The sequence below is a fragment of the Nyctereutes procyonoides genome, unplaced genomic scaffold (assembly GCF_905146905.1).
Source record: "Nyctereutes procyonoides isolate TBG_1078 unplaced genomic scaffold, NYPRO_anot_genome, whole genome shotgun sequence".
In the NCBI taxonomy this organism is placed as follows: Eukaryota; Metazoa; Chordata; class Mammalia; order Carnivora; family Canidae; genus Nyctereutes; species Nyctereutes procyonoides.
In genome coordinates this window covers 49896396-50025274 of record NW_026575125.1, presented here as the reverse complement: position 1 = coordinate 50025274, position 128879 = coordinate 49896396, and the positions used below count along the sequence as shown (strand labels likewise).

The 128879-nt window shown below is 42.9% G+C and overlaps 3 protein-coding genes and 1 pseudogene across 9 annotated transcripts; all 4 read left to right on the top strand.

Annotated features, from left to right (window-relative positions):
• Positions 1-11428: 11428 nt before the first annotated feature.
• On the top strand, positions 11429-12289 carry OTUD6A (OTU deubiquitinase 6A). The gene has a single exon (XM_055337374.1). It carries the CDS (start codon positions 11429-11431, stop codon positions 12287-12289), a length of 861 nt encoding a protein of 286 aa, XP_055193349.1.
• A 37826-nt stretch (positions 12290-50115) lies between these two features.
• Positions 50116-78789, top strand: IGBP1 (immunoglobulin binding protein 1). 2 transcript variants are annotated; one of them, XM_055338444.1, is made up of 6 exons: positions 50116-50794; positions 51835-52128; positions 61075-61270; positions 63293-63372; positions 64132-64244; positions 78316-78789. In XM_055338444.1, exons 1-6 carry the CDS (start codon positions 50604-50606, stop codon positions 78459-78461), a joined length of 1020 nt encoding a protein of 339 aa, XP_055194419.1. In that variant the 5' UTR covers positions 50116-50603; the 3' UTR covers positions 78462-78789. The 2 variants fall into 2 exon arrangements, with proteins under 2 accessions (XP_055194419.1, XP_055194420.1); XM_055338445.1 differs by lacking the exon at positions 51835-52128.
• A 13515-nt stretch (positions 78790-92304) lies between these two features.
• On the top strand, positions 92305-128323 carry DGAT2L6 (diacylglycerol O-acyltransferase 2 like 6). 6 transcript variants are annotated; one of them, XM_055338384.1, is made up of 7 exons: positions 92305-92583; positions 122966-123001; positions 123534-123553; positions 123967-124171; positions 124807-124981; positions 126748-126959; positions 127391-128323. In XM_055338384.1, the coding sequence occupies exons 1-7, from the start codon at positions 92499-92501 to the stop codon at positions 127543-127545; spliced, it is 888 nt and encodes a 295-aa protein (XP_055194359.1). In that variant the 5' UTR covers positions 92305-92498; the 3' UTR covers positions 127546-128323. The 6 variants fall into 6 exon arrangements, with proteins under 6 accessions (XP_055194359.1, XP_055194357.1, XP_055194356.1 ...); XM_055338382.1 differs by having other exon boundaries at positions 92306-92583; positions 123534-123604; XM_055338381.1 differs by having other exon boundaries at positions 92306-92583; positions 122891-123001.
• LOC129518290 (general transcription factor 3C polypeptide 5-like) lies at positions 100668-101367 on the top strand (annotated as a pseudogene).
• Positions 128324-128879: the final 556 nt, after the last annotated feature.

Genomic DNA, 128879 nt, shown 5'->3' with positions numbered 1-128879 from the left:
AGGGGAGGGCAGGGCACTGAGGAAAGCCCAGAGTTCAGCTGGGCTTGCCCCGAGATGCACTTTTCTCCAAGCAGTGTTACTTCGGAGAAAAGATGTCAGAAATTCAAGAGCAGATTCAATAACAGTTTGAGCATTTGGATTATTCTAGAAGCTCTCACTCTCCATATGCACACAGAAGGCCATGTGCCCAGTTGATGTATCTGCATGCATCCCACCATCCTAACAACCAAAGAGAGAAATAGTCTAGACTATTTGGGAGCTTCCAGTCCTCAGTCCTACACCCTCCATCATGTCCCCACCTTATCCTTTCAAAAATCTCTGGAAATTCTGAGGCTCAGAGACTGTCAGAGGTGGGGGCTCTCTGAGTTCCAAATTCCAAGCCACCCAAGGAGGGCTCCCTACGGCCTTCACTGAGCCCCCTGCCAAAGAAATCCTTCTTCCTGCTCTCAGAACCAGGTCCAACTCCCCACTGGTCCTATTCTAGGCCTCTGGAAGCAGACAAAAAATAAAGTCAGTCCTTCCCTTAACATAGCAGTTTTCACTTCACCCAGGTAGGTTATCAGATAAAATACAGGATGCTCCTTATATTTGAATTTCATGGTGGCAAAGAATGATGTTTAAGTAGAGATATGTCCCAAATATTGCATGGGACATACCTCTACTAAAACATTATTTGTTGTTTATCTGAAAGTCAAATTTAATTGAGTCCCTTATGTTTCTTTACTAATTTTGGCAGCCTCCTAACCCAGGATCGCATGGTCGGCAGTTGGCGTACTGTGACAGCCACAACCAAACCTTGTCTACCACATCCAGAGAGGAGAACCCACTCAGTGGTCCAGGAGGTCTGTGTGTCACCATAGATTTCTCAGCTGCCCCAGAAATCAGGTTAGCTCCCATCCCTTGCACTTAATGGTTAGTCAAATTCTCTCAAAGGTATTGCCACTATGCTAGGGGATTTTTCAATTTTATTTTATCTGCATTCAATTAATTAACATATAGTGTATTATCAGTTTCAGAGGTAGAGAAAAGTAATTCATCAGTTGTATATAACACCCAGTGCTCATTCCATCACATGTCCTTAATGCCCATCACCCCATTCCCCCATTCCCCCACTCCCCTTCCCTCCAGCAACCCTCAGTTTGTTTCCTATAGTTAATAGTCTCTTTCAGTCTGTCTCCCTCTCTGCTTTTGTTGTTTTATTTTTGCCTCCTTATGCTCCTCTGTTTTGTTTCTTAAATTCCACATGTGAGTGAAATCATATGATAATTGTCTTTCTCTGATTGACTTATTTCGCTTAGCATAATATGCTCCAGTTCCATCCACATCATTGCAAATGATAAGATTTCATTTTTTGGTGGCTGAGTATTATTCCATTGTATATAAATACTATTTCTTCTTTATCCATTCATCTGTTGATGGACATCTGGGCTCTTTCCTTAGTCTGACTATTGTGAATCTTGTCACTATAAACATTAGGGTACAGGTGCCCATTTGGATCACTACATTTGTATCTTTGTGGTAAATACCCAGTAGTGCAATTGCAAGGTTGTAGGGTTTTTAACTATTTTTAACTTTTTGAGGAACCTCCATACTGTTTTCCAGAGTGGCTGTGCCAGCTTGCATTCACACTAACGACATAAGAGGGTTCTCCTTTCTCCACATCCTCACCAACATTTGTCATTTCTTGACTTAATTTTATGTAGCTAGGGGATTTTTCCTATATGCCTCACACTCACCCCCATTTCACCTATCTCTTCTGCTTGCTGGGCAAGTCTTTTAGCCATTCTGGCTCAAGTGCCAACTTTCCCTTTCTGTCATCTGGCAAACTAGGAATGATCAGGGGATAAGAGGCCTGACCAAGAAACCAGAATATAAGGTTAGTGATGGAGGACAGGAAAGGCCAAGACTCAGGCAGCTTGAAGGTGCCAGAGCCAATCTTTAATGCCTCAGAGCATTGGAGATAGCCACCCTCCTCTGCCCTGGGGAGCCACGGCAATCTTTCCTATTTCCAAACAGCCCCAATATTTGTGGCCCCACATGGCCATTTCTCCCAGATGACTCACCCTACCCCCACCTTATGCCACTGGTGACAGTAATGAGTTTCAAACTCTACCATATGTATTCATGCAATCCCTTAGCAGATGTGGAAGGGAGACAGGAGAAGCTACTCTGAGTATAGAGACCATTGATGAGGAGGAACAAAGGGAGAAACAGCCTAGTCAAGAGTGAGATTGGGAACCTCTATCCAAAAGCTCAGCTTCAATTTTGCATGTCATTCTATAGTTACTTGTTGTTGTTGATTTTGTCTGTCTTTCCCTACTTGACCATAAGCTCCTTGAGGTTAGGGACCTTTGTCTATTTCGTTCACTGCTATATCCACAGTGAACAATACCTGGCATGTAGTAGGACAGACAAATGGTGACTGAATGAATTAATCCATTCATTCAAAACAAGTGAAGGGTAAGAACAGGGTCAGGAACAAGGGGGTCAGTACAGAAACCAAGCAGGAACAGAGCAGGAAACTCATGTGACCTTCGATCCTTAAGGGCTAGGTGGGAGGAGGGGGAAAGTGTAAATCCTCAGTGATGAGTTAAAAAACCCTCGGTGACAGCTTCCCTATTGTCCAATCTCATATAACCCCTTACACATTCCAACGCCTATAACCCAGTGAGGTAATCCCTCATCAGCAAGTGTTGGGGAAAGAGTAATTCTCCAGATGTTCAGGACTTGTGAGCCCTGGACAAGATGAAATAATTTCTTCACGTTCTCTCTCTTTACACTGAAATATTGTAATAACAAATATAATGGCTTGTGTGTGACAGTTTCTCAACAGCTCTTAAGCTCACTGGAATGCTCCCTCTGATGTGAGCTGGGAACCCAGTACAGACAGACACTCAGGGACCATTAAACTCCAAACTAATAAGGAAGCGGATTACCATGGAAACTGGCATCTCTGGTGGCCTCTAGAGGGGAGGAGAAATGGGGGTGGTGAAGCGGAAAGGGGGGGTGTAAGAGAGTGGAGTGGGGAGAAGAAGCTGGGGGGTAGGGACTAAGGTACGGTAGAAGGAAGAAATTGCTGTTTATTACTATCTTCCTTGGTGCCAGGCACTGAGCTGGGTCCTTGACATACATTTGATCATCACAGCCCCTGTGAGATAGATAATAGTTCTCTGGCCCCTCCCACCTTACTTACTGGCAAAGCATATGCTGTTCATCAAAAAGACGGCCTATAACCATTCCCAGAGCTTATTATTGGAAAAGGTAACCTTGAACTCCCTGCCATCTCATTCTTATCAAAAGCTCAACTGTGAGAAATGATATTCATAGAGAGCTGCCTGATAAGCAGGCAATCCATCCATTGTTGGAGATGTGTGGCATATGCCCTGGGAGTTGGATCATAATCTCCAGATAAGAGAATGTGTGTTGGGGGAAGATGGGAGAGGGTGTTATGGGGCAGAGGTAGAATGCAGAACTGGAAAAGGCACATTTGATATTATAATAGCTATGGTTTCCTTAATGCAAATTAGAGACAAAAGTGCAACATTTGCAAAGCTGGCTTGCCTTCACTTCAGGCCACAAAAACAAACCCATGCAATGGGGATTGACATTCAAAGGGACCTGCCATCCCTTCTGCAGAATCTGAAAAAGCAATCTTGATTGCAGCAAATAAGCACACTCTACATGACCATTGCTATCATGCTATCAAAGTCCAAAAGATGTCTCTTTCAGGATCAGCATAATGGTTTTCTACAATTATCATTGCTTTGATGCATTTTAAGTCACAGTATTTAATTTCTTTGAAACATGAAAATGACAGTAAAAGAGAGTGTGAAGTATTTCTGTCCATTTAAAATAAAAAGGGGGAGGATAGAATAGATTTATTTTGCCAATTCCTCTTGTTACAATTAAAAACCCTGGACATTATGCACAAAACAAACATAAGGAGGCTATGAAAGGTGGAGAAGAAGGCAGATCGCTTAGGTTCTCAGCATGGGAGGAATGACATGAATTTTCTCTGCCTCATATATCCCAGACTTGGAGCTGAAGAAGCCAACAACCCAGGTGTGCACAGACAAAAAAAAAAAAACAAGCCCCAAAGTCTGTTCTCTCTAGTCAAAGGACTAGGAAAAGATCAACCTAGCAATATATAGTGTTTAGACAATAACCACCCTACTCCAACCAAAACCAGAAAACAACCTGTGGCCCTATCCCCACCCACACTAGCAAAGACTAAGTGGAGAGCTTAGACTTCCACCCTCATGAGACTGTAATGACATGACCCAGTAACCCCAACCCCCTCCCTGCTGGCATGGTATCAGAGAAGGCCAAATACACAGCAGGGACTTTCATTGCCACTGGCAGGTAACAAGCCCCACCCACATGCCATATTAGTAGAAACAATGTGGGGAGTCTAGAATTCCACCCCTACTTCACAGGAATGAGGTACCCCCTCACTTCTCTGACACGGATGTCAGACAAGACCTAGTGGAGAATTAGGACTTTCACCACTGCCCAATGATAAAGGTGTCAGATGAGGTAGTGACAAAGGAAGCAGTAATTCAGCACTCCAAATCATCCCAGTCAAAACACTACCAGTGGAGGCCTAGTGTGGAGCAGAAACTCTCAGCCCTGCCTAGCTGTAATAAAGAGTTCCCTTTTGGATCAATGGAGGCCAAGTGGGGTACCTGGACTTCTACATCCATCTGGCAGTAATGATACAACACCCCTTTTTCCTAATGGCAGCAGTGTCAGAGGACACCAGCTAAAACAGATGTTTTAAATGAGTTTCAGAGTCTCATGACATGATACCCCAAATGCCCAGGTTTCAATCAAATATTAGTTAGAAACCAGGAAGACATCAAACCAAGTGAAAAAAAAGACAATAGATGCCCAAACTGAAATGACAGAGCTAGTAGAATAATTTCACAAAGATTTATAAAGGGACCATCCTTTTTAAAATTTATTTATTCATGAGAGACACAGAGAGAGAGATGCAGAGACATAAGCAGAGAGAGAAGCAGGCCCCATGCAGGTAGCCTGATGTGGGACTCGATCCCGGGACTCCAGGATCATGCCCTGGACTGAAGGCAGAGGCTCAACCGCTGAGCCACCCAGGCAAGGACCATCTTAAAGATGCTTCAACAAGCAAAAAAATGCTCGAAACAAATGAAAGCATAGAGTCTCAGCAGACAAAGAGAAAGAGAAAACTAGAGAAAAACAAAAAGAAATATAAAAATAGAATATTTGGGGCACCTGAGTGGCTTAGTTGGTTGAGTCTGTGTTTGGCTCAGGTCTTAATCCCAGGGTCCTGAGATTGAGCCCTATGTGGGGCTCCCTGCTCAGCAGGGCATCTTGCTTCTCCCTTTCTCTCTGCCTGCTTCTCCTGCTGCTAGTGCTCTCTGTCAAATAAATAAATAAAATCTTTAAAAAAAGAAGTAAGAGATATAAAGAACGCCATGGAAATTTAAGAACTAAAGTACAATAACCAAACTAAAAAGCTCAAAAGACAGGTTCTACAGCAGAATGAAAGGAACACAGAAAGTAGAGACCTCAAAGACAGAAGAATAAAAATGACCCAATCTGAACAACAGAGAAAAAATAGACTGGGGTAAAAAAGGAATCAAGAGAATGAGAAGATAAGCCAAGCTGGTCAAGAAAGATTTGCAAAATACATACCTGATCAAGAACTGTTACCTTGGGCAGCCCAGTGGCTCAGCAGTTTAGCGCCGCCTTCGGCCCAGGGCCTGATCCTAGAGACCCGGGATCGAGTCTCATGTCGGGCTCCCTGCATGGAGCCTGCTTCTCCCTCTGCCTGTGTCTCTGTCTCTCTCTGTGTCTGTCATGAATAAATAAATAAAATCTTTAAAAAAGGAACTGTTACCTAAAATACTAAAATAATCTTAAAATTCAACAATAAGAAAATAACCCAGTTTTTTAAATGGATGAAAGCTCCGAACAGACATCTCTCCAAAGAAAATATAAAGGTAGCAAGTAAACATATGAAAAGGTACTCAACATCATATGTCATTAGGTAATTGTAAATGAAAATAATGAGATAGTACTATATACCTACTAGAAATGCCGAAATCCAAAACACTGACAATACCCAAACACTGGTATGGATATTGAGCCAAAAAACTCTCATTCACTGCTTATGGGAATGAAAAATAGTACAGCCACTTTGGAAAACAGTTGGCAGTTTCTTATAAAACTAAACATACTCTTACCATATGATCTAGCAATCACACTCCTTGGTATTTACCCAAACAAATTTAAAACTTAGGTCCACACACTAAAACCCGCACATGAAAGGTTATAGCATGTATATAGCTATATATACCGTATACAGTTTTATTCTTAATTGCCAAAACTTGGAAGCAACCAAGATATCCTCAATATCTATGAGGATAAGCTATGGTACATCCAGACTAAAAAGAAATTATCTATCAAGCCATGGAGGAACTATAAATGTATAAGTCAAAGAAGCTAGTCTGAAAAGGCTACATGCTGGATGATTCCAATTGTATGACATTCCGGAAAAGGCAAAACTATAGAGACAGTAAAAGGATCAGTGCTTAGAGGGTTAGAGGGTTAGAGGAGAAAGAGGGAGGACTAAGTGGAGCACAAAGGAATTTTTTAGAAGGAGGGTGAAGGAGCAGAAGAGAGAAAACCTTAAGCAGGCTCTGCACCTAGGGCCACTCAGATCTCAGAACCCTGAGATCATGACTGAGCTGACCCTGAGATCATGACCTGAGCTGAAATCAAGAGTGGGACACAATGGACTGAACCACCCCAGTGCCCAAGCACAGAGGGTTTTAAAGGAAGCAAAACTATCTTGCATGATACTGTAATGATGGGTACATGTCAATATATTTGTTTCCAGAGCCATAGAATGTACAATACCAAGAGTAAACTCTAAAGGAAGCTGTGAGGGCACCTGGCTTGTTCAGTCAGTAGAGCATGCCACTGTTGATCTTAGGGTCATGAGTTCAAGCCCCATGTTGAAGATAGAGATTATGTAAGAAAAATAAAGTAAGCTGTGAAGTTTAGGTAATAATAATGTATCAATGGAGGCTAATTGATCGAAACAAGTGTACCATTTGGCTATAGCATGGGGAATATAGTTAATAATATTGTAAAAACTATGTAGGGTGACAAATGGTAACCAGACTTACCATGGTGATCATTTTATAATGTATATAAATATCAAATCACTATGTTGCATACTTAAATCCAATATAATATTAATGTCAATTATACTTCAACAAAATTTTCATTAAAATTTTTTTTAAATGGGGCACCTAAGTTTCTCAGTTGGTTGGGCTCTTGATTTTGGCTCAAGTCATAATCTTGGGGTCCTGGGATCAAGCACTAGTGTCAGGTTCCACAATCAGCAGGGAGTCTACCTGAGATACTGTCCCTTTCCCTCTGCCCTTCCCATTGCTTGTGTGCATGTATGCACATGCACCCCCTCTCTCTCTCTCTAAAATAAATAAATAAATCTTTATTTAAATAAATCTTTATTTATTTATTTATTTTTAAAGATTTCATTTATTTCTTCATGAGAGACACAGAAAGAGAGGCAGAGACACAGGCAGAGGGAGAAGCAGGCTCCATGCAGGGAGCCTGATATGGGACTCAATCCCGGGACCCCAGGATCACGCCCTGGGCTGAAGGCAGGCACCACACCGCTGAGCCACCCAGGGATCCCCAAATAAATCTTTTCTTTTAAACTACCTTAAATGTAAATGATCTATATATACCAATTGAGAGACAGAGATTGGCAGAGTGGATGAAAAACCATGACCCAGCTATGTGCTATCTATAAAAAACTCACTTCACGTACAATAATATGGGGAGGTTGAGAATAAAAGGATAGAAAAATATATATCATGCGAACAGTAATAAAGAAAAAGTAGTGGTTATATTAATACCAAATAAAATAGACATTAGAGCAAAGAAAATTACCAAATAAAGAGAAGAGCATGATGATTAAAGGAGTGAATCCACCAAAAAGACAAAGCAATCCTAAGTATGTAGAATTTGCAATAGAGGTGCAAAATATGTGAAGCAAAACCTGATAGAGCTGAAAGGAGAAATAGAAAAAGCCACAATTACAGTTGGAGACTTCCTAAATTCCTCCCTCAACGACAATAGAATTAGAAAATCAGGCAGGATATAGAAATCAACACTCTCTACCAATGTGATCTGAAAAACATTTATAGAATATGTCATCCAACCATAGCAGAACACACATTCTTTTCTGATGCCCATGGAACATATGTCAAGATAGAGCATATTCTGGGCCAGGAACAAACCCCAACAAATTTTTTTTTTGAGTAAGCACTATGCCCAATATGGGGCTTAAACTCATGATCCCAAAATTGTCTACACACTGAGCCAGCCAGGAATCCCCAAATCCCAACAAACTTAAACCAATTGTGTTTAAATGCATATGTTCTTCAACCACAAAGGAATCAAAATAGAAACCAAAAGCAGAAAGAGGGATCCCTGGGTGGCTCAGCAGTTTGGCGCCTGCCTTTGGCCCAGGGCGTGATCCTGGAGACCCGGAATCGAGTACCACATCAGGCTCCCTGCATGGAGCCTGCTTCCCCCTCTGCCTGTGTCTCTGCCTCTGTGTGTGTGTGTGTGTTTCATGAATAAATAAATAAAATCTTTTTTAAAAAACCCAGAAAGATAACAGGAAAATCTGCAAACACTTGGAAACTAATCATTCACTCCTAAATAACCCATGGGCCAAAGAGTCTCAAGGGAATCCAAAAAATAAATTGAACAGAATGAGAATGGAAATACAATATATCAAAACTTGTGGTTTTTGACAAAGGTGCAAAACCAATTCAATGGAGGAAGCATAGCCTTTCCAACAAATGATTTTGGAGCAATTGAACAGCCACAGGCAAAAGAATAAACTGAGACCTAAGCCTCCAACTTTACGTAAACTAGATCACAGATTTAAATTTATACTTAAAGCTATAAATCTTTGAGTAAAAGACAAGACAAAATCTTTGGGATCTAGAGTCAGACACAGAGTTCTTGACACCAAAAACATGACCCATAGGAGGAATAGATGAATCATACTCCATCAAAATTTAAAACTTTTGCTCTGAGAAACACCAGGTAAAAGATGGAAAAGACAAGTCACAATGTGAGAGAAAATATTTGCAAACCACTTATCCAACAAAGAACTAGTATCTATAATATATAAATAACTCTCAAAACTCAACTGTGAAAAACATTCCAAATATAAAATGGGCAAGTGGCAGAAACATTTCACCCAAGAGGACAGATGCACAGATGGCAAGTGAGCACATGCAAAAATGAACATGATTAGCCATTAGGGAAATGCAAGTTAAAACCACAGTGAGATGTCACTACACATGCATCAGAATGGCTAAAACAAAAAATAATGACAACACCAAATGCTGGGGAGGATGTAGAAAAACTGGGTTCCTCACACATTGCTAATAGGACTGTACAATGGTATAGCCACTCATGAAAATCATTTCTTAAAAAACTAAACTTTTTTTTAATGCATCAGCAAGTTTATTTACAAATGCAGTTGAACAGAAAGGCTACTAGAATTCTTGGAGAAAACTTTTGGTATACAAACCGTGATGATTTTGTACTAACGAAAAGAAGCAGCTGTCTATTGGGCATTGCTTAGTGATCATTCTGGTGAAGAAAGTAGAGATCCCCTCATCAAGCAAATAAAATATCACATATGCTAAAAAAAATTTTTTAAAGCACAATATCATATAGATGAAAAGAAGGATACAGAAAGCAAATTTGGGGGTAGATTTTCATGAAATTTTCTATATGGTTCTGCATTAATTTAGTATACATTACAATAAACAGGGAAAATGCAATTATATTAACTATTTCAAATAATGTTTCAGAACCTAAAAAAAAACAATAAAATAACCCTCTTCAAAACACCACTAGGAAGTTAAACTAGATCATTGTCAGCGTCAAAAATATTTCAAAGTTCTTATTTTTCCCTTGTGCTTTTAAGATGAATTCAAAAAAGTAAATACTGTACTTTTCCTCCCACACGGAAATCACCTTCTTATAAATAAACAACAAAAATACAGGTTCTACCAAGACTATAATGCTCTGATGTAATCTAGAGAGACACTTATAATATGACCCAGCAATTGCACACTTGGGCAATTTCCCCAGAGAAATGAGGAACTTCTGTTTGTACAAAAACCTGAACACGAATGTTTATAGTAAGTTTATTCATAATAACCCCAAATCCAACACAACCTAGAGGTCTTCAACAGGTGAATGGCTAAACAAACTACAATGTATCCGTATCATGGACTACTACTTAGCAATAAAAAAGGAATTAAATTTAAGATATGCAACAACTTGGACTAATGTCCACTTTCCTCATTTGTAATAAGATGTGTGTGTGCGGGGTGGCGGGGGGCGGGTGGTGTCCTCGAAGGCCATCCTGTTTGGGAATACGAGATACAGATGAGCAGAGTGGGGCAGGATGGGAGCATATTTGGAAGAGCTTAGGGCTTGTAATTATTTTAGATTTTATTTTATGTTTTAGAACTTTTAGATATTCAGAATAAACAGAAAGAATTGGCTCGATGAATGGCCCCTGTTGTTTCACGGGCATCTGATGGAGTCCATTTTGGAAGCTGGGAACTCAAGAGAAGGGGAGCTTAGGGTAGTTGCATTCTGTTAACATAAGCCACAGATTCTGCTTAGTTGTAGTGAAATGAGTGTAATAAGAGTGGCTGTAGCCTTCTTACACTGAGATGGGATGGTGTGAATTAGTATAAGACCTCACCTGAAAGGACTCCGTGTTTCCAGGAACACTAGGAAACGTAAAGGTTCATCAGTCAAGGGACCTGAAAAAACGAGAAAGGCGAATTGCTTCCTGAACAGTAGGAGTAACAGGAAGTCCATCATCAGAGCATATTTAGTTGGTGGCATGTAGTATTGGTCAGGTGATTCCCAAGCATGGCCAGAGTCTAAAGTGTGTTCAGGATTGGAAATGAAGTAGGCAGTGAGTCCATGAACCATTTTACAAGACCGATTGCTACATATTAATATTCAAAGGCCAGATTTATCACGCGGGATTCAAATTACGAAAACCAAACTGGAAGTAACCGTTGCTACGGGGGTCTAATGGGGGCGTATTTAGTGTCTCCTAACAGCCAATCCTAGCGCCAGCGCTTTCGAGGGGATGTAGCCGTGGAGAGACAGTGGCCAATGGCAAAGAAGACGGTGGATAGGGTGAGGGTGACCGCGGCGTGACGCATGAGCCTCGTGCCGCAGGGAGGGCCGGGCTGAGGACCGGTAGCATGTTCAGGGTTCCAGCTGTTAGTCTGAACTGTAGCCGGTAATTCAGCGGACGCCAAACTTCGAGTCTCACCTGCCGTTAAACATCATGGAAGACTCTCAGAGTGAGCAACAGCGGGTGATACGACGCCACCACCGCGAGAAGAGCGAGCTGCAGGCCCGCATCCAGGGCATGAAGAACTCGGTCCCCAAGAGCGACAAGAAGAGAAGAAAGCAGTTGCTCCTAGACGTGGCCCGCCTCGAGGCCGAGATGGAGCAGAAACACCAACAGGAGCTGGAGAAGTTCCAAGAGAGCTTCCCTAATAACAGCAACGTCGACTCTGTTACTGAAGATCTCGCCAAGATGGATCTGGAGAACCAGCCTCCCCGCCTGTCAAGGGCACGGAGAAGGCGCGAAAGAAGGGCGCGCCAGGAGAGGACTGCGGAGGCCGAGATGGAGCACCTGGCCAGCTTCCGACGCGAGGAGGAGGAGAAGCTTGCCGCCATCCTAGGGTCCAAGAATCTGGAGCTGAAGGATATTCCGGCCGACGGCCACTGCATGTATCGCGCCATCCAAGACCAGCTGGTGTTCTCCGTGACTGTGGAGAGCCTGCGGAGCCGCACGGCCGATTACATGCGCAAGCACGTCGACGACTTCCTGCCCTTCTTCAGCGACCCCGATACCGGATACGCCTACAGCCGTGAAGACTTCTTGAGCTACTGTGACGACATCGTGCGCAGCCCGTCGTGGGGAGGCCAGCTCGAGCTGAGGGCCCTGTCGCACGTCCTGCAGACCCCCATCGAGGTGATCCAGGCCGATTCGCCTGCCGTCCTCATCGGGGAGGAGTACACCAAGAAGCCTCTCACCCTGGTCTACCTGCGCTACGCCTGCAACCTCGGGGAGCACTACAACTCGGTGAAGCCGCTTGAGGCCGGAGCGGTGGGGGGCGCGGCCCCGCGGCTCTTCTAGGCTGTTCGCCATCACCGCCGCCGCCATGGCCGCTGCAGCTGGAGCCGTTGCTGCCGCCGCCACCGCCGCATCTCCTCAGTACGCTCCATTTTTTTCCTTCGGTTTTCTCGGGTTTTTTTCTTTCTTCGTTTTACTCGAAAGTCGCCCCCCCCCCGCAAATCTCCTCCCCGCCCCATCCCCCCACGCTGTCTTGCCTGGCGGTTCTATCCTCTTCTGCTTTGGGAGCTGGCGGGGGTGGCGGGCGCGAGGCTCAGGACCAGGGAGATACCTGTATTGTACCACTTGAGGGGAGTAGGTTGGCCAGATTTTAAGCACTTCTGGCCCCTAAAGGTCTTTGCCTCCCTCGTTGACGAGTATTGGTCCTGTTGCACATCCCTTTCAGATAAAAACGGCAACTTGGTTTGATGCCTTCTTAACTTGGGAAAAACTAGTTTAGCTCGGAGTCTCCCCATGAATGCATTGGATTACTTAGATAAAGTTGGAGTCTCTGTGATCGAAATGCTCTGTGAATGCCTTTTGCTTTTTGGTTCTTTGGAGAGAAAAATGTATCGTGGACTGTTTTGGCGGTTGCGTTTTACCTCAGTTGGGCCATTCTGGAGATGCCTCAAGGTACAGACGACCTCCTCAGGTATTTTGTTTTGTTTTTTCAAACTTGTGTGGTTTGCAATTAATTTTACCTGCCGAGGATTTGCTGAATTCTACATAAAAGCGTTTGTTGAACTTAAAAATTAAATGTAGGTGCTAAGTAGAGAAATTGAATTTACAAAAACAGGTTAGATAAGGTTCAGTCTCAGATGTGAAAGATCTCAAGGTAATTTCCTTTATTCAAGAGAGAAAGGGCTATGACTTTATTCAACTAGTTGATCCACTTCATGATGTCTCCAACTGGTATGAAGCAAAAAGAGACACACTGACAGGCAGCCTAGTTTACTGTAAGGATGAGACTGAACTAGTAAGTTTTCTTTACTGTGAGACAGGCAAGGGTACAACTTTATTCAAGCAGTTGATCCAGTTTATTTCATCTAAAAGTGGTATAAAGTGTGAAAGATCTGAACTTAGCATATTTTCCTTAATTCTTAGAGACAGAAAATTGCTTTAAAAGATTTTAGGACATAAAAATAGTTGATCCATTTTATTGTATCTATAACTAGCATAAGACCAAAAAAAAAAAGAGTAAGCAATCTACTTTTGTTGATAGTCAAGATTTGTTGATATCTTGAATTTGCCAATGGATTGGTAACAGTGAAATGATTTGCAATAAACAGTTTAAAAGTTTTTAAATCTTTAGATCCTGTATTTCAATGATGTTGCTTAAATAAATATTTTAAAAGACCATTGTACTCACCAAATGTTTTAAAACAAAATATATAAATTCAAAAAATTTCTTTAAATATTATGCAACTTGTTTTTAAAATAAAAGTTTTTAAAATACCTGGTTCTCTATTTTTGTGTAGCTGACTTAGTTTGTATCCCAAGATCTACTTCAGCAGAGGAATCCTGGAGGGTTAGGGAGAGGACTTGGGGAGCCAGATAAGGCTTTGGGGAGGAGAACTGGCCTGAGGTCTTGGTGGCAGCCGGGAGTGTAGTGTTTCTCAGGAAAGGATGTAGGGAGGAATTTTATCTAGAGGTTGTCTGGAGTTGATGTTTCTGTGGAAAACATCATGAAATTATTTTATTTAGGGATGTTCTCATTGCTATGCATGAAAAAGAACTCTCACTTCCAATAATTGAAGAGTCCAGGGCTATCTTCCCCGAGGGCAAAAGTGCCACCGTTTGGGGGTGGGGGCTTGGAGGTGGGAGGGTGTCCCCAAAAGGCAAATAGGGATATCCTGCCAGATAGCTCACTCTGTATATGTGTGTCAGATAAGTTTCAGATGGCCAGCTGGCTGAGAAGAAAGGCCACTGAGAAAATCAGGGATTGGGGTGCACTGTAAGTAGAAGGCCTTTTATAGGAGTGAGAATACTGGCTAGGGGAGAGAGACAAGGCCCAGAAGGGAGGCATAGTCTATAGAAGGGTGCCTGGCTGGGAAGGAGGATGGAAATCCTGGAAGGGGTCAGCGTGGAAGGAAGAATGGGACATGGCAGGGGAAAAGGACACAGACTGAGGAAGGGGACTGACTAGCTGATGAACATAAGCAGTAAAGACAGCCCGGGCAGAGGAAAGGACCTGCAAGGAGGGCAGAGGACAGAGGTGGGCAAGGGGGGCCTGACTGGGGACCTCTGGCAAATGCTGATGAAGGCCTCGAGAAATGGGAAGTGTGCCCTACTGGAGGGAGCTGCACTGAGTGGGGAAGGGGGCCTGGCTAGGCTAAGGGGGCATTGATGGAGGGGGCCAGGCACAAGCTGGGAAAGGGGATCTGGCTGTGGGAGGATCCCTGGCAAGGAAAGTGGTCCAGGCTGGAGGCAAGAACAGAGGCTGGTGAGGGGCTTCTGGTGGGAGAAGGTGGCCCAGCTGGGGTGGGGTGTAAAGGGAGGGGGAAGGAAGGGGACTGGAAACTAGGTCACATTCTGGGGAAGGGATCAGGGTTGGGGCTAAGAATGAGATCAGAAAGGAGGCCAGATGGGGACTGAGACACTGGGAGGAGGAGTAGACTGGTGAGGGAGCTACTCTTTGGGGCAGAAGGTCAGGCTGAAAGGCACACTAGCTGATAAAGGGGTCCATGGCTGTTGAATGGGGAAAGGCTGCACCAGGTTGCCTCTCCCCAGAGGGACACTTGTCTGGGAAAAGGGTCTGAAAGGAGATGGGGCCTTCCTGGGGAGAGAGGCATGGACTCGGAAACAGGGTCTGATGGGGGGAGAACTGGACAGAGGAGGAAACCTGTCTGGTAAAGGAGCCATCAGGCTTAGAAGGGTGGACAAAGCTGGAAGAGTGGGTCCAGACTGGGGCAGGGGGAGGGAACACAACCTGAGAAGGCAGTTGGCTGGGAAAAGGAACCTGCCCCAGAAGGAGGTAGAGGGAGCAGAGGGGCTCCTTGCTGGGAAGTCAGGCGTAGACGTAGGAGGGGGCTTGGATAGATCTGGGCATGGGCTGGAGAACAGCTATATGATATGGAAGCAGTCATGGAAGGAGAACGGAGCCTGGCTGGGACTGGGGAGATATCTGGGAGGTGCTGGCTCCAAGGCACTAGAGTACTAGCTGGGAAAGGTGGCCTGGTGATAGAGGCTTTAGGTGGGCGAATGGGATCAGACAGGGGAAGTATGCTTCTCTGGAGACCCCGGCAGGGAGTATCTTGAGAAAGAGGAAATAATAGGCAGAGAAGAGGGACAGAAGCTAACGGACAAGAGAACCTGGCTTTGGACTGGGGCATAGGGTGGGGAAATAGGTCTGGAGAGGAAGGAGATAATGGGGAACGGGGTGGTTAGGGAAAAAGACCTAGCTGAATTAGGGGGCAAAGGATGAGAAAGGAGTTCTTGGCTGTTAAAGTCAAGGGGTGGGGAGCCTGGGGAAGGACAGCTGGCCAGGGAAAGAAACCTGGCCGGGAAAGCTGGCAGAAGCTGGGGAGGACATAGGTTGGGGAAGGGATGCGGGAATGTGCCTGTCTTGCAAAAGGAGTACAGGTATGATAGGGTGGCACAAGCTGAGGTTGGGAGACTGGCCAGAATGGGGGTGCTGGGGGCAAAAAGACCCTGGCAGGGAAAGGTGGCCTGGCTGGGAAGGGCCTCTAGCAGGGGAATAGGGCCCAAGAGGAAAGGGGGTGGTCTGCCTGGGGAGGAACACGCAGGCTACGAAAGGAACCTGGTGGTGGGAGAGGTTCGAATGCCAAGAATGACATAAACTGGGCACGGGATAATAGGCAGGTTAATGGACCTAGCTGGGAGGTCCTAGCGGGTGAAGGAGTCTTCTAGAGAAGGGATTCTTTTTTTCTTTAAGATTTTATCTATTTATTTATGAGAGACACAGAGAGAGGGGCAGAGACATAGGCAGAGGGAGAAGCAGGTTCCCTGCGGGGAGCCTGATGTGGGACTCCATCTGAGACCCCTGGGATCACGCCCTGAGCAGAAGGCAGATGCTCAACCACTGAGCCACCCAGGTGTCCCTAGGGAAGGGATTTTGCCTGCGAATGGAAGGGTCCTAGCAGATGGGGGATCCTTCTAGGGAAGAGACCTCTGCCAGGGCATGTGCCACGGCAGAGGTCGTGGCTGAGGGAGGGCATGTGGTTGAGGAAAGGGACCTAGCTGAGGACGGGACCACCGGAGAGAAAAGGGAGGACATCTGGCTGAGGGGTAAATAAGCTAGAGAAGGGACTTGGCTGAGGAAGGGGGCCTTACTGGGAAGGAGGCTTGCCTGGAAAGGTGAGCATAGACTGGGGGAAGAGGATGTTGGTCCCTCAGTGAAGAGAGCCTGGCTGGGGGGAGGAGTCCGGCTGGGAAGGAGCTCCTACCTGGGGAAAGAGACTGAACTTAGCATGGGGACACCTGAGGGTGAAGGGGTCTTGGCAGGGAAAGGTCACACAGCTGGGGAGGGGACTTGACAGGTGATTCACAGCTGAGGGCGAAGGACGTTTGGTGGGGAAGGAGGCACTGGCTCTGAAACTCTAGTGAAGGGGCAGCTCCTTGGGAAAGCAATCCAGATCCAACTGAAGAGGGAAAATGAGAAGGAATAACAAGTCAGGGCAGAGGGCATGGGGAGGGTTGCTGCAGAAGGGGATACTGCCCCCCCCAGTGTGCCTTGCCTGAGGAGGGGGTGTAGGTGAGTATAGGGGAATCCTGCCTAGCAGGGGACGAGAACCCATCTAGGGAGCTGGCCTTAGTTGGGGAGGAAGGCATAAGTTGATGAAGAGAGCCTGACCAAGTGAGGGGGCATGGCCAGGTTCCACCCTACAGGCAGGTCAAGGGCTTCTGATGGGGATGGGTAATCTGCTAGGGTGGGCTGCACAACATGGGGGAAAGAGGACTACCTGGAAAAGGGAGCCCAGCTCGTTTACTATTTTTCATTTGTGATTTGTCATGTTCTCCCCCTCTTGCCATAGCAGCCGAAAATAAGGTATATTTATCTGGGTTTGAAGACCAGCTCATCTAACCTACTTCCTAGCTTTGTGACTTGGATAAGTCACCAAATCTTTCTGGGCCTCAGTTTCCTCATCCATAATATGGAACAATTAATACCTGTCTTAGAGATAGCTCTTGTGATGTTAAGTACATTAAATGAAAATACATACAAAGTGGCCAATAAATGTTAGCTACTGTTAATATCATTATGTAGAAGCCCAACAACACAATATAATGAGCTGGAGCAGCAACCATACCTTGATTTTATATATTGTGACTTTTGGGGCAGCATGGCCTCTTCCCACAGGTCTCATAGTGGAAGCAGAGCTTCTCCCAAGTCTCTCTGCCCCAGCTGTTGGAGCAGCTTCCTGGGCTTCAGTGTGAAAGCAGAAACCACTGGAGTTTACTCCAAATGCCCTGATGAGAACAAGGTGGCCTGCATGCAGGGACGCCTCAGACCAGCCAATATCTTCCTTCTAGGCTTTTTCTACACAAACACACAGACACATATTTTTTTTAAAAAACAAAATTGGTATCATTCTATTCAAGCTACTTTTCTTTAAAAGAGAGACAGGGAGTGTGCACGTGAGTGGGGAAGGGCAGAGGGAAAAGGAGAGAGAGAATCCCAAGCAGACTCCCCGCTAAGTGTGGAACCCAACGTGGGGCTGGATCCCAGGACCCTAAGACCACGACCTGAACCAAAATCATGAGGTGGACACCCAACCCACTGAGCCACCCAGGCACCCCATCTATTCAAGCTCCTTTTTAAAAATGTAACAATACACTATAAGCATTTTCCTGTCCTTAAACAGTCTTTAATATGATGATTTGAGTGCCTGCATTCTAGACTGTGAGTGTCCCATAATTTATCCTATTCTTTTGTTGGACATTTAGATTGCTTTCAATTTCTCACCACTATAAATATGTCACTGTAATATCCTTGAAGCTGAGTGCTTGTCCATATTTCTGATTCTTTCCTTTTGATAGGATTTCTAAAAGTGATCTAGGTCAAAAGGAGAGCTTTTCCGTGCATACAATACTGCTGCATTGCCCTCCAGAAGGATTCCACCAATGTCCACTCTCAGGGAATAAGCAGTTATTTTTCCACATGGTCTCCAACCCTGAAAAATGTCATCTTTACTAATTTGTTGGGTGAAAAACATTGTATTAGTTGACCCTCTGTTGATTACTAGTATGGGAAATATTTCTTTAAGTGCTTCTTAGCATGTCTATTTCATTCACACAGGAGTAAATAAGTCTCTCTTTATTGCCTGTTCTTGAACTTTGCTTAATTTTCCATTTGTTTTTTTCTCATGGATTTTTAAGAGGTCCTTCCACTTACCGCTTGGATATTTTAAAAGAAATATTTTTTCTTGTACTTTACTAGCCTTTCAGTTTTGCTTCTGACTTTTTGCATACACTGAAGTTCAAAATCATAATGGAATCTACCTGTCAGTCTTCTTTATGTTTTCTGCCTTGGTATCATGCTTAGAAAGGGGTTCCCCATCCTGAGTTTGGATCTGTATTCCTGTATACTTTCCTTCAGGTGTTTATGCTGTCTCTTACTATTTAACTATATTTAACATCTCCACCTGGAAATTACTTGGGTATAAGATAAGGACGTACATTGGTTTTCCCCCGTGATGGTAGTAATTAATCACTTATTGAATAATCCACCATTTCAGCACTGATTTAAACTTTCCACATGTATTTCATTTTTCTAATATGAGGGAAATCTTTTCAGTCAGTCACACGGAACAGCTGCACTCCAGTGACCTTAGCCTGCAACTGCCAGCTGTCCATTCCATTCTTTCCATACTTCCTGACAAGAATAAGCAATAGAAGTAGAGCTGATAAACAATAGAGATAGAGGGATCAAAGATCTAGTCCCAGCCCTCACTGTCTCATGGAGATGGCAGACAGGAAGATAGAAATAAACAGAAAGCAGCACAACCAGTGCTGTGACAGGAGGAGGCACAGAGGAAGGACACCTCATTGGGCCTGGGGCATTCAGGGATGCTTAGGAAGAACTTGCAGAGGACAAAGCCGAGGGGAGGCAGAAGTGAAAAAACATGGTGTCTTCCTATTCAGTGGAGTTGGGGTGGGGGGTGGAGAGGTGAGGGAGTTGTGGGAAGAACCCGGAGAGGGAGGCAGGCATGGTGGCCTGGCCCGAGTCAACCTGAGTTTTACAGTATTACAAATTAAATAGATACAAATTAATGAGATACCTTTTTTTCAGAAGATTAGCAAATAAATAAAGTTTGATCATATGTTGATTGGGAAATAGGCACCCTCAAACACCATCCATGATGTGTAAACAGGTACAATATCTTTGGGGAGCAATTTGGCAATAACTACGGAATTTAAAGCACACAAACCACTATCAGTTGCATTTTTATGGGTACAGATATACAGTTTCACTTGTGCATGGCCAAAGTGCAATATATTAAAAATAATAATATCAGTTGCTTTTGAGGAGCGGAACCAGGTTCCTGGGGGAAAAGGATAGGTGGCAGCTTTTCACCATGAAATCTCTTGAATGTCTGATATTTTGAACTATACAAATCAATAAATCTAAGCCTAACTCACTAAATAAAATGCACATAGCTTTGACCTAGCAGTCTATTTCCAGGGCTCTCTACTACAGATATACATATTATACAACATTATATTTCAAGGATGTTTTTATTACAGCATTGTTTGTCAAAGCAATAACCTGGATACAATCTAAATATGTTCAGTAGGGACTAGTTGAGTAAATTTTCAATCATCCATATGAACGGTTTCATGTAGGGAGAAGGGTTGAAATGGGTGGGTGGAAGGAGAAAGATAATGAGCTCTTGCTTTTAAATTATATGATTCTATATACTTGAATTTTTTTTATTGTGATCACATATACATTTGTGCTTGCATATATAATATAAATAATATATAAACATGTAAGCATGTATTTATATAAATGTCTAAATTTTATGAGACATGTATCTTTATATTTTAGATATATATTTATATGATACCCATTTTAACTATTAAGTGTACAGTTCAGTGGCACTGAGTATATTCACATTGCTGTGCAACCAGCAGCACTGCCCATCTCCTGAACTTTCTCATCTTCCCAAGTTGAACCTCTGCATCCTAAACAATAACCTCATTCTCCCTCCCAAAAGCCCCTGGCAGCCAACATTCTACTTTCTGTCTCTCAATCTGACTACTCTGCATATCTCACATAAGTGGAATCATACAATATTTGTCCTTTTGTAACGAGTTTATATCTCAGAGCATAATATCCTCAACTTTCACCAATGTCGTAGCATGCCTACGAATGTCCTTTCTTTTTAAAGCTGAATAATATTCCATAGTGTGTATATGCCACATTTCATTTATCTATTATATCATTGAATGTTTACATAGAACATTGGATCTAAAAAAATTGAAAAATAATTTTGAAAAACGTGGACAGTTTTCCTATCTTCTTTTTGTTCTGCAATAGTTTAAGTAACATAGGAATTGTCTGTTCCTTTTAAGTTTGAAATCATCCATTCACTCTTGAAATTGGGTCTGGGCCTTTTTGGAAAATAAGAGTCTTTGACAGTCAGGTCAGTCCTTAGAAGAAAAGCTATGCAATGTGAGAACAATCATAATTTACCTAAACTAGATAGGGACAGAAATGGAAGAACACAAAATCAGGAGGTAAAGAGTAAATTTGACAATTTTCTCTCTCAGAGGGTAGTCAAAGATACTATTCCACTTTTGAAATTGAAAAATTGAGAATGGGGATCCCTGGGTGGCGCAGTGGTTTAGCGCCTGCCTTTGGCCCAGGGCGTGATCCTGGAGACCCGAGGGATCAAATCCCACATCGGGCTCCCGGTGCATGGAGCCTGCTTCTCCCTCTGCCTATGTCTCTGCCTCTCTCTCTCTCTCTCTCTCTCTCTCTCTCTCTCTCTGTGACTATCATAAATAAATAAAAAAAGAAAAAGAAAAATTGAGAATGATAGGCATTTTTTAAAAAGGGTTTATTTATTTATTCATGAGAATACACACAGAGGAGAGAGAGAGGGGCAGAGACACAGGCAGAGGGAGAAGCAGGCTCCATACAGGGAGCCCGAAATGGGACTCGATCCTGGGTCTCCAGGATCACACCAGGGACTGAAGGTGGCGCTAAACCGCTGAGCCACCCAGGCTGCCCGAGAATGATAGGCTTAAGCATTGTGCTTAACATCATAAAAATAACCACTGGTAGAACTAAACACAGATTGCCTATGCTTCCATTTAGAAGCCTTTTTTAAAAATAAGAAAAAGAAAGACAAAAAGAAAACCTAGCGCTTTGGAACAACAAATAGAAAACAAAGGAAATGGAAAAAAAAATTTACTGGCCTTCATCATGGGGCAAGGGGAGGTTTTGAGAGGAGTAGGGTAACTTATGCCTTTTCCTTTTTTTAAAAAAAACGCTTTGATTCGATCTTCATCTTTTTTAAATTTTTATTTATGATAGTCACAGAGACAGAGAGGCAGAGACACAGGCAGAGGGAGAAGCAGGCTCCATGCATCAGGAGCCTGATGTGGGATTCGATCCCGGGTCTCCAGGATTGCGCCCTGGGCCAAAGGCAGGCACCAAACCGCTGCGCCACCCAGGGATCCCCAACTTATGCCTTTTCCTCCTGGTGTCTTCATTTTTACTTTGATGTCGGTGATTTCACATATGAAAATACCAAGGTTGTGCTATGCTTCTGTGGCCTATACCTAGTTTCAGAAAGAAGATGTCTTTTTATCTCTTTTTGGTTCCTTTTTATTTCAGTGGGTCTTTCCTAAGGGAATTATGCAAATACACATTTACTCAACCATCAAATCTCAACTTCAATTTGAATGGAAAAATGTGCCCCCTAAATATGTTTATTACTTCTCAATTACTTTTGCCAAAACAACTTTAACTGCTGACCTAGGACCCTCCATAGGCCCTGCCAGCTCCCACCATGTCTCTTTTGGTGTGTCTGTCTGCCTGTCTCACTTTTTCTCATACACACATACACACACACACACACACACACATCTAGGACCTGTCTCTAAACGTGGTGTGTGACCCCACAATACCACAAGGCAGGAGCAATAGGGAAATAGTTTTTATCTGGCATAAGAAAGAATGTGCTGATAATCAGAGGTATTCAGAAATATAAAGAACTATCTCACAAGGTGGTGAGGTCTCTGTTATTGGAGGTGTGTAAGCCCAGGCTGGATAAACACCACCTCACAGAGGTTTTCAGGTAGTTCAAGTATCTAGTGGACATTTAGAAACTTTCCACCTCACCTAAGAAATTAGAAAACAAAAGAGGGCTTTGTTTTTTTTTTTTTGTTGTTGTTGTTGTTGTTTTGTTTTGCTTGGGGGTGGGGAGAGAACTAGAAGGGAAGCACAGAAAGCACCAGGGCATGGGCAAAGCTGGGCTGGGAGCTAGGGAAGCCCTAAAGAAGGTTTGATAGGCCCCTTTTACCCAGGTGAGCCCTCTCTCTAGAACCATACAAATGTTAATCCCTCTCCCCTCTCTGATGATCAGTCTTGAGGAGTTTGAGAATACACCAGAATTGTTGAGGTGTACAAGTAGCCAGAAGTGGAGATACCACAACTGCAATGTTAAGTCTAGCCCTTGTTCCTAAGTGCAAAACTGCTGCTTTTCAGCCAGCTTGGAGAACTGCTCAAGGGACCTATTATAATGAGTAGTCTGGATTGACTGGGACACATTCACAAGTGTATAAATAATGCTTCTGGAAATACTTGAGGAGGTTTGAAAACAGCTTGATATCCTATTCAGTTCAACTAAATATACCGAGGATCTCTGGTAGCAGGCACCACTGGCTGGGTAGGGCCCCAGGAAGGCCAAGGGAGGAGCCCCAGAGACTGCATTCGTGCTCTCCAAGGTGGCCTCACAGCCTCAGAGGTGAGAGCCACACAAATCCAAGGCACTGCCAATGCAAGGCCCACCAGTAGGTGCTGTGCTCCAGTAAGAAGATGAAGAAATGAAGTGGGAATGCTCTGGGCCAGTTTGGGACTGACTGAAGCTGGGTGGAAGAGGGAATCGGGAGCCTTGAAAGATAGGCTTAGATTTAGGTGGGCAGCCCTTGAAGGTAAGGGCCATTCAGGCTGAGAGGACCACATTAGGCAAACACACAGAGTTGGCAGTGGGCGAGATGTGAAGAAAGAAGTCAGCCGCTCACATCACCACCTTCCAGCAAAAACTCCCCACCTTCCTTTTGGGGTGTCATCCCTCTGTCACCCTCTTGGGTAAAAGGGTGGGCAGGGGGCGGGGGAGTCGTTTCATCGCCAGGACCCGCCCCCTTCCAGCCCACCAATCAAAGCACTGCTTCTCTCTGGCCACAGTGATTGGCTCAAACTGAAATCTGTGTCTTGGGTTCGTCCAATTAGAGTGAAACCCAGGATTCAATGGGCGCATGCGCTTTGTGGCTCTTTTGAACCTGTGAGAAACTCTAGAGCCCCGTCCATCTTACAACCAACCGTTGGGGGAGGGGGCTAGAGGGAGCCCGCAGGTACCAGGCAGCCTCAGGTGAAGCCATCATGGGAAATCACCAAATTGAATCAGTTTTTAGGAAGCGGCTAGTAAGGCCTTATGGAATTGGAGGTGAGTTCTAAATTCTGGGAAAATCTCAATCAGGATTTTGTTTGAAAGAAAGCAGGACGGAAATGGAGAGCAACAACTGTTTTCCCATGTTCACGTAGCCACTTTAGCTGGGTTTCTCAGCTACCTTGAAACCAAGAAGGGAATACTCAGGGTATTCTAGCCCTTAGGGAGTAGCCTTTCTAAGTAGCAACTGGGTCTGGGGTCCGTGGCAGCCTGATTTAGTTCTTTCCTGGGAATGCCAGCATGACCGTGGGGGACGGGGGGTGGGGGTTGATTCTGGGAGTATCTGGTTTCGAATCCTGAGGACCAGCTTCTGTGGCAGCTGCAGGAGCTGTCTTCCTATAGGACCCAGACTCAGCGACCAGCCACACCTAAAAAGAGACAAAGTTTCTACAATTTGCTCCACCCATTGAGGAAAAAAATCTTCCCTACTGAGGAGTTAGAATGTTGCTTTAGAGGCAGTAGAATACATTGACAGTTTTTCAGTTGGAATGACACATCAAACCTATGCTTTGGGGATGAGGAATCTGATGGCATTTGGGAGATAAAATGATGCAAGGAGAGAGATTGGAGACAAGAAAGTGATTTGAGAGGCTCTCTTTTCATGACAGGGGACAGTGACCTGGCCTGGGATTGGCAGCAGGGAGAGAAGAAAAGACCAGTGATGAACACTGGGAGGGGAATTAACATGTGTTTTATGTGTAGAGTAAGGAGGAAGGCAGGATCAGAGGTGATTCCCTGCTTTTTAGCTGGAGTAATTGAGGAAATGGTTCACTGAAATTGACCATTAGAAGTCCTTTAAATTGCCAATGAGGTAGTGTCCCCAGTACCTCCCAGCCAAACTAAAAGGAGGCACATGTGAGCATGAGCGAGCACAGACTGTCTTAGAATGGATATACAAGAAACTCCAAGGAGAGCAACTTCATATTGCTGAGAAAAGGGTGTGAATGCATTGCTTATTCAAAATATAAATATAGTTTCAAATCTCATATATATTATTAAAATTAAATAACGTCAGTAGCAAGCCAAGCGTGTGCCAACAGCACCCAGCAGTTACTCTCAACAGTACTGTCACCAAACTTGGAATTAATTCAGTTGATAATAATGAGACTGGAGCTTCAGCAGGATAATGCAGTGAGGGCTCTGGCACCCTTTCTGCAGATGTAATGCGCTCTGCATCCTTTTTCACATAATTGTCCAGTGGATAAACTACTTGATCAGAGTTCATAGCTGCTCTCTTTGTCATAAGGCACATCCCACCCCTTTCTGTTTTTTAAGATTTTATATTTATTTATTCATGAGAGACATACAGAGAGAGAAGCAAGCTCCATGCAGGGAGCTGATGTGGGACTTGATCCCGGGTCTCCAGGATCACGCCCTGGACTGAAGGCAGGCGCCAAACCACTGAGCCACCCAGGGATCCCCTACAACCCACCCCTTTCAAGGAAAGCACCAAAACTCAGAAATCAGAAAATTTAAATCAGCATTTTAAAAGCAATATATATATTTTTTTCTGAATTTGGACCCACAGTGGATTTTGAATTTTGCATAGTTTGCAAAGCAGTTTCGGTTTCTTGCTTCTGCTTCTACTGGTGTAGAGACCTGAGGCCAATTACAATGCCTTGTCTAAAAGCAGACCCACTAAATCCTGGTAACACAAAAACACTGCAGCAGAAGGTTTGATATTTAAGAACTTTGTGTTTTACTTTTTTTTTTCTTTACTTTGAGTCAGGTCAAGTTTTTTAGCCTTCATGTATCCCCCTCACTCATTTTCCCTCATAGAAGGGAAGTCCCCCAGAGACCAAAGCAGAGAGGGTGATAAGCAGATAGGACCGGGGAGTAGCTCTTCGTAGTTCCACTTGCATAGAATAAACTTGGCAAGAATAGATACGAAATATTAACAGAGGTTTCCTCCCAGTGGAATTATAGGTGAATTAAATTTCTCCAGATTATTGCCAGTGAGCATATTATTATATTTAATTTTACATTGTATTTCAGTAACAACAAATCAGTGTAATGATTCCTAGATACCATGAGACACTCATTAAAATTATTTTGTAGTATTTTTTCTGCAAACAAAATACCTTTCTTTAAACAAGAAAAATATTTAATTTCAAATGCTTTCTTTTTGTTTTAGTGGAAAAAACAATCAGTCATCATGTTTTTTCAGTGAATAAAAATTTCCCCAAACAGGCTTGCTGTAAATGTTAAAATTTTAAACATTTTGGTGATGTAGTGTGCTAACTCTATATACAACAGCTAATGTGATTAAAAGTTAAGATCTTCCTTAAGACACTGAAAATCATTATAATGAATAATTCAAATTAAATAATTTTTAATTCAGTGTTTTCCTAAAAATAGCTTTATATTTTTAGAGCTTAATAGAAAAATGAAGCTACAAAGTAAAAATAAGACCATACAAGCAAGTAGGTAATTTATGATAAAATTAATTGTCCTTCTAAATTTTTAGGTATTACATAAAAACCATAATATGTTAAAAAATAAATGTTTACAAAGGGAGGCTTCTAGGGGTAATGATACTGCTCTATTTATTGATCTGAGTACATGCAGATATATTCCTGTGGAAAAACTCAGAAGTTGTGTCATTATAAAATGGACACCTTTCCATATGTGTGTTATTCTTCAATAAATAATATTAAAAACAAAAGAAGGGATGTGAAACAGTTGAAGTTCACAGAATTTCAGGAGGATTGAGACTAGGTTGTTGGATATTGTGAAGAATAATAATAATAAAACAAGAGCTACCATATATATGGCTAATAATTATAATGAACACTTAACCATGTGCCAAGAATTGCTCTGTGCACTTTACCTATATTAATAAACTTAATCCTCCCTAATCTTTTAAGGTATGTGCTGTTATAATTCTCATGGATGAAGAAACTGATGTACAGAGTGGTTAAGTAACTTGTCCAGGGAGGTTATAAACTACTCTTTCAAGACATTTATGGTGAACAAAGACACAGAACAGTGATTCGTGCAAAAGCAGGAAGTTTGGGTTTTTTGTTGTTGTGGGTGGTGTTGAGTTCATTTATGATTCGAGGAGAGCAGCCAGAGAGAGAAGGGGGAAAGAGAGCAAAAGAGCTTGATCTTCACCTGAGAGGCCAGCTGAGGGTGGATCAAGAACCCATATATGGGGCAGCCCCGGTGGCTTAGGGATTTAGAGCCACCATCAGCCGAGGGTGTGATCCTGGAGACCAGGGATCGAGTCCCACATTGGGCTCCCTGCATGGAGCCTGCTTCTCCCTCTGCCTGTGTCTGTGTCTCTCTCTGTGTGTCTCTCATGAATAAATAAATAAAATCTTTAAAAAAAAGAACCCATATATGTACACTTCTGCCCACGGGAAAGGTGCCTTCTAAGAGCTGAGGAAAGGAGAGGTTGTGCAGTAGAGAGCTGAGAGATCCCATACCAGGTAAAGGACATGGTGAGGACCTTTGCTGAGCCATAAGGCCAGGAGTGTTTAAAAAAAAGTGGAAAAAAACTTGAAGTGAGGATCATTCAGTGTTTATGACAGTTAAAATGATAGTAATTACTCATTTCTGGATCCCACCCCAGGCCTACTGAGTCAAACTCTGGAGGTGTCTGTGTTTTTAACAAACTCTGAAGGCAGTTCCAATGACCCTTGAGTTTAGAAACCTACTAGTTTGTGAGATCCACAGGCCTCAGAAGATGAAGGGAAGATAAATCCACCCTGCAATATAGAGCATGAAGGGATAGTTTTCCTCAGGATTTGGAAGTTTTAAATAAGCTCCCCAAGTGATTCTGATATAGGTGGTGTGTGGATACACTGGGGGAAATTTGCCTCAAAGGTGTTGGTGGCTGAGCATGTGGGCTTAGGAGCTAGACTCTACATACTGCTTCTTTTTTAAAAGATTTTATTTATTTATTCATGAGAGACACAGAGAGAGAGAGAGAGAGAGAGAGAGAGAGAGAGAGAGAGAGAGCAAGAGAGGCAGAGACACAGGCAGAGGGAGAAGCGGACTCCACGCAGGAAGCCTGACGTGGGACTCGATCCTGAGACTCCAGGGTCAGGCTCCAGACCGAAGGCAGGTGCTAAACCCGCTGAGCCACTCAGGGATCCCTACATACTGCTTTTTATTTCCCATTTTACCTTTGGTAAGTTAGTTAACCTCTCTGTGCCTCAATTTCCTCATCTGAAAAATGGGGCTAATAATAGATAGTACTCACTTCATGTTGCTGTGAGGATTAAATAAATTAATGCATGTAAAGTGCTTGAAACATAGTCAACACTCAACAAATATTATCTATTAGTATTGCTGTTTATTATTCACCATAGATGGAGGGCCCAGGGCCACTGACAGTGTAACCTATGAAAAGTCGGTTAGGCAATGGAATGTTAGAGCAGATTTGTGAAAATCACCGGGAGAGTAGAAAAGACAGTCTTGTGACCAGAGAAGAGCTCACAGGGCAAAAAGGGAGGTGGCAAAGTGAGGGCTGTACCCACTCCCCAGGGTCCCTGGTTGACAGAGATGGTCACTGACAAGGTGCACTAGAGCTACCCCCTCCAAAGGGATGTAAAACAAAGTGGGGTTGGTGGAGATAACTGCTATGTCCTCTCTAGGTGGATGGGAACTGGTACTGTATCAAGGGCTAACTGTTTAAAACCTGCCTTGTTTTGCCTCTTATGGGAAGCCCAGGTTCTAAAAATGTTCTCAGTGAACAGAAGTCCTTTGTTACTCATCTGAAGAGGGTCCTGCCCTTAAATTCTAAACTGAGCCTCTTGGGCAGGTACTTGGAGCCCTGTCTCCAGCCATTGGTTCAGGCCATTGCTTAGCCTCTTATTTTCTCTTTATGCACCTTTGCACTTATTCCTGCTTGTTAAGGGGAGCATGAATGAGCTGGGGAGAGAGCTGGAACCCAGGTCCCATGAGAAACAATTGAAGGAGCTAGAGCTGTTTAGCTTAGAGAACACTTGAAGGCAGTGTCGTTTCTAAACCTCTGAAAGGCTGTTACAAGACAGCAAGAGCAGATGGCGTGAGGTAGGGGGCAGAGCCAGGACCCATAAATGGATAGAAACCATGGGGAAGCATATTTCAGCTCACACAAAGAATTACCTTTCTAACGGTACTGATCAACCATGAAACAGAATAGATACCTTGTGAGGTAATGAGCTCCCTATCACTGGAGGAATGCAAGCTGCAGTTGGATGACAGCTTTATCACAGAGAACATTTAAGTGGCTGGTTGAACTTTATAGCATAGAACACATTGTTCTATGTTTTTCAGCAGCCGGGTTTTATTTCCATAACCCTTGGCTTTCTTAGCCCTGCTCTAATATCTGGTAACCAGGTCATATTTTACATACTAGGGAATGGATTTTGGGGAGCACTCTGAGTATTCCATAGGCCCCAGGAATTGGGTCCATGCATAATCTCTCCCTTCTAGCTACCATCACCTCTCCCTTCCCAGACTGCCTTACAAAGTCAAATACATTTCTCTAGTTCCCTGCTTTCTTGCTGTCTCTGAAACAACCTCAGAGGCCCTTTAGGATTTAGGGTATAGAATCACTGATGGGAGATGACAAGACAGGAAACATGGCAGGTAATCCAGAGACCCAAGAACTCTGACCAGGTTCCCACAGTGTGGTTGTCCATGGTTTACTAAACAAGTGCTTCTCAGACTTGAATGGAAGTGAATCACCTGAGGATCTTGTTAAACTGTAGATTCTGATTCAGGGGCCTGAGATTCTGCATTTCTAACAAGCTTCCAGGTGCTGCTGATGCTGCTGGTCCATGGATCTAAATTCTTATACAAATATCAGGGTTATTGCTGTGGTCATATGTTCTATGGCAGAGTTGTAATAAGAGTTGCAAACTCAAATGCTTATAACGATTAATATAAATGGGCAAGTGAAGCCACTAACACAATGAATTCTAAGCTGTTTGGATTGAGACCCAGCATAACAAACAATGCAGATGGTAGACACCTAGCAGCCACTAGTCTGAGAGGTCTATGAGTCTGTATCCACTCTGTGTGTGTGTGTGTGTGTGTGTGTGTGTGTGTGTGTGTTTAATTCTTTGTGAGAAGCCCCTCATTTTGATCTAAGTTTGGTAGAGGCCCCAGGGGTTCTGAGAGGAGAACAAAAGGATAAACCATTTGCTGTTCAGGTGCCTCTGGATTCCTGGGATCTAGGATCCCACACACCACTTTACCCAACTGAAGGCTTCCTAGGCACTTTCCTCAGATTTCTCCCTCTGAAACAAAGGGCTCGTTTATCTTCATTCAATACAATTAGCAATGAGTATCTCTATTTCTAGCCTCCCACCATCCCCCCTTGCACACACATATCAAACAGGTTTGCTGTACTCATTTTGGCCAGTAGACTACAGGACAAACCCCCAGTTAGAGGGGGGGGTAGGAGGTGAACTGGGTAAAGGCTCTGGGCCAGAGGAGAATTCTACATATTAGGTCTCCCTCCAGAAAAGGGGAAAATTGGAAAAGAGAGTGGTTGTAATGATATGGAAATTTGGTGATGAAAAATATATTTTGCCACAGAGAAGGTGTTCTAATTCTAGAAATCCAGTCACAAACCTGTTCCTAGGTTTGGGGAGAGAAACTCGTTTGGGAAGGGAAAGGATGGTTTCTCAAGCTGTCATTCAAACCAGAGCAAAGCATCACTGTGAACATTTGCTTTTGCTCTGATTTTAGGGACATCCTTGACTCTCCCAGTTGGAAGAGATCTTAGAGTATGTCATTTAGTCCAGCTTGCCACTGTCACCTCCCATTTGGAAACACCTTGGTGTCTTCTCTATTCCTTAAGCAGATTTTTGAGTTGGCACTTATTTTCCCAAGTAATCTTTCTCCCCCAAAAAAGAATTTTACCTGCCCAGGAAAGTATGGTTCTTAGGCTCAGTTCTTGGGTATAAGTCTTCAGTAAACATGAGCCCTTTATTTCAGGGCTCAGTATCTACTGTCAGAGTCAGATGCTGGAATCACAATGCTCAGTGAAAGCACTGTTCTTCCACAAGAGGCCTGTCCAGTAAGGAAACAGACTTAAGCCCAGGTTTGTAAGCACTGATAAGACAGCTCATCTCAACCCTCTTGGGATCCTTGGGAAGTGGCATTGGAGAGGAGAACCCAGCTCATTCTACAGAAGAGACAGGATGTTGTGAATTTCCTCACACCTTCCAGCCCTTTTTCATAATGGAAATACAAATACCTCCCAAAAAGGAATTATGCTAACTTTCAAAAATGAGTAGTCCATCATTGCACACAACCTGAGCACAGAGCCAAATGAGCTAGGAGTGGGAAACACCAAGGATCCTAAGGAGAGGAAAGAGCTCTGAGAACTAGCTACCTCTCCTGGGAGAAGGCAGAGCTGCTTGCAAAGCTCCAGAGCATTATCCCTTTCACAGTATGCTCTGGACACATAGAGGGAGTCTCACCCCCAGAGGAATCAAATGATATCCTTACAAGCCTGCCTCTTGGCACCCTCCCTATAAGATTGCATCTCTGTGCTGGATCAAGCCTGATTAGAATTTAGAGAAGCCAAGGACCTCTTCCAGCTGGTCCTTCACAGGTGTGATGAGAATGGTGATGGCCCCCCCAGCTGGACATGAAGTTAGGCCCCAGGATGGACAACTAACAGGACCCAGTGGGGTCTGCTCCCAGATAAACTGATGCCTGGTTGGAACACCACAGCTGTGGCAGAGGGTGTTGAACTGCAGGAAAACCTTGCTCTGAGAATCAACCCCATTAGGTTGGAATTCCTGCTCCCTCACGTTCTAGCCCTGTGGCCTTGGGCAAGTTACTTCACTGCTCTGTGCCTCAGTTTCCCCATCCACAAAAGCAGAGGTACCTACCTCTGAAGTCTCCCAGGAGGCTTTAATGAGGTGTTTGTCCAAATACTTGACCCAGGGCATGGGCTCAATGTGTGCTCCTTCCTTTCCCTTGGCTTGACAGAATATGTTTATCAAGGAAAGTTGAGATATGCTGAGGCCAGCCCTGTCCCTTGGAGTGTTGACCACCTGGAGGCTTCTAGATGCTGTGCCCAAGAAAGAAAAACATGATTAGAAAAAGGTTAAGTAAAGCTGCTCTCCACCCACCGGCCAGCGTGACAGTGTACTTGTCCATCAAATACATAGCTGATGCTCTTGGGCCACAGGCTTGCTTGAGAAGGGGGTGGTCAGATCTCTTTGCCAGGCTTGCCACTGTCTGGTCTTGTGACTAAAAGCAGTCATTTGCAAGACAGCTGGCCTGAGGTGCAGTGTTTCTATGGGAACCTAATCAGTCTGTGAAGTAATCTGAACTTTGCTCCCTCCTATGTTGAACCCTCACAAATCCCCACTCCCAGCCTTCTTTCTCCCAGCTAACTTCTCCTCCTACTGGCCTTGACCTTACATATGGATTCTGCAAGGGAGCCTTCCAGACTGTTGAACTAGCCGAAGTACCTGTACTTGGCCTGAACCCCTTGCACCTACAAGAAATGAAATGATTGTGCATTTCTGTACCAAGACTGTCACCCCACTGCCCTGGAAGCTCCTGAGGGAGGGCCAAAGCCTATTTTGTTCAGCTCTAAAACCCCATCTCCTGGCACAGTGCCTGGCACATGGTATGTGCTCAGATATTTGTTGACTGACTAGATGATGCCTGCAGTGTCTCTAAGTCTTAAGATTCTAGGGTCACACAGGCAGGTTGTTTCTCTATAATCTCCAATGACAAGGGCACAGCTGACAAGCCAGAGTCTAGTCTGGAAAGGGTTTGGGACACCCTGATATATGACATCTCTTTTTTCCCCCTCTTTTGCTCTCGTTTCTCTTCACCATCCCTATTGAGGTGGTGACAGAATCTTGAGCAGTCATTCAGCCTCCACCACAGTGGAGGGAGAGAACTAGCCAACAATTCCAATAGCTCTTTTGGGTTTTGACAAAGAACAAACCAGGAGGAACAGAGAACCAGATCCAGGTGTTTCAGATCCCAGAACAAGTTCTTAAATCCTGGGTGATAAAGACAGTCCCTAACTGCCTCAGCCTGGCATACGGTTGGAAGCTGGCAGATGTGTAAGAGAGGCCTAGATCAGGGAGTCATGATAGCTCAGACTCTGCCAGGAGAAATGTGGTTTCTGAAGTCAGAGGGCAAGAAGCTTCCCTCCTGCTGAGTGCTGGAGAAGAGTCCCAGAATGAACGGGAAGTGCAAGGAGAGAGCCAACCCTGAAGGAACCATCCATCAGAGGCTCAGATTGCAACTGCTCTTCTATGCATTGGCTCAAAAATCAAATTCCATTCTAGACAAATATTCTTATTGCATGCAAGCTGCTCTAATTTCAAGAATGTCAAATATGCGGCCAAATGCAATTACATTTTAAGCACAGCACTCGAAATATAGCACAAATTTCTAAACCAATTTTAATCACATTACAGAGAGGGCAGACATGCTCAGCAATCTGAAATTCCACCTTATCCAGAGAGCCTTTCCTGATTAGTTAGAAGAGTGGCCAATTTGCTGGCTCTGCCCTGCCTATTCTCCTGTCCACACTCTGCTGTCAGGTATGAATTTATCCTTATTCTTGTAATAGTGTAGATATGTTTTATGGATTGTTCATTCAGCCTTGACTACCTGTTAACTTGGCTTATCACATGCCTTTTATGCCTGAACAGCCCTTTGGCTGTTTCTTTCTGGTACCCCTCTGTGCGCATAGGCCTGGCCTTGGATTTCTTTCATGCGTGGCTGGCTTATCCCTGCCCCACCCTTGTGCAGGTGCTTAATATGGGTTCTTTGAAAATGAAAGCCCAGGAAGCCAGAGGCCAAACTAGGTGGTTGTAGGGACAATATGTGGTAGGGAGTCCAAGCTCCCCCAGACCTCAGGCACAAGGGATTTTTTTTTTGGTCTGGTCAGTGCATTGAAGTGCCATAGCATCCCTCTGGTCTGGGGAACTGGTATACTTTTTGCAGGCCAGCATCACCAGAGATGTCTGGATGTATATTCTTGCCATGGGGTAGCTGGAGAAAGCATTATCTGGCTGCTCTCTCTGTGATGCCCAGTCTATCAACCAGGACCTGAAGGAACTACATTCAGGGGGCAGCTATTAGGAGGGAGACAAGAATCTTGCTAGTTATAGGGTCTGCAGCTGACTGGCCTTTGGAGTTTCCTTGCCAGAAAATCTAGGTGGCTGATTATGTTTCCCCAAAGGCCTCAGGGCTATCATTCACAGGAAAGGGTTCCAGGTTCCACACACAGACACTGCCCAGCACTCACTTGCTCTTGCTGGCTTAGGTGTCTCTCTCCCCCTTTCTCTTTCTCTCACTTACTCACTCTTTCTGTCTCTGTGTAGATGTGTCTCAGGCTCTTTCTCCCTTCTCTCTGTCTTTTTTTTTAAGATTTTATTTATTTATTCATGAGAGACACAGAGAAGGAGAGGCAGAGACATAGGCAGAGGGAGAAGCAGGCTCCATGCAGGGAACCTGATGTGGGACTCGATCCCGGGACTCCAGGATCACTCCCTGAGCTGAAGGCAGGCACTCAGCCGCTGAGCCACCCAGGCGTCCCCTTCTCTATCTTTGCGTGTGTCTTTCCTTTCTCTTGCTCTGTTTCTCTGTGTGTGTCTCTTTTGGTTTCTCTTTGTGGCTTTTCTGTTTGCCTCTCTCTGCCACCACCACTCACTACTCTTCTGTCTCTCCTCTCACCCCTTCACTGCTCATTCCTCACTCCACAAGCTCAGACACAGAAACACCCATTTTGTCCCTTTGACAAACACACATTTAAAAAGGTAATTTCCCTTAGAAATGAAGGGAAAGGAAGTGATCCAGAGCAGAGATGTCGGCCTCAGTCAGGATGCCAAACAAGCCCCTTAACTCTTCTTCTGGTGTGCGTTGAGGTCACAGGGCTCCAGCCCCCAGAGGAACTGCTGTCCTCCCAGAACCCAGCTCACTTGGATATTCATGAGATGGATGACAACTTGCTGGGGCCTGTAGCATCAGATGGAGAAGTTGGGGGATGAAGGTGGACTCTGTGGAGTAGATAAATGACTTTTAAAGTCTGTCCATAATGTGAAATTCTGGGATTCTGAGATTTTACACTTGTGATTTACTTGATCCTGAAATGAGTAGACAGTATTCAGGTCTAGGCTTCATACATTAAAGGTTACAAACTAGAATATGTTCAGGGGAGAGTAAATAGAATGGAACAGGGACTAGAGACCATGTCACTGTCTTACAGCCAACATAAATGCCTACTGTGTGCCAGACACTGGACAAAGCACTGGACATACAGAGATTAATAAGGCCCAGTCTTTTAACTTCAATGAGTGATCACATCTAGAAATACAAGTTTTAAAATTTTTTTTTAATTCAAATTTTACTCGGTTAACATCCAGTGCAACTTTCGTTTCTGGAGTAGAATTCAGTGATTCATCACTTACATATAACACCTGGAGCTCATCACAAAAAGCACCCTTAATGCCCATCCCCCATCTAGCCCATCCCCAACCCACCTCCCTCCAACAACCCTCAGTTTGTTCTCCATTGTTAAGAGTCTCTTTGACTGGTTTCCCTCTCCCCCTTTCACCTTCCCTTCCCATATGTTCATCTGTTTTCTTTCTTAAATTCCACATATAGATGAGATTATATGATTTTTGTCTCTCTCTTTGACTTATTTCATGTAGCATAATATAATCTAGCTCCATCCACGTCATTACAAATAGCAAATAGAAATACAAGTTTATTTTTTTCTAAGATTTTATTTATTTATTCATGAGAGACACAGAGAGAGAGAGATGCAGAGACATAGGCAGAGAGAAGCAGGCTACATGCAGGGAGCCCAATGTGGGACTCGATCCCGGTACTCCAGGATCACGCCCTGGGTGGAAAGCAGGCGCTCAACTGCTGAGCCACTCAGGCATCCCAGAAATACAAGTTTAATAACAACCCACATTTACTGAATGCTTACAATATGTCACACACTGCTCTAAGCTTTTTGTATGTCTTATCTGATTTAGTCCCCATTTTACAGGAAACTGAAACACAGAGAGGTTACATTTGGTGACATTTTAGTATCATAAGAATTGATTGAAAGAGGTAGGGCTATCTAGCCTGGAGAAGAGGGGGTTCAAGAGAACGTGGATCTCTTGTCTTCAGGCTTCTGTCAGAGTCTGAAAGAACATATATATATTTGTAGCCCCAGAGGGCAGAGCTGGAACCCAAGAGTAGAAGCAGATATGGACTCCATACAAGGAAAAAAAAACAGTCGTAGGAGTCATAACTGTCCATGGCCAGAACAGGCTTCCTGGAAAGGAAGGGAGATGTCTAAGCAGAGGCTGCATGAGCATTCAGGTAGGGGGAAGGGGAAGATGTGTCTAAAGGTCTTTTGTAGTTTTTCTCATAGGGTGTATGTCTCTATTTTCTGGCTACACACTGGCTTAGAGACCCAAAAATGACCTCTTTAAAGTCCTCAGTGGATCTGCATTCCAGCTGCCATGTGTCTACCTCTGTACACAGGGAGCACTTATGGCCTGACTGTGCTCATCCTCCTTCATATATCTCCTAATTCTCTTCTCTTGTCTGCCACCAAGGGGTTTGGGGCCATGCCTTGCAAAAGAATCCCACTCGTAGTCTTCCCCTCAGCTTCCTACACAGGCCTTTGTGCTAACATCATTGCTGGGGAGCTCCAGACTAAGAGCCAAACAGCTCTTTCTCAAGATGGTCAAACTATAGCTAACAGGACAGTCACCGCCAGCCAGATCCATGTAGCCCACAGGCGCTCATGCCTCACACAGGGTGGACTGTGGTCACCCATTGGTCATCCCAAGAGCCCTTCTCACCACCAAGATAAATACTCAAGTCTGGCACATCACACCAGCCCTAAACAAAGCATTCAGCGGTGGAGAAGATTAAATGGCCAAGCTCATGAGGTGGCCAGAAACCCTTGGGGTTACCCCTTTCAGGGCCTGCAAGCCATAGTAGTAAAGGTCTAGACTAGCCAAGGGAGAGCAACCAAGGCCCTTGGGACAGCTGATCATTTTGTGATCAGGGAAGCCAAGGGATTAAGCTTCTGTAGGGCAAGGAGACCATGCCTGGGAGCCTTTCATTTCATTGTCCTACAGAGAAAGCTTCCCTGAGGAGAACTGCAGGCCCTGAAAGGTCCCTGTGGTTAAGGTCAGCCCCATATTGCCCGAGAGATCCAGGGAATGAAGAGTGGCAGGAGCAGACTCTTGCACATAAGACTTTGGGCTTGTTCTTCTGATGGCCCAAAGGCTTCACTAGGAGGAAGCTGCCCTGAAGGGCTGGGTGGAGTTCCTTTTGAGGGGCTCTTTCCCCATAGCGACATGCCTCCAAAACAGGTGCAACTCCTGGTCCCCTAAGTCCACAGCTTACAGCCTGAGCATAATCTCAAAGAACCAGCTGATCAAATACTGAATAATACTCCCCTGGATAACCAGAGATGTCAAGGACAGAAGGACAGTAGAGAGATAGGGACTGGCCTCAGAACTGGGGATGCCATGGGGCAGTGAGTTGTCACATTCTGAAGACAGTTCCAGGCCAAGCTGAGGTGTTAAAGGGCAGGAAGTGTTTTGGGAATTCTGCTTACTTTGGCCAAGTGACATATGCCAAAATGATGCCGTTTCAGTTGGATGTTATGTCGTGGCCACTCTCAGATTACCACCCAGTCATCTCTTGGTGCCACCTGGCAACCTCCTTAAGCTGGGGACAGGAGATTTAATTCTAGCAAGGCCAGGCAGTTGTCAGAGAGGTTAAAATAGTGGAGATGGTATGGGATAGGGAAAATAGAAAGGTACACAGTCAGTTATGACTCAGGTCTAATACCTGAGACTGGTATGCCCTATCCCACTCCTTGGCTGCAGGTAACTGCAGGCCACTAGGAGCTCAAATGGAGCAGCCATAAGTTGTGGGGGCAGAGAGGCAACAAAGAACATTCCTGGCCACGGTGAGCTCCTATAGCAGGAGCAAGCCAGCAAATTTTCAGGATGTGGTTGTTGCTCAGGTGGATGTCCAACAGCAGAGAGTCTCCAACAAGGTGCCCCAGGCCAGGCAAGTCATGTAGTTGTCTGAGAATTTTGGGCTCTTGACTGAGTGGAGTCTGGCCACCTTTTAAGCAGTCATCGTCACTGTTGAGGCAGTTGGCTAAGAGGTCCAGAACCTGAAGGTGACACAAGAACTGGAACACTTTGTCATGAACCAGATGGTTATGGGCCAGGAGGTTGGAGGCCAGGATGGGGGAGTTGGACTGATGAAGCTAGTGAAGGGCCTCTGAGGCCAGACCCCCCCAGTTGATTGTCCTGAAAGTACAGGCCTTGGTCTGGCCTCAGTTGCACTATCCCCACCCTTAGGGCTTTTAGAAGGTTGTGAGAGAGGTTGAGTTGTCCTACACTCCATGGGAGCCCTGCCAGAAAAGTTTGGAAGCCAAGGCCCCAGCAGGAAACCTAGCCTGGCTATCAGGGTGGGGGAGAGAAAAGAGTACCCCATGAGCTACAGAGTGAAGTGGAGTCAGGAAGCAAGGGCTGGATCCCATTCATTAGAGTGCCTCCCATGGCACTGTCACATACATGACCTTGTTCCAAGAAGTAGGGGTGGTGGTTCCTGCTTTACAGATGATGAAAGACTCTCAGAGAAGCAAAGTGACCTGCCCCGTGTACAGGATTTTAATCCAAGTCAGACTGACTGAAATCCTGTGCTGTTTCCACTATTTATCTTGCCTCCTTGAGTGTATCTCTTTCTAGTTAAAAAGGCCTTTATTCTCTATGGCAACAGGAAATTTGTTTCTAGCCATTAATGAATCAGGGAATCCTACAGTACAGTACAGTCAATACAGTCCTTGCCTGTTAGAACTGGAAGAGACTTTAGAGACCATTTCTCTCTGATAACACACTCATTTTAGAGCCGAAATGACAAAAGGCTCAGTGAGAAAAAGAGGCTTGTCTGTGGGAACAGCAAACCTGAGTGGGCCCACTCACGCCCTGCCCCAGGAGCTCACAGGGTGGGGGCAAGGGGTGATGAAGAAAGGAGAGAGGCAACAGTGAACCCATTTCTGGGTTCCTTGAGTAGATACTGCCTCCCCCTCGCTACTCTTTCCTGGAGATGGGGTACCCACCCAGGATGGGAAAACCCAATTTCTAGCCCCTTCTTCTGGGAAAAGGGTCACCTTGGGAGGTTCCTTTCCCTTACCCCAACTCACTCCCATTGCCCACCCTGCCCCCCAAAGACATTCCTGGGTAAAAATGAGTTGTTGGGTTTTTTTGTTTCATTTTATATTTTTTTTCAAATAGCCTCTTTTATGGTAATTATTTTTTTGTATATATTTTTTATTGGAGTTCGATATGCCAACATATAGCATAATACCCAGTGCTCATCCCATCAGGTGTCCCCCTCAGTCCCCATCACCCAGTCACCCCGACCCCCCACCCACCTCCCTTTCCACCACCCCTTGTTCGTTTCCCAGAGTTAGGTGTCTCTCATCTTCTGTCACCCTCACTGATATTTCCCACTCATTTTCTCTCTTTTCCCCTTTATTCCCTTTCACTATTTTTTCTATTCCCCAAATGAATGAGACCATATAATGTTTGACCTTCTCCAATTGATTTACTTCACTCAGCATAATACCCTCCAGTTCCATCCAATTTGAAGCAAATGGTGGGTATTTGTCGTTTCTAATGGCTGATCAAAATACCATGGACTTTCTTCACAGAGTTGGAACAAGTCATCTTAAGATTTGTGTGTAATCAGAAAAGACCCTGAATAGCCAGGGGAATATTGAAAAAGATAACCAGAGCTGGGGGCATCACAATGCCAGATTTCAGGTTGTACTACGAAGCTGTGACCATCAAGACAGTGTGGTACTGGCACAAAAACAGACACCTAGATCAATGGAACAGAATAGAGAATCCAGAAATCGGCCCTCAACTCTATGGTCAACTAATATTTGACAAAGCAGGAAAGACTATCCACTGGAAAAAGGACAGTCTCTTCAATAAATGGTGCTGAGAAAATTGGACAGCCACGTGCAGAGGAATGAAACGAGACCATTCTCTTACACCATACACAAAGATAAACTCAAAATGGATGAAAGATCTCAATGTGAGACATGAATCCATCAAAATCCTAGAGGAGAACACCCGCAACACCCTTTTTGAACTTGGCCACAGCAACTTCTTGCAAGATACATCTATGAAGGCAAGGGAAACAAAAGCATAAATGAATTATTGGGACTTTATCAAGATAAAAAGCTCCTGCACAGCAAAAGAAACAGTCAACAAAACTAAAAGACAACCTACTGAATGGGAGAAGATATTTGCAAATGACATATCAGATAAAGGGCTAGTATCCCGAGATCTATAAAGAACTTCTTAAACTCCACACCCAAGAAACAAGCAATCCAATCCTGAAATGTGCAAAAAACATGAAGAAAAGTTTCACCAAAGAAGACATACACATGGCCAACAAGCACATGAGAAACTGCTCCGCATCACTGGCCATCAGGGAAATACAAATCAAAAGCACAATGAGATACCACCTCACACCAGTGAGAATGGGGAAAATTAACAAGGCAGGAAACAACAAATGTTGGAGAGGATGTGGAGAAAGGGGAACCCTCTTACACTGTTGGTGGGAATGTGAGCCGGTACAGCCACTGTGGAAAGCTGTGTGGAGGTTCCTCAAAGAGTTAAAAATAGAACTGCCTACGACCCAGCAATTGCACTGCTGGGGATTTACCCCAAAGATACAGATGCAGTGAAACGGCAGGACACCTGCACCCCGATGTTTATAGGAGCAATGTCCACAATAGCCAAACTGTGGAAGGAGCCTCAGTGTCCATTGAAAGATGAATGGATAAAGAAGATGTGGTCTATGTATACAATGGAATGTTAGTTATTAGAAATGACAAATACCCACCATTTGCTTCAACTTGGAAAAATGAGTTTTGAGGTAAAAACAAATGAGTTCAATTCTCGGCTTTACCATCAACTAGCTTAATAAAGCAAATTCTGAAGTTTCCCTGAATCTCAGTTTCCTGACCTATAAAATAAAGATACAAATACCTCACTCATAGACTTGCTGTGGAGATAAAATGCAATGACATCTATAAAGCACTTAACACAAAGTACTCATCTATAGCTATTACTTTGTCCCTTTCCTATCCACCACAGACTCCCATATTTTCACCCCAGACTCGACCAGAAAGGCAAAAGTCCCCAGCATGGGGAAGTTAGGTGCTGTGGGGCTGCTACCCACAGGCTTCAGAAACAGCAAGGCCAGGATCAGGCTGATGTCTGGTTGGGCCTTGCTTTTGGGCTCCTTCAGTTTTTCTCCAGACCATGAACTTGGCTGGACCTTGGGTACTTTTAAATAGGCCCGTGCCAGGCAGGAAGTGCTGATGTAGGATGAAAAAAGCAAGAACCAACCAAAAAAGGAACCAAAAAAGCAACTTCTCCCTGGGGGAAACATAAGGCAGAGAAGTTGGGGAGGAGAATGAAGGCCTTCAAAAGTGAAAAGGAAATAGAGGAGAGTTGCCAGGTTTTTCTAAGATCTTGAGGTGCCAGGAAATGAACAACATGTGATCTCTTCCCTGACCAGCCTATGTTTTCCTCGGTTCTATGGGGCCATTACAGGGAAACCCCTTCAGTGGAAGAGAAATCTAAGCTCTGAGTAAATTTGCCAGCCTCTCAGCCCCTAGATCATTGGACCCTGGCTCAGAGATGAAAGTCTGAGGATGGTAGCCAGGTTGGATCTGGTACCTCTGGTAGAGGTACCTGCCTCTACCACTTGGCAGGTATCCTGCTGGGTGCCCTCCACCCATTCACCCAATTCATTAGTGCCAAACCCTGTTGGGGGATAGAAGAGCTCAGGTCTCACTTGTATTGAAACACAAAACTACTGTGATTTCCTTCTCTGGTCCTGGCTCTCCTTCCCTTTATAGGCGAGCTCTTAGAAAAACTTAGTTGCTGATTGCTCCCTCTGAAAAAAATCCCTGGACTTTATCCCTTGGTCTCCATCTCCATTTCCACTACAACTTCTCTGATTGAAGTCCGGCTCAGCTCTCACCTCCCTCCTTCACAGCAGCTGGACTGCTAAGCCAGCAATTATAGCCATCCACTGCCTTGCTTTATGCTCTTTGATGACTCCCCACTGCCCAGCAGATCAGTGCAGCCTCCTCCACCTGGCACGTGAAGCCCTTTGTGATCTGGCCTCTGCTTATCTGTTCTTATTTCCTGTTATTCCCCCACAAGAAACATGCATTTCAGTCATACTTAAGTAATTACAGTTATTGGAATATGCCCATGCTGTTTCACACCTCTCTGTTTGCATATACCATTCTTTCTTCTTGGAATGCTCTTTCCAGCTTGGCTTTCTGGCAGTTTGACTTTCCTATAAGCTGCAGCTGAAATGTCATCTCTCTTTTGAAACCTTCCTTGATCTTCTACCTTTCCTTGGCTTTAGACTCCTAGTCACCTAGGTGGCACCCTCCTCATCCTCTCTGGCCAGTTCTTGTCATGTCTGGTCTTACTTATCCCCACCCCAGCCCCTGATTTTTTTTCCTCTTGAGGTTTATTCTATATCAGGAACTCTGCTAACATTGTACATACATTATCTCATTGAATCTTCACATTACCATTATTGTCCCCATTTTACAATAAGAAAACCAAGGCTTGAGGAATATAGGTCAGTTACCCAACATCACCCAGGATACAGGGTCAATAAGCAGCACAGTGGAGATCCAAACCCAGGCTGACTCAAAAGGCTTAACCCTGTCACTAGTTTTAACCCCTTCAAGTGCTGTAGTGATACTAGGAGAGGCTTGCTGGGTAGAAGCAGGGATGAAATTCCTTTGGGTCCATGTGCCCTGATGTCCTAGAGGCTACAGAAATGATCTTGGGGGCAGCCTAATGGTCGGAATCTGTAACTTAGCTTCTTCCATCTGAGACAGAAAGCAGGGTGAGACAGGAAAGAAATTAGTACCTTTCTCCTTTTTTGAGGGGAGGGGCAGAGGGAGAGAGAATCTTAAGTAGGCTCCATGTCCAGATCTCACAACCCTGAGATCATCACCTGAGCCAAAATCAAGAGACATACGCCTAACCAGCTGAGTCACCCAGGCACCCCAGAAACTAGTACCTTTCTAAGAAGAAAAAGATAACAAAGCTTCAGGTACTGACACTGCTTACTTCAACAGCCCACACAATATCCCCTGGCCATGCCTAGACAGAGAAGGTCAAACAGTCCTGGGCAAGACTGACAGGTGGCAGGGAGAGGGGATCAGGAAGAGCAAATGAGGACAGAGTTCAGGCTCCAACTGCCACCTGGTGGTCAGGCTTAAAGAGGCAAGTGGATGGGGCTGGGGTGCTGCCTTGGCCCAAGCCAAGGAGCTGAGAGGCGGCTCAAGTGGGCTGACCCCTGGTTCACAGTATTCATTCAATCACTCATTCATTCATCCATCTTTCCACTCATTTCTTCATTCAACAAATGTGTATTATACCAGGCAAGTCGAGGCGCTGGGAATACTGCAGTGAATCAAACAAAAATGCCTGCTGTCACTGTGCTCCTATTCTAGTGGCGGGAGACAAAAAACAAGGAAGTAGATGACATGGTATGGTGGATGGTGATGAATGCTATGGAGGAAAAGCCGGGCAAGGGGTGAGCAGAACCTTTGCCATTTTAAATAAAGCCACACTGAGGTGAAAATTGAGAAAAGACCTGAAGGAGGTGAGGGAGTTAGCCATGGGGTTGTCTGTGGGAAGAGGATTCTAGGATAAGAAAACAGCCCAGGAAAGACCCTAAGGTAGGAACGAACATATGTGATTGAGAAGCAGTCAGGAGGCCAGTGTGGCTGGCTAGAACAGAGTGAATAAGGGGGAAGAATGATAGGAGATGAGCACAGAAAGGTAGGCAGGGGTAAGATCATGTGAGGCTCTGAAGGGCTGTTTTATATACTGAGTGAGATTGGAAGCCATTGGGATCACCCAAGCTGGCAGGTGGCACTAGGCATTCTGTCTCAAAAGCCTGTGTTCTGCAGTACTACTGGGATAGAACATAGACCAGAACAGGAATGAGATCCCAGAAATAGCCCCATACAAATATGCCCAAGTGAGTTTTGGCAGAGATATAAAAATTGAGTACAGGAAGAATAGTCTTTCCAACAAAATGCTGTTGGGGCAATTGGACAACCATAGGTAAAAAAAGAAACCTTGACCTAAACGTCCTATCTTACACAAAATAGAACACAAAATGGATCATTTATGGATGACTTCAAATGTATGACTTAAATGTAAAACATAAAATTTAAAAACTCTCAGGAAAAAAATATGAGAACATCTTTGGGACCTGGCGCTAGGCAAAGAATTTTTAGGCTTGACACCAAAAGCACAATTCATAAAAAGAAAAACTGATAAATTGAACCTTGTCAAAATTCAAAACTTCTGCTCTTTGAAAGAAATCTTTTATTATCTCTCTCTCACACACACACACACACACACACACACACACACAAATCAACATTCACAGCAACTTTGTTTAGCCCAAAACTGGAAACAACCAAGATGTCCTTCACCAAGTGAATGGTCAAACAAACTGTACATCTCTGGAATACTACTCAGCAATGAAAAGGAAGGAACAGGCAGCAACTTGGATGAATCCCCAGGGAATTATGCTAAGTGAAAAAAGCCAATTCAAAAAGGCTACGTACTATATAATTTTATTTGTATAGCATTCTGCAAGTTCTAGAGATGGAAAACAGATATGTGGCTGCTAGAGATGAGGGGAGGCAAGTAACCAAGTGTAGTTATAAAAGGGCTACACAAGGAATCCTTGTGATGACTGAGGTACCTTTTCTGGGGCTGTGATATGTGAACCTCCACATGTGACAAAACTGCACAAAACACACACACAATTAGTTCATGTAAAACTGGTGAAATCTAAATAGGCTCTGTGGATTGTCTCTATGTCAGTTGACTGGTTTTGATACTGTACTACAGTTATACAAGATGCCAGCATTGGCAGAGGTGGGATGAAGGATGCCCAACAACTTCCTATGAATTACTTCAAAATAGAAATTTCAAAACAAAAAAAAACCCTAGAAGAGACCTTGAAAGATTCTAAACAAAACCTTGGAGTGTTTTATCAGAAAAGTTTGAGGACCTCCACTATGCCAGTTTAAAAACAACAAGAACACCCACAAGATTGACCAGCATTCATACCTAAGAAATCAACGAGAAGATCAGAGCTACTATGATCTGACATTAATAAGGGGGATATCCAAGATGACAATGTGCCCAACATTCTTATTTTACAGGTGGGAAAAATAAGTCTCAGAGATAGGAAGCTACTTGTCCAAGGCCATATAGCAAAAGAGAATGATGGAAATAAAAATCCTTTTGGTTCCCAGTTTTGGTGAGGATGATAAAGGGCTCAATGGGAGCAACAGGCAAAGTGCCTTCATCTCTGTGAACATCTCTTCCTTAAGCTCTGCAAAATGGCTGGTGGTGAGTTCTAGTACTTAGCCCAGTGCCTGGCACATAATTGGTACTCTATAAACTGTAGGTTTAGGAAACTAAACCTCTCTTTTTGAGAGAGGGGTCACCATGCCTTCAAAGCCAGGAAAGACAGAGACAAAGACTTCGGCCACAGCAAGGAGTCACCCCCACATTCCAGCCTTCCCTGAGTTCTAGACCTTTAGTAGAGATTGATCCTGGTACTATCCTGGGGGTAGGGCTGAGGGTCACCATGGAGATGACTGGGGAAGGGGGATGAAACTTTTAGTTTCTATGGTGACAGCCTGAGAAGCAGGATATGATTTGGCAGAAAGGTTGAGGAGCATGTAATTCTTTCCACAGAGATGGGGAGGGAGCTTTCTGAGGCTCACTTAGGGGTGGAAGTAAGAGAATCAGAGAAATGAAGCCTCTCATTTCCATGGTGACAGATGGGGGAGGAATTGAGTCACCTAGGGAACCATGGGAAGTGAACCTCTCTCTGATGCTAGAGGGCTACTAGGGATTCACTTAGACCTATTGAAATATTTTCACTGTTCTTCCATGTACCACCTCAAGTCATCTCTCATATCACCTGCATGCCCCCATACTTTGCGAAAGGCTGGACAACTATATCTACTATAGTCCCTTTCAGAGCTACTGTGGAGTTCAGTTGACACTTTTAGTTCTTTCAAAATAAGTGTTATACAAATGAGCATGCAATAGCCCCTGCTTGCCTTTCATGATCCATGAGTGCAGAGGGTTTGTTTGCCTTGTTCATTCCAGTGCCTTAGAACAGTGTCTTGCATTTAGCAGGCATTCAATAAATAAAGTATGAATGAATAAATCACCTACCTGTTGTTGCTTTTGACTGTAAGTTCCAATCGTAGGAAAATGGTTCAGGCTCCCCCCACATGCTGTCACCACTCAAGACTCAGTTTCAGCATTATCTCCTTTGAGGAGTCCTTCTATGAACCTTCTGGCTAGGCTCCCTTCCTGGGGGTTTTCCATCACACCCTCCGTGTGTCGCTATAACAGCATTTACCACATTACACTGAAATCATTTGTTATCTCTCTCTCCTTCACCTTAGCTGTTAGAGCCTTAGGAGCAAAGACTATGCATATGTATATCACAGCAGCTAACACAGTGGCTGGCCCACTAAAATACACACAATAAATACTTAATTGAACCAGATGTCTCCCTATAGTTTTTGCCAAATCTACACTCCCCTGGCTGACTATATGTTTTCCATAACATGGACCAGCTTACTGATTCAATCTTATTTCCTTTTGCTCTTAACACAGACCGTTTACATGTTCGTGTCCTCTTTTGTTCTCCACCAGGGTCTATAAACTACCCCCTCTTCTGTAGTATAGTGTAGTGGTTAAGAGCTTGAGCTCTAGAATTGGATCTAAATTCAATGAGCTGGGTTCAAATCCCAGTATAAGCCAATACCAGGGGCCAGTTACTTTAGCTTCTCTGAGCCACAGTTTCCTCTTCTGTAAAACAAGGTTGTAACAACATCTATTTCTCCTGGAAGTTGTGAGGGATTCATTGAGAAAATGCATGTAGAGTACTTTGCATAGTCACCTGGAAGAAGTGAGCACTCAGAGAAGGTTATGCATTTTTATTATGGCACGTGATTCTTTTAACGTTGAGTCCCTCCGTAGCAGGTAGTGAGGTCAACGAAGACAACAGGGTCTTAACTGAGCTCCACAGTAGCTCTGAAAGGGACTATTGTATAATTGTCCAGCCTTTCCCAAAGTATGGGGACATGCAAGTGATATGAGAGATGAATTGAGGTGGTACATGGAAGAACAGTGAAAATATTTCAATGGGTCTAAGTGAATCCCCAGTAGCCCTCTAGCATCAGAGAGAGGTTCACTTCCCATGGTTCCCTAGGTGACCCCACTCCTCCCCCAGCTTAATAAACTTGCCACTAGTTAGACAAATTCAGATCTCAAAAATACTTGGTGAAGGGGTGCCTGGCTGGCTCAGTCGGTAGAGCACTAAACTCTTGATCTTGAGGTTGTGAATTCGAGCCCGATGTTGGGCACAGAGATTACTTAAAAAAAATATTTGGTGAAGATAGTTTGAACCCTAAGGATAAACTAATGATTCCCCAAATAATTTTTGGCAAGTTATAGCCTGCTCTTGGCTTTACCCTCTAACACAAGTTGATCTCATTTAGTGCTGTTGCTGGCATTTCAGGTCCAAATATCTGTAGAGTATTAATCAGTTGCTGGCATTTCAGATCCAAATATCTGTAGGGTATTACTCGCTTGGGACAAAACAGCAGCTGATCTCTAAAGCAGACTAAAGAAGTTCTGAGATGCCAAGCACATCAATTCAGACAGGCAGGTAAAGGTCTACTTTAATGTTTCTCTCATCAATCACACAATTGGTTTTCCAAGATCACAAATCTGTATTAAGATCCACACATGACCAATGAACACCCATCATGTCTATCAGGGAGTCACACCAGAAAATACATGCAGTCATCTCAGTTCTACAGTCATGTATAGGTTACTTAAAATGCTTTCCACTGTTCTCCTGAACTCTAGTTTCACCTCATCCCAACTCACTCTTTATACTGTTGCTTAGTTAATCATCTTAGCTGTGTGACCTTGGGCAAGTCACCTGACTTCCCAGTGTCTCAGTTTCTTTATCTGCAAAATGAGGGGGCTGTGCTAGATTAGTATTTTTATACTGTGTTATTTAGAGTCCCTTGAATCTCTCAGAGGTACGTTGTTGCCTTTGGCACCACTGAGCAGGTTGGGAGAAGAGGTGGGCCAGAGGCTGAGTTGTCAGGCCTCTGTGTATCCACTTTAAAACACAGCAGCTGTTTTAGAAATTATGGGCCACTCTCAAATCTGGTTTGGAAAATGAATTCTGCTATTACAAAAAGTTTAAGTACCATTATGTTTGCATGATTTCCAAGGGATCTTCTGGCTTCCCTAAAGTAGGATTTTTTTTAAAAATGGCTTTTAATGATAATGTGTTTATACACAGAAACACAGTAAGCAATTCATTTTTATTACTACCTTTTTTCTAACCACTTTTTAAGCTGTTATCTCAAAATAAGATATGACACAATACTTAACATGACAATTTAAATATGCACTCTGACATCAGTTGGCAACTCCCATAAAGACTGTCATTTTGAAAGCCATAGAAAAGGGGCATACAAAAAATAAATAAATAAATAAATAAATAAATAAATAAATAAATAAATAAATAAAATAAAAGGGGCATACAAAGTTGAGGAGCAAATTCAAATTCTGCATATATTTGTTTTTCTCTTAGGCAACAGCAACTGCGTGGAAACTGATTATCCTTAGTCTCACAATTACTGAGTTTCCAAGTTCCCCAAGTACTATCTTTCTTCTTTGTATTCCTGGCTGAGACTGACCTGGAAAGTTCAGTTTACTAGAGTAATTATAGGTGCCAGACAAATCAAATAGGTAATTCGTCAGAGCCACCTTTCTTCCTCAGCTTCTAAAGCTGAGGGATTGCCAGGTGAGGTTTATGAGAAGATTTATGGGTTAAAAACAACTGAACCTTAAAAGCCACTGGCTTTGTCACAACTGGTTGGGCAAGTCGCTTACCCTTTCTGGTCTGTTTTTTCCTCTGCTTTTTGAGGTCTCTTTCCAGATTTGAAATTCTCTGACTGCATATCATGTCTGAGAAGCTTTCTGAAGTACTCTTAGCATGGAATGACTTGTCATTGCTTAGTTTCCCAACAGCCTATGCAATACAACAGATCCCCTGGTTCTGTACTGTCCTATATTGCCCTCTAGTCGTTTTTACGTGAACTTTTTTTTTTCTTCTCAACTATAATTAGTTTAAAATATATTTAGTTTAAAAAGCTTATTTTCCAAGTTAGGCAGTGTGTATTCTGCTCAACTTAAACCCCCCAGGACAATTTGGGGGCGTGTCTGGAAGTAATCCATATATATTTATATTGATCCATTCAAAGCAATGACACCCCTTTTGTCAAAGTCCTGGAATTCTATTTTTACATCAGTACTGTCCAGTAGAAATATAATATGAACTCGATATGTAATTTTAAGTTTTCTAGTGGGCATGGTAAAGTGAAAAGCTACAACTGAAATTAATTTGAGTATCTTTAACCCAACATATACAAAATATTAACATTTTAACATGTCAGTCTACAAATTGAGATAATTGATGCTCTTTTTTCCGTGATGTGTTCGAAATTGGGTATTTTACATTTCCAGCATATCTCACCTCAAAACAGCCACATTCAAGGTCTCAATAGTCCCATATGGCTAGAGCTATCCTACTGAACAGCGCAGCCCTACATGTTTGGGCGAGTCCCAACCGAACAATTACTTTTCCATTTTTAGGACACTGAGCACTAGATAAGACCCAGGCACTAGGTTAGCCGGAGGGGTGTAAGAATTAATTAGACTCATTCTGGTAAGGGAGATAGCTTGGGAAATCACTAACTGTAACACACTGTCGTAGGTGTTCTGACAGAGATCTACAGAAAGTAAAAAGTTTCAGTGGCTTGGCGGGGGAAGGGAGCTCAAGGAAGGTCTCACAAAATAAGTAACTTTTGAGAGGAAGCTGGCTATGGAGTGACTAGAATTTCAGGTTACCAGGGGGATGCAGGGGGTGCGTGTGTGTAGGAGGGATGACGTGAAGAGGACGGGCGAGGATTGGCTGGGAGAAGCCCGGGGCTCTCGCGGCTGCTGGATGGACGGAAGCCGGAGGGGGGCGCCACTGGCACTTTGCACTTGCACGCGCAGACGGCCGAAGCCGGGGAGCGGCGTTGCTGCCGGACCTCTGGTTGCCGCGGCCCTTCAACCAGGGAAGCGCCTCGAGAGGTAAGGCGCGCTCCTGGCCGGCTCCCGCAGCTCTCTCTGAATTCCACCTGGTCACGCCAGGGCTAAGCTCAGAGCCCATGGAACTTCCCAGCCCGGCGTCAGCGACGGGCAGCGACCCGCAAAACAGCACCCGGTGCTGTGCTTGTTAGTTTGCTTGCTTTTAGCAGATGCCTACTACTTGTGATAGGCAGCCGCATGCAAAAATGAATCTATGGAAACAGTTGCCAGGGTCGGCGATCGACGGCTTCCGGAAGTTCTTTGACCCTTTGGTAACAATGGAGCGACTGGACCAATACGGCCCTCCTTCCGGTTTCGTTTGCGCTCACCGAGTTCTTTTTTCCCAAGTTTGCCTTTGACCCCGGAAGTGAGGTCTTCCGCGTTCCTCCCTCTCCCAAGATGGCAACAGCCGAAGACGAGTTACTGCTACCGCGGCTCCCCGAGCTGTTCGAAACCAGCAAGCAGCTTCTAGACGAAGTGGAAGTAGCGACTGAACCCACCGGTTCCCGCATAATCCAGGATAAGGTGTTCAAGGGACTAGACATCCTTAAGAAGGCTGCCGAAATGTTATCGCAGCTCGACCTGTTCAGGTATGGGGGACAGGGTAATAAAGTCTGAGAACGGAGGTAATAATGGTTACCAAGGGTGGAGCCATTGAGCCTGGGTGGAGGAGACCCTTTAAAAGGCCTAGGAACCTTTGGGGTAAATCCCTAACAGTGCAATAGCTGGGTCGTAGGGCAGGTCTATTTTTAACTCTTTGAGGAACCTCCACACACCTGCCCTACGACCCAACAATTGCACTGTTAGGGATTTACCCCAAAGATTCAGATGCAATGAAACGCCGGGACACCTGCACCCCGATGTTTCTAGCAGCCATGTCCACAATAGCCAAACTGTGGAGGGAGCCTCGGTGTCCATAGAAAGATGAATGGATAAAGAAGATGTGGTCTATGTATACAATGGAATATTCCTCAGCCATTAGAAATGACAAATACCCACCATTTGCTTCAACGTGGATGGACCTGGAGGGTATTATGCTGAGTGAAATAAGTCAATCGGAGAAGGACAAACATTATATGGTCTCATTCATTTGGGGAATATAAATAATAGTGAAAGGGAATATAAGGGAAGGGAGAAGAAATGTGTGGGAAATATCAGAAAGGGAGACAGAACATAAAGACTCCTAACTCTGGGAAACGAACTAGGGGTGGTGGAAGGGGAGGAGGGCGGGGGGTGGGGGTGAATGGGTGACAGGCACTGAGGGGGACACTTGACGGGATGAGCACTGGGTGTTATTCTGTATGTTGGTAAATTGAACACCAATAAAAAATTAATTTATTAAAAAAATAAAAATAAAATAAAAGGCCTAGGAACCATTTATTCCTACCTCCCACTGCGATCTTATGTAGATCGTTTATTCTCCACCTGACTTCGAGATAGTTGATATCCCACGACTCTGCTCCCTAGGTTGGCTGTTTGCATAAGCATTGGGTGTGAGTGGGTCAGCTACTTTAATTCCTCCTGCCTTCTCCCGCCACACACCCACCGCAGCCCTCTCCTCCCCCTGGAAGCAAGGGCTACAGTGTGAATGCCCGTCCAGGCTTCACAGCCTCCTCTTTGCTCTTTCCAGCCGAAATGAAGATTTGGAAGAGATTGCTTCCACTGACCTGAAGTACCTGATGGTGCCAGCATTTCAAGGAGCGCTCACCATGAAACAAGTCAACCCCAGCAAGCGTCTAGATCATTTGGAGTGGGCTCGAGAACACTTTTTAAACTACCTAACTCAGTGCCAGTACTATCATGTGGCAGAGTTTGAGCTGCCCAAAACCAAGAACAACTCAACTGATAATAACACTGCTAGTTCCTCCATGGCCTATCCTAGCCTCGTTGCTATGGCATCTCAAAGACAGGCTAAAATAGAGAGGTGGGTCAATAGCTGTACCTTGAGGACTGCCCAGTGGCAGTGCTTTGGGGGTGGTGCATGTTTTTTGGGGGTGGTGAGGGCAACAGTGGTATCTGTCACTCTTGGTTCATATTGAGCATTAGGCCTGGTGACAGTCAACCCTCCTGAGTATTTCAAAACACCTCTGCTTTTGATAAGATGGTCATACCTAACCATCAAGCCCCTGCTACCTTGTGGTTCCCAGCAGTAGAATCTAGTTTAGCATAGAATCTCCCAGTCTTTTCCCACATCACAGCATAACATTATTCATATGTACAATGGGGTAGATCTCTCTGAAGGGCACAGCGTCTTGTAGCAATAATCCACTGATGATCCACTGAGTGAGAAGTTCTCAAAGAGTAATGGATCAGTGTGTAACATCCTCAGCTGATCTTAATCCTAGCACAGCTTTGTTGTGTAACCTTGAACAAGTTGCTTACTCGCAGTTTTAAAAAACATTTAATGAGTGCTCAGTGTCTAGGAGCTACTCCAGGCACTGGAGCTAGAAACTGAGTGTGGGTGTTTGTATGAGTATGGGTGGTCTCCACCTATAGTCTGGTGAGGAAAAGCAAACTAGCCATAAAAAATGATATGATAGAGAAATGCGCAGGTACTGTGAGAGCAGACAGGAGGGGCACCTAACCAAAGAGAGAGTAGGAGAGAGGAGAAGGCTTCCTGGAAGAGGTAACTCCTGTGATGAATTGTTTAAGGATGAATAGGAATGTTATCTAGAGGACGAGGAGAGAAGTGCATTAGCCAGCAGAGGTAATAGCGTTAATAAAGCTACAGAGATATTAAAGATATTAAGATTACAGTGCTAGGGTGGGGTGTGTGGATAGGGAACAACTGTAAGCAATTAGATAATGTTAGAACATGTAGGCAGGTGGAGAAATGGAAGGAACGATGCTGAAGAACGTTGTGGGGTCCAGACCAAAGAGAGCTTGGGGTGTGAGGAAGGTGAAGGAACAGCCCTGCTGCTAAGAACTTGGGGAGGGATTTGAATCCCAGTTCCACCATTTAATCACTCTCACTTTGAGTAAGTTGCTTAATCTCTTGGTGCCTTAATTTTCCCAGCTGTAAAATTGGATAATAATGGATCTTTCTTCATAAACTGGTTTTGAAGATTAAAGGATTAATACATTAAAAGCACTTAGCACAGTGGCGGATGCAGTAAGTACTCAAAGTTGGCTATTGTTATATCTTTGTAGCTGAGAACAGATTGTGGAGTCAGAGACCTGGGTTTGAGCCCCAGCTTCACTTACAAGCCATTGTAATTTGGGTGACATATTAACCTTTCTGAGCCTCAGGATTCCTCATGTGTGAAATTATGTGCAAGTAATAAGGGTACCTGTCTTGTAGGATTAAGAAAAATAAGTATGATAGACCACACAAAAACAGCATAGTATCTGGCACGTAGTAAGATGTCACTTACTAGTAGGCCATCCTAAAGAACCTAAATTTTGGTTGGTGACTGGGATCCACTAGAGGTTTTGGGGTTTTTAAAAGAGTAGCATGGTCATGTTTGCATCTTTTAAAAATTTTTTATTTATTTATTCATGAGCGATAGAGAGGGAGAGACACAGGCAGAGGGAGAAGCAGGCTCCATGCAGGGAGCCCGACGTGGGACTCGATCCTGGGTCTCCAGGATCACACCCCTAACTGCAGGCGGCGCTAAACCGCTGCACCACCGGGGCTGCCCTGCATTTTTATTTTTATTTTAAGATTTTACTTATCTGAAAGAGCGCACATGAGCAGGGGGTAGGGGCAGAGGGAGAAGCAGACTCCCCACTGAGCAGGGAACCCAATGTGGGGCTCCATCCCAGGACCCTGAGATCATGACCTGAGCAGAAGGCAGACACTTAACTGACTGAGCCACCCAGGCGCCCCTCATATTTGCATTTTAACTAGCACACACCGGCAGCAGTTAGGAAGCAGTGTAGCAGAGTTAGGTCACAAGTGATGAGGCATCACTACAGCAATGGCAAAAAAGATGAGAGGGATATATTTATTTACAAGGGTCGACCCTTCAGAAAACCTGCTGATCAGTTGATTCTGGAAGGTGGGGTATGGAAGCAACAAGGGATGTTTGTCATAGGTGGATGGCTTGCAGAACTCCTTAAGATGGGGAATAGAGGAGGAAGAACACATCAGGGGATAGGAGAATGTATGAATTCAGTATTGAGCCGTGTTGCATTTAAGGTGTTCTAGGAGTCATCCAGGTAGAGGTATCCGGTAGTGTGTAGCTCACAGGAGAGGTCTGGGTTAAAGAGCTGAAAGTTGATTCATTCATTTGGCAAATATGTATTGGCCTTTTTTTGTGTGTCAGAAACTATTCTAAGTAATGGAGAACCAGATGATATCCATGCCCTCGTGAAGCTTTTATTTTGGTGGAGGAGACAGACAATAAGCTAGTAAATCATGTAATTTCGAGTGATATGGTCTATAAAGAATAAGAAAGTATGGTTCAGGGTTAGTTTGTGACAGTGAATAATTTTTGAGGGAGTAAGATAGACTGCTAGGAACTGGAATTCAGCATCCTGTCTTTTGTCAGAAGATAAGGGCAACCCATTGGCATATAACAGAAAGTTTCAAACAGTGAGTTTGGTATCCAAATAATTATAGTACATCCAAAAAAGGCCTGTAAATGCCATAGAGATATACAGGGTGGTAGAGAAAGACCAGGAAGTAAGCACATCTGGTTGGAGGGATGAAGATGAGGTTTCAGTATGTAATACATTTGAGATGAGCCTTGAATTGTGCTTGAAAACAGAAATTACAGATTTTCCTGAATATAAAAGTAATAATACTCATTGTGGAAAGTTGGAAAAATAATATTTTTAAAATTAAAAAGGGCTTAATCCTAGCACTCAGATCTTTGTTAACTTCCTGATGTATTTCCTTCCAGATATTTTAGTTAATAAATTCGGAGTAATACTGTATATAGTTTTTTTTTATCCTTTTCAAACCTAACATTGTATTGTGAGCATTTCCTCATGCCTTTTGAAACCATGGTATTTAATGGTTCCATCCCATAGTTGTACCATAGTTATTTAATCCTTTAACATCAAATACTTAGACTATATATAGGTTCGGGGTTTTTTTGTTTTTGCTCTTCTAAGTAGTAGTATGAACAGACATCTTTAACAGCATCTGTCACTGTTTTCTTAGGCTAGATCTCCAGAAGGACCAGTAATTAGATCAAAGCATTTGAATATTTTAAGACTGTTAATATAACAATAACAAAGTTTAGAATATGTCCCTTTGCACTGGTCTTAGATGTTAACACTTAGAAAATCCAATTGGGAAAACCAAATAAGGTATGTCATTGTTTTTATTTGCATTTCTTTGGCTAGGAAGCTTTGTCTTTGAACATTTTTTTAAATATCTGCTGGACAAAATAATAGTGTTACCTTTATGCTAATGGATCCCACATTTAAATCACTAGCTCAGAGCTTTCCTGACCTTCAGACTGCTACTTCCAACACCCTACATGGATGTTTCACAGACATCTCAAACTTAACATGACCTAAATTGAAACCTTAGTTATTTAACCTCTGATGTGCCCCCACACCGTGGTCTTCACCATCTTAGTGAGTGGCAGTACAATTTGCCTAGGTGTTTAAGCCAGAAGCTAGGAGTTAGCCTCAGTTCTTCCCTTCTGATTCTCCACATCAGTCCACCAGCAAGGCCTGCCAATTCTAGCTACAAGATGAATCTTAGGTCCTGTTTCTCTGGATCTCCACTGTCATACCTCAGCGTAGGCTGCTGACACTTTACCTGGAATAGCTAAAACACTAACTGCAAGGACCTGCGCAATCTGGCACCTGCTTCTCCTCAGTCTTCCTTCGTTCACTAGACTCCAACCATAATCGCCCTCTTTTAGTTCTTTGCACAGACCCGGCTCCTCCCCTCTATAGTCTTTGTACATGTTCTCTTTGCATGAAATGCTCTTCATTTTTCTGTCTTCCTGGACTTTGTCTTTGAACTCTAGTAGAATGTATACTCCTTGAGGGCTGGAGCTGTTTCTTTGTTTACCGTGGTATGCCTAGCACAGGGCCTAGCATATAAGAGATGCTTAAGAAACATGTATTGTTGACAAGCAGGAGGAACAACATGAGCAAAAGCCCACAGCAGGGTAGTTTGAGGTGTATACAGGAAACACAGAATAGTTCAGCAGAAGCTAAGACTACTGTGGTCAGAGGTCTGTGGAAAGAAGCGATGTATATAGAATCCTGAAAGGGAAGGGAGAGGCAGAAAGACAAATTAACATGTTATAATAGTACTTCAGCTGGAAAGAAGAGAAGAAAATGAAGTGACAGCTGTCAAAAGTATTATTTTGCAAGAAGCGTTTATATGATTTGAAAACACATTGTTGAGATCCTTGTTTATTTTCTAGAAGTCCTCCCCCATGCCATGACTGTACATACTGATATCATCCTACATAAAACATACCTAAATGGTATAGCATATCCTCTCTCAAAACTCCTTTCTTCACATACCCTCTCTCTGATTCTCATTTATGAGAGTGTGAGTCTGGTTGATAAACTGCACCTCCGTTCTTGTGACAGAAATAAAGAAGTAGAAGTTGGGTAAGTAATGAGTCTAGTGTTTGACCTAACTGAACTTCGATTCTGAAGTGACAACTGGGTAGCCATGTCCATAGGCAGGTGGAAATGTAACTAAAACTTAGGAGGCTGGTGACTAGTGTGAAAAAATTTAGGAGCTTTGGTGGATATGGATAGTTTACCAGGGAAAAACATGTAGAGAGAAGAAAAGCCTAGCATAAAACCTTGGAGCAAGTTAAGGGAGAAGAAAGAGGAATCAGAGGTAAAATACCCAGCAAGGTGTAGATAGAAGTGCTTATAGAAGCCTGGGGAAGAGAGAGAGCAAATGTTATGTACTCTGAAACTTCTCCCTGTCAAGCCCCCTCCCAGATACTGTAGCACTTTGTTTGTGTTACTTATCACAGTGTAACTATCATTCTCTAGATTTGAAACTCCTAAAGGTCAGAGACTTCCACTCACTGCATCTTTAGTATCCTAATTGTATCATTGTATCCTTGGGGCCCAACCCAATAAGTAGGTACTTGAAATATCTTGGGAGAGCGGATAGAGTGGTCATCAGAAAGATGGAAGCAGTATGGTGTTACACATAAAGCCTGAACTTTGGAGTCAGATGGACCTGGAGTGGCCAATCCAATTTCCTCCACTTAATAGATGGGGCATCATCTAGCCCCTGCTGGCCTCCTTTTTCCTGTCCCCTAAGGGCATCTGTATTCTCTCATTGCTAATGAAGTACTTTCGTGTGTATTGTTCCATTTGATCCTCTTAACCCCAGGAAGCAGATCTTGTTACCTCCATTTTAGAGCTAAGGAAATGGGATAAGAGAATTTACTTGTCCATAGATAACACACCTGCTAAGTGTCCAGGCTAGGATTTAAACTCAGGTCTTCAAATTCCCAGTTCGGGGATCCCTGGGTGGCGCAGCGGTTTAGCGCCTGCCTTTGGCCCAGGGCGTGATCCTGGAGACCCGGGATCGAATCCCACGTCGGGCTCCTGGTGCATGGAGCCTGCTTCTCCCTCTGCCTGTGTCTCTGCTTCTCTCTCTATCTGTGTGACTATCATAAATAAATTTAAAAAAATTTAAAAAAAAATAAAAAAAAACAAATTCCCAGTTCGCTCCACTATAGCACAGAAAAGAAGAGTGGTCATTTGAAAGGAGAGAACATAGATTGAGGGAAGATGTTCTCTAGGATAGGGAAGGGCACCAGTAGAGTGAAAAAAAATTGCTGATGACAGGATGATTGTTAGACTGAGGCCTGGGAAAATCTGGGTAGGGAACAGGATTGATAGCAAAAGTGGAATGGTAAAGACATCACCCTGGTAAAAACAACGTTAGCTCCTTAAAGGTGAGGAAAGATGAAAGTACAGAGATTTTAAGGTCAAGAGGGAAATTGAATTCTACATTGGCTGGCTATCTGGTGACTGATGGTGGCATGGAGTCCACAAATGATGAACAAGAGGGTAGTTGAGCAAGGGTGACCACTCAGGCAAAGTTCGATCATCTGAATTTGTTGTTGATTCATGTGACACAAATCTATAATTTGTTAGCTCTCTACAGCAGCCTGAGAACAGCAAAAGGGAATGGGGAGAGTTGTCCAGAGTCAGAAGGGTGACAGGCATTCTAAGGCGGTAGGCAGTGTTTCCATGTAATGGCTCACCATGGGAAATCTAGAACTGTGATAAAAGGTCTAGGACGGTGGTTTTCAATCTGTTTCTTGGAGCTCTAAGAATCCACCACACAGTGCCTGGGCATGAGTAGGGGGTATGTTAGGAACCGTCCTCTGATTAACTAAAGTGGATTTTTATCTGCTACTTACTGGATTTCCAAATAAGCTCTCATAAGAAGAAAGGGTTCTTTTGCTAGGACGAAAAGGTTTAAAAAACACTGCCCTAAAAAAAGCAGGAGTGGAGGAGCTAAAGTTTCAAAGATGACAGGAGAGAAGTCACAGAAGGAAGGAAATGAAGAAGCCTTTGAGTGCAGTTAGACTGCGAGCTTGCAGAGAATGGGAAAGGAAGCACACGAACCTTATTCAGAGGACCAGTAGACTGACCCAGAATTTACTCTGGATTATATACATTCTAAGGCTTTGGTAGGTTTTTTCCTGTTGTAGGTACATCCAAGAAAGAGGGTGGGGGTAGGAGTGGGACCAGAATTAAATGTTCTCAAGTAATATCTGTAATAGCATTCATGAACTAGTAGTTTACCTTTGTGGTATTTTGCTCAGAGGCTACTGATGATGATGCTGTGTGACAGTTATTTGAAACATTATATAGGGATCCCTGGGTGGCGCAGCGGTTTGGCGCCTGCCTTTGGCCCAGGGCGCGATCCTGGAGACCCGGGATCGAATCCCACATCGGGCTCCTGGTGCATGGAGCCTGCTTCTCCCTCTGCCTGTGTCTCTGCCTCTCTCTCTCTCTCTGTGTGACTATCATAAATAAAAAAAAAATTGAAACATTATATAAATTACTCCACTTGTTGGGTAAAAGGAGCAAAAGAACCTAAAAAGTCTACATAATAAAAGAATGTCTCCAGAGCAGTGGTTCTTGACTTTACACGGGTCATGGACCTTGTTGATAATCTGATGAAAACTACAGACCTCTTCCAGGCCAAAAAAAGTAAAATTCTGCATAAAATTCCGGGGAATTCATGACCCATCTCCCCCTAAACTGTATCCATGCACCTCAGGTTAAGAACTCTAGATTTGGGTGAACACCTGCAGAGGAGCATCTGATTCTGGAGATCTAGAGTGGGGTTCCAGTCATAGATATATCAAAAGACTTTTCTTGGAAATCATGGAACTTTTCCTTGACTTCTTTCGCCTGTGCCCTCTCCCTCTCCCCCTCAAGCCCTTACACCCAGTAAATCTTTTATATTTTAAATACATGCAGATCTCCCCACCTCCATATTTCAAGTCACTGTCTCATCTAGATTGTAGCACTATATCAATTGATTTCCGTGCTTACATCCTTGCCTCTCCCCTCCTCCTCCCATAGTCTGCATTCCACACAACAGCCAGAGTGACCCATATAAAAAAAGTTTTCATGTCACTCTGTTCATGTCATGTATTCTATTCAAAAGCCTCCAGTGGCTTTCCTGTCTCAAAATATCATGGTATTTGATATTTGGGGTCTTACTGCCTACAGGGTTCTACAAGTTGTAGCCCTGGCTCTCTCACTTCATTTTACTATCATTCTTCTTCACTCTATGCCAGCCACACTGGCCTACTTTCTATTTCTCAAACACTTCAAACCAAGCTTTCTTCCACTCCAGGATCATCATATTTGTTACCTCATAGAACCTCTTGCAAATATTGGCATTGCTTGTTTCCTTATTGAAGTCTTTGCTCCAATGTCACCTCGTCCTGATCACCTCGTATATAATAGCACTTCTACTTTTGTACCATCATTCTGTCCACTTTACTTGCTTTTTGCTTCTTCATGGCACTTAACCACCACCCAACTCATCATCTCTGTTCTTTTGTCTGCTTCCACTAGAACGAAAGCTTCAGGAGAGCAAGGACTTTCTTGTATCCACTGCTGTGTGTCCAGCACTGAGAATAGTGCCTGCTACACAATAGGTACTCAGTAAATACTTTCCAAATGAATGATAGATGACGTATTAGAATACATCCTGAAAAAGCCAGGCAGGATGGCTTTGAGTCTTTAAGTTATAGTAAGATGAGTCAAGGGGCAGCTCAGTCAGTAGAGCCTCTGTCTCTTGATCGCAGGGTTATGCATTTAAGTCCCATATTGGGTGTAAAGTTTACTTTAAAAATGTGATTGTATAGACAAAAAGCACTGAGTATAGCACCTTGTACTTGAGAAAAATAAAAGAGAGTGTTTCCTTGGTTCAAACAATATGATGCTCTTAGTAGAAGGATGAGCCAGAAGAGCTAAGATTATTTTGCCCTGAAGAAGAAATGACCAATTTTTTTAGGCTATTTCCCAAGGAATTCCTATGTCAGTGGCAGGTAAACAACCCCTAAGAATATGTGACTCTTTGAAGTGGCAGGTCCCAAATGGACATTGTGTGATAATAAGTATCCAACTTAGTAAGGATTAATGTAATAAAATTACTGAGGGACTTCCATCTCTAAAGATGAGGAGAGAGGGGTTGCTCAGATCAGGTTACTTCTGTATTTTTCTGGCTTTAGAATTTATTTCTCAGCCCCTACTGATCCCTACCTTGTCTTGGCAATCTTGAGGACTTGCAGCCTTGGTGGTGAATTCTGGGGTATTTTTGCCAAAGTGGACACCGGCTTACTTACTGCCTGGTCACTTGCAAAGGTAAACTCTTAATGTGGCCTTCTTTGAAGGAATACCTCTTTATTTTTAAGTTCATGGGTAATGCTTTTCTGTGGAACAGATACAAACAGAAGAAGGAGGTGGAGCATAGGTTGTCTGCACTGAAATCTGCTGTGGAAAGTGGTCAAGCAGATGATGAGCGTGTTCGTGAATATTACCTTCTTCACCTTCGAAGGTGGATTGGTATCAGCTTAGAAGAGATTGAGAGCATTGACCAGGAGATAAAGATCCTGAGAGAAAAAGACTCCTCAAAAGAGGTAAGCCTGGTCACTGCTTAAATAGCTCAAAAAGCTACTATCAGAGATTTGAATGTCCTACAGGAGAGTAATCAAAATAAAATCCTTTTAAGTCTCCATAAAATCATTGTTCTTGTTAAGATTAGTGGAGGAAGGCTGAAGGTTCATCAGGGTAGCCTTCTCTCTAGCTTACAGTAGTGCTCCCCAGTGCTTTCTCACCTGTAACACACTTATAGCCATGTATAATTTCGTGACATGCCACAGGGAAGGAGACATCTCAGAAGTAAAAATTGGTTTTGGCTGGGGGTGCCTGGGTGGCTCAGTTGGTTAAGAGCCTGCCTTCGGCTCAGGTCATAATCCCAGGGTCCTGGGACCAAGCCTTGTGGCAGGCTCCCTGCTCAGTGGGGTGCCTGCTTCTACCTCTGCCTCTCCCCCCCCCCCCGGCTCGTGGTCTCTCTCGCTCTCCCTGTCAAATAAATCAAACCTTTAAAAAATTGGTTTTGGCTGTGGGAAGTAATAATTGTTGAAGGAATGCACAGGAACGTGAGCCTTTAAAATTTGTCCTTGACTATGATAAAGGAGAAGAGGAATGGGATAGGAATGGAGAAGAAGAGTGACACTGGAGGAGAGTGAGAAAACAGTAGAAAGAAGATAAAAGGAAAGATTGAGTATTTAGGTTGGGGGAGGAATCAGAATTTAATCTTACACAATGATGCACTCTTACATTCTTAGATCCTCCAAGTATGAGACACAGAAGTACTTTCCCATGCACAAAATGTTAGATATACTGATAGATAAAATCTGGTGAGACACAGCTTTGGCTGTCTTTGAAAATCATCATCCTGTTTTGGAGCTGCTGCTTCAGAAGTTTAGGCTCTGCTGCCACTTATTTTTTGGTGCAAGATTCAAACATGGATTGAGTTGAATTTATCAGCTCACCACAGGCATTTATTTAAGACTTCAGAGAAGCTTTTCTGCTCCTTTTTCTTTTCATTTTACTTATTTATTTGAGAGCGCACATGCAAACACGAGCAGGGAGAGGGGCAGAGGGAGAAGTAGACTCCCCGCCAAACAGGGAACCCAATTCAGGGCTCGATCCTGGGACCTCAGGCTCATGACCTGAGCCAAAGGCAGATGCTTCACTGACTGAGCCACCCAGGTACCCCAGACAAACCTCTTCCTAATTTGATCCATACTAATTAAGCCCAGGAACTCAGGCCTTTTGGTAATATCAACTTTGTTCCTCATGTTAATGAGGATCAAAGAACAAACAATTCTAAGGCCATAAGGCCCCGAGAGCGTATCTGGATGAATGGCTTTCAGGCGTTTTGAGGCTGGACTCTTCTGGGTCTTCTCCTGTCCCGTTTGTTGTTGTTGTTGTTCTTGTTGTTGTTTAATGCTCTCTTATTTGGTTTTGGGATTGGCTCTGGAAAGTGATGAACCTAGAACCAAGTAAGCACCTTTACTTTGACCATACTTTGTTTCGGTATGCCCCTGGATAGCCAAGGTTCCTTCACACATTTCCGTATGCCGTGATATGAACACTACTTACCCCATTCTTTCCCTCTTGCATTTAGGAATACCCTCTTCTAAAAACCTAGGGGTTCATGACAATCAATTGAATAGTTACATCAGAAGGGGTTTTAGAAGGGTCTTAATAATTCAGCTTTAGCACTGAAGGCCTGGCTGTTCAGGAAAGGGACTTCAAATTCAGCTCAAGGGATTTAGCTGGACCGTGGAAAAAGCCTTTGGAATCTCCTTCTTTGGAGGGGAATGTTTTAAAACCGAGCAATCATTTTACCTTTCATGAGATGATTTCTGGGAGAGCTTTCTCCTCCCTTTTCAGCAGTATACTCAGACCTCCTTAGGAGAAATGAGCAGCCTCCACCAATAGTATTCAATTGCTGTCTCTGAGAGAATGATAAATAAGGAGTGAGCAAAGTTTGTATCCAGGGCTTGTCAAGCACCTGAAGACTTAAGAGCTTGCATAGTGGGGTAGTCAAAATGGCAAATGCACTTCTGATAACTTAATTTCCTTTCCAGGAATCAACTTCTTACTCATCTCATCAGGACCGGCCTCCAATGAAACCCTTCATTCTCACTCGGAATGTGGCCCAAGCCAAGTAGGTAGTACTAAAAAGTGGGTTGCCTTTGTAGGTCCCCTGCTTTTATGGCTCAGTTACAGTGCATGAGTAACAGACAGAATGGGCATTGTAAAAAGGCCATACCCTCACCTGTGGTGGTTTTTCTTTCATCAAAAGGGTATTTTTTCTAATACTTTATACATTTGTCTTTTTTTTATATGTCTTCATCAGACATTTCCCTCACAAACTCAAGCCTAAAAATAGGCTCAAAAGAAAACCAACAAAAATAAATCATAAAGAGGAAAGAAATCTAATGGAGAATTACATACTTCAATTGTTTCTCATTATTGCCTTCAGCTACAATTCTCAAAAGGACAGATTTGCCTGTTTAGGATTTAATTCTGAGCTCTTGAGATGCTTTTCTGTTGGGTGGCAGGAAAGGCTCCTTCCTCTGTACCTTTTAGACCCACTAACTATAAATACCCCTTCCACATTGTCATCACTGCTTTGTGTGGGACATTGGCCTCTGGGATTGCTTTCTGGGCAATGATCCTGAGCTATTTATTTTCTCATGAAAGCTCTTGACTTTAATGTACCTTCCTGGATGCCTCTTTTTACATATCCTCACAGGAGTTTACAAAACTCAGAAGCTAGCTGGACAAGGGAACAAGGATGAAACAGACACAGGTTTTGTCACTAAAGAAAAGAGGCTAAAAAAAATTAAAAATAAAAAAATAAAGAGGCTTTTTAATAGTGCTATTAATGTTTAGTTTTCTAAATGTAATGTGATTCTTGCAGAGTATTTGGAGCAGGTTATCCAAGTCTGGCATCTATGACGGTGAATGACTGGTACGATCAGCATCAGAAATATGGAGTGTTACCAGATCAGGGCGTAGCCAAGACAACACCAGGTATGAAGGGGTAGAAGGAAAGTAATTATACTATTGGTTCCTTACTCCCTAGCAATTAAATTCAGACCAAGTATTCTTGCCCCTGAGGAGCAGAAATCTGGACAAAGATTCTAGGCAGTGTTTTTTTTTTTTCATTTATTTTTAAGATAAATAGCAGATGATTCTGGGAGGATGGGGATGCAGCAGCTGCATGATTTTGGAATCCTTTCAGATGTCGTGGCATTAAAAACAGACTCAGCAGCAAGATAGCAAAAGCAAAAATCCATGGACAGCAGTTCCACTTCTGGTAATGGCAGAGTAGGTTGTATCAGGCCAGTCCCTCCTACTGATAACAATTACAAACTGAAGATAATAAAACAGCTATCCAAAGGAACTAGAGAGGAACACCTGGGTCGCTTAGTGGTTGAGCATTTGCCTTTGGCTCAGGGCATGATCCCAGTTCGGCGATTGAGTCCCACCCTCATCAGGCTCCCTGTGAGGAACCTGCTTCTCCCTCTGTCTATGTGTCTGCCTCTCTCTTTCTCTTATGAATGAATGACTGAATGAACAAACGAACTAGAGAATGACCAAGAGCAGACACAGACTGGAGGGTAGTCAACACTTAGAAGGGAATGGTTGGAATTTCTCAAGGGCAGGGACTTTGATTTAACTGTATTCCTGGTGCCCAACTTGGTAATTAGATCATGGTACATACTTGGAGGCATCTTTGGAAGGGAAAGGTGGAGAGGGTGGCCATTATAAAGATGGAAGCAATATGGTATGTTAAAAAAAAAAAAGCATGGACAGACCTGAGGTAACCAATTAATAGGTAGGACATCATCTAGTCCCCCCTGAGCCTCTGTTTCCTTATCTTGTGTATTATTTCATTTGATTCTCTTAACAACCCTATGAAGCAAACATTCTTATCCCCATATTAGGATGAGGAAATGGTGTCTGAGAACTGACTTACACAAAGTCTACATAGCTAGAAAGTGGCCATGCTAGGAGTTGAATTAAGGTCTTAAAATTCCCAATTCCAGGGCTATTTCCACTGTAGCACAGAGAGGAGTGGTCATTTTAAAGGGTTTCTCCCCCATTGGCAGTCTGCAATTGTGGTGATGTGGGGGTAGGTGACACTTGGATAGAAATGTACACTGTTACTGATTGAGAAATGAGTTCGGGGTGACTTTGGCAACTGAAAAATGAGACGGTGTCCCATAAAAGAAAAAACCACAGAGGAAGAGCCTTCATTCTCTATATACACCTTTCCTAAATCTCAGGCTGACACCTAAGCTATGTATGCCTGAGATAGACTCGAAGTGTCCTAGATAGGGCTAAAATAGCCAAATGGAGGATTCAGCTGCTGCCCAATGCAGAGGAAAGAGAATTTGGAATTTTGGTTCTAGACAAATGAATTACCTGCTAAAATGAAAACTCAGGGATGCCTGGGTGGCTCAGTGGTTGAGCATCTGACTTTGGCTCAGGCCCTGATCCCAAGGTGTTGGGATCAAGTCCAGCATTGGGCTCCCTATATGGATCCTGCTTCTCCCTCTGCCTATGTCTCTGCCTCTCTCTGTGTTTCTCATGAATAAATAAACAAACCTTAAAAAAATAAACATCAGTACCTATAGAGGAATGAAACAATTCAGAATGTCTGCAACATAACATTCACAAAGTCTAGGATTTCACCCTAACTACTCTATATATGGGGGAAAGAAAAATAGGAAAATGTGACTTATACTCAAGAGGAAAAGCAGTCAATGGAGACCAATCCCAGATGACACATATGTTGAAATTCACAGAGAAGGACTTTAAAGCAACTTATTTGCATGCTCAAGAGCAGAGGGGAAAATATGCTTGTTATGAATGAAAAAATAAGAAATCTCAGCAGGTAATGTCTAATATAATTTTATATTTATAAACATACCTGCTACCCAGAGGCAAGTATTATTTTAGTCCATATGAACTATTGACCCTTTCTGAGATTACAACATACACATTCTTAAATCATTGTGGGTAGACTTTCAAGTACCTTGTTTCTGGACATGTAACATGTTTATAAACCTCTTAATTTTTAGCAACAGTTAGACAATACCTCCTATTAAAAACACTTCACAAGTTCTATGTAGTAGTGTCAGCCATTGCTGGCATTCTGTCACTAGAGAATACAGCAATATCTGGTGTGTTGCAGGCTTTCAAGATAGTCTGAACTTGAAAAAGTTGGCCCATTAGTCGTATCTGTTGGATGTAAATTTGCCTCCTCATTCACTTTGAGTCAAGAATTAAAACTGTGAACCTCACTTTCTCTTATTGGTGGGTAATAACTAAAAATAAAGATTCTATTTTCATGCACAAAAGAAGAAAAAAAGGAAAAAATAGCAAAGTAGGAACTATACACGAAAAATTCTGAAACTGAAAAATACAATATCTCAAGTTTGGAAACCATTGGATGAGGTTAACTGCAAATTGGCAGTGAAAGAAGAAGGTATCATTTAACTCGAAGATGGATGAGTACAAATTAGTCTGAGAAACAAAAACAATTGGAAAAAAAGTAAACAGAGCCTCTATGACCTGTGGAACAAGGTAAAAAGGTCTATCGTATGTATGTACAATTAAAATACTAGTAGAAAGGGGGAGAGAGAAGGGGCCAGAAAAAAAAATTGAAGAAACTATGGCTGAAATGTTCCCTAAATCAGTGAAACACAAATATACAGCTTCAGAAATCTAATCAAGCCCCATGCAAGTTAAATAGAAAGAACACCACATATAAGCACATCATAGTCAGACTGTTGAAAACCAAAGGAAAAGAGAAAATCTTAAAAGCATCTAGGAATAAAGTACACATTACATTTAGAAAAACAATGGTATGAGTTGTTCTGACTTACCATTAGAAACAGTGGGAGCAAATAAAAAAAAAAAATTAAAAAAGGGATCCCTGGGTGGCGCAGCGGTTTAGCGCCTGCCTTTGGCCCAGGGCGCGATCCTGGAGACCCGGGATCGAATCCCACGTCGGGCTCCCGGTGCATGGAGCCTGCTTCTCCCTCTGCCTGTGTCTCTGCCTCTCTCTCTCTCTCTGTGACTATCATAAATAAAAAAAAAAGAAAGAAACAGTGGGAGCCAGAGACAGTGGAACAAACACCTAAATAAGTGTTGGGGGTGGGGAAGACCTGTCACCCCAGAATTTTATACCCAGTGGAAATACCCATAAAAACAAAGTCATAATGAGGACATTTTAGATAAAGCGGAAGGAAGTCTTCACCCTGAAACTGGCATTATGGGAATTCTGAAGGAAGTTCTTTAGGCCGAAGGGAACAATGCCAGATGGAAACCTGGATAATCCAGAAATGAGGAGCAGCAGAAATGGTGATTACATGGGTAAATACAAAAGACTATCTCCCTCCCACCTTTTCAAAACTACATAAGGCTTCTTAAGGCAAAAATTATAATATCGTCCAGTGGAGATTATAATATATGTAGATGTAATACATGATAGCTATAGCAAAAAAGACAGACTAGATGGAACCATTTTTGTGAGATTATTTTGTTTTATATAAAGTAGTGCATAATATCTATTGCTTTGTAACAAATTACTCCAAAATTTAGCAACTTAAAATAATAAACATTTATTGTCTCACGTATTTTCTGAGGGCAAGGAATCCAGGATCAACTTAACTGGGTGATTCTGAGTAGGGGCAGCAGTCTTCTGCAAGCTGGAGGATCTGCTTCCAGCTCATTGGCTCATTCATGTGGCTATTGACAGGAGGCCTCTCCTTGTGGGTCTCTCCATGGGACTGCACACAGCTAGGAGCTTCCTTTCACCCAAGTGAATGATTGGAGTGAGAATGATCAGCATAGAAGCCTTGGTTATCTTTTAGAACCTAACATTGGAAATGACATACCATGACTTCTGCCATATTCTGTTGGTCATGTGGTGTGGGAAGGGGTACTCTGTAAAAGCATGAATACCAGGAGGCTGAGATAGTTGGGGTCCATCTTTGAGGCTGCCTCCCACATGGTTCAAAATTAATTCTAAGTAGACTGGAAAGTTAGGAGGGAATATTGTATTACCTAGAGCAACCACTTAAAAAATAATGCATCAAGGGGCACCTGGGTGGCTCGGTTGAGCATCCAACTCTTGATTTCAGCTCAGGTCATGATTTCCAGGTCATTAGATCAAGGCCTGCATTGGGCTCACACTCATCATGAAGTCCGCTTGGGATGCACTCTCGCTCTCTTGCTCTCTCTCTCTCTCTCTCCCTCCCCCCTCCCCCCAACTCACTCTCCCTCTCCAAATAACATTATATAAATAAATAAAATATTTTAAAAATGTATCAAGAGAATGAGAAGACAAGCCACAGGCTAGCAGAAAATATTTGCAAAGAACACATCTGATAAATGACTCTTACCCAAAACATACAAAGAATTCTTAAAACTCAACTTAAGGAAACAAGTACCCCTCAATTGAAAGATAGGCAGAAGACCTGAATGGACATCTCACCAAAGAAGATATATAGAGGGCAAATAAGCATATGGAAAAGAAGCCCAACATCATATGTCATATAAGAATGGCTGGAATCCAACACCGACAATACCAGAGGCTGGCACATATATGGAGCAGCAGGGACTCACACTCCCTGCTGATCGGGATGCCAGGTGGTACAGCCACTCTGGAAGACAGTTTCTTACAAAGCTAAACATACTCTTATCATAAGATCCATCAGTCCTGCTCTTGACATTTACCCAAATAAGCTGAAAAGTGAGTGTACAAAAACCTGCACACAAGTGGTTATGGTAGCTTTATTCATAATTGCCAAAACTTGGAAGCAACCAAGATGTCCTCAGTAGGTTGAATGGATAAAGCATGGTACATCCAGACCATAGTATAGTATTCATTGCTTTTATTAAAAAGGGGGGGCTATCAAGCCACAAAAAGACACAGGAAAGCCTTAAATACATATTACTAAGTGAAAGAAGCTGGTCCGGGAAGGGTACATGCTCCATGATTACAACTATAGGACTTTCTGGAAACCACAAAACTGGAGAGACCATAAACAGATCAGTAATTGCCAGAGGTTGGAGAAGGGGCAGATAGGTGGAGCACGGAGGATTTTTAGGGCAATGAAACTCTTCTGTATGAGAGCATAATAGTGGATACATGTCATTATGTACATTTTTCCAAACCCATAGAATGTACAATACCAAGAACCCTGTTGTAAACTGGACTTTGGACAATACTGATGTGTCAGTTTGTTGATTGTAAGAAATGTACTACTCTGGTACAAGATGTTGATAGTGGGGGAAGCTATGCATCTGTGGGGGCAGGGAGTGTATGGCAGCACTGTGTAATTTCCATTCAGTTTTACTGTGAACCTAAAACCATTTGAAAAAATAGTCTATTTTTAAAACTAATGCAAAGAGACAAAGCTTTATAGTCAATAGTGAAAATAAGAAGAAAGCAACCAAGAATGATGAGGCAAAAACAAAACAAAACAAAACAAAACAAACAAAACAGATAAAGTGAACAGAAAACCAATAGCAAAATGGTAGATCCCATTCCAATCATAACAGTAATTATCCTAAATGTAAGAGGAATAAACCTTCAAATTAGAAATCAGAGATTGATTTCAGACTCAGCTGTATGCTGTCTACAAGAGATGCATTTTAAATATAAAAGCACAGATTGGTTGAAAGTAAAAAGATGAAAAAGGATATACCATGCTGACAGTAAGCATAAGAAAGCTGTAGTAGCTATAATAACATCAGATAAAGTAGACTTCAAGACAGAAGGTGTTACTGGATATAAACAAGGGCATTTCATACCAACAAAAGGAGCAGTTTATCTGGAAGACTTAGCAGTGATAAACATGTCTGTATCTAATAACAAGCTTTAAATTATATGAATTAAAAACTGACAGACTTAAATGAAGAAACAGACAAATCTACAAGCACAGTTGGAAAGTTTGATACTTCTCTTTCACTAAGAAAGCATTACTAGACAGAAAATCAATAAGGGTATGGATTATCTGGACAATACTAACTAGCCGCCACCTTAACCTCTTTTACAGTTATAGAACAATGTATCCAACAACCGGAAATTATACCTTTTTTCAAATGCACATGGCACATTCACCAAGAGAGATGATATTCTGAGCCATCAAATAAGTCTCAATAAGTTTGCAAGATTGAAATCATGCTAAATATGTTTTCTGGCCACAATGGAATTAAATTAGCAATCAACAACATACCTAGGAAGTCTTCAAATATTTTTAAATTAAACAACATGCTTGTAAGTAACTCATGGGTCAAAAAAGAAATCACAAAATGAGAAAATATTTTTAACTGAATGACAAAGTATATTAAAATTTGTGGCATACAACTAAAGCCGTGCTGACAGGGAAATGTATAATTTCCAATACTTATATGTATAATATTCAATACTTCTATTAGGAAGAAGAGAAAGGTAAAATTAATTGCCTAAGATTCTATTTTAAGAAGTTGGGGGAAACAAAATAAACCCAAAGTAAATTGAATAAAGGAAGCAATAAAGATGTAGAGAATCCTGGGATGGTGGTGGTGGTGATGCACAAAAGTTGCACATATGTGTACCCTCCTGACCTGGTAGTTTCATTCCTAGGTTTATACCTAAAAGTAATGAGACCATTTGTCTACAGAAGGCTTATACAAGAATGTCCAAAGCAGCATTATCTGTAATAACCCAAACTGGACGCTACTCAGATGCCTATATAGGATAGAATAGATAAAGTAGTTTTGGTGTGTTCACAGATTAAATACTATTTAGCAGTAAGGTTGAACTACCTCTAGTTCTTGAGCTATCAGTGGCAAAGATAGAATTTTGCAAACCTAATTATGAGTGAGAAAAGCCAGACACAACAGAACATGCACTATACGATTCCATTCATAGGAAGTGCCCAAACAGGTGAAACTTGTATATGCTGGTATAGTGGGACGCCTGGGTGGCTCAGCGGTTGAGCATCTGCCTTTGGCTCAGGGCGTGATCCCTGAGTCTGAGGATCGAGTCCTACATCAGGCTCCCTGCATGGGGCCTGCTTCTCCCTCTGCCTCTCACTCTGTGTCTTTCATGAATAAATAAATAATTTTTTTTAAAAGGCCGGTATAGTGTTCACCTTTAGTGGGGGATCATGAATGGAATTGGACTTGAAGGGGACTTCTGTGGAGTTAGTGTTTTGCATCTGATTTGAGTGCTGATTACATGGATGTGTTCAGATGTGGAAATTCATTGAGCTGTGCCACGTTTATGTATACGTTTACATGTATGTTTCAGTAATAACACAAAAGAAAAAAATCTGGGCAACCTTTTTCAACAAACTAGGTGACCGCGTATCCCCCTGAACTTCAAAATAAAAACAAATAAGAGCAAGTCACTCATATCCACAAGATCAACAAGTGATTGGCATCTGTGTAGGAGAAAGCAGAAAGTGTTGACAGACCATCTGAGAGAACTGACAAACCAGCAGAATTCCAAAACAGCAAACAGGTATTCCCTTAAAAGTGTGGCAGTACCAATTTAAGGACAGCAGTTGAAATGGGAGGGGTTTTGCCCTCCAACAAAAACTGAGTTCAGGGAACCCTGTGGTCAGAGTCTGAAAGAGATGGATAAGTCTAATCTTTAAAGAACTCTTGAAAAGGACCCACCAGATCTTGCTTCCAGGACAGGGTCCCACACTGAGGAGAATATGCTGAGAATGGAATTGAAATTGAGTAGAACAGGGACCATAAATAAGAAGGAAAGAGAAGATTCAAATAAAAGTGGGAGAGAGGACCAGAGCCAAGAACTCCAATGAAGCAAGTCATCGTATTTCTTTAACAGACATAAAAGCAGAAAGGGGAGCCTCTTTGAAGTTTGAAGAGCCACCCTGAACCATACTTTCTAAAAGTTCAGGAAAACCTACAGTGCATAAGAATGAACAACAGATGGCAGTGATGGTTGCACATCTCTGAATATACTAAACCACTGAACTGTACACTTTAAATGGGTGGATTTTATGGTATGTGAAATATATCTCAAGCTGTGAAAAAACTTAATGTAAAATTATCAAGGTTACATCCCACACAAAATTATTATAAAGGGGGGAAAGGGGAGAATCAAAAACTTTCCAGAAAGTTACACTCAAAAACCAATAAATCTAAAATATATATACTGTTTTTAAAAATTTGATGAAGTTAAAAAAATTAAAAATTAAAAAAATTTTTGATGAAGTTAATATGTTCATTGCTAAAAAATATATAGTTCAAAATTAGTTGGAAGGCATTAAGAAAACTGTTTAAGACATGGACAAACAATATAAAGCAGGATTCATAAAACAGAAATGTGGTGACAACTTGTGAGAAATAAGAATTATTTCAGAAGTAAAAACTAAACCAGAAGAAAACAAGAATTGGTGAACAAAACAAAAAGCCTTGCTAAGGTAAAAAAGGAAACTTTTTTTGTTTTTTAAATTTTTTACAAGATTTTGTTTATTTATTCATGAGAGACACAGAGAGGGAGGCAGAGACATAGGCTGAGGGAGAAGCAGGCTCCCTGTAGGGAGCCCAATGCAGTACTCGATCCTCCGGACCCTGGTATCACACTTTAAAAAAAAATTTTTTAAAGGAAACTTTTAAATAAAAAACACAACTCGAGAAAAAGTGTCAAGTACTAAAAGATAGCAAAGAATATCTGATTTACAGATAACAGGATTATCTGCAGAAGAAAACCAAAGCAAGGAAAAAGAATAAATGCTAAAAGCTAGTGTTAAGGAAACTTTCCTGGAATTAAAAAAAAATTTACTTTGATAAAGCACACCGTGTACTTGAGACCAACCACAAGACACATTGTAATAAAATTACTAGACTTTAAAGAAGTGGGAAAAAATACTTTGACATTTCGGCAAAAACAGTAGATGATTTATAAAGGAAAGAAAATTCTACATCATCCTCCAACTTTTGTAACATCAATGCTTTGTGCCAGAATAAAATGGAGAGTAACATATTTAAGATACTCAGGGGGAGGAATGTGAGCCAAGAATATTATATCCGGTAAAACGAGCTGTTAAGTATAAAGGGTACAGACATTTATCAACATACAGGAGCTCAGGAAATATTGTTCCCACGATCCCCTCCTAAGGAATTTGCTAGAGAATGAGCTACAGACAACCAAAATGATGAGAAGGACATCAACTGGTGGTGAGCACTATAGTCACTTGTAGAACTAAAACTAAGTGGGATAAAAAGGGAGAGAGCAGAGTATGTAATGTTTATATGCCTTGGTGCTCAGATACTGGAGATACAGTACAACTATTTTTGAAAATGGCAAATTGGGGAAAGCGTATGTAAGGAAAAAAACTGATCTCAGTCATTATATTGGTGGAACTGTTAGTGTTATTCCAAGGCTGTGTGTAATGTGAGATAATATACATAATTATTACTCTAATCCTATCCTGTCTTTGAGAAGTAAGACTTTTAGTGTGGAAAAATACAGATGTAATTTCAAAAACGTTTAAGTTAGAAATAAACCTGTAGTGCTGAATAGGAACTCATGAGAAATTTTATTTATTTATTTATTTATTTATTTATTTATTTATTTATTTAGAGAAATTTTATTGAAAAGTAAACACACACACAGCTTGTGGTCTTGAAAGACCATTCCCATTAAAAGAAACCAGGATGCCTTAAAGAAATAGCTAATTCCAAGTCTGGGGCAGGAAATGGACAAGATGAACTAGGAACATCTTGTTACAGAGACAGGGAAGACGTTTTCAAAGCTAACTAGGGTCATATCAATAGGACTCAGAAGCTATTTGAAAATGTCTCCACTGGCCAGAGACATTGTGACTTTAAAAAGGGTAATAGGCAATAGCAATGAGCACAGCCAGAGGCTACATCTGGGTTTCTAATATCATTCCCCCCCAAAAAAAAGAAAAACAAAAAACAAAAAAAAAGGCCACTTAGGGAAATGGCTGCTTTTAGGCTGGGGCAGAGAGTATACAAGATGAGCCTAAAGCATCTTTTGTACTAGAAAATAAAGAAACACTCAATAAATAAATAATCTTATAAAGGATGCCTGGGTGGCTTAGTGGTTGAGCGTCTGCCTTCTGCTCAGGGAGTAATCCCGGGACCCTGGGATCAATTCCCTCATCGAGCTCCCCGCAGGGAGCCTGCTTCTCTCTCTGCCTGTGTCTGTGTGTGTCTCATGAATCAATAAATTAAACCTTTAAAAAAAACCCCACAATTTAAGTATGTTAATGAGACACAGGCCAGCTGAAAGAATTCTTGCTGGCCAAAACTGGAAGAATTTCAAAAGGAAAATAACAGTATTGGATTACAATACAAAAAAATCAAACATCCATGGGTCTATAGTGAAAGAGATAAATGATCAAATAAATACATGGACAAGGAGAGACAAAGCTCCCCTACAGAAAAACTTCTCAATAATTTGTGAATATACTCTTGACTCAAGGACTTGGAGCATAACTCCTCATGCTTCAAGTGTGGGCTGTTCAGTGACTTCTAAAGACAACAGTATGGAAGTGGAAGGGGGCAGGGGGAGTAACATCACCATTGGGAACCTTAAAAACACTATCTTAGTAGGATGATCTAGGTTAACATCAGCATTGAGAAGTGATGTTGACGGTATGTTGCCTCGATTGGATGTGATGAGAAGGGCACTTCAGCCTTTGTGATAACTCTTCCAAAACCCATAACCCTGGTCTAATTTTGAGAGAACATCAGGCAACCCTAAATTGAGGGATATCCTATAAAAATACCTGATCAGTACTCACCCAAACTGCCCAGGTCCTCAAAAACAAGGAATATCTGAGAAATTGTCACAGCCAAGAGGAGACTAAAGAGATAAGAGACAGGGCACCAGATATAATGTGGCATTCTGGATGGGATCCTGGAGCCAAAAAGGACGTTAGGTAAAATCTCAAGGAAAAAGTAGTAGAAGATGCTCACAATAGGTGAAACTGGGTACAGATAGAAGGGAAATTCATACTATTCAATTTTTCTATAAATTTAAAACTATTCTAAAATGTAAAAGCTTATTTACATATTTTTTTAGAAATCCTTATGGTTGGTTAAAACTCATCAGATACATTTAAATCCATAAGTCAGGGATCCCTGGGTGGCGCAGCGGTTTGGCGCCTGCCTTTGGCCCAGGGCGCGATCCTGGAGACCCGGGATCGAATCCCACATCGGGCTCCCGGTGCATGGAGCCTGCTTCTCCCTCTGCCTGTGTCTCTGCCTCTCTCACTCTCTCTCTCTCTCTCTGTGTGACTATCATAAATAAATAAAAAAAATCCATAAGTCATATTTAAAAACAAAAATTGTTCAGTTTCAGAGAACAAGGAACCCATTGATTACCTTAGTAAGTGGTAAATAAAGTGAAAGAATCAAGCATTGATCTTGTATTTTTTTCCCCCTGGGTAACTACATAGGAGTGGTTGAGGGGAAGCCTCTCTTTAGAAAAGCATTCTAGTCAATAAAAAATAAATGTTAAAATTAGGAGTATCAACATTTTGAAACCCCCAGAAAATCCATGAATCCAGCCATCAAGCATCAAAAGCTGCTAACAGCACCTGGGACACAGATGTTACTCATACACCTGACGAGGGAGCACAGCACCAGCTAGAGTCATGCCAAAGGGATCAGCCCTGAGTCAGATCAGGCCTCTGTATCCACTTGCCAGTCTGCAGAAATACAGAAGACCCTATTGAAACAGCAGCATGACTATGCAGTCAGCAAGATCCAGATTTGGGGAAACTCTACATGTCAAATGCTCTAATTCCTTCAATAGAGAACTTGGAAGAAAGGGATGGAATTGAAGCCTGTAGGTTAAGAAGATACTAAAATATTTTTAAATGAGGAAGACTAGCCTTAAAAACTTTATGCTAGGGACACCTGAGTGTCTCAGCGGTTGAGTGCCTGCCTTCAGCTCAGGGCATGATCCTGGAGTTCCGAGATCACGTCCCACATCGGGCTCCCTCTGCCTTCTGTGTCTCATGAATAAATAAAATCCTGGGCAGCCCTAGTGGCTCAGCAGTTTAGCGCCACCTTCGGTCCGGGGCATGATCCCAGAGACCCGGGATCGAGTCCCACGTCTGGCTTCCTGCATGGAGCCTGTTTCTCCTCCTGCTTGTGTCTCTGTCTCTGTCTCTCTCTCTCTCTCTCTCTCTCTCTCAATAAAATCTTTTTAAAAAATAAATAAAAATAAAATCCTTAAAAAAATAAAAACTTTATGCTAAGTGAAAGAAGTCAGACCCAAAGACCATATATTGTTTGATGCCATTAATAGGAAATTTCCAAAACTGGCACATCTTTGAGAGACAGAAGGTAGCTTGCTGGCAGCCAGGGGCTAGGGGGATGGAAGGAATGGGAATCAGCAGTATGTGGGCACAAGGATGTGTCTTTGGGGTAATGGAAATTGTTTTTCATTGGTGATGGTTTCACAACTCTATTAAAAATCATCAAGTAAAAAAAGGTATAAATGGACATCTCTGGCATCTAGGGATGTGCACTTGGGTCCTAAAGCTACAATAAACTTCAGGAAGTTACTACTATAAAAGTTGGCATAATGGTTGCCTTTTGGGAGGGGAAGGGAGGAGTTCTGATTTGGAAAATGTTTGGAGAAGCTTTTGGTATAGGTACAGAAGCTCTATTTCTTGGCCCAAATGGAGACTACAGACATCTAGCCTCATAAAAACTTATATATATTTTTGTGTGATTTCCAGTATCTTTTATTTTACCATAAATGTTTTTAAAAAAAAGGTTAGTAAGCTGTTGGAAGAGCTCAGATCCTGTGCATTTCATTTTTCATCATAGTAATGAGATTTTTTTTATGTAAATGCCTTTATTTGAACTAATGCATTGCTACCAGATTACATCACTTTTCAGAGTTAGCGTAACATTATGATCTCAGAAAGTACAGCAAACAGCTTGACAAAGCAAGAGTACATTAAGTCTTACATATGTATTTTTATTTTTTAGTGACCTCATCTCCTTGTTTTAGGTGTAAAATTAGAAAATTTATGGTATGCTTAGCATGGTTGGCCTACGTATCCGGTCCACGTTCTGAGCACACTCTCTCCTCAAAAGTGTCATATTCAACAGCATTTTCAATCTAAAGAGAGAGTTTGATGATACAGGTTTTAAAACAAGCATATATTGAACCAAGTCTTTTAAGACAAAATATGTCAACTGTTTACAGCTTGGGTGTGAGAGGGCAGATGCAAAATCAAGGAACACTTTTCCTCTACCTATAATGTATGGTTTTTACGTACTTGAAGACCCCTTAAAAAAAGTAGCAAAATCAGCAGTCTTATTTAATGTAATCAAAATATCCTTAAATGTACAAAAAGATCACGCAGAAAGAATACTGTAAAAAGATACATTCCGGGTAGCCAGGAAAATGCTCCTTTACCTCGCAAAGGGAAATACAAAATTAATGCAGAAGAGGGATGTAGCAGTTGTTTTAATTTCTTTTGGGTGTACATGGCATAACAAGTGCCATTTGGACTTCAGACCCTGTTCTAAACCAGTGTCAAATAGCACAGATATTCTTTTCTGGTAGGTTCAACTGCCCTGTGATTTAGTTTGACACACACACACAGAAGTGAATAACTAATAAAGGAACTGGATGGAGGAGAAAAGTCACCTGCAGTCCCTCCTTCCTGACATACCACAAATCATTAAATATTTCTTTACTTGAGCCTTTTTGGCCTGATGTAGGTTCTGTTGGGCAGTTGGTGTTTTTGGTGTGTGTGTGTACACGCACATACAAGAGTTGGTATTTGGCCTTTTTAGGGGGAAATCTTTCAGAAATTCATTCTGTGAATTCAACTTTTATGTTCTTGCCTTCTTGTGAAAATCACTCAGAGCATCATTTCTTAACTGTTATTTAACACATCAGGTATTTAACAATGTAAGTACTCTCCATGACTCTTCGGGCCCCCAGGGTAGGTAGCTACCTGTCTTCCTTGTTCTCCTTTTTTGCAGCTCTGTTCAGAATGGAGCTGAGGCCCCTGACAGTCCTTCCATTTCTCACCCTTGCTTTCTCATTTTTCCACTGTGGCAGAGCTCAAAAGAGGTACCCAGCAACAGGAAGATCAGGAACAAAAGGAGGACGAGGATGATGAGCAAATGCTCCACAGAGCTCGGGAGTGGGATGACTGGAAGGACACCCATCCTCGTGGCTACGGCAACCGACAGAACATGGGTTAATCTTCCCACAACAAGATGGGACTACAGGGGCTCACATCTTCCCTGCCAAGGAAAGCTGTGCAGTCTTCCCTGGGCTCCTGCTTCAGCTGTGTACAACGAGGGCAAAGATGCTTAATCTTGCTTTGCGTTCAATAAAGTGTCAAGCAATTAAGTGTGTATTTGTACCCTAGGTGATGAGCCAGCAATCTTGTTTTGGCATTCTCCTCCTCATCATGGCATATTCCAATTTCTTAAGTGGAAAGAAAAAAGTACTGAGAAGTGGCTCTGTATAATCAATGGCTGTATGAATTATCTTAAAAATATAATAAAAGTCCCTTCTATTACATGACCCTGTGCAGAAATTTGGGTATCAGCTGCTTTGTTTTTGAGGGGGAGGGGGTCAGCTGTGGGTCCCCTCAAGCTTACAGGGAGATCCCTGTCATCTCTCTTTGATGTGGGCAGTAAATTTCCCAACATCCGAGCTGCCCAGAGGAGCTGGAGCTTGCTTTCTCCTTCCTGCCCTAGCACTGTGGAATGACCTAACACTCTGCTTTATAAGGGACAGGTGCGAAAGCCAGGACTCTTCCTGCCACACAGCACTAATTTCGGAAAATAGAGCTGCAAATGAATGAACCGTTAAGAATCCTCTCTCCTTGGTCTGCCTTGGCCAGGAGAAATGAGAGAAATAGGTAAGGTGCTGTGTGAGAGTCATCCTTGTGTGTGCAACTGGGGCTAGGACCTTGACTCTCCTGGGACTATTTGCCTTAGCCCTTAGGGTGAAGAGCAGCTCAGGCTGTAGTCCAGCTCTTAACTGGGCTATCCTAAGACCATTCTGACCCTGCTTGCCTATGCTGCACGATACCTGGCATGGTCTGTAGTGGTAAATGTGCCATGGCAGTCACTTTGCTGTTAGTACATGTTTGCAGCCATGCCCATAACTGGGTGCAGAGTGAGGAGGGTGGCACAGATGACATGGAAAGGTACCTACTCTCTGGCAGAAGTCCTCAGCTCTTGGGTTGATTCCTTAAAACAGCAGCCATGTGTTGAAACATGATCTGTGTAGAAAACATTCTTTTGTTCTATGTGACAGGCACACAGGTTTGGGGTTTTTTTTAAGATTTTATTTGAGAGCAAGACAGAACAAGTGGAGTGGGGAGCAGGGGGAGAGGGACAAGCAGACCCCCTGTTGTGGGGCTTGATCTCAGGACCCCGAGATCATGACCTAAGCCAAAGTTAGACAGATGCCCAACCGAGCCACCCAGGCGCTCCTTAGGTTTGCTTTTAAGAGGAAGATGACTCAGCCTTCCTATTTTAGCTTCTTCAGTCTAGCTTAGGTTTGAATAGGAGACTGAAGTCCCTCTTGTTTATGGGGTGAGGGGTGTGAGTGGAGGGCTGTGGGGCGATGAGTAAGAGGTCGAGTTTAGTGAGAGAGGACAGAAGACTACCAGTAATATCAGTAATATATTTGTATACAGTTTAATAAAGGACTCACCTCACCTTCACAACAGAAAACTCCGGAAACTGGTAGAGCACATTTTAAGTTTCCCCAAGGCCTGGGGAAGCAAGCGTTCATTTTTAGCTCTCTCCCAATTACTGCGAGGTTTCCTGTAGCGATGGCCTATTTCCTGCCCTTGAAACTCCACTCGGAGTTCATTCTCAAAATGGGTCAGGTTGGGGTTACCCCCTTGGTCTGAGTCTATTTAAAGACAGGCCTTCCAGAAGATCCAACTTAATTAAGCCCCCTCACACATTCTGATACCTAAGAGGTAAACTAGACAAGGAGAGTTTGAATCCTGGCTTTACAAATTGCAACCTGTGTGATCTCCGGCGATACAATTTCTTTGAACTGCTCCTGTTGCCTCAGTTGTAGCAGGGAGTTGTTCAATAGTGACAGCCATTAGAAAAGACGAGCAGCCGAGGAAGAAGTGCCTTCCATTGGAGCTCTGTGATTACAGTCTGTTCACCAAGAAGGGAATGGAAACAGACAGGTCCAGGGCGCCCAACCCAGCACTCCCACGCAACTAGGAATGCAATGACCCTGTGAAATAGGTAGTGCCGTCCCCGTTTGACAGAAGAGAGAACAAAGGCCCCGAGAAGCTGACTTCAAGTTCCTACTAGTAAGCCGTGCTTCCTTCAATTTCCTTTTGCTTCCCAGTCGCTGGTGCTGGTTTGTGTCTTAAAGCTGCTGATCCAGGGCAGCCCGGGTGGCTCAGCGGTTTAGCACTGCCTTCAGCCCGGGGCCTGATCCTGGAGACCTGGGATCGAGTCCTACGTCGGGTTCCCTGCATGGAGCCCACTTCTCCCTCTGCCTGTGTCTCTGCCTCTCCCTCTCTCTGCGTCTCTCATGAATAAATAAATCTTAAAAAAAAAGAAAAGCTCTGATCCAGAGGGAGCAGCTTTTAAAACGGCAAACCCAAAGCACCACTTATACATCATTGGAGCTCTAGAAATTCCTTCTAGGCTGACTCACCAAAGAAAAGGTTATGCCAGCTCCCCCGCCAGGATCCCCCCTCAACTGGGGGGTGAGGGGCAGTAGGAAGACAGAGGCGGTGAGCGGGCCCATCTTCCTCCATCTTCCTCCCGAGTACAGCCAGCCTGAAAAAAGAACCACCTTCTCTACTCCCGCTGTGGCTGGGTCTTTCAGGGTCCTAGAGAGAGCTGGGTTTGGTGGGCTCCCGGAAGCATTCACCAGCTAGTAAACCTTTTGCATATGCTGCTTCTTTCATCCTAACAACCTGTCAGGCGTGAGATGATATCTTCATTTGATGAAGGAGGAAGCGGGCTCAGGAAAAATGGTGCAGTCACGCAGCTGATAAGTAGAAAGAAGGTGCAAACCTATCAGTGTGACCAAAATGTTTGCCCTCAATAGCGGTCCCTTGGTGGCCAGTTGGATTTTTAAAAGGTGAACGCTGGGCAGCCCGCATGGCTCAGCGGTTTAGCGCCACCCTCAGCCCAGGGCATGATCCTGGAGACCCGGGATCCAGGCCCACATGTGGGGCTCCCTGACTGCTTCTCCCTCTGCCTGTGTCTCTGCCTCTCTCTCTCTCTCTCTCTCATAAATAAATAAAATCTTTTAAAAAAGGTGAATGCTGAGCACCATCTTTTCGTGCAGTTCCTCAGTGATTTGTTGCTTCCACTCTTGTCCCTCCCAGCATCCCTGTGAGGGCAGGGGACTGAATGAGCTGATTGCAGGCCCCAGAGGTTGGTGTCAAGAGTCCTGAGCCACTCCAAGCAGAGCAGAGCAGAGTGACTCCAGGCCACCCTGGTCACTTCTGTCATTTAAAACAACTTGCAGGGGCACCTGGGTGGTTCAGTGGGTTAAGCATCTGCCTTCAGCTCAGGTCATTAACCCCAGGGTCCTGGAATCAAGTCTGTGGGGCTCTCTGCTCAGTGAGGAGCCTGTTTCTCCCTCTCTCTCTGCCTCCCCCCACCAGCCGCTCATGCTGTCTCTCTCTCAAATAAAATCTTTTAAAAATAATAATAAAAAATAAAACAACCTGCAAAGGGGGAAACTATGGCAACTAAATCCACCTTTATCACCTGAACCCCACGGTCCTCCTCTGCTCACTCTGGGCCTCCAGCTTGCTCATCAGCACAAGACACATGGCCATCCATTTCTGTTGGATGCTCTACAGCAAGATAGTATTGTTGCCATTGTCTCCTTGCCAAAACAGCTCCTGGACACCTGCATGTTGTTTCCTCACAGTCTGTTTTTAACCCATTCATTGAAGGTACAGCTTAACCTGACACACAGTTTGCTCCTATGCCATAACAAGGAGATGTGGGTTCTAATCCCAACTCTGTGCCCCTTCCAGATGCAGGCAGCCTCTGCCCTACTTAACCTGACAGGCCCAGGTAAGGAGCAAATGAAATCAAATCTGTAACCACACTTGGAACAGTTATAAAACATGGCACAAGAGCAAGGAATGAGAGCCAGAGGCTGCTGGTGAGGGAGGGGGACAGAGGAGGGGATGCATTTTTTTTAATCCAAAGTTTCACAACTCTCTTTTAACCCCTGCCTCTCTAACGCTTTCTCAATCTATTGTCCATATATCACCACCAGCAAGAGGGTTTGTGAAATGCTTTTCTTTGTGTGCTAAATTGACCAGCCAAGGAGAGAATGGTTATGTGCAGTGGAAACTGAGAACCAGTTTTTACAGATCTGCTGGCCAGGCCGCCTTTGCCAAATGTGTGTGACAGCATGGTGAACAAAGTCTTCGATTTCAGCTTCTTGTCCTAACTGGCAATAAGTCCCTCAAAGATAGAGTACAACTCAGCAGTCACTGCGGCTAGCCTCCTCCTATGTGGTATCACGAATCACAAATAATAGCTACTATGCTATGCTATATGCTAGGAGATATACCTTCTTTCTAGTCCTCAGAACAACAGCCCAAATAAGATGTTATTATAACCTCGATTTAGAAATGAGGAAACTGAGGCTCAGAGATGTGATTTCCCAAAAATCACTCAGCCCTAAGTGGTACAGCTAGGCCTGGATTCCAGGTCGACCAGACTCCAAAGGTCACACATTCTTCCAGTCCACTGCAGTGCCTCCCTGGGAAGCGCAGAGCCCAGGGGACATATGAAGGTGGCAATAACACCCCAGTGGCACACGGCTCTGGGAATAACCCCTCCCCCTTCTCTAAGTTCTGAGCAACAATTCCATCAGTTTTGCCCAACAGGCCCTCCAAGGGCACATCAGAGGTCTGCTCATTAGAGGGAAACCCCTACTCAGACACCTAACCTCCCCTCCCCTCCCCTTCCTGGGGCCCCCACATCCCTCAACCTGCAGGGGAACATTCCTGCTCCCAGTGCCAGGCCTACCTGCTCTCCCCCTCCAGTCCTTGCTGATCATTAATCTGTTTTTGCTGTTTTAAAATTTAAAGATTTACTTATTAGAAAGAGGAGGGGCAGAAGGAGAGGTAGAGAGAGAATCTCCAGCAGGTTCTGTGCCCAGCACGGAGCCCAACTCAGGGCTCTATCTCAAGACTGCAAGATCATGACCTGAGACAAAATCAAGAGTCAGACACGTAACTGACTGAGCCACCCAGGTGCTCCTCTCCTGATCTTTAATCATTTAAACCCTCTACCCCAGCCTCTTACTTAGGGGCCCCTATATATTTTTAAGCCAGTTGAAGACCCCCTTGGTCCAAGGCCTTCCTAGACAACTAAAACCAGACCCAGGTGATGAATGCATGAGGCAGGTGCCTGGGTGGCTCAGTCTGTTAAGTGCCTGCCTTTGGCTCAGGTCATGATCCCGGGGTCCTGGGATCGAGCCCCGTGTCAGGCTCCCTGGTCAGGGTTAGCCTGCTTCCCCCTCTCTTGCTCCCCCTGCTTGTGCTCTTGGCCCTGGCTCAGAGAGATTGAGAGATCTGCAGAATGACCTCTCGCTACTTTATGTAACCTATCTTCTCCTTACCTGCTCACCTCCCTGGGTGAGCTCTGGCTTCCCTAACTTCAGGGACCCTGATGGCCAGCACTAGCTCTGACCTTTCCGCTCAGCACCCAGACCTAGATCCTACCATCCACTACACAGGTCCTCTTCATGCACACACACAACTCAAACTCAACAGTCTTGAAATGAACTCATCACACTCCCCACCTGTGTCACTGTCTCAGAGCTTCCTAGGTCCCCAGAGTCTGCTTAGTGCTCAACCTGAGCAGCTCGGCATTGTTTCCGGCTCTTTCCTCCTGACAAAGCAAGCATTCAGTGTTTGTGGAATGAGTTACTGATTGAATGAGTCCCAGCATGAATCACACTTCTTCATCAGGCAGATTCACAACAATCCAGCCTCTCTCTTTTCATATTCAAACAACTTTACATAAAAGACAACCCAGAATCTCTTCACCTTAAAGCTGCAATCATTTCTCTCTCAGACATCCTTTCATCCTATCACTGAAAAGACCACATTTTTACAAAGTGCATTCAATGGAGAGGTCTGTTTTTACAGCTTAACGTATGGTATACTACAGAGTCTGCCTTACAATAATTTTAATGACATTTTAAAAAAAGATTTCATGTATGTATTTATTTGTTTGAGAGAAAGCAAGGCCGGGGTCAGGGGCAGGGACAGAGGCAGAGACAGAATCTCCAGCAGCTCTGCACTGAGAGTGGAGCCCATCTGGGGGCTCAATCCCAGATCGCAGGATCCCGAGATCAGGACCTGAGCCCAAACCAAAAGTTGGATGTTTAACCCACTGTGCCCCCCCAGGAGCCTCTTAATCTTCATGATTTTGAAGGACTGCAGATTCATCTATAATGTTGCTATGCAAGAGCTTCCTTAGCCAGCTCCAGATTGTGAGCATTCATATTGTTTCTGAGTCTCCCCTGTTTATTCCTGTGTTCATTTAACAAAGTAAAGTACCTTATTTTCTGCGTGCATGGAGGGAGAAAAGTGTGGGAGTGCTTAGAGGCCAGGAGTGGGAAGGAGACTTTTCACTGAATTCCTTATGGTCCCTTTTGAATTTTGAATTGCACGAATATACTGACTATTCAAAATAAATATACCAAAAGCTTATCAAGCATTGCACTAGAAACTGGGCGTAGAAGTGGGGTCCGTGATTCCAAACTAACTCCTGATATGCACTCTCCCAAAAGCAGGCATAATGTACCTTGGGAAGCCAGAGGTGAGAGCAGGGGAGAGAAAGCAAGGGTAGGAATTAGGCTGGTAGGAGACAATCAGGGGCAAAGGCCCAGAAGAGGAAGGGGCACTTCTTGTTTGGGGAAGGAGGCCATATCTACTGGGGGGTGCAAGTAATGGGAAAGAAGACAATCATGGAAGGCAGAACCCACCGTAGAAAGGGTTCTGGATGCCAGGTTCTGGGGTTTGAACTTGATCCCAGAGACCACGGGAGACTTGGGAGGGCTTGAAACAGGGCAGTGGCAAAGAGCTGTGTTTGACAGCAATCCTGCAGCATGGAGGCCAGAAAGGAAGGGAGACCTGCAGGGAGCAGCCTGCTGAAGTCCAGGAGAGAGTAACAGTCACCTGAACTAGGGGACAAACTGTCCCAGTTTACCTGAGACCATTTTCTTGGTTTCAGCACTGAAAAATCCCATGTCCTCAGTCCCTGGCACACAGACACGGTTGGTCATTTTCGCTTGAATCAAGGCATCAGATGCCACTATTCCCCAGGGCCTGCCTGCCCTGAGAAGTGATCCAGGGACTCCCAGGGGATTTTGAAATACCCACCCCATTCTGCCCTGACTCCATGTCCATAGGCCCCTCCTCAGAACCACCTGTCCAGGGTCTACTTTCACTAGACCACCAGGCATGAAGACGTTTGTAAGAAAAACACCCCCACTTACAGTGGCCAGCCTTCCGTGCTTCTACTCCCCTCCACAAAGCTAAGGCTCCCGAAACACCAAAACCAGTCCTTGTGCCAGAGCAAACCTCCAGATTTCTGCATCTACTGGGTGCCATGGGGGAGGGGTATTATAGTCCCTCCTTCTCTACCTGTTGGAGCCCGTTGCGAACACCACCTCCCTACAGCTGAATACCAGTCCTATCAAGGGGCTCCTGGGTGTCAGACACTGACTGCCCAAGGAAGGAGCTTTTCAAAACTTACCACTAATCCTCACAGTGAATAAATATGATTAGTCCCATTTTCCAGAAGAGGAAACTGAGACTCAGAGAAGACAAGTATCTTGTCCAGGGTCACACATCTACTAGCCTTCCCCTCTGTCTTCTTTGTGATTCTCTGATGGCCCCAATCCCTGTATTGATGCTGTATGCACTTCTTTGACTCTCTGCCTGCCCCCCCACACACACACAGTTGTCAACCTAGAATAGTACCAGTCTTATAGCAGGACCTCAGGAAAAATTTAGTGAGTGAAAGACTAGGTAGGTACCTTCTGTAGTACCTCACCTGATGCTTGGCATTAAGTAGGTTCTCCATAAATACTTTTATTTTTTAAAAGATTTTATTTATTTATTCATGAGAGACACAGAAAGGAAAAGGCAGAGACATAGGCAGAGGGAGAAGGCAGGTTACCCGTAGGGATCTCTATGCAGGACTCGATCCCCACACCCCAGGGTCACTCCCTGAGCTGAAAGCAGATGCTCAACCACTGAGACACCCAGGCACCCTGCATAAATACTTTTAATTGATATGAAATTGCAGTAATTAACCCAATAAGAGTATGGCAGAAGGGGAAAGATCAGAAGATAACTCATTATGGCAAAACCCCAGCTATCCAAAAGCTTTCTGAAACTGAGTCAGTCTGAGGACTGAGGGTGGACCTTCAAATCCAGGAATAAGAATCCTGGGGCCGCTTCTGTCCCTGAGCTTCCCTCACTTCCACCATTCCTTCTGAGCTCCCCAGCCCCCGTGATCTTTTCCTTCCATTTTTCTCCTTTCTTTGTTTTTCTGTTGCTCCTTAGAAACTCCTTAGTTTGCCAGCTTATATCAGATCCCCATTCCGTTTGGTCCGGTGAACTAGCGGCAGTCTTTCCTGGAGGGTCCTTCATGCCTTTTGTGCCTAGTCCCCTCCTCCCCCCCGTTGCATCCCCTCTCCCATAAAGCCCTCCCTCATCTCCTCAGGTAACTGGGTGCTTCTCTCTTCTGCACACCTCACAGTCCCCCAAAGGTGTCAATGATTACATCTGGACTGTTTCCTGAGGGAAGTCACGTCAGCCTTCAATGTTGATGAATGGAATTGGCAGACCTTTGTGCTTCTTGGCCACCTTTCTCTTGGTACCGCTTACTTGAAGGCAGGTAGGCTTTTTTGGTTGGCTAAATGAACTGTAATTTGGAAATCCTCAGTGTTGGCTGCTCAAGTTTGTCTGCTGGCCTACTTCGTTTCTTCCTGCTCTTTCCACATTCCCTGGCATCTATGTGATGCTTGTCCATGTGGCTGTAGAAACCTCCAGCTTGGAAGCACGCTCTCTGCTTTGGGAAGAAGAGGGTGACTAGTCAGGGCCTTGGCCCAGCCATGCCTGTCCATTTTGCCTGAGGAACCTGGAGACCAGATCTCCTTCATTTGTTCCACAAACATTTACTTGGGTATCTACTCTGTACCAGGCTCTGACCCGGACATTAGGGAGACAGAATTAGAAATCAATCTGTTCTTGCCCTGCCTCTAGCTCCCAGTGTGACTTTGAGTCCTTTCTAGGTCTCTACCGTTTACCTATCTGAAAGTGAAGGAGGGTAGAGACCTGATCTATAAGGGGACATGGAGCTCTCAATATTGTGGATCTTGTCCATTCCAGATACTCCAGCTCTCCACATCTGCACTCTCCCCTAACAGAACCAGGCCTGCCTCCTCTATGTCTCTCTCTCTCTCTCCTCTCATGAAAATTCTGAGCAGACATGTCCCAATACATCTCATCCTGTATGTGGCCAAGTATCCCCAATAAGTAGCTTGAGAACCCCAGGTAGTGAGAAGAAGAAAGGAAAGAGGAAATAGACAAATAGGGTTATATGCTGGGTGGCCACCTAGGGTACACTAGGTAATGAAAGCACACCCCTGCAACATCCCAAGAAATTTCCCTAAGCTTAACTCTGAAAAATCTCATTAGTCTAATCAGGGAGCTCTGAACCAGAGTGGGGTTTAGGGAAGAAGACAGAATTCTGCTAACCTCCTGGAAAAGGCTAAGGAATCAATATTTCCTTGCATTTGTAGGATACTTGATACCGTTTTTGTATTTGGTTTTCCTAGCAACCTTTCTGATTACATTCAAAAGATTTTTTGGAGCACCTTCTATATTCAAGGACTTTAAGATGCTTATCTGGACTGTTTTTGTGCATAGATTTTTTTTTCAAATTTTATAAATTAATTTTTATTGGTGTTCAGTTTGCCAACATACAGAATAACACCCAGTGCTCATCCCGTCAAGTGTCCCCCTCAGTGCCCGTCACCCATTCACCCCCACCCCCCTCCCTCCTCCCCCTCCACCACCCCTAGTTCATTTCCCAGAGTTAGAAGTCTTCATGTTCTGTCTCCCTTTCTGATATTTCCCACACATTTCTTCTCCCTTCTCTTATATTCCCTTTCACTATTATTCATATTCCCCAAATGAATGAGAACATACACTGTCCTTCTCCGGTTACTGTGGCCAAGTTCAAAAAGGGTGTTGCCTGAGTTCTCCTCTGGGATTTTGATGGAATCTTGTCTCACATTTAGATCTTTCATCTATTTTGAGTTTATCTTTGTGTATGGTGCAAGAGAGTGGTCCAGTTTCATTCTTCTGCATGTGGATGTCCAATTTTCCCAGCACCATCTATTGAAGAGACTGTCTTTCTTCCAGTGGATCGTCTTTCCTCCTTTATCGTATATTAGTTGACCATAAAGTTCAGGGTCCACTTCTGGGTTCTCTGTTCTGTTCCATTGATCTATATGTCTGTTTTTGTGCCAGTACCACACTGTCTTGATGAACACAGCTTTCTAGTACAACCTGAAATCTGGCATTGTGATGCCCCCAGATATGGTTTTCTTTTTTAAAATTCCCCTGGCTGTTTGGGGTCTTTTCTGATTCCACAGAAATCTTAAGATAATTTGTTCTAAGTCTCTGAAGAAAGTCCATGGTATTTTGATAGGGATTGCATTAAACGTGTAAATTACCCTGGGTAACATTGACATTTTCACAATATTAATTCTGCCAATCCATGAGCATGGAATATTTTTCCATCTCTTTGTGTCTTCCTCAATTTCTTTCAGAAGTGTTCTATAGTTTTTAGGGTATATTTTGAGAACCATTTGAATGGTAAATGGTTCTCCAACCTTTTATTTTCAGGTTGCAGGTGTCCTTCTGTCTAAAATGAGTCTCTTGTAGACAGCAAATAGATGGGTCCTGCTTTTTTATCCAGTCTGAAACCCTGCGCCTTTTGATGGGGTCATTAAGCCCGTTCACGTTCAGAGTTACTATTGACAGATATGAGTTTAGTGTCATCATGATATCTATTTAGTCCTTGTTTTTGTGGATTGTTCCACTGAACTTCTTCTTAAAGGGGAGTTTTAAGAGTCCCCCTTAAAATTTCTTGCAGAGCTGGTTTGGAGGTCACATATTCTTTCAGTTCCTGCCTGTCTTGGAAGCTCTTTATCTCTCCTTCCATTTTGAATGAGAGCCTTGCTGGATAAAGTATTCTTGGTTGCATGTTCTTCTCATTTAGGACCCTGAATACATCCTGCCAGCCCTTTCTGGCCTGCCACGTCTCTGTGGAGAGGTCTGCTGTTACCCTAATATTCCTCCCCATGAAAGTCAGGGACTTCTTGTCTCTTGCTGCTTTAAGGATCTTCTTTTAATTGATATGGAATTTGCAAGCTTATCTTTGGAATTTGCAAGCTTCACTATTAAATGTCGAGGTGTTGAACGGTTTTTATTGATTTTAGGGGGGGATCTCTCTATTTCCTGGATCTGAATGCCTGTTTCCCTTCCCAGATTGGGAAAGTTTTCAGCTAGGATTTGTTCAAATACATATTCTGGCCCTCTGGCCCTTTCGGCGCCCTCGGGAACCCCAATTAAACGTAGGTTTTTCTTCCTCAGGCTGTCGTTTATTTCCCTTAATCTGTCTTCATGGTCCTTCAATTGTTTATCTCTTTTTTCCTCAGTTTCCCTCTTTGCCATTAACTTGTCTTCTATGTCACTCACTCGTTCTTCCACCTCGTTAACCCTCGTCGTTAGGACTTCTAGTTTGGATTGCATCTCATTCAATTGATTTTTAATTTCTGCCTGATTGGATCTAAATTCTGCAGTCATGAAGTCTCGTGAGTCTTTAATGCTTTTTTCTAGAGCCACCAGTAGCTGTAGAATAGTGCTTCTGAATTGGCTTTCTGACATTGAAGTGTAATCCAGATTTTGTAACTCTGTGGGAGAGAGGGCTGTTTCTGATTCTTTCTTTTGAGGTGAGGTTTTCCTTCTAGTCATTTTGCTCAGTGCAGAGTGGCCAAAAACAAGTTGTATTGGAACACGGGGGAGTATCACTGGTCCGTCTAGCTGGTCTTCTGGGGGAGGGGCCTGCTGCGCTGATTTTCAGGTGTTAGCACTTGGGGGAGCTGCTCTGCCCCTGCCTGCTGCAGGGCTCAGCCGGGGTTGTTTACCCCGTGGGGCCCCAGGAGGATCAGCCGCAGTTGCTATGGCAACTCTGGAAGCCTGGATTTAGCCTCCGCAGGAAGGGGCTCGGGGCTCTTGGTTCTCCGTCTGCAGGGCCTGGAGGCTCGGGGCGGGGCCGCTGATCTGCTCAGCTCCGGGCAGGAGCGTCCTTGCTGTCCTGGGCCCTTCCGGCCTCTGCCTGTCCCAGGGGGAGGCCGGATCCTGGGCTGTGTCCCGGCGCCCTGTGCTCCGGGGCCTGCGCTGTTGGATTCGTGCTCCCGCCCCGCAGCCCCCTCCGCGGAGCCGCTTCCGAGCCCCTCCGAGCTGCTCCGAGCTGCTCCGGTCGGTCCCTCCGTGCGCGCTGCAGCCCTTAGGGAGCTCGGCGCCCTCTCCTGCGCTCGCAGGTGTCTGTTAGTGTCCCCGGGAGCCCGAGGGCATCCCCGCTCTCCTGGGTCCTGCTCCAACTCCCTGCGAGCCCCTTTCCGCCCGCCCGGGAAGGTTGGTGCAGCTCCTGCTCCTCCGGGACGGGGCTCTCCTGTCCTGGGGACACTCGCCCCAGCCTCAGCCCGGCTCCTCGCGGGGCCCCTCCCCCTCGGAGGCCTTTTGTTTCTTTATTTCTTTCTTCCCCGTCTTCCTACCTTGATAGAAGCGCGAACTCTTCTCACTGCAGCATTCCAGCTGGTCTCTCTTTACATCTCAGGCCGAATTCGTAGATTTTCAGGATGGTTTGAAGGTTATCTAGGTAATTTGGTGGGGACAGGCGATTTGGGGACCCTGCTCTTCCGCCATCTTGCCCCTCCCCCCCGTGCATAGATATTTTTGTGCTTTTCCTTTGCTTAATGTCTGTCTCCTCCCCTGGACTATACATTCAATGAAGACAGAAATCATGTCCATCTTCTTCCCCACCAAATCTTCAGTAACTATAACAGTACCTGGCAAACAGTAGTCACCCAATAGATATTTACAGAAAAAAATAATAAATCCAGAGGGCTGGGACCTGGGGACAATCTTTAATTTTGTAAAGGCAATGTGTAGAAGCAGGCCTCTTAGCCTGAAACATAGTAGATGTTCAATAGCCATTAACCAAACTAAACAAATAATAACAGGAAACACTTACACAGTGCCTAATGTGTGCCAGGCACTATGTTAAGCACTTTACATTCATTCAGTCATCTAATCCTCAGAAAAGCCATATGAAGTAGGTACTATCCCTGTTTTATAGACGGGGAAACTGAGGCACAGATGTTTGCCAACTTGTAAGTGGCAGAGCTGAGAAATTTAACCCCAGCTATCCAGTTTAAAATCCATGTCCCTAAACACTATACTGCCTTCCAACAATGAATGCTCCAGCTAGCTCTAGAGAGATGGAGCAATTAGGTGTCATGGGAATAACATGGTGGAAGTAGGCCTGGAAGCCAGGTGTGCTCTCTCTATAATGCTTCTCCCACTCTATCATATGATATCTGGCTGCTGATACAGAGCCTCTGGGAATAGAGGCACCAGGACAGATCCAGGAAGTCTAAAAAGCAGTGTAGAAAAAGGCCCAAGTTGACTAGGTAGTTCTCAGTAGAAGACAAGAGGAGCCATAGAGCAGCCACTTAAGGCAGAAGCAAGTATAGTCACCAGGTCTCCTTTCTTAAGCAGGGAAGTACGTCGCTTTTCAGAGGTCCTATCGGAGGCCTTAATTATTCTCTTTTCCAGTACTCATTTATCGGGGACATCCCCACACACAGCAAGAATCACCCCACGGCTATATCTGCCTCATTGCAATTGAGCACACCTGGAGAAAGGATATATGTTAGAGAGATTAGATAGGATGATCTGAAACCTGATGTGTGTAGGAAGCTGGGGCAGGGCCAGGGCTGACGACAGGGAAGACTGGAGTAAAGGTTCCGTCAAACCTAAAACCTTCAGCAGCAAAAAGGACTCAGTGATAAGAGATTAGAGCAAAGCACCTATAATCAGCTCAGCTTTAGAAGTGCTGGCCTTCTGTTTGGGCTTCTTGCTGCAATAGAAGAGCACCACAGCTATGGCCTTCCTCTTCAGACTAGATCTTCAGGAATGCCTCCAAACTCTGGCTGTTTTGCAATGGATCCCAGTCTACATATTTTTGGGTGAGTGAATCCCAGGGCTGGAGAGTACATGGGAACACACCAAGAAAGAGGCCAGGGATCCCCAGATGAGGAAGGCTCTAAAGAGATTATCTGGTCAGTCCCCTTCCCCTGGAAAGGACTGTGCCTCCCAACCTAGGGAGAGGGCTACCATTGAGTTCATTAGATTTCTCTCTTTCCAACTGAGGGGTATGAAGGCCATGAGTGAGTCTGTGGTTGTTCTGGTTTAAAGATCATCACAGTCTTCTCAGGACTGCCCCCTCTTTTTTTCTTTTCAAGTCTTTATTTAAATTCCTGTTAGTTAGCATATAGTATAATATTAGTTTCAGGAGTAAAATTTAGTGATTCATCACTTACATATAACACCAGTACTCATGGCAACAAATGTTCTCCTTGATACCCATCACCCATTTAGCCCATCCCTCTGACCACCCTCCTCTGAACTAAGCTGAAAAGTCATATTCAGGGATGGGGGCCGAGGTGGTGATGACTTGCTGAGTTGGTGTTACTAGATAGGTAGAATGTGATTTTCCAGTATAAAACTATGGTGAGAAAATTCTGGAAAGTCTGAGAGCTGCCTGAGTGATTCATTAGATAGAATTTTAATAAAGTGCCAATTGTGCAGTGGATTCAAGGCATGACAATCATCAGTGCTGGGCAAATGGGTTGAGAGCTCTAAGCTTCTCCCAGCCAGAAACTAGGACTTCATGCACAGCCAATTACAGGACCAAGCTTGAGAACTGTATGGGAAGAAACGTCATCCTGAAGGCAGTCAATGCTAATCTATGGGAGGCTATATGACCCCTTAGAACAGAGGGTCTTAACCAAAGGCCTATAGACCTAGAACTTGAGGTGGGGTGGGGGGACAGCTTTGAATTTGGATAGAAAAAGTCACCTTAATTTTCACTAACCTCGAATTGAAGTAATGAACGTAGGCAACAAACCACAGAAGCGTTAGCAGTACCAGTGAATTTGTCAATAATAGACATCACAGGTTTGCATTTCATATGCCAGTTGTTGCAGGCATCTCGAAATTTCATTTATGCTTGTGACTACCTCAAAATTCCAGTAGTTATTGGAACTACCATTAGGTCTGGTTTTTTAAAGCATAAACCAAGAAGCCCATGTTACTATATCACATTTTTGTAATGTTTTGAGAATTGTGTTATAATATGATTCATTTCCTTTGTAAGTCTGTATATTTTATTTTGTGTATTTAAAATATTATTCAGAGAAGGGGTCCCTGGGCTTCACCAGATTGCCAGTGGGGTCCATGACCCCCAAAAGATGATGACGTATTAAGCCTCATTGAAATCAAATCATGCTGAGCTCTTAGTCTATCAGTGGCCTGACTCTAGTTGTATTAAGGGGAAAAAAGATATTTTTCTATAAACTTGTTTTTAGTCTTTCATATTTTCTTCTTGTCACTCTTTGCCTTTATCTTAACTTCCTCAAACAGACCCCTTTGACAACTTCCAGCCCTTAGTTCAGAAAGTGAGGGACAGGGGAATGTCCTAAAAGACTTGGTTGGCATTGTGGTGACAGCCACCATTTCAAGTCTGGATCCCAGAGAGAGTGAGAAAAGATAGGTTTTAGAGAGGAGAGAAAAGAGGTCAAGAGAAGAAGAACTATTTAAGCTGATCCCTTTAAGTGTGGGGTCTGCCACACTTTGACTATTTTTTAAAATACCAGCCTTTGTGTGGTATTTAAACACAAGTGCCCAAAATGTTCTGGCTCTTCTGGGAGCTCTCTTCAATGAAATGTTTTCATTTTTCAACCAGAAAATTATTTGTTTTAAAGTATTTTTTTCTCTCTTCTTTTCCCCATCTCAAAGGATGCTGTCTCTAGACAGGGATGAGGATTAAGAGCATATCCATCACTGAATATGTAAGGGCTCATAGGTGAGGGTTAGCCTCCTAGTAATGCCCACCACAGCCCCCCATTTTACTAGTTTCCAGTCGTCCTGGAAGAGCTGGAGGTGTGGAGTAGGGATGTTACGGACAAATGATGTCACTTACGTGTCTTCAGTGAAAACACTAATAATAAATGTGAATGTTTTCTTTCTCCTGTATTTTTGAGTTTTTTTTAAATTGTGGTAAAATACACATAGCATCAACTATTTTTTTTTTTTTATTAATTTTTATTTATTTATGATAGTCACAGAGAGAGAGAGAGAGGCAGAGACACAGGCAGAGGGAGAAGCAGGCTCCATGCACCGGGAGCCCGACGTGGGATTCGATCCCGGGTCTCCAGGATCACGCCCTGGGCCAAAGGCAGGCGCCAAACCGCTGCGCCACCCAGGGATCCCAGCATCAACTATTTTTAAGTGTACATTCTAGCAGCATTAAATACATCCAGTGTTGTACAACCATCACCACCATCCACCTCCAGAACTCTTTTCATCTTGTAAAACTGAAACTCTCTACCCATTAAATAAGAACTCACCATTTCCCCTTCCCCCAGCCTCTGGAAAACACCATTCTACTTTCCATCTCTGAATTGGACTACTCTGGGTACTTCATATAAGTAGAATTATGCACTATTTGTCCTTTTGCAACTGAGTTATTTCATTTACCATGTCTTTAGGTTTCACCTGTGTTGTATCATGTGACAGGATTTCCTTCCTTGTTAAGGATGAACAATATTCCACTGTGTGGATATTGCAAATAATGCTTCATTGCAAATAATGCTTCTATAAACATGGATGTTCAAATATATCTTTGAGGTCCTGTTTTCAATTCCTTTTTTTTTCAATTCCTTTTTTTTAAAGATTTTATTTATTTATGAGAGAGAGAGAGAGAGAGAGAGAGAGAGAGAGAAGCAGGCTCCATGCAGGGAGCCCCAACACGGGACTCGATCCCGGGTCTCCAAAATCAGGCCCCAGGCTGAAGGTGGCGCTAAACTGCTGAGCCACCCGGGCTGCCCCCTGTTTTCAATCCTTTTGGATATATTCCCAGAAGGGGGATTGCTAGATCATATGGAAATTCCATTTTAAATTTTTTTGAGGAACTGCTATACTGTTCTCCAAGCAGCTGTGCCATTTTACATTACCACCAACAATGCATGAGGGGTCCGATTTCTCCACTTTCCCTCCAACACTTTTTTATTTTCTGGGGTTCTTTAAAGAAGAATCATCCTAATGAATGTGATGATGTCTCATTGTGATTTTGATTTGTGTTTTCCTAATGATTAGTGGAGTTGAGCATCTTTTCGTATGGTTGTTTACTTGTTGGCTATTTGTCTTGACTTTTTATTTTTTTAAAAGATTTTATTTTATTTATTCATGAGAGACACAGAGGCAGAGACACAGGCAGAGGGAGAAGCAGGCTCCATGCAGGGAGCCTGACGTGGGACTTGACCCCAGGTTTCCAGGATCACACCCCTGGCTGCAGGCGGCGCTAAACCGCTGTGCCACCAGGACTGCCCTGTCTTGACTTTTTAAATTGATTACCTTTATCATTCCTTTTGGCTTCCTCTACTAGTTTAGATGTTATACATCCTGTTTCTATTATTTTAGTGATTATACTAGAAGTTAAAACATGAATCCTGGGTCTTGGAGTTTACTAAGGTAGCTGTAGCATCTAACAGTGTGAGATGCCCACAGAGGTGCCTAAAATATTCAAATCTGTTCAATTGTTGTAGAGCAGATACTAATTACAAGACAATGACTGTCCTTGTCAAGACTACAATGAGTCAGGGGGATCCCTGGATGGCTCAGCGGTTTAGTGCCTGCCTTTGGCCCAGGGCATAGTCCTGGAGTCCTGGGATCGAGTCCCACATCGGGCTCCCTGTGTGGAGCCTGCTTCTCTCTCTCTCTCTCTCTCTCTCTCTGTCTCCCATAAATAAATAAATAATATTTTTTAAAAAAGACTATAATGAGTCAAGTATCAACTCCTAACTAGCTACAAAGACAAAGCAACCATTAATTCCACCATTGTACACAGTTTATGCATCATGCTGGACACATACACACTTCACTACAATGTAAAAAACAGTGTAGTAAGTGAAAGAAAGAGTCACAATGAAGTGATATTCAGGCGTCAGGGGAAAAAATGTTACACTAAGTTGAGGGAATTGGGGGAGGCAGAGAAGAGAAATAGTGAAACATGGTGAATAGGACGTGGATTCTGGAATTTGTCAAACTTTAATAAGTAGCTGTGTGACTTCCAGCAAGTATTGTGACCCCTCTAAGTCTCAGTATCTCCATCCTCTCAGCTTGGCCTACAGTGAATGCTCCATACAGAAAAGTGTCCCTCTCTCTCTCTCCCCCTTTCTTCCCTTCTCTTTATTTTAGGATTTATTTATTTATTCAGAGAGAGAGAGAGAGAGAGGCAGAGGCAGAGATAGGCAGAAGGAGAAGAAGCAGGCTCCACGCAGGGAGCCCGACACGGGATTCGATCCCGGGTCTCCAGGATCACGCCCTGGGCTGCAGGTGGCGCTAAACTGCTGCACCACCGGGGCTGCCCTCTTCCTCTCTTCTTAATTTCCTTCTTTCTTCTCTTTCTCACCCGCCTTCCTTCATTTCCTGCTCAGAACCTCCCTCAATGCCTCTCCTTCTCAAATGATGTTCAGAATCATGGCTGATTACTGAGGATCACTGAAAATAATGGGAGACAAAATAAGGGAAAAGGGGAGATAAAAAAAAAAAGGCACAGGGACAAGAAGGAGGAAAAAAATGAGAAGAGAGGAATGGAAAGACAGTTTGAGGGAGATGTGAAATACAAATACTCATGAGCCTTAGAATTATGCAATGTCCCTGACAGTCCTCCTGAGGACCAGCTTCCATTGGAGGATAGCTTTCCATCAGTCTCTTCTTTTCTGTGCTTGTATCACTATCTACCTAAATTGTTGCAATATCCTCTTTCATGGTCCTCTACCTTCTACTCTCCACCCTCTCCAAGCCATTCCACTGCTTGCTCCCAGTAGAGTCTTGGTTATTCATGAGAGACACAGAGAGAGAGGCAGAGACACAGGCAGACAGAGAAGCAGGCTCCATGCAGGAAGCCCAATGTGGGACTCGATCCCAGGACTCCAGGATCACGCCCTGAGCTGAAGGCAGATACTCAACCACTGAGCCACCCAGGCGTTCTTGAAAACATCTTTGATTGCAGCCTTCTCCTGCTCAAATATAGTCAGTGTTTTCCCACTGCCTACTTAGTGAAGTACAAATGTATTAGCTTGGGCATTCAAGGCCCCCCTCTACTCTCTGGCTCTAATCTTTTTACCAGCTCATCCCCCTATACTTCCTCTATATGAAGCTTGTGTTCTAGGCAGTCTATTCACAGACAAATGTAAAGGGTACTCTTCCACTTCTTCATCTCTGCTCTGACTATTCCCTCCACTAGAAAGATGCTTTGATCACTCTTGCTGAACTAATCATGGACAAACCCTCCTTTGAGATATTGCTCAGTCATGGCTTCTCTGCAACATTTCCTAGACAACCCAAGACTACATCATGACTACATCACCTCTGAAAGTCTAAAGCACTTTGTAAAAATAGGTTAGGTAGCAGCCCTTATATCCTTTGCCCCCATCCAATAAACCCCATGAGAACAGGAGTCATGTCTTGTCATGGTTATTATAGTTCTCACAAGACCAGGCTTGACACTAAATTGATGATTCTTCTGGATTTCTTCTTCCTCAGTAGAGACCTTAAGAACTCTCTTGTTCTTTTTCCTCTCTCCTGGTCATTCTTTGTTTGTTTGTTTGTTTGTTTTGTTTTTTTGTAAGCCTTCCTTCTTTCTCTGGCTTCTGATACTACATGAAATGGAAAATAGTCTTGGGGGTCAGAAAGGCCAGGTCTGCCATTTGCTTGCTATGTGACCTTGTGCAAGTCACTTTTATTTTTTATATGACCTTCATGAGTAAGTCATTCACTCTCACCATTGTAGAAACAGAGCATAGTATCTCCCTCTAAAGACCATACTGAAGACCAAAGAGCAAAAAATATCCTCAACAGATGTTCATTTTCTTCCTTTCTGTTATAGAAATTGACATTACTTGGAGCCCAGCCCCCCACCTTGTAAGACACTGCCAAATCTTGCCGTTTGATCAACAGAGGACTGACAACCACTTCTGAGACAGGCACCCTAGGTTCTGATTTCATTGCACCTTCAGGAAGAATAACAAGTAACTAGATCCTAGATTATTAGGCAAAAAGAGACAATGACACATTCCTAGCATTCCCACAGGCTCCTTTAAAGTATCATTCATTCACCCCTTACATCCAATCAACTGCCAAACTCTGAAAATTCTCCCTCCATAGTATCTTTCAAATTCGGTTGAGAAATAGTAATGTGCTTCAGGTTCCCATTGCCTCTCATCTCATCTAAATTACTGGAACTCTTAGCTGATTCCCTGCCAACAATTTCTCTTGCTACCACAGTTATTGCAAATTATCTTCCTGATACACAGATATGGTCATGCTGCTCCTCTGCTTAAGAACTTTCACTGGCTTCATCTTCCCTCTAGTATCACGCTTAATCTCCCCAGCTTCCTTCCCAGTTCCACTCCTACTCCATGGCTTTTTATCCTCCCTGTTATGGTGTTATGGGCCTTGGACTCCATCGACAGGTCTTTGAGTTCTTCCTCATGCATGGAAGATCCTTTCTCCACTAATCCTTCTGTCAAAATCCTACTCTCCTTCCAAAATTTAACTTATATCTTACCTTCTAGAAGAATCCTTTCTAGATTCCCAAGTAGTAAGGAATGGTCTTTTGCCTGGGTTCCCATGGGTTCCCAGAATGACATTTGAACCCTGACTATATTTTTTGTTCATTTTTTTATTGGAGTTTGATTTGCCAACATATAGCATAACACCCCAGTGTTCATCCCATGAAGTGCCCCCCTCAGTGCCCATCACCCAGTCACCCCATCTCCCTGCCCACCTCCCCTTCCACTAGCCCTTGTTCGTTTCCCAGAGTTAGGAGTCTTTCATGTTCTGTCACCCTCTCTGATATTTCCCACACATTTTCTCTCCTTTCCCCTATAATCACTTTCACTATTTTTTATATTCCCCAAATGAATGAGATCATATAATGTTTGTCCTTCTCCGATTGACTTACTTCACTCAGCATAATACCCTCCAGGTCCATCCACGTCGAAGCAAATGGTGGGTATTTGTCGTTTCTAATGGCTGAGTAATATTCCATTGTATACATAAACCACATCTTCTTTATCCGTTCATCTTTCGATGGACACCGAGGCTCCTTCCAGTTTGGCTACTGTGGACATTGCTGCCATAAACATCGGGGTGCGGGTGTCTCGGTATTTTTTGTGTATTTTTTATTGGAGTTCAATTTGCCAACATATAGTATAATACCCAGTGCTCATCCCGTCAAGTTACCTCCTCAGTGCCCATCACCCAGTCACCCCATCCCCCTGCGCACCTCCTCTTGTTTGTTTTTCAGAGTTAGGAGTCTCTCATGTTTTGTCACCCTCTCTGATATTTCCCACTCATTTTCTCTCCTTTTCCCTTTAATCTCCTTCACTATTTTTTATATTCTCTGAATGAATGAAACCATATAATGTTTGTCTTTCTCCAATTGACTTACTTCACTAAGCATAATACCCTCCAGTTCTGGATAGAAGCAAATGATGGGTATTTGTCGTTTCTAATGGCTAATATTCCATTGTATATAGATTACATGATCTATTACATGATCGCCGTCTCCGTGGGCCCGCTCTGCCCAGCCAGCCCCTCGCCCACCGCCCGCCCCGGGTCCTCAGCCCCACACCCTCCACACACCCCAGCCTCCCGCCAGGCTTGCGCCCACTGTGGGTGCAGCAGCAGCTGTGCAACGTACCCCACCTTCCCCAGGACTCCTGCCAGGCTCCCTGGTTCCTTTATGTTCAGCAATAAAGGTTCTGTCCTGTGGAAAAAAAATAGGGCAGCCCCGGTGGCGCAGCGGTTTAGCGCCACCTGCAGCCTGGGGCGTGATCCTGGGGACCCTGGATCGAGTCCCACGTTGGGCTCTCTGCGTGGAGCCTGCTTCTCCCTCTGCCTGTGTCTCTGCCTCTCTCTGTGTCTCTATGAATAAATAAAATATTTTTAAAAAAGTTTAGAATTATTATATTAAAAAAATTACATGATCACAGCTCCCTGGAGGAGCCTGTGGATCCCATACGGGTACGATCCCCGAAAAAACCCAGGCGCCAAGATTTATCAAGTCCTTGATTTCCGAATCCATTGTGGAATGAAATATGGTTATGCCCCGAGTGACATGCCTGTCAAGGCGAAGCACAACACATACAACTACAACCTTCCCATCACTGTCAAAAAGATGCCCCCCCCCCCCGATTGTCACCATGCAGGACCTGAAGCAGGGCCTGGGCCCATCGGGGACAGCCAGCTCACGGAAATCCAACTCCAACAAGTACAAGCTCAAGGACTCAGTCTACGTCTTCCGGGAGGGGGCCTTGCCGCCCTATCGGCAGATGTTCTACCAGTTGTGTGACTTGAACGTGGAAGAGTTGCAGAGGATCATCCACCGCAATGATGGGGCGGAGAGCCGCTGCACGGAGCGAGATGGCTGGTGCCTTCCCAAGACCAGTGACGAGCTGCGAGACACCATGTCCCTCATGATTTGGCAGATCATCCGCTCCAAGAGGCCTGCTCTCTTCTCCAGCCCGGCCAAGGCCGACAGAGAGAAAGAGCAGCTGACGTATGAGTCCGGGGAAGACGAGGAGGATGATGAAGAGGAGGAGGAGGATTTCAAGCCAACTGATGGCAGTGACAATGAGATGGAGACAGAGATTCTGGACTACGTGTGACACAGCCCTGCCCCCAAGGCTGGGCCTCCTTGATCATGCAAGACTGGTGAAGGAGCCAGGACAAGCCATGGCTCCCCAGTGCTGCCCACGGTAACCAGAACAGCCCTAGGAGCACCCCCAGAGGAAAGCTGGGGTCTTGGCACTGGTGCAGCTGACCCTGCTCCTGCCTGTCTGCCTGTGACACCTGCTGCTTGGGGCTGCCCTCGGGCCCCCAGTGCTTGGGGAGATCCCCAAAGGACTGGCAGCCATGAACCAGCCCATTGTCTAGCAGGCTGGGCCGGTGCATAGCACCTCTCTGTGGCTGAAAACAACAAAAGCTGGAGGTGGAGATGATGTGACCAGGGGAGGTGTCAGTCTTGCTTTGGAGCTTATGACTGATGGCAGTGATGGCTGGTGACCAGTGAGGAAGCTGGTCCGTGGTCACAGATGGGTGAAGACTGTCCTTGGGTTTGCATCCCATTCATCCGGGGCCCAGTTGTCCTTACCAAATATACTTTCTCAAGGAAAAAAAACCATATCTTCTTTATTCATTCATCTTTCAGTGGACACTGAGGCTCTTTCCACAGTTTGGCTACTGTGGACATTGCTGCTAGAAACATCGGGGTGCCAGATGTCTTGGTTTTTCACTGCATCTGTATCTTTGGGGTAAATCCCCAGTAGTGCAATTGCTGGGTCATAGGGTAGCTCTATTTTTAACTCTTTGAGGAACCGCCACACAGTTTTCCAGAGTGGCTGCACCAGTTCACATTCCCACCAACAGTGCAAGAGGCTTCCCCTTTCTCCACATCCTCTCCAACATTTGCTGTTTCCTGTCTTGTTAATTTTCCCCATTCTCACTGGTGTGAGGTGGTATCTCATTGTGGTTTGGATTTGTATTTCCCTGATGGCCAGTGATGTGGAGCATTTCCTCATGTGTTTGTTGGCCATGTCTATGTCTTCTTTGGTGAAATTTCTGTTCATGTCTTTTGCCCATTTCATGATTGGATTGCTTGTTTCTTGGGTGTGGAGTTTAAGAAGTTCTTTATAGATCTTGGATACTAGCCTTTTTTCTGATACATCATTTGTAAATGTCTTCTCCCATTCAGTAGGTTGTCTTTTAGTTTTGTTGACTGTTTCTTTTGCTGTGCAGAAGCTTTTTATCTTGATGAAGTCCCAATAGTTCATTTATGCTTTTGTTTCCCTTGCCTTCATAGATGTATCTTGCAAGAAGTTGCTGTGGCCAAGTTCAAAAAGGGTGTTGCGGGTGTTCTCCTCTAGGATTTTGATGGATTCATGTCTCACATTGAGATCTTTCATCCATTTTGAGTTTATCTTTGTGTATGGTGCAAGAGAGTGGTCTAGTTTCATTCTTCTGCACATGGCTGTCCAATTTTCCCAGCACGATATATAGAAGAGACTGTCTTTTTTTCCAGTGGATAGTGTTTTCTGCTCTGTTGAATATTAGTTGACCATAGAGTTGAAGGCCCATTTCTGGGTTCTTTGTTCTGTTCCATTGATCTTTGTGTCTGTTTTTGTGCCAGTACCACACTATCTTGATGATCACAGCTTTGAACTACAACCTGATAACTGGCATTGTGATCCCCCAGCTCTGGTTTTCTTTTTCAATATTCCCCTGGCTGTTCAGGGTCTTTTCTGATTCCACACAAAACTTAAGATGATTTGTTCCAACTCTCTGAAGAAAGTCCATGGTATTTTCTTTTTTAAATATTTTATTTATTTATTCATGAGAGACAGAGAGAGAGAGAGAGAGAGAGGCAGAGACACAGGCAGAGGGAGAAGCAGGCTCTATGCAGGGAGCCTGGCGGGACTTGATCCCAGGTCTCCAGGATCAGGCCCTGGACTGAAGGCGGCGCTAAACCGCTGAGCCACTCGGGCTGCCACCCCCGCCCCCACCCTTGGTATTTTCATAGGGATTGCATTGAACATTTAAATTGCCCTGAGTAGCATTGACATTTTCACACTATTAATTCTTCTAATCCATGAGCATGGAATATTTTTCCATCTCTTTGTGTCTTCCTCAATTTCTTTCAGAAGTGTTCTCTAGTTTTTAGGGTATAGATCCTTGACCTCTTTGGTTAGGTTTATTCCTAGATATCTTATGCTTTTGGGGGCCATTGTAAATGGGATTGACTCCTTAATTTCTCTTTCTTCAGTCTCATTGTTAGTGTGTACAAATGCTACTGACTTCTGGCCATTGATTTTGTATCCTGCCACACTGCCGAATTGCTGTATGAGTGCTAGCAATCTTGGGGTGGAGTCTTTTGGGTTTTCTACGTACAGTATCATGTCATCTGCGAAGAGGGAGAGTTGGACTTCTTCTTTGCCAATTTGAATGCCTTTTATTTCTTTTTGTTGCCTGATTGCTGAGGCTAGGACTTCTAGTACTATGTTGAATAGCAGTGGTGAGAGTGGACATACCTGTCGTGTTACTGATCTTAGTGGAAAGGCTCTCAGTGTTTCTCCATTGAGAATGATATTTGCTGTGGGCTTTTCATAGATGGCTTTTAAGATGCCGAGGAAAAGTTCCCTCTATCCCTACACTCTGAAGAGTTTTGATCAGGAATGGATGCTGTGTTTTGTCAAATGCTTTCTCTGCATCTATTGAGAGGGTCATATGTTTCTTGTTTTTCTCTTGTTGATATGATCTAACACATTGATTGCTTTACATGTATTGAACCAGCCTTGCATCTTGGGGATAAATCCCACTTGGTCATGGTGAATAATCTTCTTAATGTACTATTGGATCCTATTGGCTAGTATCTTGTTGAGAATTGCTGCATCTGTGTTCATCAGGGATATTGGTCTATAATTCTCCTTTTTGGTGGGGTCTTTGTCTGGTTTTGGAATTAAGGTGATGCTAGCCTCATTGAATAAGTTGGGAAGTATTACATCCCTTTCTACCTTTAGTGGAACAGCTTTAGTGGAATAGGTATTGTTTCTTCTTTAAACATTTGATAGAATTCCCCTGGGAAGCCATCTGTCCCTGGACTTTTGTGTCTTGGGAGGTTTTTGATGTCTGCTTCAACTTCTTCCCTGGTTATTGGCCTGTTCAGGTTTTCTAGTTCTTCCTGTTCCAGTTTTGGTAATTTGTTTTCCAGAAATGTGTCCATTTCTTGTAGATTGTCTAATTTATTGGTGTATAGCTGCTCATAAGTTTTTAAAATCATTTGTATTTCCTTGGTATTGGTTGTGATCTCTCCTCTTTCATTCATGATTTTATTAGTCTTTTTTCTTTTTAATAAGGCTGTCTAATGGTTTATCTATCTTATTAATTCTTTTTTTAAGATTTTATTTATTTATTCATGAGAGACACACACAGAGAGAGAGGCAGAGACACAAGCAGAGGGAGAAGTAGGCTCCATGCAGGGAGCCTGACATGGAACTCTATTCCAGGTCTCCAGGATCAGGCCCTGGGCTGAAGGCAGCACTAAACCACTGAGCCACCCACGCTGCCCCTATCTTATTAATTCTTTCAAAGAACCAACTCCTGGTTTTGTTGATATGTTCTACAGTTCTTCTGGTCTCTTTTCATTGAGTTCTGCTCTAATCTTTATTATCTCTCTTCTTCTGCTTGGTGTAGGGTTTTTTTTTTTTCTGTTCTTTCTCCAGTTCCTTTAGGTGCGAGGTTAGCTTGTGCATTTGAGTTTTTTCCAATTTTTTGAGGGATGTTTATATTGCAATATATTTCCATCTTAGGACCACTTTTGCTGTATCCCAAAGATTTTTTGAATGGTGTATCTTCATTTTTATTAGTTTCCATGAATCTTTTTAATTTTTCTCTAATTTACTTGTTGACCCATTTATCTTTTAGCAAGATGCTCTTTAATCTCCATGTGTTTTAGCTTCTTCCAAATTCCTTTTTGTTCTAGTTTCATAGGATTGTGGTCTGAAAATATGCAGGGGACAATCCCAATCTTTTGGTATCTGTTGAGACCTGATTTGTGACCCAGTAAGTGGTCTATTCTGGAGAAAGTTCCATGTGCACTTGAGAAGAATGTGTATTCAGTTGCATTTGGATGCATAGTTCTGTATATATCTGTGAAACCCATCTGGTCCAGTGTATCATTTATAGCTCTTATTTCTTTGGTGATGTTGTGCTTAGAAGATCTGTCATTTGCAGAACGTGCCGTGTTGAATTCTCTTACTATAAGTGTATTATTATCTAAGTATGTCTTTACTTTGGTTATTAATTGATTGATATACTTGGCAGCTCCCACATTATGGGCATAAATATTCATTATTGTTAGGTCTTCTTGTTGGATAGACCCTTTAAGTATGATATATTGTTCCTCTTCATCTCTTACTACAGTCTTTGGGATAAACTTTAATTTATCTGATATGAGGATTGCTATCCCAGCTTTCTTTTGAGGACCATTTGAATGGTAAATGGTTCTCCACCCTTTCATTTTTAGGCTGGAGGTGTCCTTAGGTCTAAAATGAGTCTTGAACCCGGAGTATATAGTTTTCACCCTGTGGAATGTATTTAGTATTTATGGTATCAATCTTCCCAATAGAATATGAGTTCCTGGAATGAAGAAATTATCATTTCTACACATATTAATATGAGTTAACACACAGAAAGTGCCTAATATAGCTCCTGGCACATAGTAAAGACTCAACAAACACTACCTACTTTTTTCCTAAAGCTTGGAGTTTTTTTTTCCCTAAAGCTTGACCACTCTGAGCCTAACTTTTTTCCATATGTAAAATGAGGATAATAAAATTATCTACCAGGATGCCTGGGTGGCTCAGTGGTTGAGCATCTGCCTTCAGCTCAGGGCATGATCCTAGATTCCCAGGACAAGTCCCACATCGGGCTTCCTGCATGGAACCTACTTCTCCCTTTGCCTATGTCTCTGCCTCTCTGTGTGTGTGTCTCTCATGAATAATTAAGTAAAATCTAAAAATATAATAAAATAAAAGAACTGCTTGCCTATAGCCTTATACACACATGTACACCTTGGATCCCCAGAAGGCCTTTCCTTGTTGGAATAAGAGCATTAGTGGTTTTTGTCCCTGTTAGCTTTCATCTGCTACTTGGTGAATTTTGAAATCAAAACTTCCCGATGTGTTATAATTTCACGTAACAAATATTTATCAGGAGTCATCTCCCTGTGCTTGGCACTGTGATAAAGGCTGTTTTCAAGAAGCTTACTGTCTAATAGGGAGAGGGCCAGACATATGAGGTACTAAGTACACAAGCAGCAGAATGAAACAGGCCTAGATAGAAGCATAAGTAATGTGCCATGTGTGGAGAAGAGAATCCTTAACTCTGAGCAGAGAATCACCAAAAATATCATCAAGAGGGTATCATTTCAGCTAATCCTTGAAGGCTGAAAGAATTTTGTTAGGCAGAAAGTTGAAAGAGTGTATTCAGAATAAAGGAACAGCATCACCAAAGGTATAGAGATATGAAATTGTATGGTGAGTTAAGGGAATGGGAAGTAGACTAAGGTAGTTGAGCTTCTGTTTCCTATATTTCAGCCATTCACATCCCATCCTCTATTTTTTTTTCCATAGCTGAGAACTGCTTGTGCTATTATGACTTAACAATTTTTCCAAATTGACTCATTGCTGTTACCTAAATTAATACATTTTATTTTTTGAAAAGATCCATCTATTTATTTGAGAGACAAAGTGAGGAGCATAAGTGGGAGGGTCAGAGGGATGGGGAGAGAGAATCTCAAGCAGAATCTGCACTCAGCATGGAGCCTGGGGCAGGGTTCCATCCCTGGACCCGGAGATCATGACCTGAGCCAAAACCAAGAGTTGGACGCTTAACGGATTGAGCTACCCAGGCATCCCCAAATTAATGTATTTTAACAGAAATTTTATATTACTACCATAAATTCAATTTTATTCATTGTACATTAAAATAATTTTCCATCCAAACACCACCCAAGACCAGTCTAGCATACCTACAGTGGTATGGGGACAACACTTTGAGAAATCCTGGGCTAGAGCATAAGCAATGTCACTGCAGATAGTGAGAGATGAGGCTAGGAAGCTGTGTGTGGGTAGTCCATGGGGGGCCTTACACATCAGGATAGCATGTGTACACTTTTTCCTGTCAGCAGTGGGAAAATACTGAAGGTTTCAGAGGCAAACATCATTATGACCATGCTTTCAAAAAAAAAAAATCTTGCAGTAGCATGGGAAATGGACCAGGAGGAAAGACACCAGCAGGCAAAAAGAGTAGACAAAGACTGCAGTCCAGACCAGGGGAGATGAAGCCTTAATCCATTACAGGAGCAATGGGGATAGAACAGGAGAATGAATGGGAGAGAGATCTTTTGGAAAGGGAAAGAAGTCAAAGAGAACTCCAAAACATTGAAAACTGTGACACTTATTTTGAGGCCTAAAAGATGAATAGAAGCTAGCCAGGAAAGAGCTGAGGAAAGATTCTTCCAAGTAAAAGGGACAGCATGCACAGAAGCCCAGAAGCTAGAGCGCAGAATGAGTTGAAGGACCTGACAGAACAGTATGGTGGAATACAGAAAACAAGGGGGTGGCCGGAGCCTCCACCACAGAGTGCCTTCGAAACCAAGATTATAAGACCTGACCTTAGGAGTCTTCACCTAAGAGTCATAGGAAGCCACATTAGATGCTAAATTATTAAATTACCATTTACTCCCACACGTTCTCATATTTACAGATAATTTAGACCCAATAAGTAAATACAAAGCCACAGAAATGCTTCTTTGACAAGCCAGCTATGTTCTTGGTTATATGTTGTACAGTGACAGAGTCAGATTTGCATTTATTTAGCATGCTAGCTGCATCAGGGCTTAAATAGAAGTGGGGAGCCTAGTTAGAAGACATTGAGGGTCATCTAAGAGAGAGATAATGGTGGCTTGGACTGGGTGGTAGCATGGACATGGGGAATAGAATAATTTGAAAGGTGTTTGGAAGACAGAACTGCCAAGAATTGATAACTGACTAAAGGGAAAAATAATTAGAGCTTAGCGGTTAAAGGTGCAGTCTCTGGAGTAAAACAGTCTGAGTTCTCAACCCTTGCTCACCATAAGCTTGCTTTGTGGTCTCAGATAGTTATTTAACCTCTTTAAACCTGGGCTCCTCATCTACAAAATAAAATTAATTGCTGTCTTAATGGAGTCTTTATGAAGATAAATAAAATACTCATGTAAAGCACTTAGTTTTCCGTAATGGGTATACAGTAAATATTGGCTATTACGATATGGGAAAGTGAGCAAGTAAGATGAACCAAAGATGTTTTGAAGAAAGGACCCACTTAGATTCATATTGGTGCCATCTTTAGCTTAAGCTAGTATTCGTTAGTAATTTGAGGCTGTACAAGTTTAAATTTATGTTTTTAAGTCAGAAACAGGGTAAAAAGGGTCAGTTTACCAAGGAGACATAACTATGCAAATATAGATGCACCTAACAATAGAGCTTCAATATATATGAAGCAAAAGGTGACAGAACTGAAAAGAAAAATAAATTAACAACGATGTTTGGGGACTTCCTCAAAAACCACAAACAGCCAAAACTCACACAAGATAAAATAGATAATCCATAACCATTAATTAAATTAAATATTTAATTTTGTATAATTAGAGACCTTCCAAAACAGCAAACTGCAGGCCCAGATGGTTTCAACGGCAAATTCTACCAAACATTTTAAAGAATATATATCACAGATTCTACACAATCTTTCCCAGAAAATAAAAGAGAAAAGAACAGGGATGCTTGAGTGGTTCAGCAGTTGAGCATCTGCCTTCAGTCCAGGGCGTGATCCTGGAGTCCCAGGATCGAATCCTGTGTTGAGCTCCTGGAGTGGAGCCTGCTTCTCCCTCTATGTGTGTGTGTGTGTGTGTGTGTGTGTGTGTGATGAATAAATATATAAAATCTTTTTACAAAAAAGAGGAAGGAACACTTGTCAATTCATTTATGAAGCCAGACCTTGATACCAAAACTAGACAAAGACAGTACAAGAAAGAAAACTATAGACCAATATTTCTCATGAATATAAATGCAAAAATCCTCAATAAAATACTAGCAAATTGAATCCAGCAATACAAAGCATAATATATCATGGCCAAGTGGGCTTTATCCCAGGAATGCAAGTGAAAATATTTGAAAATCAATGTAAACTACCACATTAACAAAGGAAAACACATGATCATATCAACTGATGTAGAGAAAGCATTTGACAAACTTCCATTTCAATCATGATAAAACCTCTCAGTAAACTAGGAATAGAAGGAAACTTCCTCAACCTGATACAAAGCACCTATAAAAAACACTGCAGCTAACATCATATTTTATGAAAGCCTGAAAGCTTTCTCCCTAAGATGGCAGCAAAACAAGGATGTCCACTCTCACCATTTGTATTTAAAATTGTACTAAAAGTCATAGCAAGTGCAATAAGACAGGGAGAAGAAGAAAAAAAAACGATTGAATAATAAGAAAAAAAACCTGCCCAATTTACAGATGACATGATTGGCTGTAGAAAATTCCAAGGAAATCTTTTTTTATAAAAGGTTTTATTTATTTATTTATTCATGAGAGCTACAGAGAGAGAGGCAGAGACATAGGCAGAGGGAGAAGCAGGGTCCCCACGGGGAGCCTGACACGGGGCTCAATCTCAGGACCAGGGATCATGACCCAACCCAAAGGCAGATGCTCAACCACTGAGCCACCCAGGTGCCCCAGGAAATCTATTAAAAAAGAAGAAAAAAACCTTCAAAAACTAGCAAAGGAGTTTAGCCAAGCTACAGGATACAAGATCACACATTTCTATATACTAGTAGAAATCAGTTGAAAATAGAAATTTAAGGGGCACCTCGGTGGCTCAGTTGGCTCTTGATTTTGATTCAGGTCATGATCTCAGGGTCCTGGGATCGAGCCCCATATCAGGCTCGCCTTGGGCATGAAGCCTGCTTAAGATTCTCTTTCTCCCTCTCTCTGAGCCCCTCCCTCCCTTCTAAAAAGAAAAAAATAAGAAAATAGAAATTTTAAGACAATGCTATTTAAATGCCCTCTCCAGAAATGAAAGATTTATGAATAAGTTTAACAAAACCTGTACAGCATCTGTAGGCTGAAAACTAAAGTACTAATGCATAAAATTAAAGACCTAAATAGTTAGAGACATACTGTGTTCATGGATTGGAAAATTCAATATAATAAAGATGTCATTTCTCCCTAAATTTATCTATAAATGTAACATAATTCAAATAAAAATCCCAGCAGGTATATTAGATAACACTTTTGCATAAATATTAAATTCCCCAAACTTGATAATAGCACTGTGGATGTGATGCAGGAAGAGAATGTCTTTGTTTTTAGAAAATATGTGCTTAGGTATTTAGGGGCAAAGGGTTATGATCTCTGCAATGTAGTTTCAAATACAAACACAGATGTATAGACATATTTAAAGATAAATTAAACATAGAATATTTTCAATAGGAAGATATAGGTGAAGGTTATATGGGATTTTATTAAAACATTCTTGCAAATTTTCTATCAATCTAAAGTTTTTTTCAAAATAAAAAATTTTTAAAACTCCCACCAGGAGGTTATGTAGACATAGGCAAGTTGATTCTAAAACTTATATAGAAAAACAAAGGAATTACAATAACTAAAAAAGTTTTGAAAAAGAATAAAATTGGAGGAATCACACTATCTGACCTTAAGAATTGGCATACAACTACAGTAATCAAGACAGTGATGTATTAGCAAGGGATAGATCAATGGAACAGAAAAAAGAGTCCAGAAATAGACCTACACAAATATGACCAATTGATTTTTTTATATTGACATAAAATCAGTGTATAACATTGTATAAGTTTCAAGGTATAACATTATAATTCACCATTTGTATGCACTATAAAATGATCACCATCCTAAGTCTAGTTACCATCTATCACCATACAATTGAGCCCTTTCACCCACTTTGCCCACCTTCCAACCCCATTCCCCTCTGGTAACCACCAATCTTTATGAGTTTATTTTTGCTGTGTTTCTTTGTTTTGGTTTTTAGATTCTACATGTAAATGAAATCATATGGTATTTGTCTTTCACTGTTGGACTTCTTTCTTTTTTTTAATTTTATTTATTATAGTCACACAGAGAGAGAGAGAGGGGCAGAGACACAGGCAGAGGGAGAAGCAGGCTCCATGCACCGGGAGCCCAACGTGGGATTCGATCCAGGGTCTCCAGGATCGCGCTCTGGGCCAAAGGCAGGCGCCAAACCACTGCGCCACCCAGGGATCCCATGTTGGACTTATTTCACTTAGCATAATACCCTCTAGGTCCATCCATGTTGATGCAACTAGCAAGATTTCCTTCTTTCTATGGCTGAGTAGAATTCCATCATATATATATGCTGCATCATTATCCATTCATCTTTCCATAGACACTTACGTTGTTCCCATATCTTGGCTATTGTGAATATTGCTGCAACAAACATTGGGGGGTGCATATATCTTTTTTAATTACTGTTTCGTATTCTTCAAATAAATACCCAGGAGTGGAATAGCTGGATCATATGGTAGTTCTATTGTTAATATGAAGAATCCTCATACTGTTTGCTATAGTGGATCCACAAATTTACATTCTCACCAACAATGTACAAGTGTTTCCTTTTCTCCACATCTTCTCCAACATTTGTTATTTCTTGTCTTTTTGATAATAGCCATTTTAACATGTATGAGGTGGTTTCTCATCGTGGTTTTGATTTGCATTTCCCTGATGATTGGTGATGCTGACCATCTTTTCATGTATCTATTGGCCATCTGTATGTTTTCTTTGGAAAAATGTCTTTTCATATCCCCTGCTCCTATTTATATCAGGTTGTTGGTTTTTTGTTAAGTTGTATGACTTCTTTATATATTTTGAATATTAACCCCTTATATCAGATTTATGATTTGTAAATATCTTCTCCCATTCAGCAGGTTACCTTTTTGTTTTATGGATGGTTTTCTTAACTGTGCAGAAGATTTTTAACTTAACCTAGTCCCATTTGTTTATTTCTGCTTTTATTTCCCTTGTTTTCAGAGTCAGATAAAAAAAATTGCTAAGAACAATGTCAAGGAGCTTACTACCTATGTTTTTTTCTTCTGGGAATTTTATGGCTTCAGATCTTACATTCAAGTCCCTAATCCATTTTGAGTTAAGTTTTGGGTATGGCGTAAGGTCTAGTTTCATTCTTTTGCATGTGGCTGCCCAGTTTCCCTTACATTATTTATTGAAAAGACTTCCCCCTTCTCATTATATATTCTTGACTCTTCTGTCATAAATTAATTGATCATATTATGTGTGGGTTTATTTCTGAGCTCTCTATCCTCTTCCATTGATCTATATGTTTTTATGCCAATACAATACTGTCTTGGTTACTATAACTTTGTAGTATAGTCTGAAATTAGGAGTTCGATACCTCCAGCTTTATTCTACTGTCTCAGGATTGCTTTGACTATTTAAGATTTTTTGCAGTTCCATACAAATTTTAGAATTATTTGTTCTAATTCTGTGAAAAATGCCATTGGGATTTTGATAAAGATTGAATTGAATTTGCAGATTGCTTTGGGTAGTATGAACATTTTAACAATGTTAATTCTTCCAATCTATGAGTACAGACTATCTTTCCACTTATTTGTGTCTTCTTCAATTTCCTTTATCAGTGTCTCATAGTTTTCAGTGTACATGTCTTTCACTTCCTTGGATAAATTTATTCCTAGGAATTTTTTTTTGAAGCAGTTGTAAATGGGATTGTTTTCTTACTTTCTTTTTGTGATGGTTTGTTCTTGGTGTATAAAAATGCAACAGATTTCTGTATGTTGATTTTGTTTCCTGCAACTTTAGTGAATTCATTTATTGGTTCTAACAGCTTTTCGTGGTCTTTAGGGTTTTCTATGTATAGTATCATGTGAGCTGCAAATAGAGTTTTACATTCTCCTTTCTTTTTTTTTTAAAAAAAGAATATTTATTTATTTATTCAAGAGAGACACAGAGAGAGAGGGAGAGACATAGGCAGAGGGAGAGGCAGGATCCCCTCGGGGAGCCCGAAGTGGGACTCGATCCCAGGACAAAAGGCAGATGCTCAACCATTAAGCCACCCAGGCATCCCTACTTCTTTCTTTCTGATTTGGATCCCTTCCCTTTTATTTCTTTTTCTTGTCTAAGTGCTGTAGCTAGGACTTCCAATATTATGTTGAATAAAAGTGGTGAGAATGGGCATCTCTGTCTTTTTCCTGATCTTAGCAGCTTTCAGCTTTTCACTGTTGAATATTATGTTAACTGTGGGTTAGTCATATATGGCCTTTATTATATTGAGGTACATTCCCTCCATACTCACTTTGTTGAGAGTTTTTATTATAAATGAATGTTGAATTTTGTCAAGTCATTTTTCTGGATCTATTGAGATGACTGTGTGATCTTTATCCATTTTGTTAGTGTGATATATCATGTTGTTTGATTAGTGGATGCTAAACTAAACCATCCTTGCATCTCTGAAATAAATCCCACTTGATCATGGTATCTGATCCTTTAATGTATTGTTGAATTTGGTCTGCTAATATTTTGTTGAGGATTTTTGTGTCTTGTTCATTAGGGAAATTGGCCTGTAATTTTTTCCTTTTTCTTTTCTTTTTCTCTTTCTTTCTTTCTTTCTTTCTTTCTTTCTTTCTTTCTTTCTTCTCTTCTTTCTCTTTCTTTCTTTCTTCTTTCTCTCTTTCTACCTTCTTTCGTTCTTTTGTTCATTTGTTCATTCTTTTTGTAGTGTTCTTGTCTGGTTTGAGTGTCAGGTTAATTCTAGTTTCACAAAATGAGTTGGAAGTATTCTCTCTTCTTTAAATTTTTGGAAGACTTTCAGAAAGATAGGTATTAAATGTCCTGTGAATGTTTGGTAGAATTCACCAGCAAAGCCATCTGATCCTAGTTGTCTTTCTGTAATTGACTTCTAGTTTCATACCGTTGTGACTGGGAAAAATGCTTGATATGATTTTAATCTGTAAATTTATTGAGACCTGTTTCGTGGCCCAACATGATCTATCCTGGAGAATGTGAACTTGAGGAGAATGTGTATTCTGCTGCTTTGGGAAGTTATGTATATATCTATTAAGTCCATCTGGTCTCGTGTGTCATTTAAGGCTGTCTCCTTATTGCTTTTCTGTCAGGATGGTCTACCCATGATGTAAGCGAGGTATTAAAGCCCCCTACTGGGGCATCTGGTTGGTTAGGTTGGTTAGTTGGTTAGGTGACTGACTCTTGGTTTCAGCTCTGGGTGTGATTTCAGGGTCATGAGATTGAGCCCCACTTAACCGACTGAGCCACCCAAGCACCCTTATAAATATTTCTTTATCAATAGATTCTTAATTTAAATATGTTTAAATATTTTTAATAATTTTCAATCACTAAGACCTGGAGACAACATGTGCTGCTATATTCTGGAATGCCCTCTCAGGAACCTGCAGCCACAGCTGGCAGATCTCACTGGTACTGTGGGCCACTCCTGCAGCAGAGGTTGGTCACAGACAATTCAGGGCTGTCCTTACTGGGCCATCACAATCAGGCCACATTCCAGAGCTCCCCACTCTGCATATCAATCAGGTGTCATGACATTCTCTACTAGTGGCCTTTTAAAGACCTACCTACCTGTAGTATTCAGCAGGGCCAGGACCCCCATTTTAGAAATGGGAATTCAGATGACCTATGAAATGCAATTAATTCCCAGGACAACTATGGTGATCCAAAAACCCAGGGTTAGGCAGAATGGATATATTCTTATTCAAAAAAAGGTAACAAAGACAGTGGTTGTGGTGGCAGAATACACTTGTATGCATCTCAAGTCAAGCTCCAGCTGTTCCAGGCCCCGTCGCTGGGCTTTGATCTTTTGTAATACTTTAAAAAATACTCCATGCAGTGTGCTGAGCAGCTGAAGTACTTCTCATTTATTTGCTCTTAACAGAAAAAAAAATCTTTTAACTTCATATTAGCTTTTTAAGAGGTTAATCTGCTACCTTTATTATACATTTGCACTTATCAGTACATTTTTATGTTTGTATGTCTTCATGTTCCTAGTGCCTTTCTTTTCAGCTTAAAGAAATCCCTTTAACATTTCTTGTAAGGCCAGTTTAGTAGTGATCAAATCTTTTAATTTTGCTTGTGTAAAAAACTCTCTATCGCTCCTTTAAATCTGAATGATAACCTTGCCAGGTAGAGTTTTCTTGGTTGGATGTTTCTTCCTTTCAGCACTTTGGTTTCTTTTATTTACTTTTCTCTTTTCACTGAAGAATAATTAACATTCAGTGTTACATTAGTTTCAGGTGTACAATAGAATGATTCAACAATTCTATACATTATCATCAAGATAAATGTATTCTTGATCCTTTTTTTAAAAAATTCTTGATCCTTTTTATCTATTTCACCCCACTCCCTGCCCATCTCCCCTCTGGCAACCACCATTTTTTCTCTGTATTTAAGAGTCTCTTTTTTATTGGTATCTTTTTGCTTGTTTGTTCATTTGTTTTGTTTCTTAAATTCCACATATGAGTGAGATTATATATTTGTCTTTCTCTGACTAACTTATTTCTCTTAGCACTATACCTTCCAGGTCCAGCTATGTTACAAATGGCAAGATCATGTATATATACACATATACATATAACATCTTCTTTATCCATTCATCTATGGATAGACACTTGGGTTACTTCTATTATCTTGCCTATTGTAAATAATGCTGCGGTAAACATAGGAGTGTATATATCTTTTCAAATTAGTGTTTCTCATTTTTTTGGGGGGGGTAAATGCCTAGTGGTGGAATTACTGATCATATGGTAATTTTATTTTTAATTTTCTTTTTAAAAAAGATTTTATTTATTTAATTGAGAGTGAGCAGAGCTAGAGAGAGAACACAAACGCTGGGGGGGAGTATGGCAGGACAGAGGGAGAAGGAGAAGCAGACTCCCCACTGAGCAGGGATCCTGATGCAGGGCTCAATCCCAGGACCCTGGGATCATGACCTGAGCTGAAGACAGCCACTTAGCCAAGTGAGCCACCCAGTAGCCCCTCTGTTTAATTTTCTAAGAAACCTCCATGCTGTCTTCCACAGTGGCTGCACTAATTTGCATTCCCACCAACAGTGCACAAAGGTTCCTTTTTCTCTACATCTTTGCCAGCACTTTCTAATTCTTGTCTTCTGGATTCAAGACATTCTGACTGGTATAGGGTGATATTTCATTGCGGTTTTGATTTGCATTTCCCTGATTATTAGTGATGTTGAGCATCTGTTCATGTGTCTATTGGCCATCTGTATGTCTTCAGAAAGATGTCTGTTCATGTCCTCTGCTCATTTTTTTATTTGGGTTATTTTTTGGTACTATGTGAGTTTTTTATATATATTTTGGATATTAACTTCTTATCAGATACATCATTTGCAAACCTCTCATTCAGTAGATTGTCTTTTTGTTTTATTGATGGTTGATGGTTTCCTTTGCTGTGAAAAGATTTTTTATTTTGATGTAGTTCCAATAGTTTATTTTTGCTTTTGTTTCCCTAATATGGTGTATCCATGTCCATGTTCCCTGGGGGGTGCCTCTGTATCCTCAGCATGTATGACATGCAGAAGAAGACAGATCTAGAAAAATGTTTCTGTGACTCATGTCAGAGACATTGTTGCCTGTTCTCTTCTAGGACTTTGATGGTCATGTCTCACATTTAGGTCTTTAATCCATTTTGAGTTTATTTTTGTGTATGGTGTAAGAAAGTGGTCCAATTTCATTCTTTTGCATGTAGCTGTCTGGTTTTCCCAGAACCATTTGTTGATGAGACACTTTTCCTCCTTATATATTCTTGCCCCCTGTGTCATAGATTAACTGACCAAATAGACATAGATTTATTTCTGGGCTCTCTATCCTATTCCATTGATTTATGTGTCTATTTTTGTGTCAGAACAATACTGTTTTGATTACCACAGTGTTGTAGTATATCTGGGATTGTGATATCTCCAGCTTTTTTTCTTCTTTTAAAGATTACTTTGGCTATTCTGTCTGCTTTTAATATTCTCTCTTTATTTTTTGGCATTTGAATTATAATGTGTCTTGGTACACATCTCTTTGAGTTCATCTTATTTGGAACTCTGCTTCTTGAAGCTGTCTGTTTTCCTCCCTAGGTTATGGAATATTTCAGCCATTGTTTTCTCTAATAAGTTTTCTACTGCTTTCTCTTTCTCTTCTCCTTTTGGGACCCATTTAATACAAATGTTAGTCTGCTTGATATTGTCCCATCAATCCCTTAAGCTATATTCACTTATTTTCATTTTTTTCTCTTTGCTGCTTGATGTTAGTTCTTCTGCCCTGCGAAATTGACTGATCCTTTATTCTGCTTTACCTAGATTGCTATTGAACCCCTCTACTGTATTTTCCAGTTTAGATACTATATTCTCCAGCTGCATGACTTCTATTAGGTACTTTATTGTTTTCTATCTCATTGTTGAAGCTCTGTGTTTGTTCTTACTTCTCAAGTTCAGTGAACATCTTTATGGCCATTACTTTGAATTCTTTATCAGGTAGATTATCTCCATTTTTAAGGTTTCTTTTCCTGAGGTTTTTTCTTGTTCTTCCAGTTGGAACATATCCCTCTGTCTTCAATTTGCTTGACCCTCTATGATTGTTACTATGTAACAGCTATTTCTCCCAGTCTTGAAAGAGTGGCCTTGTGTAGGAGATTAAATTTATCATTTAGCTTTTCTCTACCTTTTGGTTGTTTCTCAGACCTTTGTAATTGTTTAAATAGCCTGAGTTGTTCTCCATAGATTCCATTTGTTGAGGGTATGCAACACCTGTTAGTGTTCAAGAGAGAGATATCTCAAACAGTTTAGTTTCAGGCTAATTATAAGCCAGATCCTCAGGCAACAGTTTTTAAGGTAGGTAAATATATACAGTCTTGGGAGTCTACAGTATAAATCCTGCTGACATCCAGACAAGAAGCTCTGGAGGTGTCCCCTGGGCAATAGTTGCAAAAATTGTGGCTTTAGACTTTAAGCTCCTTTCTGAGTGGTATTAGCCAGCTGTGGGGAGGACAAGGGAGGGCACTAATATGGTGTCTCCCTGTCCATATTCCCTGGGGGGTGCCTCTGTAGCCTCTGGATGTATGGCAAACCTAAAGCCTGTCTCTCAGGCTGAAGCTTCAGGACAAGGAAATAAAACTTCTTCACATGAAAAGTAGGGGTTTGTTTCAGTCTGCTGTTTGTGCAGTGCCTTGTGGGCAGTAGCCCGCCAAAGACTATCTCCCCAATTGATTTGGACTCATGGGACCCATAAATACATTCCCCCTGGCCACCAAAGCCAGGTACTCAAGAGGTATCCTTTGTATGGGCTGCATGTGCTTGTTGGCTACAGCTTGGTGGGCCACGACTATAGCACATGGGGGTGGGGCACTTGGCCAGCCCAGCTGCAGTGGGATAGCCTGCACTTGCAGTACATGGGGTGAGGGTGGCAGTCCTAGTGGAGCTAGCAGGCTAGGGATAGGGTGTGAAAAAGTCACCTGCTAGTGCCAATACCAACAGAGCAGAAGAACTAAAAAATGACACCCACAGGTGCCTCCATCTTTGAAGAGCATCCAAACAGGTTTCTGTTTCTCTAGCAGATGCTTTAAGATTAATAAATGAGTTTCTTTTATTTATTTATTTATTTATTTATTTATTTATTTATTTATTTTTTAATAAATGAGTTTCCAAGTGACTTTCAAATGATTGCTTTTGTGTTGGGTCCTAGGGCAAGTGGATCTGTGTACAAGCCCTTTTAAGCATGAATTTTCTATTTCCTAGTCCTATGGTTCTCCTTGAAGTAAACCCTGTTGGTTTTCAAGACCAGACACTTCTGGTGCAGTTCCCAAGGACTGGGAGGCCTGAAAGGAGGGACAAACTCCTCACTCCTCAGGGACGAGCTCCAGATTATGAGACACCCTCCCAAATGTGGGTTACTGTTCCTGAATGTGAGAGTTTCTTGCTAGACTATGTCTCCACCTCTCCTACTTATATCAATGTGGCTTTTTATCCTTTGTTGTGGAGGCTCTGCTCAGGTATCTTTCAGGGCCTTTTCAGAGGAAATTGTTCCTTGTGTAACTGTAGAGTTGCTGTGTTCATGGGAGAAGATGAGTTTAAGATCTTTCTATACCACATCTTGAACCCTCCTATGGCCAATGGATCTTTGAGAAAGATGCAAAAGCAATTCAATGGAAGAAGGGCAGACTTTTATTTTTTAAAAAGATTTTGTTTATTTATTTCAGGAAAGAGAACATGCACACAAGCAGGGGGAGGGGCAGAGGGAGGGGCAGAGGAGAAGAAGAAGCAGACTCCCCACTGAGCAGGGAGCCAAGACCTTGAGATCATGACCTGAGCTGAAGGTAGTCACTTAACCAACTTCAGGCACGGCTGAAGGGTAGTCTTTTAAACAAATGTTGGAACAACCAGATATCCATATGTAGTATATGAACCTTGGTCAAAACCTCACATCTTATTAAAATAATTAACTCAAAATGAATCACAGACATAAATGTAAAACACAAACTGTAAAACTTTTAGTAAAAAACTTAGAAGAAAACCTTTGTGACCTGAAGTGAGGTAAAAGGTTCTTAGATTTTTACATTAAAAGCACAATAAATAGGGCAGCCCAGGTGGCTCAGCGGTTTAGCGCCGCCTTCAGCCCAGGGCCTAATCCTGGAGACCCGGGATTGAGTCCCACATTTGGCTCCCTGCATGGAGCCTGCTTCTCCCTCTGCCTGTGTCTCTGCCTCTGTGTGTGTGTATCTCTCATGAATAAATAAATAAAATCTTTAATTAAAAAAAGCACAATATATAAAGGGAAAAAATAATAAATTTGACTTCATCAAAATTAGAAGCTTTTGCTCTAAGAAAGACCATGTTAAGAGACTGAAAAGATAGATACAGACTGGGAGAGAAAATGTTTGCAAATCACATATCCAACAAAGAACTTGTATCCAGAATGTATAAAGAACTCCTAAAACTCACCAGTAAGAAAACTCAAACGACCCAATTGAAAAATGAACCAAAGTGAAATAGATACCTCCCCAAAGAGGATACAGAAGGCAGATAAGCACATAGAAAGCTGTTAAGCATCATTAGATATTTGGGAAATTAAAATTAAAATTTGAGATGCCACACTACACATCTATTAGAATGGCTTGGCCATCTTCAATATAAACTAAATTAAGAGCCTGCCTTATGTGAACCTCTTCCTTGATAATCCACACTAAGATTTCTCACTTGAACACAGACAAATTTTTGGAAGCATCTCCTCGTGTCAAGGCCGTATTATCTAAGGGAGGGTCACATATACATATGCACAAAAGGCTGTTCTTTATCATTCTTGCCTCAGATAACGTTGCTTTCTGTCATAGAATTCCTTGTTCCATGAGATTTAGCTCTTCCACCTTTGGCCTCTGTTTCCCTTATCTCTTTGTTTTTTTAAAAAAAGATTTATTTACTTATTTATTCAGAGAGAGCAAGAGAGAGGCAGAGACACAGGCAGAGGGAGAAGCAGGCTCCACGCAGGGAGCCAGACGTGGGACTCAATCCCAGATCTCCAGGATCACACCCCGGGCTGCAGGCGGCGCTAAACCGCTGCGCCACAGGGGCTGTCCTCCCTTATCTCTTTAAATCACCCTTCTGTCACTGTGAGTGACACCAGTGACACTCAAACAGGCTGCATCTGGCAGGCTGGTCCTCAAAGGACATTTATGGTCTCCTGAGGTGTCACACCTGCAGTTCAAATAGATTCCACAAGGGGGATGGTGTTTATGGAAGTATAGCTCTTGGCTAGACTACCCTTAGAACTTGTGTATAACTGAAAGAGACCAGATATTAGGTACATAATCCATCTATGATTTTTAAATAGCATCTATTTAAAAATAACACAAATGCTGCCTAAACACTAATCATTTACGTTAACTCATTATTGAAAAGAGAAAACATTTATTTTTCAGTCAATCTGTAGATGTTTGCTAAATACCTACTGTGTGCAAGGCACTGTTCTAAATACTGGGGATACAAACTAAATTTATTTGGAGCAAGATATAAAATAAATTATACATTTAGACTACCTTTAATTAATAATGATTCTTGCTGAGTTTTGTTCTGAAGCTTACCTGGCAAATTTACTCTCATTTATGAGGGTCAGAGGTAGCAGGACGTTTATCAGTGGAAAGCTCCCTGTGAAATTCCTCCCACCACTATTTCCTATTTAATTAGCATGATTATAACAACCATCTCAGCTAGTTCTTGCAGAGAGAATTCAGCCGATCACTAAGGTTTCTTCTACTCCATAACATGATTTTTTAAAGAAAGGCCCATTCCATCTTTTTCCTGTTTTTTTTTTTTCATCTATGTCCAAAATGCAAGAAACAAACCTGCTGCTAAGTAACTCTTGAGTTTCTTCCCCTTCTTTGGAAATTTCATCTACCTAATGTGGTTACCTGGCCAAATAAGTCATTCCTTTAGCTGGGTCTTTTTTCATTCACAATATGTGTACTTAGCCCCTCTTTCCCATTAGTGCAGATTATTTTATTTTTTAAGATTTTATTTATTTATTTATGAGAGACACAGAAAGAAAGGCAAAGACATAGACAGAGGGAGAAGTAGGCTTCCTGCGGGAGCCCAATGTGGAACTCGATCAAAGGACCCCAGGATCAGGACCTGAGCCAAAGGCAGATGCTTAACCACTGAGCCACCCAGGTATCCCATGAATGTAGATTTTAAAATGGGATTTAATTCCCACTGCTGTGAGATGTATCATGTTTACATTTCAAAGTCTACTGTGACCCTTTGCTAACCGAAATAATATTCCCTTTTCTAGATTTTTGAGACATTCTGAATGTGACAAAACTGAACATAGGAAAGTGCTTTCTAAATATGTGTTTTCTTCTCAGCATCAGCCTGTATACGACAGGCAGCCCTCTTCACTAGTATGTACTGAAAGCAGTTCCACAAAGAAAGGAGGGTCAAGGGACACCTGGGTGGCTCAGTGGTTGAGCATCTGCCTTTGGCTCAGGTCATGATCCCGGGGTCCTAGGATCAATTCCCTCATCGGGCTCCCCGCAGGGAGCCTGCTTCTCCCTCTGCCTGTATCTCTGCCTCTCTCTGTGTGTCTCTTATGAATGAATGAATAAATAAATAAATAAAATCTCCAAAAAAGAAAGAAAAGAGGGTCAAGCTTTTAGAAAGGAATTCCTGAAGTCTCAGAAATGGGATGTCAGCCACTGGTTCAAGGTGCTGTTCTTGCCAAGCAGTGCTGCCATTTGACCCCAGCTGAGGGCCTGCTCTGATAATATCATGGTTATGTTGTTTCCTCAGTTAAGATCTCAGCCATCAAAAAGGGACCCAGGTCCAGGGACTCAGAGTACAGCCTGAACTACAGCAGAGCTGAAAGAGGTTGTGACGGGAAAGGGAGAGAAGGGTCTCGTATCAGCCTTGACCTGCTCCTTCTGTATAGAGTGGAGATGGCAGTTAGAGTTATATTAAACTTGAAAGAAATCAAAGGAAACTGATTTTGTTTCCCCTCAGGAGTGATTCCTGTTTTGCTTATACCCTACTTTCTGGTGTTCACTAAATTATGGATCTTGTCTGTGCTCACCTTAGGCTGGCTCGCCTATGATTGGAATACCCACAGTCAAGGTATGAGACAAGGGAAGTGTGATGGTCCCTGTCTGTGCAAAGGATGGAACCAAAGGGAGAGGGAAATGGAGGGAGAGAGTGGGAGAAGAAGAGGGAGAAAGGATAGGAAGGGGAAAGAAGGGGAAAGGGAAAGGAAAAGAGTTAGGAAGGTGGAGGGCTGGAAAGATGGAAAGAAGCAAATAGGTGTACAGGGAAGGAGACAGAGAGAGGAGAGCAAAGCTCAGCAAGGAAAAGAGATCTCATCTCTCCCAGGCTTCTGAGGAAGGATTAAGAGGTTTCAGGGCAGGTGCCCTCAGTTTTGGGACATTTACCCATCACTTTCCTGGCTGGCTCCAGGGAAGCAGGGGTCTCCTATATCTTCTTGGGGGTTGAACTCAGGGACAGTGCCTACAGCACTACGTTCTAGAGATATGGAAATGTGAAAAGGGGACTTCTTCTGTGACCTGAGGACTATAGGAAGAACCTTCTACCTCTGAGAGATGTTTGAGGGATTGTAGCTCATCTGCTCTTTCCTTCCCTTCTGTACCCACAGGTGGTAGGCGTTCAGCTTGGGTACGTAATTGGACCCTCTGGAAGTATTTTCAAAATTATTTCCCAATAAAGGTAACCACTCTTCCTTTTGGTGCTCTTGGTTCCTGTTGCCCAGACTTTCCCTCCCCACTCAGCGCCATGTTTTCAAAGGCTTTAGTGGCCAGCAGTGAAAGTCAAGTCCCAGAAGCATAATGCAGAGTAGGCATATAAGATAGATGGGCAGGTGGGGAGATGAATGGATAGCAGCCTTTCTTCACAGTGGCAAACTCTCTGAGCATCATAACCCCTGGCAATCCTCTGACAGTGATGACATCCCAATGAACAGAGATTTGGGGCTCCCCAAGGGAAACACAGGGTATCTGCTGGTATCTGGGTCCACATGTCCTCTCTTCCTTCTTCCTATCCACCACTCTGACTCAATCTCTCTCTAACAGCTGGTGAAGACTCATGACCTCCCTCCCAAACACAACTATATTATTGCCAATCACCCCCATGGGATTGTTTCTTATGGTGTGTTCATCAACTTTGCTACTGAGGCCACTGGCTTTGCTCGGATTTTTCCAGCCATCACTCCGTCCATAGGGACCTTGGAATGGATTTTCTGGATCCCCATTGTGCGAGACTACGTGATGTCAATGGGTGAGTATAAGAAATCATCCCATTCTCTGGCCTACCTCAGACCTCCAACCCCTGTAAGCACTGACAGTCCACATCTCATATCTTGATGGAAGAAGACTTAGTAAAAAATGAGTTCAGAACACACAAAGCCAGTAACAAGAGTATGTGGCCATGCATCAGGTTCTGTCTAAGATCTGGGAGGCAGGGTTTAGTTGGACAGTAGGGTAAGTTACAGGCGTTTAAAAGAATTGCCAAGAATCCTTTCAGAGGAGGAAGCAGAAGTCGAGTTCAGGATCAAAGCCAAAGTGTAAAACAGAAGGTTGGTGGTGGCTAGTGGCTAGTCCTGATCACTCCTGAGGGAGAGAACTCTGGACAGTTTCTAAAGCTGTAAGACTGGGGAGAGTGGATAGTATTGATCTAAGAGGCAGCAGGTAGAGGAATTCAATGTAATATCACAGATTCCCCACAAGACAAACAGCTGACCCTAAGGACCAACCTCAGGCTAGGGCTAACCCAGGATGCGGAGGTCAAAGACAGAAGAGTGGAAACAATAGTCAGGGGACAGAACTGTCTCCAGCATGAAGAGCCCAGAAGAACCCCTTTCCCAAATCTCAGGCACCAAGTTTGTTATGTCACTTGACTCTTTGGTTTCACAGGTGTGTGCCCAGTGAGTGGCTTGGCCTTGAAGTATTTGCTGACCCAGAAAGACTCAGGCAATGCTGTGGTTATTGTGGTGGGTGGAGCTGCTGAAGCCCTCTTGTGTCGACCGGGAGTCTCTACCATCTACCTTAAAGAACGTAAAGGTTTTGTGAAGTTGGCACTGAAGACAGGGTGGGTCCCCAGGTTCTGGTGCCCTATTGTCAGAGTGCCATAGGTACTCTGTAGCACCTCTCCAGAATGGCTCCCTCCTTTGGAAACCTGTTAGAGGGGGCTCTCTCTTTACTCTGATTGCTTCCCTCTGCTCCTTTGCACCGTCTTAATGGTGTTTGAGCCTCCAGATAACATTTGTAGGCATTTTTTTTACTTGAAGTTGGAGAAAGAACAATGGGAAAAGACTTTTATCTTCTGCCCATTAGTCTAGTAGGCTAGGGGTCAGGGGAAGTGGAGCTTTGCTTTCAACTCACTAACTGAGAGGTCCAGAGAACCTACCCAGGACAAGGAAGGCATTGGGCTGGGGGCTGGGGGAATTACAAAAATAAATAAGACATGGTTATTGCCCCCAAACAGCATATAATCTGGTTTGATAAATAGAATGCATTTGTTCAGCAGTTAGTGAACAACTACTGTGTGTCAGGCATAGTACTAGGCATTGGGGATATAAAAATAAATGAAACCTGATCCTTGCCTTTAAGAAACTGACAGTCCCATGGGAACAATAGATATGCACACATATAATTACAAAATATATCCAGAAGCCAACGACTTACATCTCAACTGTAACCCCCCTGGTTTAAATTAGCATCATCTCTCCCCTCATTATTACAGTCTCCTAACGCTCTGCCTGCTTCTTTCCCTGCCTTCCCCACATCCAAGAGTCTACTCTCAACTGTAGCCAGGATGACTTCATTAAATGTGAGATTGTGTCACTACTCCAAATGCTCCAATGGCTCCAATTTCACTCTGAGCAAAATCCAAAGTCTTTACAAGGGCCTGCAAAACCCTGAATAATCTAGTCCTAGTGCTATGGGAACAACAACTGATGGGAAAACTTTCACTCCAAGTAGAAGTTTCATGAGTGAGTGACATTTGAATTGTGAGCTAAAATATTAGTAGGAGTTGCCAGCCAGACCAAAAGGGAGAAAGGACTCAGGAAACCTACAACGTATCAGGCACTATGTGAGGCCCTAAAGATCCAAAGATGAATGACAGATTTCCCACCTTTGATCAGCTTGACAGACAACTAGGAAGTCAGATAGGTAAGAGGATGACTGTAATAACTGAATTAGAATAGTGTTAGTGCGGAGAAAGATGAGCACTAGATAAAGAGTACCTAATTCACATTGTGGGGGAGGGAATTGGAGGTAGTCAAAAAAGTTTTCTTCAAGAGATTGAAACTGGAGCTAAGCATTGAAGGGCAAAATAGAATTAGCCATGTGAAGACAGAAGGAAGGCATTTCTGGCAGAGGGAGCAGAATGTACAAAGAAGCATAGACAAGAAACAACTTGGCACGCTTAGTATGGCTAAGCAGATTGCAAGAAAGGGGTGGGGAGAGGAGAAGCTAGCACAAAAGCTAGAGCACAAAAGCCATGGCAAGCAGCATGATATAAAGTGAGGATCTCTGGAAGAGTTTTAAAGAGAGGAATGACAGGTCCAGATATGCAGTTAAGGAAGATCACTCTGGATACTGGGTGTAATAACGACAGTTAGATTGCTTAAGATTAGTTTCTTTCTATCATAAGACAAGGTGCAGCAGCTCCCCCCCCAAAGGGTTCAGTTAAAAGGGTGGGGCATGGCAAGAATGAAACAAAAGCTGAAGATGTTTGGGTACTTGGGTTCTTGTCCTATAATAGGGAGATTGGAAAGGTTTCACACCTTGGAGAGGATTTTGCTGGGGGGGAGCTCCCTGGAAGAGTTAATACTTCTCCTTTCTTTGCAGAGCATACCTTGTCCCTTCTTATTCCTTTGGAGAGAATGAGGTTCACAATCAAGAGACCTTCCCTGAGGGCACATGGATAAGGTTCTTCCAAAAAACCTTCCAGGCCACATTCAAAAAAATCCTGGGATTAAATTTCTGTACCTTCCATGGTCGGGGCCTCACTCGAGACTCCTGGGGCTTCCTTCCTTTCAATCGGCCCATTACCACTGTTGGTGAGCTTTCCAATACCTTTGGACCACCCTCGTTGTTGATTCACCCCACCCAGGTCATCCATCAGTCCAGGAGGCCTAGCAAACAGCTGGGATGGGCAATGGGAATTCCAGTAGGATTGGCTGAGGGCAGGGTGGGCAGGACAACTAAACAGTAAGAGTTGTGGCCATTTAATAGCTCCCACGAGACCATTTTTATTCACAAACATTCCTTCATCTCTCTTCTGAGCCTTCTTCTCATTCTCATCAGCATGCATGAGATAAGGTATTTGGAGAATGTGGGATGGAAAGGAGCTAGAGCAGCAGGAAAAAACAAAGGAAAGGGAGGGGACACAGATACTGAGTTTGATTGATTATGTGGCTCCCTCTGAAGGATGGGTAATTTGAGTTGGGGAGGGGAGGTTCTGATGCTTATCTCTTCTCCTTTCCCATAGTTGGGGAGCCCCTGCCAATCCCCAAGATTAAGAGGCCAAACAAGAAGACAGTGGACAAGTACCATGCACTCTACATCAGTGCCCTGCGCAAGCTGTTTGACCAGCACAAAGTTCAATATGGCCTTCCTGAGACCCAGGAGCTGACAATCATATAACAGGAGCTATATATCCCCCACTTTAGAAATCAGAGTCTTGGGATGCCTGGGTGGCTCAGCGGTTGGGCTTCTGCCTTCAGCCCAGGGTATGATCCTGGAGTCCCAGGATCAGGGTCCCGTATCGGGCTTCCTGCATGGAGCCTGCTTCTCCCTCTGCCTATGTCTCTGCCTCTCTCTCCCTGTATCTCTCATAAATAAAATCTTTTTTAAAAAGTAGAAGAAATCGGAGTCTTGTGAATCCACAAGTCTTTTTTTGTCCCCTGACTCCAACCAGCTCTCTGATCAAAGGAATGAGATGCCAAAGAGCACCAGGACTCCTTCCTCCCAAGCCTTAGCAGCACCATCAGTATGTAGATTTAGGCTTAGAAGACTTGTTGAGAATAGGAATGATTTGTTTCCTCCACCTCCTTACAATTTGGGAAATACAACAAGGTAAACCAGGGACCTGACCTGTAGTTCCTGATCCAAGTAGAAAGGATTCCCTCAGTTGTGACCCAGTTCTACACTGGCAAAAATTTTTACATGTAGTTATGCTGTCTCTTCTATAAATATAAAGGTCTACTCCTGAAACCAGTATTACACTATATGTTAACTAACTATAAATTAAATAAAATTTGGAGGCATTTGGGTGGCTCAGTTGATTAAGCATCTGCCTTCGGCTCAGGTCATGATCCCAGGATTCTGGGATCAAGCCCCTTGTCAGGCTCTCTGCTTGGCAGGGAGTCTGCTTCTCCCTCTACCTCCCCCTGCTTGTGCTTTCTCTCTCACTCTCTCTCTCTCAAATAAATAAAATTTAAAATAAATAAATAAAATTTTGAAAAAAAATAATAAAGGTCTAGATACATAAAACAGGCTTTGACTAGTTTCTTTTTTTGGGGGGGGGCTGGATACGTTATACTTTATTGATGGTACATGACATGGTAGGGCTCCCCAAGCCCCTTCCTTTCCTCAGGGGTTCTGGATGTAAATTGGAGGTCAGGAGATTCTCAGTATGTTGGGGGATTAAGTCGGGGCAGGGACTCCCCAGCAGCTGAGGGCCTCTCTCTTCCTCTTGTTCTTGCTGGGGCTGATGGTCCAGGAGGCCTTGGACCATGAGGCCCACCACCCGATTGCTGTAGCTGAATTCATTGTCATACCAGGAAATGAATGAGCTTGACGAAGTGGTCATTGAGGGAAATGTCAGCCCCGGCATTGAAGGTGGAAGAGTGGATGTCACTGTTGAAGTCACATGAGACAACCAGGTCCTCAGTGTAGTCCAGGATGTCCTTGAGGGGACCCTCCGATGCCTGCCTCACCACCTTCTTGATGTCGTCATATGACTAGTTTCTAATTAC

What these genes read in the sequence shown, in the direction of transcription:
- OTUD6A (XM_055337374.1), top strand. Translation starts at nt 11,429, where the DNA reads ATGGAAGACTCTCAGAGTGAGCAACAGCGGGTGATACGACGCCACCAC.
- IGBP1 (XM_055338444.1), top strand. Translation starts at nt 50,604, where the DNA reads ATGGCAACAGCCGAAGACGAGTTACTGCTACCGCGGCTCCCCGAGCTG. An exon ending in TCGCAGCTCGACCTGTTCAG is followed by an intron (nt 50,795 to 51,834) that starts GTATGGGGGACA and finishes TGCTCTTTCCAG; the next exon opens with CCGAAATGAAGATTTGGAAG. An exon ending in CGTAGCCAAGACAACACCAG is followed by an intron (nt 64,245 to 78,315) that starts GTATGAAGGGGT and finishes CCACTGTGGCAG; the next exon opens with AGCTCAAAAGAGGTACCCAG.
- DGAT2L6 (XM_055338380.1), top strand. Translation starts at nt 92,499, where the DNA reads ATGGCCTTCCTCTTCAGACTAGATCTTCAGGAATGCCTCCAAACTCTG. An exon ending in AGACTACGTGATGTCAATGG is followed by an intron (nt 124,172 to 124,806) that starts GTGAGTATAAGA and finishes TTGGTTTCACAG; the next exon opens with GTGTGTGCCCAGTGAGTGGC. An exon ending in TCGGCCCATTACCACTGTTG is followed by an intron (nt 126,960 to 127,390) that starts GTGAGCTTTCCA and finishes CCTTTCCCATAG; the next exon opens with TTGGGGAGCCCCTGCCAATC.